A 140,237-nucleotide genomic window follows, 5' to 3' on the forward strand; every position below is an offset into this window, starting at 1 on the left:
CACGAAAACGCTATAACGGTTCGAAAACGCTAATACCTCTGACGGACCAGGCGCATTTACCAGTAAAAATAGTAGTAATCAGAGATTAGGGGAGTGCGTTCGACCTATAGGTAAAAACTATATGGTCGGCCCACTAGTAGTATGCCTTATACCAAAGTTAGTTAATATGCATAGAGCGGTTTACACTTGAGTGTCGAAAGTAAATTGCGTTTGCCTTGGTTTTGCATTACTACGCTTAGTGATTGGCTTAAAAATCTCGCGCCACTTTCTCAGCCAATCAGAACTAAAACCAAAACCAATCGTGACTCGCTCGCGCACGTTTTCCCGCGCTTCGTGCCAGCTACATGTATTTGCTTCGAGTTTTGATTGGTTCACTGGATTGTCTGTGTTCTTTATGATTGGCCAGAGCAATTACTTTGGTTTTGGCTTTACGACACTCGTTTGAAAACTGCTCTATACCTCACTAAACGCGAGGAGGATAAGTGTGAGAAAGATTGTGTGACGAGCCAAAAGAACATAGAATGAATGAAATATTATGCACACAAAAATAATTATTTATTTCACTTGACTTGTTATCGTTTGGCACTAAACGATATTTAAACTTCCACAAACTTGTGGAAATAGTTACACTTCGATTTAAAATTCCACAAAGTATTAAAAAATACAGACATAATTCACACAGTAACCCACTACACGCATGTAACATTCAATGTACAACGATTTCTCCGTCAAAACGTCTAGTGTTTCTAGGAATAACGATATATCACAAATTCAAAGAAGTGATAAAAAACATGCACTGATGCACTGTTTTGTTCATTTCTTACTTTCAATGAGACAAAAGTTTTCAGATTTACAATTTTTCAATTGTCAATCCGCGAAAATAGTTTGGTTTCAGCTTCGGGAAGTTGTACATTGGACAGATTGGAACATATAGACGGCAAACTGATCCTTACGGCTAAAGCTGTCAAAAATAAACAAAAAAATTGTTTATTTTTGAATGCTTTAGCCGTCAGGATCAGTTTGCCGTCAATATTTTAACTAAGTTACTGATCCAGGTCTTCAATAGATCCGACACCACTCATCGGTTTGTCGCTGTGATGTTGCAGATTTTTATTATATTTAGACAGATTGATCCCGGTGTCTCCAGGTCTACAATTCAATCCCCTCTAGGACCTGGTAGGCGGCGAGATGTTGTTGTTTCTCAGGGTTGTTTCCAACGTGTGAGGGGCAACCGCTGGCTTCTTCGAATTCCTTGATTTTGAGACACGTGTTCACGTAGTTGCGGAAGAGTAGAGAGGGTTCCTTTAAAATGAAGTGGGTAAACGTTCACCTACACCAAAAAGATATAGTCGATCAAAACAAAACTACCTGTTGATCTACTAACAAAAAATATATATTTATATAAATGTTAGTTACTTTAGTCTCTACGTCCATTTCCGATTTTCTGTCCTTAAATAGGCTTAGGTTTAGAAACCTTTGCCACACACACCTATCCTAAATTGACGGGAGTACATACTTCTCCTCAACCTTCGCCTTCACCTTTGACTTTAAGATTACATTCAAGGTTTATCACACTGATATCGACCCTAAAGTCGTAAAAATGTTAACTTTATCAAACAAAGAACCTGATAACCCAAAACTAGACTAAGCAAGAGCGGAAGCAGACCCTCTTTGGGACAGGATTTCTGTTAACTGATATTGTTATCGTCATCAGAACACCGTCTACTCTCCTTTCATTTCCTGCACCTGCACCAATTTATGTTACGAAACAAGAAATATGAAAAAATTGTAAGCTCGTAAGACTGTGAAATAAATGAATGTGTGTCCAGCAGTAGCAATGAAATATATATATGATAATGCAAATGCGGCCTTACACTACTGAAGACCTGAAAAAATTTTCAGGCTCTGAGCGGGAGTCGAACCCACGACCTTTGCGTTGCCAGTGCAATTCTCTACCACTGAGCTATCAAAGCCACATGAGAGCGGTCGTATATGGGTAATCCCTTTATGGTGGACATGATACTCGGCCCAAGTATATGTGAAATAAATGAATGTGTGTCCAGCGTGGGTTCGACTCCCGCTCAGAGCCTGAAAATTTTTTTCAGGTCTTCAGTAGTGTAAGGCCGCATTTGCATTATCATATATATATTTCATTGCTACTGCTGGACACACATTATTTATTTCACATATACTTGGGCCGAGTATCATGTCCACCATAAAGGGATTACCCATATACGACCGCTCTCATGTGGCTTTGATAGCTCAGTGGTAGAGCATTGCACTGGCAACGCAAAGGTCGTGAGTTCGACTCCCGCTCAGAGCCTGAAAATTTTTTTCAGGTCTTCAGTAGTGTAAGGCCGCATTTGCATTATCATATATCGTAAGACTGTGTATGAGTACAGCCTTTAGGTAAGAGGGGTTAGCTTTTTTATCCTGCTCCTTGTGGTTTCATTTCTTCTTCTAAAGTCCAGCGAATCAAATCGTGAAGCCACGCCTCATGACTTGCGTTCAACCGGCAGAATAGAACGAATTAAAATTAGGTATATTATATTTCGGCTAGCCAAACCAGCCTTTTTTAGGTACAATGAGAATTTACATTGGAAGGGATGTTTATTTAGTGATCACGGTTTGCGTGATACGGGAAACGTAGAACTAATTGATGACTAATTCGATTGGTTGATGCTAAGACCAACAGGATGCATTGTTTTGCCTTGTAAAACTTAAAAACCTTCCCTGAGTCTCAAGCGGTGGGAAAGTCTGTCATCCCCAGATTCGGTCGCGAATCTTGAAGCTGATCAAAAGGATCGCGGTCTCTGGGGACGAGAATATGCCAAACCTACAACCTCAGACAAAAGTGTTGGGAAGCTTTGCACTTTTGTTCTTTCCCTCCCCTCCCCTCCCCTATAAATTGAGCTAAAGCGACTTGAGGCAAATTGATAGAGGGAAGGGGAAACGGGGAAGGAATGGGGAGGAAGAAGAACCCTGAATGGGCATGACACCTGCCAACTGTCTGCGGTAAGTCTCAGGTACCGACGGAAGTGTCCGCGATGCAGGCCCATGTCACAGATGTCTCGACCGAGAAACAGAAAAAAATGAAATCTGTAAGTCCAGGGTAGGCTCAGGATACTGAGAACGTGCCGAAGTGGATCTTATGATAACGTCTCCGCGGGGAATCGGCTTGTAACTCTTATGTCAGTGTTATGTGGACATTTTGAAAAAAAGTGAGGATTTCTATCAGAACAATGGGGATAAGACAGTCGGTCACGGTCTGCGAAATGACGCTTATCACTCATCCGTTCCTAGTGATAACAAAAACCGCAATACTGCTATCAACTATTAAGTTTAATACTTACTTTCGAAACTTCGTTACGACTGAAGCTTACAACAAGCTAAGCGGAAAAAGGCAACAAAATTAAAGAACACAAACACAAAGATGAAACTAAACTTCATTAGAAACTTAAAACATTTATGAGCAAAAATACCTCGAACAAGCTGAATTGAATGCTTTCATTGAACTACAGTTGTAGGTCCGACCGGAAAATGCCTGTCCTGTTAAAATACACGATCGATCCTATTACTCAGCCGAAGTAAGGCACAACGCTAGCTAACAAGTAAACTATTGCATATTCTTAGACCCGGTTATTAGACATGTCAAAAGGATTTGGCGCAATTTACTGTACTTAAGTGATCCTTCCGTGAGACCCTTATATCAGTTTAGCAGTCCCTATAGTGGCTTTGAATCAGAAGATTCTACCAGTACCGGTGCAGTTTTAGAGTTGAATTTCGCATGCAAATAAGCACCTATTACGCGTTCATTGTAGATATTGCCAAGCATGTGAAGCAAAGTTTAAAATGGGTAGGGACTACAATTTTGGACTCTACAAAGGGGAAGTTAAGATCACCCCTCCTCTAAATTTCACTTATCTTGGAAAACAAAAATAGCGTTTTAGTTTTAGATCGACTTCATCATTGATTTCGGAGAAAGAGGGGTTCACTTCTGTCATATCTCTTTTTATTCCGTCGAAGATTATAGCCTTGACCCCCAGACCTGTTCCCGGGACTCTTGTAAAGTGGAGGATTAATAGCTACTTAGGTTACGTTCTTAGCGATAAATACAACTGGTACCCTTGATTTGTTCATATGATTGCATATAAGAGACATAAGAGTACGTTTTACTAACTACAGTAACACTCTCTTTTAAATCAAAACAAGCCAAGACACATGTTTACATTTTTTTGCCTTGACCTTATTAAGTAAAAGGAATGCAAAGGAGGAAACGAGAAGGTATTGTAATATTAGACTGAGTTGCGCGCAAAGTAATCTGATCAAAACACATTTTTGGCATAACAGACATAATTAACCGAATACAGTACAGCTGAGCTGCTGTTATCAGCTTATAATATTTAAAGAATCTAAGAATAGCCACATATTTCTTTCCAACTGTGAGATTTCCGTGTGCGATCAGAGCTGACTAGAATCTGTTTCTTCCAAATAAAGATGCGTCAAGCTGTTTGTTTTCGGTGTCTTGATTTCTAGGGGCTTTGACACAGTTATTTTGGGGAATTTTTTTGCTCCTTCTATTAACCCTCTCGCTTCTAAAAGTAGCCAAGGTCAAGGCAAACGAAACAAACGGGTGCCCTGGGCAACAGTATTGCTCAACAACTTTATCACTTTTTGAATGGTCACAGCTGAAAAATCAACACACCTGACTCTAGGAGATTTAACTGCAAACTCTATACTTGAACAATTCAAAGAAATCAAAATCCTAGGTACACAATGAACAAAGACTATTTCTGAGTATTATAGACGGAGGAGCCTGTCGGTCGGACAGTAAAAACTTCGATTTTTCAATCCGTCGGGCTGTCAGATGAAATTTTTATGTTATCCAGTCGGATTGATCTTCCACTGATATATCACTATAACTATATCCGAGTATTTCCTTTGTTTTTTATTCTCCTCTCGTTTGAAATATTGTGTTTAATTCGATATAAAACCATTTAAAATGACACGGAATCGCCTTTATAGCGTGACCGACATGTAGCCTCATTACGAATACATCTGGCAGGACACGCTATAGTCAGTCCTCGAAACACGCGACACTTCCATATCAAGTGAAAAGAGAGAGAAATTGTGTGTACGTAGCAGACAACTAGTTCCAGAATTCATTGGCTGACTAGGCTATAAGAAACTGACGACATTTGTCACTTTCTAAAGACTTGAGCACACAGAATTGAGAATTTGGAGAAAATTTTATAAAGGAGAACGGGAAGTCAAGAAACACTGACAAACATCAAGGTGGTGAAATTCACTTGTAGCCCGGGCCCTTAAATAAGACACTCCAGAAGCAGTTAAAAACATAAATCACATAATAAAACAATAACAATTAAAATAATTTATTTGGAATGTAAATAAAATATGATTACGGTACACAGCCTACACTTTCGAAATTCTGAATTGCGCTTTATATAAAATCATCAATTAAAAGCTAAGTATAATAACATAATAACGATAATACAGTGATTTGTTAGTCATGATTTAACTCTTTCTTCGAACCTATACATTATTAAGACCATAAACTAACATACGCTTCGTTAAGTCAGTGTACAACACAAGTTTCAAAGTTGGTAATAAATGACGCTGGATGTCTTGAACGGTTACAGGCTTTCAAAGCGATATTCAAGACAGCGTGCCATGGATGTTTGTTTTGAAACAGTTCACATTTTTATGCACTGACGGACGAAGACTGATTAAACGTCATGTTCAGTACTTGTCATTCATACGTGTATACTGGTGTAAAATTTAATTCACACTCAATTCTGTAATTTCTGAATTTTGGCATTTGACTACATTTATAGTCACTGCCGCGAAACCACATGAAGCCATTGCAAGGCTGTATACTTCAAAAATACTCCACTGATATATGTAGCTTTTCGTGAATTTAAACAGTAAGTAATGCAGTTTGTTATTGAAGTGATCTATCCCAGGAATATCTATCAACTGCAAATTACTCTGAAGTCACTGAATAAACTTTCAAACCGTTTCAAACCGCCAGTAAAACGAAGATCTGCATAAAACAAACGGAGATTTCCAAAAAAATTGCGAAGAAAACGAAGACCATAGGTATCCATAGAGAGGCTCGATAATGAAAGGTAGAACTCTACTGAAGTAGTTTGAAAGTTTTCCCGGCTGTATGCTCTTATCGGTTTAGCTTCATTTCACTCATAAGGTACCATCTCTCAGAATTCATCCCGCGGTCGTGAAGCTGATATGACACAGCTCTTGTGTACAGCTTTTAACGTATGAAGGCAATGGAAAAACTAAATAGCCGGTAAGTTAAAGTTGTTTTGTCGAGTAGAAAGCTTCAGCGGGCGACCCGGTTACAATACATGTGATGCATGATCGATATGGGACTACCCAGCAGCCTGCCAATGTCAGCAAGGTGTATACCAACTATATAATATAAACGGCATGTCCTTAAAAACATGTTTTGGACCAAAGCAAGTGAAACAACTACCGTTCCGCCCGGTGAAAATTTTGTTACGATGTCAATTACAAATCCCACGTCCGCTAATAAACTTATACTTCATGGCTATCACTGGCATCATTCTCGACAGATTTTTCAGCTTCTTTTCGTTATTAACAAAAAGCTTAGAATAGGTTGTTTTTATTTGTTTTGTTTTGTTTTGTTTTATCGTCAACATTACGCGCGCGCGCAGTTACATTCACATTACAAACCTACGAGGTAGATTTCTTGTATACTTGCCGCCAAATATCAGCTGATCAGTTTAGTCACTGGGTTTGCAAGCGCAGTCTTTTCAAAACGCATCAGTTTCAAATGGCACGATTTTCGATAAACCAAAAACAAGCAAGCAAACAAGCAATATAACACAAGTCGTCGATCAACATCCACTGCCGATAAAAGTTAATCAATATCTATAATATCTCACTTGACCTGAAAGCCATGACAATTTGCTACTAAACACCTAACTACAAGCTCGCCAGGTTATTTCAATTTTTTTTCTTTTCACGGTTTGTTTGCGAAGAAAGAGACTTGTTAGATCGGGCTATAACTTTCCACTGCAGAATTATCAAATAAGGCACATTTACTTAGCCTGGCTACAGAAGTCCGCAAGTCTCTTATTTTACAGCAATGATCGGCCATCAGCTGCTTTTTCTTGAAATTTACTTTTTGTTGGTAACCAATCAGTGGACAACAAATTGATAAAAGAGCCACTAACTGTAAAGAACGAATGCAATATCACACGTCAAAACAACAAGTTCTCACTTCCAAAATGACATCCCTGAATAATTTGGACTTCACCTGAGTTCCGGACACAGTCATTGAAGCGTTTGTCAATTGTGACTGTGTTTTACAGGTGGAACTATTTTTAAAATCGAGGACTTCACCGAGAACAAAGGCTGAGAAATACTTGAGCAGAAGCGAATTTATTTTGTTTTGTTTTTTTTTCAATATAGTATGTCGTGAGTCTGTTTTTGTAGCAGTCAGCTCTTAACTTCACAGCATATCCGGAGTCGCCTTGTCTAGCCACAAGCACCCCGGCAAGCACCTCATTTACAACAATTACCGATCAAAAACAAAACGGAAATTTTGCAGAAGGATCATAATTACGGTAAACTCTTTCGCTAGCTGTTAGATGGCAAATCCCCGCCGGCTGCAACACACCAGCCGTTTGCGACAGAAATAAGCCTTCATACGCATCGGTGTTTCAGTTGTTGTAAAAAACAAGTGTCTAAACATCGTGACTGAAAAGATCGGCCTGCTCTAGTGCGCCAGTTATTTTAAAACAGAAAAATAAAGTCGAATTTTATCATGCAAAATAAATAATTCAAACTGCACTGGTAGAAGGCGTTTGTTTAACGAAAAATTTTCTCAGAAGACTGTTCCCTTGCTTAGAATAAAGGTTTTCGATGTCGCGTGCGTCCTCGACAAATTTAATGGGGTGTGTTAGGCGAGAGCCAATCAGAAGTCACTTTTTCTCTAAAATATGCGTGGAATGACGTGGTGGATAATTATTCTGTATCGACAAAACGCAAGAAAAGGTGTACAGAGAAATTTGCATTTGATCAGAAGGTAACTTGGGCAATTGTGATCGTTATAAACCCTAAATTGATCCTCTTTTCCAAAAATCACAAAGAAAAAATGTTTTATAAGATTAAGTATGATTTGAAGACCTTTGCGTTAAAGAAAACATTCCTAGAATTCTATCCCCGTGTTTGGGCATCGAACCTCGCGAGCTTTGAATTCTTCTTGCGCAAACGGGTGACGAAAGGAAATGTCATTAACCCCCCTCTAGGGAGAAATAGCGCAAGTCTTTTGTGGGCGCGCCGAGCATAGTTGTGTCATTCCTTAAATTCTTTGTTGGCCTCCGTTTTCACTCAAGAAAGGGGCAACTTGCTAATTCCAGGTGATTTTTAGAGGGACGAGCAGACTATCATCATTTTTGTCTTTTGGAGACTTCTGCGAGGCTAGGTATGTTACAAGAGAGCGTGAGGGATCTCAATTCGTTTGATAGATTTTCCCCTTCAAATGTTCCATCGGCCTGTTGAATCGTTCGAATTTTTCTCATTTTTCCAGACTTGTGCTTCCGGAACGACTGATCAAGACAGCAGTAAGAAGTCTACACGGCTAGAATAAACAGTAGTTGGAGCTTGCCTCCTGTTAAGAGCCATATTTCTAGTGTTGTTTTCCACATAACCGCCAAGATTTCGGACCACGAGGACCTCGAAATGGCCAACTCGGCCGACGAGGGCAGCGCGACAAAAAGCCCTGTCGACATGGCCAACGATGCCGAAGGAGTTTGGTCGCCAGATATCGAGCAATCCTTTCAGGAGGCTCTCGCTATTTATCCACCTTGTGGCCGGCGAAAAATTATTCTCTCCGATGAGGGAAAAATGTACGGTAAGTGAATACAAATGCATTCTTGTCGAATTTGTGCAATTCTTCAACCGTCGATTGTCCGAATATTGCTTTACCCGGAAACCTAAACGGTTGCCACTGACTCAGTAAGCTGGTCCCTTGACTAAGCCATTAACGTAATTTGAAAGTATTTCTAAAATGAGAAACCGTTGCTTTGTTAAGAATAGAGGGAATGTTGACAGTACATACCGTATCGTCCACGTTCGAAGGCATGGAATGATCAATCGGGTTGTTTATATCAACTGAACAACGCTCGTCTCTTGTTGTAATAACTACATGACTGGCATTCAACACGAATACCCGATCCCGCGTGGCAGCTGGCTGAGCAGAGTTCATGAAAATGTTAGCATACTTCAAGGCTTCTTATCGGTTTTCGCCCGGCAACTTAAAAATCAGCCTGAACAGTGTTAGATGTCACGAATGCTCAGTTACGCTCCAAATGTATGCTACGCGTGTTCAATTGTTTGAAATATGTTCGCTATGTATCTCGCAGTTTTACATTAACGCTTTACCGCAGCGGTTGTGTGATCGATGTAGGCCACCAATTTCCCGTCATTTGCGTTGTAGAAAACCAACGGATCTCTTTTTTAGAGGTTTAGCGAGTCAAAAATCATTGTGATGTGATCTTGATCTATTCAGCAAAATTCTGTCTTCATAATGCAGTTGTTATAATCCCCTGCATGTGTTTTTGGTTGCGTTAATAACACTGTTACGTAAATTATTTTGGCAGAGAGCGTGTTTAGTTTATTGAGTTATAAATGGCATCGAAAGAGAAATTTTATGAGGTATAATTTTTCAAACTTTTGTCTTCTTCGGAACAAAGACCCATATATCTTTCCTGATTAGTATGCCACATGGAAGTATTTTGAGCTATTTTAATTGAATATCATAAATGTAATACTGGTAAAATATAAGATGTTAAAAATATCCCTCTTAAGAGCTATATTTTCTGCGTATATTGACTTTCTAACTTGACTTTTGCTTATAATTTTATTAAAGTTGCTACCACAGTGTGAAGTTTTGTTAAAAAGCTATATAAAATAAATTTGCATTTTCTTAACAGACTGCTGAAAACTTTTCAATTTGCATTTTTTTGTAGTACTGTCTTCACCTTGAAACTAGACTGACAGTTTAGAGTACATATGTGTTTTGGGGAGAGAATTTGTAAAGCCAGAAACATTTTCTCTTTTGTGGACCAATTTTTTTTTTTTTTAATTAGTTTATAATATTGAGTTGTACACAAAAAATGTATTCAATTTTTTTTAAAATCATATGCACTGTAGATAGTGCATTGGTAATAAATTGTGTTGTATGCACATCCATTCTTCAAATGGTTAGGACATCTAATTGAAGGTTAAGATATATACAGTGGTAGCTGCCCACTTCCTGAAAAAAATTGTCCCAGTCAAGCTCACTATTGCTTATTAACGACCACAGAGAATTTTTTAAAAGTAATTTTTGTAGCTTTTTGCCTGGTAGGACTACACATGTTCTGCTCAACTGTAATAAAACTACTGAATGTAGATGTGCTTTTTGGAATAATTGTTCTAGATTAGTGAAATCACAAGGTCTTGTTACATGCAGTCAAACATACCAGCACTTCTCCTTTGTTGTATTGCAAAATTTTATTGTAGGATTAGTGTTTTGATTGACAGTTTGCCCTGAGCAATTGTATGATGGTCACAAATGATCATGTTTTTTTATTTTCTTTACCAAATTGCAGTCAAGCATTATAAACACTTCTTCATTCGAATTGTTTCGTGTTTAAGATAGTATTTGCAATACATCAACAACTGCTTTGATGAGTCGTAGCTTTGGCTCCATTTCTGAGAGGAGCCAAGTATGATAAATTTACAGTTTGAGCTTGGGCAACTTGGCAGTTCCAAAAACATGATTTTAATGAAATGCTGTTAAAAGTGGAAAAAGGAGGTTCCCAGTAAACTTTAAAAAAGAAGACACTACAATCAAGCTAGAAATGCAGTTGAATCCAAATAACTCAAACCTTCAAGGGAAATGGAAAAGGTTCAAGTTATCAGGGATTCGAGATATCAAATAGAGTAAAATTTGTACGTTATTGGGGGTTTGGGCTATCTGGATTCAACTGCACATCAAAGTACCAAGGTCCATGTTGTTGTAATGTCAGGAGTCATGATTAACATGAACAAGCTACTGTGTAGCTTGCATGTTCACAAATTGGAATCATGTTAGCCCATTAATCTAATTTTTAACCCTTGTCAAAATTGACTGCAGACTTCTCACCAAAAATTGTGATCTGACCATTCAGAGTTGATATTTAATTCTGGATTTGAGTGGAACAGCGGCCTCAGTAGTTTGCTCAAATGCAGTTCTTCTTTCCATCCTTTTACTTGACATGTTTAACCTATTTCAATTTTCTCACACAAAAACCACATTTAACAAAATTGGTTATCCTGCTGTAAATAATAATGTATAGTGAGTTAACTGTAAGATAAGTATTTCCCCCTTTATCTCAAAAACATTTATTAAACCTATATATGATCGATTTTTCATTTTTTTTCTTTCCTTTGCAACCAGGTCGAAATGAGTTGATTGCCCGCTACATCAAACTGAGAACTGGAAAAACGAGAACAAGAAAACAGGTAATTATAACATGTCGTATCTCTAGTAAAATATTGGGAATACAAGAGCTTCATGTAAGAGGTACATGTAAATTCTCTGCAATGTCAGACAGTTAAGGTTTTGAAAAACAGTTGTCTTTATGCAAATTTTTGTTATTGGATCTCCTGTTAGTTGATACAGGTGTGTGTACATATCGCACTTGAAGCCATCAAATTCACCAAATTAAAGAAAAATCACCAATTAGATCTTTATACCTTGTTTCTCAAATTTATTATGGACACCCCCTCCCCCCCAAAAAAAATTAAAAAAAGACACCCAATTTTCAATTCCTGGCTAGAAGCCTAATATGAATGGCTTTCAATTTGCTCTGTGTTTAAAACTATGTAGAATATCACTGTTGTTGCTGTATTTGTACAGGAAATTGCAGTCTCTCCTTCCTTTGCTTTGCTTGAATTATTGACTGGTTATAAACAGAAAAGTAATTATTTAAGCTAGCACATTTTTTTACCATGAAAGGTGACTTTTAGTATTTAAGATTACTTCAACCTGTGGACTAATTTATCATTTGAATTTGTTGTTAAATTTGAAACGGTAATAATGAAGGCACACTTAAATAATTTGTAAACTAGTTCCATAATTCACTTGGTAATATCCTGTCCAAAATTGTTCTTTATGTGCATGCACATCCAGAGATTTCCACCAAAATTTCAACATATAGCTGAGCACCAAAAGTTGGCGTTAAATAATACCTAGAGCTTCTCATTTTCTTATTAAAACATTGTCAAACAAAAAGAAAAATCAACAACTTAGTAATATTTTCTAAATCAACCACCAAACTCTCAAGACTGGCATCTAAAGAAATCCAAACTAATCAATAAGAAGAATCGGCATTTCGATAACGGGACTCAAAGGGTTCAGCTGCTTCAAAGTAAGATGATTTGGGATTTTATTTCTTGTTTAGGTTTCCAGTCACATTCAAGTCTTAGCAAGGAAAAAAGCAAGGGAGATTCAAGGCAAACTTAAGGTTGGTTGTTAATTTGTTTATTTGCATTTATTGATAGGTTTCAAGTCACATACAGGTGTTAGCCAGGAGAAAACCCAGAGAAGTGCACGCAAAAATTAAGGTTTGTGGTTTAATGTTTTAAAAGCTGATGCAAGGTAATTACTTGTATTGCTTAGAAGAGAACTGATGCTCTGTTTTATCCTTGCCGAATTCTAGTCAAAACAATGATCGAACATCACCTGACTTACTGTGCGTGAACATCATAAGGACTTAAGACTAGACTTTTTAACCCACTGGTTTACTGAGCCAGTGACACGTCAGATCTTCTAACTAGAAGCAATCTTTCACTAGTAAGGTATATTGATTTCTATCAGATGAGCAGTTTCAGATACTATCCAAGTTCTTCACTACCCAAATGGTAGTAGGAGGGCTAGGAACTGGTAGCCAAAACTAAATTTTAGAGCCTTTGGCTATTAACAAGCGCCGCTAGCTTCTCTGAGCCCTGATCATAAGAACTAAAGAAGACCTCCCACCAGTAGAGTCAGGATCTATTTTCATGGAAGAATATTTCAGACAGATATAAGTTCTATTTCAGCAGATTGTGCAGTTTCCGATAACCGACCCTTAGCGACACCCCTCGAGGGAGGAGGGGGGGTTGCAGGGGATCTTAAAAGCTAAATTGTTTACAGGAAGGTATGGGGCTTAACTGGAATTTCCAGTTTAGCCCTAGGGGTGGGGGATTCAAATCAGAAAACCTTCCGCGTGAGGGGTATGCATATTTTCTGAAACAAAACATTGTTTTAATATTGTTGTAATAAATGGATGTCTTGTTACCTTACGTAGGATCAGGCAGCTCGTGACAAAGCCCTACAGACCATGGCATCAATGTCATCAGCTCAGATTGTATCAGCTTCAGTTCTTCATAACAAGGCTTTAGCTGCTGCAGGAATTCCTTCATTTAACAACGAAAACCAAGGTTACCAGGTATGTTAAGCAATTACTGAACGATGCTCTCGGACTGTAAAACCTGGCTGGGAATTAAGCCTTACATGTACGCATTCGTGGTCCCAGGGTTGTATTTAGAAGGCAGGACACAGGTACTAGTAACAGGATACATAAGAGTCAGTACCTGGCTACTTTGAAATTGAACATAAAGAAATTCCATTCAAATGTTCTTTTCTGTCTGCCTACTTTCCTTTTGGTGTATTCCTACTTTAAAACTTATTGCACTTTTCAATAACATGCAATCTCTGCTCAATCAACCAGTAAACCATTTAACGGTTTTCGCTGCCATCAATCATCTAAGCAGACTTCACAGGAAACACTGAAGTTCTCGTCAACCAGGTCAAAAGGTTACATCTTTCAGCTGTGATTGATAGCTTTGGATCAATTTTCTTTGTTTCTGTTTTCAAGGTTGGTTGGTTGTTGCCAGCTGCCAATGGAAGCGAAAAACGCAATTGTTAGTTTGGTTTTGAACTTCAGAGTTTGCCTGTGACTGAAAAGCGCATTAATTAAACCCCTGTTTTCCCTAAACCAATTCAGGTTGAAATCATTGAAATTTTTGCGGTTCATTATATTATATTTTGTCTTCTTTTAGCAACAGTACTGGCCAGCTGGTGCAGGTCAGCCAGTACCAGGCAGTTATAACAATGCTTCACAGTCCCCATATGGCAGTCCAGCAGTCCAGGCCACTGTTCCTGGCAGTGTTGTTTCCACAGCCTCAGTTGCAAGCCCCACTGGTGCTGCTGTCAGTAGCCCTGACGACATGGTAAGTCCACCCCACAGTGACACATACAATGTACCTGTCTAGTACACAGCTTTTATTGCGTTTTTAAAACTTGTGCTGACCATGCAATGGGGCGACATGACCTACATCCTTCCAGCTACATCTAAATTGATTTATATACAGTATAAAGACACTGTCTATCAATAGAGTACTACACTGTACACTTCAGCTACAAATTTATCCATCTTCTAAAAAGGGCAAAATGGGGTTAAAAATACCTTGCTCCAATGCAATTAGAACATCAACAATGCAAAATTTATGTGCAACACTTAAGAAAATGACCATAACTGGCTTACTAGTGATTGGACATTTGTTTGATACCAAAGCTGTAGTATTTATACGGTCTAATCGTATCTTTTTGGTACGCTTCGGCGGCATATCAGGCGAGTTTGGTCGAGCCATGGTTCGATATTTTGGTGAGACGCAGTCGAGCCAAAATACCTATGGCGAAACCAAACGAGCCTGATATGCAGCCGAAGCCTACCAAAAAGGTTCGATTAGGTATTTACCATACCCAAATTCAGCCAAAAATCCGGCTATATTTATCCCTCTACTGAAGCCATGCTTGCAAGGTCCGTACTGCAACTTGTGTTGACTTGCTCTTCAACACTTTTACCAAGTTCCTCTTCTGCCTTTTTTTCCACTCCTTTGTTTAGAGTTTCATTCTCTAAATTTTCAAAATCAAAATTAAGCGAAAAATTTGGAAATTCCGACTCCATTTTTTCAGTCTGAATGTCTCGATCAGTACTCGTCGGCAAACACCGCGCAAATGGAGAGCGCGCTCAAGTTTAGTTTTGGCGGGAGAGTTTTTCTCTTTTTACGACCGCTAAACACCGCTAAATTTAAATTACGAAGTTCTGTTCTATTTGTAAAACCTCTTTTCAATTCATCGTACATGTATCACTACTTTACTTCAAAGTGACCGTGATATGGGGGCATATCAGGTCAGTGACTTGATATCGTAGGATATCAGGACAGTAGATCGCGCTTCTGATTGGCTACTTGCGAATTTGGGTACGGTAAGAACTGATAAAGGGAGGTCAAATATGAATTGATCAAACTGTAAGTACAGGAAACCATTACCAGCCACCTCCAAACACTATATGATTAGGTGTTTGAGTTGTGACATTGTTTGTTGTTTTTCAGAGGAGTGGTTCATACAGCAGTGGTACTGTATCCTCCACGCCACCAACCTTTGCCACTCATGGCAGCTCCTCATGGCCACCAAGATCTGTCGAACAACAGCTGGTAAGGCCATTGATGAAATTGAGTGAAGAATTAATTTTGAATACTGATAAGTGTTTGTACCTAGCTGTAGTCCTTGTTATACACTTGTAAAGACTCATTTCACTTACAAAACCTCTTTCCATCCAAAAGCACTAACCCAGGGCTGCAAATATTTTTTTTTACTTGAAAAGACATGTACATACATGTATGTCCTACTAAGACACCATCTTGGTTGTTGAGTGACTTACGAAAGCCGAACACAAAGTGAGATTTACTCACAGCAGATTTTTATTCATCTTTGCCATAAAATGATTTACGATCAAAAAATTGTCCAGACATCATGTCTGGCCACACTTGGGATTTTGTCGTACTAGGCAAAGTTTGGTTGGTCAATGTCCGATGACCGACTTTTATTTGCAGCCCTGCTCAGTGATAAGTAAATGGTCTCAAGAACAGATCTTTTTTTCTGATTAATCAGTGTAAGTTTGTTCTCTGGTTATCATTATAAAGTGTCTCACATGAAACTTTGTTTTAATTCCAGCCACTGCGGCTTGTTGAGTTCTCTGCATTCCTCGAACAACAAAGCATGGACCCAGAGTCTGTAAGTGGAATTTTCATGCCAAATGTCAGATCTTATTTATTATTTACAGCATGGCAGTCAGTATAAAAATTAGACTTGTATCTGGAGCTTATATAACAGCTATCCTGTCTTTTTTCAGTACCACAAGCACTTGTTTGTGCACTTGGGCCCAAACACAGACCTTGGTGATCCTCATCTTGAGGTAACATACATGTAATTTATTTTTTTCTTCTTTACATTGGCTAAAAAAGGATACCAGTTGTTGAGAAGTGCAGATTTCATTTGGTGTAACCCAGTAAAATATAATTTATTGACTGTAAGATTTCGTACTTTTTTGTGCTAATAATGCATGGAAAAACAAGTGCCCATTCCCTGGGATGGCACATTTGTTTACAAAATAATTGTGCTTCAAAACATTCTAGACTAGATGTAGTATACTTACTGCTATTTAATTGTAGGGGTACTAATTTTTTTTTCCTTATTCCATCAAATTGCAGGCAGTTGATATTCGCCAGATTTATGACAAGTTTCCGGAAAAGAAAGGGGGTCTCAAAGAGTTGTATGACAAGGGACCTCAACCAGTGTTTTTCTTAGTAAAATTTTGGGTAAGCCTTATTTTATGAAATGTAGCATGTACTCTTAGTCTTCTTCCTTTGGTTTTTCTTAGGCCCTCAATTCAAATTGTTGGCGGTATTAATTTGTTTGTTAATGAAAAATTGTCTGATTTACGACCTCAGGCGGATCTAAACACAAACATTCATGATGAGGCTGGAGCATTTTATGGTGTTTCAAGCACGTAAGGTTTATTCTATTTTGTTTTTTTGGTTTTATACCATAAGGCACATGAGGTATTGTCAATGTTTTTTGTTTTGCTTAAGCAAAATTGGAGCGATTGTCAGTTTTGGAAATTTAGGTGCGTTTGGGGGGGGGGGGGGGGGTGCAGTGGTGTGGTTAGTGTGTTAGACTTCAAATTAGGCCACCTAGGTCTGAGCAGTTGCAGACCATTTTGTTGATGTGCCCTTGGGTAAGGCACAGTATTCTTGCAGTGCAGTGGACTAGTGTCCCATCTATGGGGAGTAGCAATAAATTATTTCCTGTTATGAAGACAGTTGCTTGGCATGTTCAGCACGCAGAGTATGAAACATTTTAATTAAATTGATCATTTTTTGTGCACAATTACACATGTGATTTGTGTACGATTCTTATGCAGAGTTTGTGCTTCCAACATTGTTGCGCTTCCTGCCTTCATTTACACTGTCCTCTACAGTTGATCTTTTGCATGATGATCTATTGTTTGTATGTGATACTAAGTAAAGCCTCTATTGTTACCCCAGGTATGAGTCAAATGAAAATATGACAATTACATGTTCCACAAAAGTGTGTTCTTTTGGAAAACAAGTTGTAGAGAAAGTGGAGGTAAGATGAAGTTTATAAAGTAAAGTGGATCCCATAACAGGCCACTTAAATCTGGCTATGTTTGATTAAGTTGTCATACTTTTAAAAAGGGTTCGTAAAATAAGAAATTTACTGACTGTTACCTATGTTTAGAATGCCAGGCAGGATTCTAATGAATTTCACACATTGGGAAATATGATTACATGTACTTACAATTATGTACTTGTATGGGGAGCAGGGATGGCGCAGTGGTGAGAGCACTCGCCTCCCACCAATGTGGCCCAGGTTTGATTCCCGGACCCAACATCATATGTGGGTTGAGTTTGTTGTTGGTTCTCGTCCTTGCTCTGAGGGTTTTTCTCCGGGTTCTCCAGTTTTCCTCCCTCCACAAAAATCAACACTTCTAAATTCCAATTCAATTGGGAATCCGAGGGCCACAGGTTTGTTAGTCGCAAGACTATTACATGCTACCCTCTTAAAATAAAGTCGATTTATTTATTTATTTTTGTATATAATTTATTTAATTTAGTAACAAAGTGGGTAAATTATGCAATGCAGTCTATATTGAAGTGGTATGGAGTTCAATCCTTAAGCAGTGCCCATGTGTTCTGTTAATCTCTGCACGCATGTTGGTGCAGCAATACATTTTGAGCAAAAGCAGGAAGGGTTACAGTGTAAGCACAGGCACTGATGAGCTGCTGGAGATTTGGAATTCAAAACACTTTTTAATTATTGATTGCTTTTAATCAAATTGATGTGGCATCTTGCTTTGTGAAGTTTTTGCTGTGTTTGGAGATTTTTTTCTGGCCAAAGACCAAGCAGCCTTCAATGTAGTAATGTTCAATTTTTTATTTTAACTTTACTCCTGCGACAATCAATAGTTTAGCAGATTTGTTCCTCCTCACACAAACAATAGTGATACTAAATAATTTTTTTGATTGTTCTTGCAGACTGAGTTTGGTCACTATGAAAACAGTCGGTTTGTATACCGAATTCACAGATCACCAATGTGTGAATACATGATCAATTTTGTTCACAAGCTCAAACAACTGCCTGAAAAGTACATGATGAACAGTGTACTGGAAAACTTCACTATACTACAGGTATGTTACTCAAAACAAAGCTCTGAATTTTTTTTAAGTTTAATGAAAGGGCTGAGAGAATTCATAAGATTCAAATTCAGTGAATAGCAGCCTATGTGAGGGACATTATTTCAGGGAAATGTAACAATTATCATTCCCAGGGTACTTTTCTTTGTGATGTTCCCTCAGTTTGTTTACATCCTGTGTTTAATCCCCGGTCTATGCCCAGGTCTTTCAATAAGACCCAGAAACCATGGGAGCCCTGGCAAGTATTTTTGTCATGAACAGCCACCGAATGTTTATATGGCTTCCCCTAACGGGGAAGTTGTTTCAGCTTATTAGCTATTCAATGGGTTCCAATCACGGGTAGCCCCCTAATTCAAATCTTATTGAAAGCCCTGTATGCCCTGTTTACTTGGGAAATAAAAAGGACACACACATTGGACCTGGTCCTACAAGGCATGTGAGTTAGCTGGTGATCAAACCATTACATGAGAAGCTCCTATAGTCCCCACTCTTCACCATTGAGATGTACAAGAGAGGCTACACAATGCCATGGCCTATTTTTCTGCTCAAAATTTGCTATTCCCAGATTTTGCAAAACTACCCAAAAACTTCCCCAGTGTACAGCAAAATATTTTTCTGTAACATGCATAATCTCACAGATGCATAATTTTTCCAGCATGGAATTTTGTTATGCTACCGGTATAATGATTTGTTTGAAAGGACACGTACTTTAATAGCAGAAAAAGAATTAAACTAAGCAAGCATTATATGTAAGCATTGTTAACAAGTATCGTAACTATTATTTTATTAAGTATCTGTATTGTATTTTTAGTCTCAGTTCTGTAAGTAACAACATTGTATGTAGCCGACTTTTTCTTTTTTTTGTTTGCAATAAACTATTAGAAAAAAATAAAAAAATAAAAATATATATGATTTGTGGATGCCCTATGCTCCTCCTAGGAGTTACGGGGCTAAGTAAGTAAGTATATATGATTGATATGCTGATTCCTTTGTTTATTCTCCTAGGTGTTGTCAAACAGGGAGACACAAGAAACCTTGCTGTGTCTTGCTTACGTTTTTGAAGTGTCAACCAGTGAACACGGAGCGCAGCATCATATTTACCGACTAGTAAAAGACTAAAGTTATTTTTAAAGTAACCGATTTCTGTTATATCTACCTGTATATCTTATATTCCTTTACAACAGTTGTTGGGAGTTACATATACATAACAAATATTATGTGACAACAGTAACCAGAGCGGCCATTTAAACAGCATGAACCATCACATCTGAGAATGAAAATAGGGCTTTCAAACATGTCGAAATGCTATCAGTAGGATCACATACGACCAGCCCTTTCAAAATGTTTTGTTATAGGAGTTAGGATAACAGGAGTAGCAGGCTGCAGGGGCCCACTCTCTTGCCCGTTACAGGGGCAAATAATCCAAATTATGTACCAGTAAGTGGCAAAATCGCTGGCTGTCAGTACATTTTGGAAGTGCTGGTTGGCTTAAATGGCCAATTAAGTTGTTGTTCTTTTCCCTCTTTGGTGATTGGTTGTTATTGTTTCAATGGCCACAGAAAGTAGTCACAGTGATTGGACATGATTTACGTGCATTTCTCAAGTCTTGTAAACTTGACAATTTTTTGTCTTTCTCCTTAACTCACTACATGTACCTTGTTTTTAGCTTCTATAAATTTACAACAAAATTAATGTGAAATATGATTTAATTCCCAAACAGAGACACAAATGCTAGTCTACATATTAAAACTTACATTACTATCCAGATCTTTTATCTTGTAAAATACAAATGAACACTTACTTGACACTGGTCATGAATGTATAAACACTTAGGATCACTAGAACTGTTTCCACAAATCTTACTTACATGTAGCATATCAACTAAATGAAGTTCAAGTTTTGTATAGGGGAAGCTCATCAGTAGAGGTTGCACCTCTCATTGCATGGGAATGGGAATTCAGTGCTCTTGACGTTTCTGTTAGCTGATAGTTGGTGCATTGAAGCCCTGTGGCAGATATCAAAGCCGATAGACATTTTTTCAATGAAATCACTCCATCGTAAAGTGACTTCAATGCAAAGGCCTGCCACTACAGCTGCCATTTCTGGTTGACATAATAGTGCAAATTGGGTACAGTATGTGATTGTGATCATGAAACCACAAGTAATTTGCAGTGTGAGGATAACCCAGTGGCAGACAGATCGCCTGCTTGTTTTATTGTTTTTGGCAATAATTCATGCTCTAAGGGCCTTCTATTGATCACTGGATGGCACCTCTGCGGCAAATCAGATTGCAAGTTTGCAAAACAGCTTGCTGGGTTTTGCTTATGTATGAGTGCAACTTCGTAGCTTAATATATTCACAGGTCAGAATCTTTCAAGCTGGTAAATACTATAATAGTTATTATAATTATAGTAGTCTGTTGCTTCATACTGTTTTTATGCATTCCGACATGTAAAGAAACTGATACTTATCTTAGAAATTACATAATGTAACACTAAATGCTTTTTTGTAGGTACTATTTTTTGAAATAAAGATTTTTACACATTTAACTCAAACAGTGTGGCCTAACTGCACTGAACAGGTAAATTGCTTCAGATTATGGAGCTTTTAAAAGTACTAAGGAGAATGTAAAATTGTTATGAGGTATTATTTCGATATTTTACATTTCTCCACTTATTAAATACCGTATACAACTGTCCGGTATGCTGTTTGTTCTGTTAGAAGACGCATTCACAGGGGACAGTTTTAAGACATGAATTTTTTCCAAACAAGCAGAACAACAGTGGTGCACGTAAATTGATTGTGCACTGCTGATTCAGTTTTTGTGTACTTTTTTGTCGCGTTTCTGTGAGATACACACCCTTTTCCAAAATTCAACGTATGTATAGCTTAGCACTTCTTTTAGTGATAATTTTAAACTTAAGGGAGAGATAAGTGTCATCTTACAAGGTTTGCAGTAATGACCCAATCCTGAAAATGACATGTGCAAAATTTTCTTATCTTTCATTCTTTTGCTTCCGAGTGAAAAAGGTTATGTTCTTTTGCATGGTCAGTACCTTCAAAAGAGAAGCACCATATTTTTGTATATTTGTGGTGAAATAGAAACAGTCTTCTTCATGAATGGAAAAAAAGATTTTCTAAATATATAGTTAGCCTTAGTAGTTTAGAGGTGATTTTTATCAATATCATTAATGTTGTTAGTCAACAAAGTAATGTAACATATGGTACTATACAGTATAAATATATATATTGGACAATAAAGATTTCCTTCAGTACATTTTGTCATTGATTTTGAGCTAAGTGTTTCTCTCAACAGTGGTGGCATGGAGTGGTCTGGGTTCAATCCCTGGTCGAGGTCACTGTGTTGTGTTCTTATAAAACACACTTGTAACTGTGATGATGCCTCCCTCCACCCAGGTGTTTAAATGGGTACTGGTGAATAAGGATAAGCTCCAGCAAAGTGGGCCACTAGGCCCAAATGAGACCACCTTTGGCAGTCCTATTTCTCTATAACTGAACGCATGGTGTAATTACAACAATTATCCATTACTTCTGCACGGAAGGGATTTTCCTGAGACCCTCACATTTCCTCAAAGTTTTTGGCCTTTGAGACCCACCCCTCCCAACCTCAAGAACTTCCAATCTCTTCTGTGGGGGAGGGCTGGGAACCACACATGCAAAAACTGACTACAAAACTGGTCCATTTCGATTTCTTTGAGTGACTTTCTCCAATTCCCCTTGTTCCTCTGCAACTAATATAAAAGCACTATTGACAATGGTAACCTAGTGATCATTTACCATGTATTATTACATTGTATTGCCTGTACTACAGTCTACATACTGGTGTAAGTTATTTCAGCTACCATGGCAGCCAGGATATTTGTTCTGACTGTGACAATCTATAGCCGATTTAATTTACTATCACTGCAATCCCCTTACAACGCCTGTGTGGCCGGCGTTCAAAGGGGAAGAAGCAGGGGAGTTTGAGCGCGAGGTGCGAGGAGAGCTCAAAGCGATCACGCTCTCTCCTCGCACCTCGCACTCCACGCTTGAACTCCCCTTCTCCTTCAACTTTGAACGCCGGCCACGCAGGCTAGCCCTAAACTGGCCTGCAATGTAGAGACAAACAACTGTAGCTTATTCAAATAGGAAACTGATGCAACTCTGTACTCAGAAAGATATATTTTTATTCATTTTATATCCCATAAGGAATAAATTTCCATTTTATATATTTGGCCACGATAATAAAAATAATAAATAGTTGGATGAAATTAACATCCAATTGCTATCATTACCTCTTCACAAGGTCTTGAGAGCTTCCACACACTAATAAAATAATCACATTTTAATAGAACCTTCACTAAAACCCATCATTCAGCTTTTGCAAGATGTTCTGTATTGTGTAAGCAAATGCACTTAACAAATTCTGGTAATTTTGTTTGCTCATTTAAAAATATTTTAAACTTTGAAATGCCAGTGTTTGGTGATACAAATCCAACTTTTCTATTGGACCCACTTGGAAACTCAGATGGTAAATCCTCAACAAAGTAGAGCAGCATCTGCCTTATAACTCCGCCATGAGAAACAACAAGAACATTGGCCAAGTGTGATTGCTTCTGTTCTTCAAGCACCTCATGTTCTGAGTTTTGTATAATTCCATCACTAGCACAATCGTCATTCTGGACATGACTAAAACAATTATTGCTGATGTGTGAACTTCCTATTTCGTGTATGATGGAATTCAAAAACTCTGTTGCTCTTTTCTTGACTTCGTCGAGGGTTTCTCCCCCTTTTGGAGTAAAAGCACTTGGCTTCATGCTGTTATTTGTCGCCATTTGAGTAAACTCCTGTTTAGAGACTCCCTCTGCCACACCATAGTGCTAAAAATGGAAAAGAATGTATTAATTAGCTTCAGTTTCTTACATGTAATAATACAAACTAAGTTTAAATAACACAAACTAAATTTGCAATTTGAACACATTATTTTTACACTGAACTCTAATTTAAGGTGGCTCGTGCCAGTTTTTCTTGCGTGGAAAGTCTGGTGACTAGCGTGCGCGTCAGGCTTCATACCCACGAGTCACGCGCGAGATTTGAAAAGGAAAACAAATATGGCGGCCCAATGCTTTTCTTTAATTTAAGAAAAAATTCCGCGTTCAACTGAAGTTGTTTCAACAAGAACATTTTAAGTAAATTTAATGTTCGTCAGTCAAAATGTTTTCGGATCTCACTGCTCGAGTTACAAAAGCAAATTCGCATGTGCTACGATCGATCTTGTCGGAGATCGTGAGTCAATTCCACTTTTTTTCGTTTCAGCTTATTTGAGTTCGCTGTCAAACACATGATTATTCAGACAAAGAAAAACTTAAAAGTAAGACCTAAGAGGCACAACTGGAGCCAACTGAAACTGGCTAAATCCCATGAAATCCTTAGCCGAAAAGTTTCACAGACAAAGCGAGGGAAAGTCCACGCGTGTTGCGCGCGTATGTGCCAGCAAAGATCAGCGGTAGTCGGAACTGAGCATGAGTAAATACCAAACTTTTAAAATCAAAATTTTAAAGTGCGCGGAAACGCGCGTGGGAATTATTGAGTTCGCGAAGGCTGTAGCAAGAAAACTAACCCGATAACCCCTATTTTTTATTGCCCTAATATTTTCCTTTTATGTAAAGGAAACGACAGAAAAAATCTATAAAAAATTCTACGAAAGGAATTTTTAATTACTTACAAATTGCCCTTTTTTGCATTTGCAAAAAATCCGCTTCATAGAAATTTTTTAAAATAATTATACAGTTTCTTTTTCAGATGCCAAAAGTTATCAGGAGAAAAAAAATGGGGGTCATCGAGTTAGTTTTCAAGATATAAGCACTGGAAGCTGAAAAAGGATTCTAAAAATCATTGGCTATCGTTGCTATGGTAACCACTGATGACGTAATTATTGGTATTTTGGAACAACAACACAATAGGCAATTTAATCATACAAAAATTTTGTTACGATCATTAATTTGTTTTTTAGCCATTTTCTTCCAAAGGTCGCACAGTCAAAAACCTGAAAACTGGTCAAGCCACCTTAAGGAGAAAAAGGGAATACACTTAATGCTGCATAAAATTCTCAAAACTGTACCGATTTTTCTTGTACTAATGAAAATATTCTAAATTACACTGTATAACCATCATCGTCAGCATTGCAATCTTTTTTTTCTACTATTAATTTTGTAAAGATGTACAGTTTAATATTGCCAGAGGAGGGGGAGGGGAACTTCCATAATAAAAGTGATGGAGATGCTTACTGAAATAAGTTTGAAAAAGGCTCCAAACATTTAATTACCAGAATCCATTTTTGTAGTGTGATGGAAGTTTCTGTTCACCCATAAGTGTAACCTTCAACATGTTTTATTGATGAGTGATGATTGTAAAATATGTCCCAGATAATGGGGGCTATAAAAAATGTTCATTTAATTTCCTGAAAAATAATTTACTGTGACTTGAAAAATGTACCTTATAATACTTTATTCATTCAAATATATGCAATAAGCATTGTACATAAGGTATGGTAACCATTAATAATATTATGTAACTATTGTAGCTTATTAAACAACCTAAGCAGTACCAGGACTTGATTTTCAGTTCCTAACAAACATTCTAGCTCATCATTGTCATATTTATCCTCCCCCCTCCAGGATGCCAAATACATATGGTCATACTCACTCGTTCCCTTAGACGAAAATCCTCCACAATTTTTATGACAGAACAGAAGTTGTTTTTCTTGACAATTTCCTCTGCAGTCTAAAATTAGTAAAACAAAAGCACCAGGTAATTAACACATGCGGGCCAAGGTGTAGTAAAAGTTGCATCCCGGAATGCAGAGATTAATCTATTGGGCAAGCAACTGTGTAATTTTACTTTTTCTTGAAATGTAATAAGAAAAAAAATTATTTAAAGAAAACAGCCCAACAGAGGTAAGGGTTAAAGCAATACTTGAGATAAAAGCTAAAGGATTACATGACTTCAAGTGCTTGTGGATTCCACACAAAATATGCCAATACTCTTGATCTAGCCGTAGTCTTCTTCAAAAACAATATATTCAATTTGGTTTTTTAGTTCCAGTGAAAAGTGAAATGGCCCTTTATTCATTGTGAGCCCCTACTGGTTCTGTCAGTGTAGTAAAGAAAGGGAATAAATCTACTGAACTCAGACACATGTAACTCACAAAAAGGCTCTTGCACTTGCTGGTCCCACGACAAAGAAACAAAATACCAATTTGCTGTCATAGTTTTTGGATAAGGAAGCTGACGACCAGTATCCTATCCCCTCAACAGATTCACTAGCAGGGGTCCAGTACAATAATCACTCACCTTTCGAGCCCTTTGTAAGTCACTAGAGAAAACATGGGAGAAATCGTCATCGCATAATTTGCTTCCAGCAAGCTGAGCTTGTTTAATACCTACATCATTCAAGAACGTGTCTGTTTGCCCTACAAAAATAATAATTTACATGACTTGTGTTATTGCTTATAAGGCAAATAATAAAATCAGTTATATATCACTAACATGTGTGATGTTATTCTTTACAACCCACCCACCAACTAATTTCCATGTGCACTTACTGGCATATACAATAATTCTGTTGCACATGGTTTGATAAATCCTGCTTTCATTTGATTTTGCTGATTTTTCTTCAAAAAAACACATACTGCTTTCCATAATGTCATTTATTTGAACTAGCTAGGGTATCTTTTAACAGTTTTTGACTGTGCAGTTCGAAATGGGTAGTTACCACTGTTAGCAATTACATATTGATTTTATTTACCTTATTGGTACTTATTTTCACCGGAATTTAATTTCGTGTAAATGGAAAGGGCATATTTCACAGGACTTAAATTTCGCGATTTGGCCAAAAATACAATAAAAACGTCAAAAATAACTTTTCGAGGGTCTTTAATTTGGCAATTTTTTGAAAATGGCGAAAATCAATAAGATTAAGTCCCATGAAAATAAGTAAATAAATACAATAAGGTACTAAATCACACGTTGTTTGCTTGGACATTTTGCCTCTACCTTGAATAATATTAGTCTTGTTTTCTGTAGTTTCACCACTGTAGGGAAAATTCAAAGTAAAAAGAAATATTATTGGCATAGACATCATGACCTTAAAATAATTTTCATCCTTTAGTTTCTAAGTGTGATCTACTATACACCTTACGTCTCTTCCCCAGTAATAATCGCTTCCCGGTAGTGCCAAGATAAAGACCCAGAGGGTCAAGTGAAAAATTGAGAAGAGATGCAGTAACCCTTCTGTAGGCATGTAAAGGGAAAGTATATGAAAGGGTAACCTCTTCAATCTGTCAAAAATGGTATTTGAAACAGTAAGGGTTTGGACCGCGGGGCATAGCTTTCCTGTTTGAGTTCTCCTCCCCTCCCCCTGGACACAGACCCTGCAGACTGCAGATCACACAGATTGTGCAGGATGGGTACTTCTCATTTGTCAAATGTTTAACAAATGGTAAATGCTTCAGCGTACACTATTGAGTAACTTACGGATGCGTGTGGGAGGTTGCTAAGCCAGAAAGAAGCCTAAGAGTCACTCAAAGCAGTAGCCGAAGGGCGACTCTAGCTTCTTCTTCAAGTTCTTCAAGTGTACACTGCGGCATTTACCATTTGTTTTATAGCATAACTTTAAGGCAGTTTATTACTGTCAGTTTCTCTGCATTACAACTGCAAGGAGATCAATGTTTTGAATAGGTATCAGATGTGGCGTACAGTTAACAATCTTTCAGTGTTGTTAGGGGGATGCATTATTGATATGTAGTTTTTTTAAATTCACTGAAAGAAAATTAAAGAAAAGTAGAAAAAGCTTGTGTAAAATAGTTACACTTTCTTTTTCCTGCATTGATCCCTTGCGCCATGTTACATCACATCAGCATGCGCGCTCAAGGTGAAGATATTCATCAACATGCAAATACCCATGAGCAAAAAGTAGACACTAAATTAACCAATCAGAACGCGAACTTTACTTTAGTTGTGCTATAATTTTATTTGGTCATCCAGGATGAATATGTTGAACATTCTGTTCAACATATCCTTGTGTTTGGAGAAGACTGAGAAATTTTTTTGCACTTTCTGTAAAACACTTGGGTGGAGCCTCAACCTTTTTGTCTTGTCTTAAATGGGCGTGTTTAAAACACGAAATGGCGAAATGACAAAATGGCGAAATGATCATGAAAGGTAAGAGCCAAATTAAGTTTAATGATATTACCGTTCCACTGAAATCTGCATCTGTTACATGAATTATTCTGTGTAAACTGTAACGACAAGGAAATAAATCCCGACAAGGGCTTAGCATAAGCTTAATAAGTAATACTCACAAATTTTAACATTTTTAATACTGGAACGAGCTACAACCAATCGTTCCAATCACTAATTCTCCGTCACGGACATTATAAATCCAGTCTCTCCTTGTTAACAAGTTGCTCTTTGCCTAGGATATTTTTAATCAAAAAGGCGGCCATTACTATTTGGCATTTGTTTGTCTCAGGTCAGGAGGAGCATGACAGAAGGATTCGTCTAAGCAGTTCTTCCTTTTCCATGTAATATCTAAACTTTTTTCGAATTGGACTTTCACGTCCTTATCCTTTTACATCGAAGTTATAACTTCGTTTTCTGTTTTACAGCCGTGGAACGAAGACGTCAACAAGGCGAGACAGCGGCGTTTACGTGCCGCCGCCTCACGTGCTTCAGTGAAATTTATCATTTTTGTTCGCATATAAACGATGACTTTGCTTTTCTCACTTTAGAACAACTGTAAATTATTTGTATGCCCCTTATTTTTTTCTTATATATATTTCCTTGTCCTTACGTTGTACACAGGCAACAGATGTGGATTTCACTGGAACGGTAATATCATTTAACTTAATTTGGCTCTTATCTTTTATATCATTTCGCCATTTCGTCATTTCGCCATTTCGCTATTTCGCCATTTCGTGTTTTAAACACGCCCGTCTTAAATAATAAAGATGGTAGATTTCAAGCTCGGTGATTAATAGTGAAGAAATTATTCAACATGACACGAGCGTGGGACAAAGAAAAAATCTGAGTCCCCGACGGGAATCGAACGCATGACCTCCCAGATACCGGTTGGGCGCTCTAACCAACTGAGCTACGAGAGACTCGTTGTTGAGCTGGGCCATTTACTAGGTTGATATGTGACACCCGTCCTGCATACTGCTAGGATGATATGTGACACGCGTCCTGCATACTGCTAGGATCAGCAATGTCAAGTTATGGCCCATAACTTTCCAATGACAGGGGCCATGGGCTCATTTGCCTGTTTTCCTTCCTAATCCCTGCAGTTTGCACAGTTTTTATAGTCTGCATGGTCTGCAGTTTGCAGGATCCACATTTTGGCTTGACTAATCCCTCCCCCCCACCCCCTGCTGACGAATGGTTGAAAGCCCACCTTCCACTCCACCACCCCCCCCCCCCCCCCTTCCCAAACATAGACAACCAAGGTTTTTGAAGGTTCTTGCACTCTTTCGGAAAAAAATCTCCTGATTTCCAACGACAGTACTAACTGTTCAGTGTTGGCAGTACACCCCATGCTGGCTTCGCCAAGGGGAAATTACCTTGTTTACATAATCAATTTTTTTTCTCAACTGGGGCAAGATTTTCTGGGCCACAATTTCATCCTCCTTATTTCTGTTGACATCAGGAATTAACGAAAGAGTTTTAAAAACATACTAAATCAGAAATATCGAAGAAATTGAGTTAAACTTTAAAGCAACAACTTCAAAAGGAGCATTTAAACCAAACATTTTACCACAACGACGACGTTAAGTTGATTCCGAGCCAATTTCGTATTTTAACACGTCACGGTAGAAATTTCAAGCCACTAATAACCTTATAGAACATGAAAAGAGAAAAACGTGTTATCGTAACAAATGTTCTCCCCATGGGACTGATTAATAGAAGTTTTAAATGTCTCACTTTTAAACGGGACGCAAAAATTAAGCTTACACAAACCGGCCGGTGACCTGCGTTTCTACGAGCGGTGCTTGTTGAATGGCCGCTCTGTTGGCCTGGGTACATTCTTATATTCACTACATTCAGTTTAAATCAACGAAAAAGAGTGAAATGAAACTACTTACTGCCTGACAAGAGTGAGAAAAAGGTATGGACAGCCATTACCGACACCACTTGTTGCCGCCATAACAATCACCCGCTGAGAAGGATGCACGTGACTTCGGCTCACACAGGGGCGGTCGGAGAGCAGTCGGCGCGCGTTTGGCGAATGTCAGTGCCCGGAACTCTTTGGGACTTAACGAAGATTTTTGGGCAAAAAGCTAATCTTAGCATCCGGGTACGATATTAGCAAAAAAGCAGAGTAAGCTGGCTGGTAATTATTTTGCATCACTTGTGCTTTTTTATACATCTTCTAAGCATAAAAGGTTACCATAGCAACAACATTACCTGTCAGAAACATCTTCTCTTTAAACATTTTTAAAAGAGCTTGTAACTCAAAAATGTGCTTGGTGACCCCTATTATTTTAGGGCTGTCAAGCCACCTTAAATTTGTAAGAAAAAGTTAAGGTGGCGCCCCTCCCAATGATGAGCACAACTTTTCATTTGACTCTGAAGATGACTTCTGCTCAGGTTGTCAAAACATCAGTCACCAGTGCAACATCAGTTTTTTTTTTTTTCAGAACTTCTCTCACCGGACAATCACACTGTATGAACTACATAATATTTTTGCAACTTCTTTGCTTTCAGGAGGTTGGCATGTAAACTTTTTCCAGACCCCCAAAGTGTAGCATTAATTTGTCCAGACAGAAGGAAACAGATGAGTGCACGTCTGATCAGCTTCCAAAGAGAAATTACCCCAAATTGTCCTTTGCATCTCCACATCAACTTTCATTAATTCCTCCAGAGAAATACTACTTGTCTTCAAAGCCTGACATACCTAGCAGAGGTTTTATTTGTGCTTCTTTGTAATATTATCATTTGTTGGGAAAAGGGGAAAAGTAAAGCAAATGACCAGATTGTTCCCTTTCTCTCTCCATGCCTAAATGCAGCACGCATCCACATGAAGCAATAAAGGGTACACAATGCATGCAGAAGGGATGAAATTTCCCAAGGGAGTTTTTTTTTTTTTTCAGGAAAATTGTCAAAAAATTTACTGTAAATAAAAGTATAGCTGACAACTTCTGTGTCGAAAAATTGTTCAACCGAAGTTGTGTTATCTTAAAAGTAGCGTGACAATATGCGATACTACTCACGAGCAAGCAAGGCCAAACACCCATTGTAATAAAAGAATGTAGAGAAGTCTGTTTAGTAATAGTAATTGGACTGAGTGGAGTACAATTCAGGGAGTAATCGGGCGAGTTATTTCAAAATCGGCCAAGCACGCAGCGCGAAGACGATTTGAAATTACGAGCATTTCACTCTTTCATTTATACTTTGTATATAAGTCCTAATTGTAACTGCCTAGGAGTATTTGATGTCATCGCTTTCAAATTGCTTATGGGGAAAAAGACAGGGCCTTTTTTTGCCATTCAAAAACCCAGCCTAAAAACACAGTAAGTTTAGTTTCCCCCCCTCTCAAGCTTCTGAAATGAACTGTCCAGGAGTATATTGCTACCTCCCCTACATCTGATTGGATGTAGCTTGTAACCCAACTTTTCTGGCCAGGTTGTGTCTTGATTTGCCCGTCTTAAGTGCTAACACTTAACACTTGCTAGACTCAAATCTGGAATCTAACACCAACCATTGTATCAAAACAATATGCAACAACTGGACTTCAACTCTTGAGGGCCCTTCCCAGGATTTGCCAAAAAAGATTACTGGTTTTACCGGCCACTTAGTTAAGCAATTTTTTTCAAGATTAAGAGCTGCTTACTTAAATGTTTTTTTTTATAGTTGCTCAAGGTAAGTGTCCATCTAAGATCCCAAACAGGCTAGAAACATACTAATCTTTTAGACTGAGTGGAGCAAATGGTATTACTGCTTATCATGGACAGCAGACTCCATTAGTGGCTGTCTTTTTGGATGTCTGCCAGCCAATGTTACACAACTGTAGCTCCACATTTCTTCAGTCAACAAATTGTCTTATTTCCCAAAAGGTTTGCGTACCAACTGATCCACCAAAGATCTCTCGCTGTGTTTGTTATTGGGCCACCCTCATCCACAACATTTTTTCTTTGCTCATCTTTATAGGCCAGTGCATCCATATTTCTCCTTGAGGCATTTGTTGGTTGACAAAGATTTCGCTGATAAATCATTAGTGACACTGATAGCCTTTGTGACATTGCACACCCACTGCAGAAGACCTCTTTCAATTAGGGCGGCAAGGATACAAAGCTTCCAGATTGGTCTGGGCATGTTGGAAAAAATAACTTTTCCCAGGTATAAAATAAAACCTGGTATCAAAAATATCACACAGTCACGTGAGGAGTCTGTGGATTTACAGCAGAAAGCTTACCATGTCTTGCATGGATAATTTGTCTTTGTTTATTAGTACATTCCTTAGAGAATTAAGGCACCGATTTGAAAGAAACACGAATGCCATTTATGGATGCAAATTTTGTTCAGGTCAACAGTTCATAGATAAGTGCCAACAACGTTTTAGAAAAGCAATCTAGAGAAAAATAAATTATGTTTACTCTAGGTCCGGAATAAAAATTATTTATTACATTGTAACCCTCCGTAAAGAAAACCACATGTAATAAAGGTTTCAAAGAGCGGCATACATATTTTACAGCCGACGTATGGCAATTTAATAGCTTCGATGCAGGCGTTCAAGATGATTTATTTATAAGTTAGCCGATCTGTGATGCATGACTCACAATGTTTAAACAAAACAACTCGATCAGGCTATTGACATATTTGCCACAAATACATACATCGTACATTTAAAATGATGCTCTAAAATACATGTTTATAACTATATATTAATCCGTATAAACTTGGCTGTTTAAACACAGCAAAAATAGGGCGAATTTTAAGCTTAAAATCAAGCTTCGCCGTTGTTGTCAGCGTTTGTGCAATCGCTAGAAAAATTGCGAATCACATCAGCTATCTTCTCTTGGACATACTAAAAGCTCTTCTAATGTGGGCAGGTTTGCTAAGCTCTCCGTTTAAAGCTTTCCCTTTGTCTTTGTCTTTTTTATGTTGAGACTTTTCTCCCTCGCCTATTTGTGTCGCTGCTGTTATACTCGTTACATGGCTAAATAAACACGGAGTTGATATCTCCACTTTCTTTAGTTTACGAAATTTCTTTAACCGTTCTCTGCTAGTACTGCTAGGAAGTTTATTCAATTCCGGGGCCGATGTAGCGGATAAATGTTCCTGTACTGCAGCTTCGACGTCTCTTAAGAACACGCTCGCAGCTTCTTCGCAATTAAAACGAAAACCTGCCATTGTCCCGTCTCCATTTGAGAGCATCAATGTATGAAAGTTCTTTTGTTGCTCTCTGTAATTTGAACTCGAAGTAAGGGTCTCTTTCCACGTCGCAAAGCCGCTATCTCGCTCCACTAAACTGAGATGAACTCCTTTAGGATTCCTTGCTCCAGAATCTCCAGTGCTGATCACCAGAACTGGGACACCTTTGCGATCTAGCGACCACTGATTCGAAGGACGTTCGAGGGTCGGCGGTTGCCAGCGATAGAGACTAGCTGTCGTTCCACACACCACAACGCGGTTCGATAAGCAAGATAAAGACAGTTTGATCTTGAAAACATCTTTGTCTGATAGTTTTTCGCTCAAGGCATCGTCACTAAGCGTTGTCCTCATGGACATGGCTGATTTAAATCAGCGAATTGGAAAGACGTGACACGGAGAAGACTTCAAATAAAAAACAACCAAGTGTTCAATGATCGGCTGTTCCACACACCTCCAACAAACGTTGAACAATTAGAAGCACTCTACTGATACCACTCGATCATGTATCATTTTTGAGCGAATGAATTCCGGTTGAAACGATTTTATGGCAGATTCTTCGTTATTTCACTGTCCGATGGAGAGAAACGCACTTTTAAGGGTCCTTTTACTATCAAAGCTCCAAACATCAGTCCGTATGACGTCACCACATTTCTTTTCAATTCGACGGATGTGACCTGGGTGCGGTGAACTTCCGGTCTGCAATCGTCTTGTTTGCTTTTCAAGGGGGAGGGTGTCATATGCTGCACGAATTTTCAAATGGAAAACGAATGAAGTACAATATTTATATTCCTGGATAAGTCCAGATCAAAGAGCCAATATTTCCGTTCAAGTCATTCAAGTATGTTTTGTTGATGTTAGCCACAGGTCACCCAATCTCTGTACCTGCTCTAGTCTCTGATGTATATTATATTTCGGTTTTAGGGGCGGTTTCGTGTTTTTTGAGACCGAAATATCGGAGACTTTCTCTTTTTTTATCACTACTGATGTGACACCTTTTCTTTGACCGATCGGATTATTTTTGGCCGTTTTGGAAATGCAAAGTCTCTCGTAAGTAAGTTTAAGATGGTCGCCTTTAGCTTTCAATACCTGCATTATCAAGCTGCGGTTCAAACATCGGTTATAAACATCCAAAATTAGCACAGTAATTATGCTGTCCATCTATAGCTATGGGGGGGCTGTAAATTGGAACGGTTAGCTCAAGAGGTGGTAAAAAAATCATCTTCCAAATTAGACCTCATGCGATCAAACATTTCCCCCCCTCTGGCGCGGAAAAAATGAAAGATCAAAACTTCGCTTTTCAGCTTTAAACGCGTGACATTTATACATCAGGTTTTAGGTGGGCGAATGAATATTTTTGTCGGGCACTTATTTTTAGCACGTTCTAATTTTATGAGCAAAACGGTCACTGTGTCACACAGCTGAATTCCCTGATAACTCACGGCACCGACGAAATACATGAGAGCATTTCAGAAATGAGGCTCTTGAAGGATTCTAGAGACATCTTGGCCTTATCAGGCTATAGCACTGAGCTATTGTACTCCAATGTCTTATCTGCACAAAAGTGCTGGATTCTAAAGAGGAGGGGTACAGGCGGCAATCGGCCTAGAATCCCCTCTAGACAGCAATAATAATAATAATAATAATAATAATAATAATAATAATAATAATAATAATAACATTTATAGTGCGCAAATTTCATATATAAAATGTTCAAATGCGCATTACAAGATTAAAAACGGAATAAAAAAGCTAAAAACTAAAATTACAATCAAGAGTAAACTAACAATGAATTTAAAAAGCTAAAGGTACAATTAAAGGTAAATTTACAATGATTTTAAAAGCTAAAATTACAATTATTAAAAGTAAAATATAATTTAAAAACAACTATGATAAAAATGCACGACGAAAAAGGTGTGTTTCTTCTTATATCAAATGGAAGCGCGTTCCAAAGTTTTGGCGCAGCACAGGTAAAAGAACGGTCACCTAGTGTGGCTTTTGATTTAAAACGTGGATAGCTAAGTAAAAGGCTACCAAAAGAAAACAGCAGAGTATAGTCTGCATACCCTGATTTTAGTTATTTATATTCGAATATTTACGAGCAAGTGCAAACAAAAGGATATTGGATTGAGCTGTACTTCAAAACAAGCCGCTTATTGTCCATTCAAGGCCATCGCATGACAACTGTTTTGTAGTCGGTCTAATATTCATTTGACTCCTACAAGGAAATTCAAATGTCTTTCCACTGAAAACTGGACATCTTTGGAGGATTTAGAGCTGTAAATTTACACGATATCTCCGATCTAAGTTTATTGATATATTGTTTTGTTTTTACTTGTTTGTTTCCTTGTTTGTTTGTTTGTTTGTTTTTGCCTCCGATAAAAGTCTTGATCTCGCTCAGTATTCGTCCATATCGCGCGGCACCAGACAAGTGGCACCACACAAGTTTAATGCCGTTCTGCCTCTTCAACATATACTGCTGCAATACTTCGAAAAAACTCTTAACAAACTCTAAACAATATAAACAATATTTTGATTTGCCAAAATGAAAAGGAATCAGCCCAAGCTAACTAAAGCGTTACGTTTTCAATGTTTCAAGTTTATCCAATCTAGTTGTCGTGAATTGTCTCAACTTTGGCAATCTTATCGTTCATCAGTATCTTCTGTCCGTTCCTAGTGGCTTCCAGTCATTTTTTGAGTGCCTTTGAAAGGACTACTCCACACAATCAAAATTATAGTTTCCTAAAATCTATTAGTCATGCAGTTTTTAATCCTTTTCAGTTAACTTCCCGAAGTTGTTCTACTTAAAAATGTGCCTCCACAAGTTCTATAAAGCGGAACTTTAAGTAATTTTGTCTTGCGTTCGATGTGACCTTGACGTTAAATTATTGCATGCCATTGCTAAGTCATCACAAACCACAATGAGGGCTTTTAAGGATGGCCACCCACCCGTCTACGACAGTTCATTGTGTTACAAGCCGCGACCGGATGTGACTCACTGATCAATGTACCCCGGCCAATGTGTTCGGGATATGTAATTATGTACAAACTCACTTGCTAAGGATAAATATATGCCACGTACTTGTGTAAGTGAAGTAACACACCCTTTTTCGAAACTTGAGTAATACCATCCGGCCTCTCGTGCACAAGTTGCTAATTTTCTGTCCCTGATGAGTTTTTCTGTTTACGGTATTCTTTGAATTGTAAATAAATGACTAATTACAAGCAATTATTCACCAATGAATTGGTCTGTTTAAAGTTTGTGATTTAACGCGGTGTTGAGTTCGCCAGACAACGGAACTGAAGCAATGCGAAGAAGCAATATCAGCACATTTATTTTTCTCAATAAATTAACTTGTAGGAAACGTATGCTCTACACAATCTGTACACGATCTAATCTTGCTGTAGATGTTATAAATCCATTCTTAATTGCCTAGCTAATCTTACTGCAGTGTGAAAATTCAACTTACCTAATATACACATTCAACGTGATAACTATTGAATTACACCCTGGCACTGTATATGCAAAAGATATCAATAAAGATCTAGAGTTTACATTCATATCATTTACACAGTTTCAGTGCAGTGTACGTTACTTTTCTCGGTCATATTTTTTTCATCTCTCCTTGGGGATTTCAAATCATTTAAAGTTCGGTTGTACATAAATCCGTTACCATCAAATCTCTTCTGAGAACTGGTTCCGTGCGGCGTCGATTTAAACTCAAACTCCGGACGGGCCGTTTCTTGGTAAAAAGCTCCGGTATGACAGGACATTCAATGCGGCTAATATCGACTGGGGGTTTCTCGGACACCTCTGATATGGAAACAAGGTGCCGGCCTTTCCCTTGCGAAGGAGTAGTCTCTGCGCTCGTTTCTCCACCGAACACCCTAGCTATTTGTGGTTGAGCAAGAGGTCTTCCTTCTGAGCTAAACACTTGTTGTATTTGAATGTTCGACAGAGCGACTGTGCATCTTTCAAAAGCAGTTTCGTGCACGCGGTGCTTTGGTCTCGGTGCGACATTGAACGAGTGTGACCTCGAAGCCGGCTTATGTCCAGAACCTCTTGACGTAGATTTTGATTGCGATGAAAACACACTCAGCGCTCGGAGAACAAGGCTAGCGACAGTTTCATTTTCGTAACGTATTCCGAGCTTCTCGTGGAAGTTTTTGGTGCTATTAAAAGTGTGGAAGGTCGGTTGAGGCGACTCGATCCTTGTCATGTCCGCAACAACGGTCTCTCTCCAGACAACTGACCGTGTTTTAATCGACGTCAAACAGATTTCAATCCGTTGACCGAGACTGTCTGTATTGTACACTAAAGCTACAACTCCTTGCCCCACGGTACTCCATTTTTCTTTGGTTGGTCGTCGGAGAATGCTTAGACGAACCTTGTTGACAAATACCTCGGCCAAACACGGTGCTATGACAATTTTGTGACGAGGAGTGAGTGTCTTCGCCAAAGATTCTCTTATTCGTTGGACGTCTTCGTCGGTCAAGACCATTGTGGGCTTCATTGGAAATCGCTTTGTTACACAAAAACAAAGGTCTCAAGTGAATCAGTCCCACTTATAACGTTATTATTGAGCCAGAGATGAAGACCGATAGATGAACGTACAAACAAACAGCAAACAACACACTCGGTTCCCAGCAGGCCACTGAAGTTCTTATTCTAAAAGGCTTGGTAACATTCGTGGCCGTTTTGCGGTGCGAGGGTTAGTGGATTTCCGCTTCGCTGAGAAATTTATCTCGGAAATCAAGGCGTGGGGGTAAACAGTGAAAAATGACTCATATTTACATGATTGCGAGCTTACTAAATCCCTGTTTGTCGACTTGTGGGCAGCGAGATCTAGTACTTTCCAATAGCAGCGTGCTTCGTTATCCCCTTGAGAAGACCTGGTTACAATTTTACAATAACAGAAAGATCACGGTAAAATATTGACATAGCGAAAAGTCGAAATCAAGGCTATTTAAGGTGAACACCATAATGCGCTTATTTGCCCTTTGGCGATACTGGTCTGCTCGTTATTCAAATTTCTATAGATTATATTGTGTACAAGTGACGAGTCTTTCAAGATTCACTCATGCACTCAGGAGAAAAGGTCAACAACGGATGTGGTTAGCGCCAAGGCCATTTACCGTGGCTGACATGTCCCGTCATGTTATATTTGTTTGATTCAAGGGATTGAAAGAACGTTCTTACGAGATTTTAATTAAAATGCGTATAAAAACTAACTTAACCAACTATTGTTCGATAAGATCTTCGAATTAGCTCTGACAGCTATACAATAGTTTTTTTTTCTGCCAGATTGAGAGCCTGTGAGTAATGTTTTTGCTAATAAGAGTCCGCTGTTAAGGGTACTCTAGGGAAATGCAGTACCATAACCGACTGGGCCCCTGTGGGACTGGGTTCCTTATTGCCTTGCCAACGAAAAGATCCCTAGAGAAAAGAGAAATGGAAAAAGAAATTTTAATAGCTGCCTTTAACTCAATACAACTAATTAAACTTACACCCACGATTAGCTGGGGAGTCTAAACTTGTAACAATACTATTATTTTTATATATTTTGTTTCGTTTTGTTTGTGATGAAAACTGGATGGGCCTGGGATAGGTTTTAAGCGATTTTTCCAAGCCGACACCGCAGAATTTGAAAAAGTCTGCCCGACTTTTAGCCTGCGTTGAGGCGACTCCCATCTTCATGATATAAACACCCGTTTTATAGCTTCAAGGCATTAATTTTCGGTTTCCATTGATGTAAATATATCTTTTGGCTTTTGACTTTTCGAGTTCATGCTCACGATAGTGCTCTTTTAACGAGGTAGACAGGGAGTAAACATTAATTCACAGAACTGGGCTGTAACTGATGATCATTACATACACTCTTTTGCATCAACAGAGCGTTCCGGTAAGTTCTTCTATTTGGAAAAAAACGGCCACTGCAGCAGAAATTTCTTTTGTGATCAACTGTTAAAGTATTCAGATGAGCTGAGATGAAAACAGTGGGAAAAAAGCCAATACTAAACTGCACGGCCCCAACCGGGAAAGGGCTGCTAAAAAAGTGTTGTACGGGGAGGGGTCGCAATGGGGTGGTGGCTTTTACGGTTAAGTTAAAAATTTGGCTTTTCATGGCTAACGGTTAGTTTATTTCCATTACGGTTAGCAGAAGTTAAAAATTAGTTTCCATTGTTTTTAAAAGTTAGAGGCTTCGCCCCGAGGTCCAACCCCTTACCCTTTTTGTATACCATTTTGACAGAAAAGGCACCCATTTCGTATACCTTTTACTAAAAAAGGTACCCCTTTCTTATACTCAAAGACATGGCATATACCTAAAACAGTAAGTCTTCCTGTCATTTTTATTTAGCGTTTAATAAATCAAAATGATACAGCCATAATGTGTGTATATGTGTAACCCTACTCTTCTACTCTTCTATACCTACTCTTATATATACCTAAAAGTGTGAAATCCCTACCCTTTTATATATCCTCAAGCATGAAAAAAGGAACCCCTTTCGGGCGGAGCCTCCCCATATAGGCCATCATAGTGAGTCAGTACCTCCCCCCCCCCCTCTCTCTACCCCCGCCTCGTGCGCCCCATAAGCTGTATAAGGATTAATTTTTTCTGTGAGTAAATAAAAGATGTCACAAGTTTCAAGTGCAAGTTGTCATCAGAGTTAATTAACTCTGTTGTCATCAAGTGTGTTTGGCAACTTTCATGCACTATTTTGGTTGGGTAAGTAGCCTTGACGAGTAGTTAGCGTTTCAGTAACAGCTCAACGGACTAACACTGGAAAAGACTACGGAAATCTTCGAGAATATTCGGAAATTCTTTTGCGGAATTTTCCTCGATATTCGAAAAGTTTCTTACTGCAGCATGATTATATTTTTTTAGAAATCCTAGAACTTCTAGCTCCTAAAATATGTTCGATATTTTTTCATACAATTTAGCAAACGCCCTCAACATGAACTTGGGATGCCTGTGTCCCTGTCCTCCCAACCTCGTTCCCAGGGCTTTTCCCTTAGTAATTTGTCCTCCCCTTTTAAAATTGCAACATCCATTGTTACTCAGTGGTTGTAATATTGATCATACCATGTCAGTTGCCCATTTGATTGACTGTCAACCAAAGTTCAGCATTTTGATTCAGCATTCAGTGGCTACACTGATGTTTTTTAGACTTGCAGTGACAAATTTCAAGAAGTGTTAGGGATGATATAGCTTGCATATACCTGTAATAACATGCATGTACTGAAGGCTTTTTATTGACTTAAGTCTACTTATATTCTTTAAATTTGTTTCATTTAGCAGCAAGCTAACAGCCTCATCAAATATAAGTTGAGATGATTATTATTCTACTTTGTAAATATCAATATTTCATATACATATACAACACATATATATTCTTTTTTATTGTATCTATTAATGCTGGTATCATTTTTAAATAAAGCGATTCATTCATTCATTCATTCATTCAGAAAGAGGCCTATCCATTTGAATTTCATTACTGGTAGAGTCCTTTTCATTCAACAAATTTGCTTTTGCTTTGAGCTCAGAAGTTGTTTTCTGTTTCATTTGACAGTAATGCACGACAGATAAATTTTCTTTGCTTCTTCCAATGGCAAGAAAACCTCAAAAGATCCAATCAACACTAGTTTGTTGGAGACTAAAATGTTCCATTAAACAGAGCAACAGGTTAAGAGGTTGAAAATGTCTGCTGAAAAGATAAAAAGCTGGTTTGTCAAGATTGGAGAGAGGCCTTCCAAGGGGTTTTGGCGACAGGTGACGTTGCTCCAAAATAGCTAAAACTGTAGCGACAATCTTGTTCCATAGCACCGACAACCGACAGAAACTATAGCACTGGAAGGGTTTTTTGTGACAGCGACAACATTTCCCTCACCAAATAGGCGGCAGGTGGGTTGGAAATGAGGGACAAAACAACATCACAAACCCTCTTGGAAGGCCTCTGGAAAGGGCTGAAATGGATCACAAATTCACAATAAATGTTTCATTTTTGTTTTAGCAGACCCTGGTTGTTTAAGGATGGACAATGCTTTCATCCCATAACCAGGCAGTTTCCTATTCATTGGACAGGGTAGTTTGTTTTGTCAACACTTAGTAATACCAACCCTTTGAACAACTGGGGCCAGAACAAAAGCCTCCCTGACTTAACAGATGTCTCTCTTTGCATGATTATCCTTCCCCTGCATGTGAAATGTCTGAAATTTGACTGCAAAAAATCCATTCCAATATGTACATGTAGCTTTACAGAGATCCATATTTAATGGGGACTAACCATTGCAAGTGGATAGCCATTGCAATTGGATGGTTTGGTTGAAGTGTCCCAATAGAACACTTTCCAAGGGTTTTCAGATGAAATGGATGATAACCATTTGGTTGTGATCTGTGTTTTTGGTTGGTTGGGTTGGTTACTTTTTTATTGGGGAAGACAGGATTGGGGAAGAGCGGATTGCTAAATGTTAATCAACCATTTTAGCCAAAAATAGTTGACGAAGTGTTCTATTGGGACGCTTCAACCAAATCAACCATTTCAACACCGTTTGAGGCTGGTTATAAAATTTGATCAACTAAACCGACCAAATTTTTTTTTTCTTCAGTAGAACAGAAACCAACCCAACGAACCTAAAACAGAAGATCCCAATAGAACATGACCTTTTAATGGCTGTTACTAAGAATTAAACATGCAAAGAGAGACCTGTTTAGTTATGCTACCTAAACAGTAATCAAAATTACCTATAAAATCTAAATTGTGTTGTTCTCTCTTGGCATACCAGTGCTTTTTTTTTTGTAAGGCCAAGCCTACTATGTCAGCAATCGCACGGTCATACTTAAGCTACTTAGCTGACCACTTCGTATCATTAGCTAGTTCTCCCTGTTTGAAAGAATTTGGAAAAATGCTGCTTTATTAAAACACACTACCAAACTTGTTCCACTAGCAGAAAGGGCAACATGCAGAGGTTCTTCATCAGTTTCAATTTTGGAAATCAGTTCTCCATCTGGTTTAAAGGCCACAATTGCATTATTACTGCAGTCACACACTAAAATTGCATTGTTAATGGCATCAACTGCTATGCCAACTGGATCTAAAAGATCCCCAGTGCCAAAATCAAAGAGGAATTTGCCACTGCTGTCAAAGACCTTAACACACTCTAAATCACCATCAGTAACAAAAAACTTTCCTTCATGGTAGACGACATCTTGAGGACAGGCCAGTTTGTCTTCACCAAAACTAAATTGAAACTTTCTATCAGAGCTGTAAACAAGAATACATGGCTGCACTTCATCCTCAGGTTCATCACAGCAGTCTCTAGGACTTGAGCTCACTAACAACCGACCACTGACATCAGTTGATATCCTGGTGAACTTCACACGGTCATTTGGCGCCTTGACATATTTTTTGATGAAAGTACCTTCTCTGTCGTAGTGAAACATACGGTTGCACTCTCGGTTCAAGACTATTATTTCATCGTTCTTGGAAAAGGTTATGTCCCATAGATCAAAGTATTTAATATGAAACGATGTCACATAGTCTGCTTGTGAAGAATAGACATAAACACGCCTCTCCTCTTCGTCAAGAACAGCAATGTCACCAGACACATTTGACACAGCAATGGCAAAAGCCAAGTATCCGGTTTCAATTGTCTGTGTTACTTCTCCACATCTTTTATAGTCAATAAGACCAGCACTAGCTTGACTATGAGTATACTTGGTAGCAGATAAGGTCAATTTCCCAAGCATTTCAACACATCTCTCTTGTAATTCGGACAACTGGCAATGACTAAAATCCATTTCTGCTTGACTAGATAGCTTTCTAACATCCAGTGTCCTTGCATCTGCGGTGGAGCTAATTTCTTTTAGCTGCTCCACAAGAACGTCTCCAGATTCCAAAATTTTTCCGACTTCACCTTGACTAAGAATTTCATTTGCTCTCTGCATACGACTTCTCGCTTTTTGAACGAAAGAGGTAATGCCCTCTCTCTCTCTTTCTAGAGAATCAGTGTCGTAGTTTTCAGTCATAAAACTATCAACTTGAGATAGAAGAATTTTCCTGTGATCATTTATGATCTGGATCAGATTATCAGCCATGTTGTTGATCTCACACGTCATCAATTTGCTCAGATCGGTGGCTTTCTCGTAGTATTCTTGCATTTCTTTCGCCGCTTTTTCTACCGCCTTTACGCGGTCTTTACAAACGTTCAATGCTTCACTGATAGCTTTTTTCTCTTTCCTTGCAGGAGTGTTCTCCACAAGTCGCAGCAAAAGATGGTTCGTGGGGAAAGCAGACACCCCCTCTGGTGGAAGATACGACTCTTCTCGACACTGGGGACATGAAATCGTTATACTATTTTTACGGACCATGTTCTCCAAACACCGTTCACAAACATTATGTGCACAGCTTGGAAGGCACTTTGGTTCTTCAAATTCTTCCAGGCAGACAGGGCACGTTGTTTCATCGCCCATAATGCTCACAATTTTCTGAAGTTCGTGATGTTCTGATCGAGACACGGCCGCCATTACTAATTTACACGGTTCGGTGATCCAACTTCGAGCCCAGTTTCCACGGACAGTTGGTCTGGTCCAACTGAATAGGTCCGCAATCGTGCTGAGAGCAAATAAACACCTACTTCGAGAAAGGTGGTTGGAAAAAAGCACAAAAGTGCACGTGACTAGACCAAAAGGTAGAATGGGTAGAAGCAAGCGCGTAGGAGGGGGGGGGGGGGGAGGGGTTCGAGGGGTTCGAACGAACCCCCTTTGGAGGTCAATAATAGAGGACTGAAAACACAAACTGTTGATTTTCAGCTTTTAGCAAATAGTGGGGGAATGGAAAACAAACTTTGAGTGTTGCAGCTTTTAAAGAAAACGCTAAAAGTATCGGGAAAGTATTAAATTGTTAGGAGAATGGGCTCTCCTCACTGACTCTCAATTTCGGGGGACCCAGGTGATACGTCCATATTTAGTGCATATTGACGCTTTGACGCTTCTTTTAGTACATTGACGGTAGAGCCGGGGGGTGGATAGCCTCCCACGCAGTCGTTCTTAGGAGCGATCGTGTTGATCGCCCCTAAGAAGGACTGCGTGGGAGGCTAGGGGGTGGGGCTTAAGCATTAACCCTAAGATGTAGTGTACTAAGCCGGTATGTATGTATGAATGTATCAAGTTAACAAAATGCCGGAAATTTTGTTGTTATGACTTAAAATACCTGTTATTTTGAACTCCATCGAGTTTGAAATATTGACGTGCACAATGCTGAAAATAGCATTTCCGGGCCTCTACATTTCAAATGATTCTGGGGGACATGCCCCCAGACCCCCATAGAGGCTCGCGCCTTCGGCGCTCGTATTTAATAACCCCCAAATAAATATTCCTGTCAATACGAACACCCTTCCAAAAACCTCAGCTACGCGCCTGGGTAGAAGTAGAGAGCTGCTGCACGTTCTGAATACTAAAAAGATGGCGACATGGCAAACCAGCGTTTTCTTTCTCTTCAGACATGTGAAAACAAGCTTTTATTAAACCATGCTGAATTTAAGAAAAACTTTCAAAACTCAGACATGCGACACAATAAAGCTTCAAAAAATAGCCTCCTGAGAGTAAAAACGAAATCTTCACGCGCAAAAAAACAAACTTGTACATTTCCTCTTGGCCCATATGCAAAATTTAAGTGAATACCCAGACCACCTTTTAAGTCTTGTGTTGTGCACTTTTGTGCTTTTTTTCGACCTTTCTCGAATTAGCCGCGGCGCTTATTAAATTTTTCGCGCCTCAAGTGCGGCGCTTATTTAAAATTTGGACGCCACAAAGAATCTAATCTTTTACAGTTATTGAAAATAGCGTCTTTTGATTGTCAGTATTCGTCTCATGCTATGCCGCTGAAGAGAGAAGTGGCGCTAGCTGCCCTGGGAAAGTTCGCGGGCTTCACAGCATTCACAGAACTACGTATCAAGAATGTTGGACAGAAAAACTGATGGGCAAGCGGTAAAAAAATTACTTTGAACTGCAAACCCGCTTTAAATGAAAACAAAAATGTCCAAGTTTGTTCTCGAGTTGCTTTGTAGTGCTTGTTTTAGTTAAACAGTATTCCTCGATTAAGCGCCTCATCTGGACTGCGGCGCTTATTGACTTTTGTCCCAAATGCGGCGCTTATTCGAGTAAATACGGTATTCATCTTCAGTCCTCACATTTTCCAGAATAACTTTTAAGCCACTAAGGGGAAATCAAACTTTTCTATCCTGCTATCTATCTCCACTGACCTCCACACAAGAGCACTTTTTATTTAACTGCAACCATAGTTGATTGAGACAGTAGAGGCGACTGGGAGTTGATATTGATATCAGGACAAGTAGACAAGGCTCCTGACTGGTTAATTCCGAATTTCAATGATAGCGGTCTATTTAAACCTCTATCGATGATTATCTATAATTTGAACATTTATCAAACCTCATTTTACTGCACCTTTCAAAACCAAAAGAGAACCCCATCAAACAACTATGTTTGTCATAATTTAATAGTGGCTGTGATGGAGACTAACAGGTAACTGAAAAACAGGTTAAACCCCCAACTGTCACCAGGAATGTATCCCCCTATAACAATCTAAGGGCATCAAGATGCAAACAACATAATATAAAAGTTTGTTTCCACTCTTTTTATTTATCACCTTAACTTTTTAAAGGTGAATATTTATTTTGCTTCTATCTATCATAATATTGCTAATTGGTGATTTAATTGACAGATCCTCCTTTAGTTTAAAACTGTTGTGTGTGGTTTAAAATAGGCAAGCGAGTGAAAATGTATGCTGTTTATAACTGTAAATTGTCTATTAAGTCCGCCTCAGAGGAGGGTTTATATATTATTTCATGCAGGGGGGTTGGGGGATTAATCTGGTGAAACACCAATTGGTTATCAGTTTACATTTTGTACCATGCTCTGATCCACATAAACTTGTTATATTGTTATACTCGCAAGTACTGTATGTATGTCCACATTGGTACGGTAAAACTGCAGACGAAACTCAAACTCTGTACATTTGTTTAATATTGTTCATTAAATGTTTTATAAATAAATTATTCTTAACATAAAAATCTGGGATTGTTTTGCTTAATTTCCAGCTTTTTCTGAAAACCATTTCAGGGTTCAGTAAGAAAACAAAGAGCTCAAACTATCTGTGACCAGAGTCACAGCTAAAACCATGTGATGAAGGTTCTCAAAGTTTTTGAACTAAAAGCTTGCTTATTTTTTTCTTTTCTGCATTGTCAAAGTTAACAATTTCATTGTTTATTTCCTTGTTCATTTCACTGTCCTGTAAAAGGTTTTTTCTTGTCTTATTCCAAAGAAACTTTTTTCCACAGGTTGACCAAAGATGGTACATACATGTAAACAGTTATCGGGTGGTGGGTGATGCACACACAACATGAGCAAATCCAAACACCGCACCCTACTTTCTACTGATGCTTTCTTGTAAGCAATCACCATCATTCCATGCTGTTATACATATCAGACCAAGGGACTTGCTTATTGCCTGATAAGTGAATAACAAACACCAATTCCTACAGCTGCAGCAGCAACACCATACTTAACCCATGAGTCCCAAGAGTTTCTCTTGTTCCTTGATCCACTGGCTCGTTTCCACTGCATAGCATCTATTCCATCTTTCTCTTCCACCTCCCTGTACTTTTCTAGCAGACTTTGTGTGTCCAGTATGTCATTTTCATCTTCTGCATCAAAAGCAGCCTGACAAAAAACCCAAGATAATTTAAGATCAGCATAACTAAAAGATAATCAGAACTGAACAAGAATTTTGGGAAACCAAGTACATTCAAGGTTGCGCCAACACAAAAACTGATACAATGAAATTACTGACTAGCATACAATATTGGCCAACATCATAGAACTGTTTGTTATGAATGCAGAGGGCTATGTAGCCGTATTCCTTTGCACACATTGCAGGCCTATAATACTAGCTGATAACTGGATAGCATGATAGGCGTGCAATGCATGCAGAAAGCTGATAGGTCGCTGCAGCTCTTATCTTGCATTGCTACTATGATGCTAGCCAATAACAGCATATTGGCATGATGATTTCATTTAACAATGTGAAATCTTTCTAACTGCTTCAAGCAAGACATATCAATTATTATAAGAAAATCTCTAGGCCAAACTACCTTATTACATGAAATTTTCGTGACACTTAAATTTCGTGAATTTTGTGATTCTAAAAAAATCGCAAAATTTAAGTGACGCGAACAATAAGTGTCGCGAACATAACATGATGCGAATATTAAGTGACTTCCATACCGTATTTTCTCAATTAAACGCCCCGGCGTTTATTTCAAACTTGGCTTGGTGGACCCGGCGTTTATTTGAAGCCGGCGTTTAATCGGGGCCCGGCGTTTATTAAGTGACTGTAATTTTCTGTCATTTTTTCAGATTGATTTACTGTTACAGATCTGCCAGACCAAGGGACAGTATGTCAAGGCGGCGCGATTTTTCTCTTCGTTTTGCCCCGAAAAACTGTCCCTGGGTATTCAAAGGTGATTATTACCCAAAGGTACATTACAACGGATTGGACATGTTTATGTTGAAACTAGATTTGTGACAAACAGAACATAAACGGTAAATAAACAATAAAAGAGCATGCAAGTAAAGGTTATTGGTACAAAGTTTTAAGCTCATTAACGGCAATGTCGACAACTTCTCACTCGTTTTTAAACGACCACGGCCAGCTTATAAGCAAGCGCTGGAGGGATATTCGAGATTTCAACGACTGTGAGTGTGAGCACTAACATAAGAAAGGAAATGTGAAAGTCATGAAGGCAGGAAAGCAAACTTTGCTAGGTTATATCTTGTTGTACAGCGTCCATCCCAGATATGTAACGCCCGGACTTTTCCTTTGAACGTTTATTGAAATTCCCATAATTGTATTTACTTAATTATTAGCTTGACCTCAAATAAACGCCAGGACCTCGAACAAACGCCCCCGGCGTTTATTTAAAAATTAGCAATGTTGACCCGGCGTTTATAAGAGGCCGGCATTTAATCAGGGTCCGGCGTTTAATCGAGAAAATATGGTATGTCAGTAATCAATGTAAATGGATGTTGTCATCAATTGACTCACTTGTAGACATTGTGAGAACTGCTCTGTTGTTGCTATTGCCGAGATTAAATCCCCCCCGTGTTTTTGTTAATCGTTGACGCTATTATTCTTTCGATGAAGTTGTTTTATATAATTTAAGGGCATATCAAAATATATTGCCAAGAAAATGTAAATTGTATCTCACCCAAAAACGCGAAATTAAAGTGATTCAAAATACAAAATTTTCGCAAAATCGCGAAATTTAAGTGTCGCAAAATATGTGCACCTCAAAATCGCAAAATTAACGTGTCGCGAAAATTACATGTAATAAGGTAGGACAAAGCTGACATTGATTACACAGTGTTTCCTACATTTGCACCAGTCACCTGTTTTTGCTTTGATTTCTGATCAAAGGCTTCAATGTTGATTTTGAACAGAAAACTGACTAATCTACTGAGAAAATAAGAAACCAACATTGCCTGCTTACATAAATGTTTCATTTTAGCAAATATAAGGCAGCAATTCTAGTACCCTTTCAGGCAGAATCTCTCCGCATAGTCAAATATCTGTACTTAAAGAGAGTACCCCCCCCCCCCCATGGATAAAGTGCAGTACACAATTACTCACCCATCCTCCTTTCTTGTCTATCCATTCAGACGTACTCTCTTGGATAAACCTCAAGCTGTGTTCAGCTAACAGCTCAAGTTGTGAATCATCTAACTCTCCAATGATAGCTATTTCACGAGCAAAATGGCACAGTAATGCCACCTTTGACCAGCCAACAATCTGATGGTCAAATGTAAGTTTTCTAGCAGCTATGCAAAATTGTTCATATGACAGAGATCCTGATTGAATAATCTTCAGGGGCTCATCTAACAAATGAGGTACCATTTCCATTATCTCTTGACTGATCTTGTCTAGTCTGGCGGCAACACGACCTTCAGGAGATAACACAGGTGAAGGAGTGTGGTCAAAACCAGGACAAAATTGTGGAATCTTGAGGTCATTTGGTCTCTTGTAGAAGTCCCTGCACAAAGACAACAAGAACTGTCTATAACTATCCAGGAATCACTAGCCAGTGGGCTAGTTACTTAAAGCTATACAGATAACTGTAAAGTTCCAAAAGTACCCTTAGATACCTGTCGCTAGAGAAAATAATGAGAAATATATTAAACACTCAGTGAAAAAAATTTCAAGTTTTCCCAGCAGGAGTCGAACCTATGACCACCTTCCTATCATCGGTCGGAAACTCTAACCACAGAGCTAAAGGAGACTTGTGGGAGCTATGCCATATAACTAAAGGTTAAAATGTGACAAACGTCCTGCATGCTGCTTGGATTACCTTGTTGTTACCTTCAAATTTGAAAAATTTGATGCTTTCAGTTTCTTGAGACTAGCAGTATTGCAGTTGAAACGTTGCGATCGACACCTTAAAGCAACTCTATTATGAGACAAAGGAATAAACATTCATTCCTATCTTACACCATGAAGACCAATAACCACATCTTTATGACTAAGAATTATTTCCTTGACATATTTTCATGTCTGCAGCAATAGAATTTTGACAGATGTAATTGCAAATAAAATAAGCTCAGTGCGCAGACTCGCCAGGTGGCATAGTCCCTTGAAACATGACGTGAAACATGAAAGTGAAGGACTGCTTTCCCCATAGATTTATGAAGATTATTATTTTATAAATCAAGCACTACTTAGTAAAAACCACCAATTCCACAAACCTTCAAACGTCACTCACAGCTTTGATATTTACATAATATAACATTGAACGCAGGGTGTACACTTCCTTGTGACAGGAATGCAAGGTTGTTTAGTCACTTACTTTACATGAGGTTTGTAATGACAGACGCAAACCATACTAAAGGAATCTGCTAAAGTAGTATTTACAACCTATGTTATCGTAAATAAGCAGAGTTTTGCTTAGGCTTATATACATGTATGCTGCAGTAAAGAATTTGCGGGGGACAATAGTAAATAGTTGTAAAATACTTCGTTTGATTTGCTGGCTCATAGAACACAGCTGTAATGTTTGGGAGTAAAAGCGGAACTACTCTAATAGTACGTAAAAAAGTACGTACGTAAAAGCACAAAACATCTGATCGACGACGCGCCAGCTGACAAAACCAAAACCCAGCCCGCACACACTGCAAAGTATAAATTGCTTCAAGATAGATTTGAACTTATATCTTAGAGACAAGAGTATGACAACTTACACTCTCTTCTCGGCTCTGTTCCTGAGTTTCGTCTGGTCGAATGTTTCAATGTCTCTCTTCAGGTTTAACGACAATTTCCGTTGTAGTCTTGCCATTCGCAGAAATTTCTGTCGTTTATGTTCGTACGTCCCTGCATCGCTAGTACTCTTTGATAGTTTGCACATCGCTTTAGTTAAACACGGTGCTCTATTCTCTGAGCGTGTAAAGTTGCGAGCAGCCAATTTTTCTGCAGGTAATGAACCTAAGTAATCTAAAACAACAATCCGGGTTTCTTCTCGAATCCGTTCGAGTGATGCCCAGCGCGCCATGTTTGATTTCGAATCGCCACTACTTCCTTCCATGTCTTCTTCAGTATCTGTGTCTGTAGTAACCTCGGGCGTTCCTTGTGTAATGTATGTGTGTTCCACAGGGTCGCACTCCATGTCCTCCATGTTTTGAGAAAATTTGTGAAAAACGGATGCGATTTATATAAAATTTTCTCCACTACGTACAAGTTGTTGCTTGAATATGTCGCTTGAAGTACGTGACAAGCGGTAGTCGGACCCAGGTCTCTTCGGCTGGTCTGTAAAGCGTGCGCGTTCGTGTGCGTTGCGTGGGCGGAGTTTCTTTGTCTTCACACCGATTCAAATGGGCAGCGTCTTTGTGGAGTGAAGTCCAGGAGACTAGTTTGCTAAACAACTGTTGTAAGCTTCTGTCCTAAACAGTCCCTGCTGAGGTCAATGTAAGCTAAGCCAGAGAAAGCCTGACGGGCAGGCTCACTCCCTGATAGCAAGATATGGAGGTTTCGCACCCAATCCGGGCACGTAATACGCAACGTCCGAGTTCGCACCCGCCTTTTTCGGGTTCGCACCTACTGTTATCTAACGTAGTCACTCTTAATGAACGCGAAATGTTCAGTGTTTTCACTCCCCAATTTCCTTTGTTATAGGCGACTGTAAATTCCTACTGAAGCATATCAAGTACAGAAAACTGTCAAGTAATTAAAAAATAATTGCAATATAATTTCGAAATTACACCGACCGCTTTCTATGCTTCTCGTGTCAACTTCTGTCGTTCAGTCCCAAATAACTGCACTCGGTTTTTTTACCGAACCTCTAGATAATCAATAAAGGTTGAAAAATAAATATTACTATTCCGTTAAAAAATTTGTCTCAAAATGCGCTAAAACAATGTGCCTGTCCTTAGTCTTTTTCTTCCACGTTAGCAAAGTAATTCACACACAGAAGATTTTTTTTACCCTTCTTTATGATGGAAAAATTACAACGCCTTCCATGGCTGTTGATGGGGGGGGTTCTCTCAATTTCTCACTCCTTGCGTTAATACAGTTAAACCTCCCGTAGTCGGAACCTGACAAAAGTGTCCCCTTCGGAGAGGTGCCCGCCATGATAATGCAATAAAAATATAGTGTCTGTATATGGGCTCCTGGTGGCCTGTGGCCGAAAACGTACAGGTGTCCTTTTGCGGAAGTTCCACTGTATACAGATAAAGGCGCTGAAGCTTAAGAAGGCCGGTAGAAAAAACGAAACTTCTTCGAATTTCGTGGGAAGGGAAAAAAAAAAAAAAAGGTGGATTTCGGTATCCAGTCATCGGAACAAACTATGACGTAAGGGGTGGATAACTTACCTAAGAATCTGGGCACCGATAAAGAAGTGAACAGAAAACAAATCATAACAAGCAAACAAAACAACTACATATACCTTTAACTTTTAGCATGCAACGAAATCATTAAAGAGGCAGTCTCCAGCCACGGGAGGGGAGGTGAAACTACATGTAAAATTATATTACAGTAAACACCCGCGTGTAAGAACCTACAATTTTCTAAGTTTGGCAAAATACGGTTCTTGTATTTGGGGGTAGTTATTGGTAATTTAGGCTAAGTAGGTTCTTAATAAGGTTCTTAATTTCTAAGGAGGAGCCATAGTTTTTGATTGTACGAGAAGAAAAAAAAATGGGTTTGGTCCTTCATTATGCAGCATTTATTCATAACTGTATTGCTTCAAGCCTCATGCAAGGTCCAAAGAAGACTTGTAATCACAGTCTATGTGAATCTGTCTTTTTTTTATTTGTAAATACAGTTTGGGATGTTTTGTTAAAAATGTTCATAAAAATTTTCTATAACCCACATATAAGAACCTGCTGAAATTTGCTTGGCTAAACAGGTTCTTATATTTTGGGGTATTAAAATGGCAAATTTCTGCCAGCAGGTTCTTAAACCACTAGGTTCTTACACGCGGGTGTTTACTGTATGAGAAATAAAGTTTTTCGCATATTTATTTTTATTGTTTATAAAAGAGAAAGTTGAGAAGATTTCTAGATCTTTTTCTTTGCTGAGTCAACTAACACGGTACGCGGATATTTGATGCAAAGTCAGATAACATATAGTTTCCTGAAGCATTGTTATGTTCAAAGTCAGGTACAAAGTGTAAAATTGCTACCATATTAGTCGTTTTATTAATAATCCACTTTAAATCAAATCAAAACTCGTCATCCTCGGTCTATACGTCACAACCTCGTGCAAATCATCAGTTTCCGACGGAAGGAAATTGACGACTTCACGTCTGTGACCCGCCCACTCAGCCGACTATTACATATGACAAACACTTGTCAGTGTGTAATTTCTCCTTAAAATTTAAATGAAAGTTCTAGCATCATGGTTACGAGTATTAAGATATTTATCAAACCTACTTGACTTGAAATAGCGCGCGATGTTTACACACTACACAGTTGGCGAGATCTCGCAAAACCGCCAAAGTGATCGATGTTGCGTTGCGCATGTAATTTTCGTCAAGTGCCAATTTACGCGGTAATACCTACCGAACGCTAGTGCGAACAAAAATTTGTTACATTGCTGAATTCGTTGCGAAACTGTGTGCATTGGAACCTTGTGCGACTGCAATGGTTTAGGATCGTGCCACTTGTGTCGCAACAAATTTGGCGGGACAAGTAGCACGATCCCCTGATAGCCAGGTGTAACGCAGTCTTTTTTAAATTTTGGAACTGTATACGAAAATGACTTGGCAGAATTATTTATCGATATTGGGGTTTACATGAACAGATAATAAATCGGCTTATAATTTAGCTGAATGCAATAATGTCGACGTTCTGTTTAAATTTACTGAACTGAAACGGACTTTGACAACGTCCGAAGTGAATGACCTTTGCCCCAATGAATTATTTTAAAAGTCTGTCACTGAATTCTTTTTGCATATATAATTTCTTTGAGTGAGTGTACGAACGAGAAGTTGGCAACAAATATACATATATAGTTTTTAGTGAGATACTGAATTAATGGCCACACTTTGCCGTGTTTTGATGGAGGGATTTTTCGAAGACGAAGAACTCTCTAAATAACGGTGAGTCTGAAAATTCACTGACTTGTTTTAAACAAGAAATAGCAGTTCAGTCAAGTAAAGTATCTAAACATGGGGGCTATTTATTCAAATTAACGACTTTTCTCTCAAATTTGACTGTTTTTAATAATCAGTTTTAAATCTTCAAACTAAAGCTAAAAAAAACAATGCAGGATAAATCTTGTTTTGTTTGTTTGTAATCTTTTACTCTTGCTAACACATTAAAGCTTGGTTTTGTTATTATTCGATAATATTGATCTTTTAAAGAAGCATTGTCACGATGTATCAGTCATTTTTATAAAAAACAAAATTGTCTTCAAACTGCAGGAAACCTCAAAATCTTAAGAGCTTAGAGAGAAAAGCAGCAAAGAAGTAATAACAAACCAATTGAGACGGATTTACAGACAATAAATTGGAAAAAAGTTGCGCTAAATTTTTCAAGACGCGCCATGTGTGACGTCTTTCATGCAACAACATGAGGTAAAGTGCAGTGGAGGGTTCAGTGGAGCTTAATTCATAAACGCCATTAAATTTACCTTGTTTGGCTCACGGGAAATGTCAGAATTGTCACAGTCTTACATGTACTGAACTAACTTGTCTGACACATAAAAACTGGCTAACAAATATTTGCAAATATTTTGCAAATGTATAAAAATTTTCGAAAAAATAAATAAACCGAAAAGTTGTCTTGTTCACGCCCAAGTTGAAAAGAGAGATTATAGATATTTGAGAGTCTTGAAGATTTAAACAAGAGAAAATAATATTTTCTCTTGATACAGACTAGTTTTCATCTTCTACAACTCCTGTAGTCTTCTCCGCAGCCGTTATTTGGATGGGACGTTAGCGGATTGCGTGATGATTCAGTAATGGCCAGCTGATGGCAAGAGACTTGACTCTTTTTGTTTTAATTTATACTGACGTGAAAGCTTGCACGTGAGTTTTCTGGTGACATGATAGATCGATATATCTCGGACACAAAAACCTCGTTTCGCGTACGATTTATACCTGGATCTTCCGTAAATCTCAGCAAATCTCACGTAGTTCCGTATTTTCCTGGTATTTAGCCTTTTCGAGTACAAATATCAAAATACGCACCAAAAAATACGGTCCATATATATCATATCCTAGGTAGTGCCTTTGAATGCACGCTTCGCGTCTTTTAAACAAAGCCTAGATTTGGAAAAAGAATAAACAACTTTTTCGATCTAAAGTTGTGTAGTACAGCTGGGAAGGTCTTCTTGCAAGGTGGGATGCCTCTTGCTTCTGGTGATATTTTATTTTTCCTGGCCTCAATGCTCCATGAAACAGGAGACAGTCGAAACAGGAAAGAAAACTGACTGCGCGCGACGTCATTTCCGGTTGCGAGTTTGGCCTAGAGGCCTGGGTCGGTTACTTATAAACGTGACGAGGCAAGTGCGATACTTTTCAAGTGACGAAATTTGCAGGGGAAGTACTATTTTCGAAGAATAATGCGTCTTTCGGGGAAATCTCGGTCACAGCGGTAGAGAGTGAACTTCCTGCCTTCCAAATACGTATAAAGATTTGCTTCGAGCTGCAGAACCACAACTTTCCTAAGTACAGGCAGCAGTAGATGTGTTCGTGACGATGGCTGAGGGAATGCCTTACTTCAAACCTCACAAGATTCCAGTTGAGAGCTCTGAAGAGAGCCTGGACGATATCGAGAAACAAGCAAGCTTACTTTTCGAGGAATTCTTAAGACTTCCACAAACGGCAAATGTGTATTCTCAGCGTGAATTGCGGGAGCATTCAGATTCTCCACTTGCCCGGAATGAAAAAAAGAAATTTAAACAAGGTGAGCACTTTCAAAGTTTTGAAATCTTTAAGCTTAATTAGTCGAAGCTTAACTATTTTAGTTAGGCTAATTAAGACCTGAGAAAGTTATTTTTATGATGTTAAGAGAGCTTACTTCCTTCATGACCTGGAAATATTTGGAAAGGACGTGAGGAGGCGAAATAGTAAGGCCACATTTTGATTAGCTAGACCTCCTGGAAGTTGTTTCAAAATGTTTGCGTTGGACAGACAGAACAGCCCCATTCGTGTAGAAAGGAAAGAGAACCCATTCTCCACATTTAAGAGCAAACTTAGCTAATGCTTATATCTTGAGTCGAGTCGACGGTAATTAGCAATTTGTAGACGTGTCTTCACAAATGCTTGTGGCATTAAAACGAAGTTTTGTTTCTGCATGTCCAAGGCAAATATCAAAACTGGTTGTATATTCTTCGAGGGGGTTAATTTAATATTGGTATTCCTGAAGTGTACCGATCACACGTAGTCCAGATTCATTAACATTACTCCTTTATAATTTACATTGAACTAGACTTGTTCAGACAGTTATATGAACCTCCTGATGCAAAGCCAAATGATAAGGGTGATGATGGTCGACATTTAATTAACAATAATGACAACAAGAATAAACCATTAAAGTTTATGTACCACTTCGAGCAGCTAAGAAAGTCTTGAATATTGTCGATCTGGCTCTAGTTGTTCAATTAGTGAATAGCTTGATTAAATCCAGTGGGTAAATCCCTATCCACTGGATAAAAATTGATCCATTTTTCAATTCGGTTGTGTAACTATTGCATTTTGTCAGGTGCATAATGAGGGATTTACCCCTTGAATGTCAAGGTTATCCACTCTTTGAACAGTTGATACCAGGCCTCATTTGCACAGATATTCTCTAGGGCTGTAAATTAATAACCGGTATTAATGTAGTCAAAAAAAAATTTATTAGCTGTCTACCGGTTCACTAGCAGTGATTAAGTTCTACGCAAATCCTTATAATTTTTTCAAGGCCTTCTGATTTTTATGTGTATGTCAAGTTGTGTCTTAAATTTTTTTGGTTTGAAATTTCACAAAGCAGTTTGAGTTTTATTTTCCTTAGTTGCATATTCATTCAAATTTGAAGCAAATTGAAAATGAAACTGGTAAAAAACCTTTACAGCCAAAAATAAACTTAAACCAAAACAAAGACGTAATCTCTATATGTACTTCTTATGTCTTAGCTCATTGGTTAGATAACAATTTCCGAAGGTTTTCTTATACCCAGTGCAAGTTTTGGTTTTGTAATTGAAAAATTGTTACAGGATTCCAAGTTTCCTTGTTTGTTTGTTTTTAACTTGTATACCAAGAAGGCAGAGGAAGTTATCAATTACCTGCTAAAAGAATCACCCTTAATATTTCCTAGAAAAAATCAGGAATTCATATTATGAGGAAGGTCACTGCTCTTATGAGCTACCCAGTCATAATTATTCAATAACAATTGCCAAATTCAAGTCAATAACTTGCAAAATGGAAACAGATTTTTTTTTCACAAAAAACTCTGAAAGTTGACATAAAAATTACTTTTTTACAAAATTAGTATTTATTTTATTTATTGTTTCAACTTGTTAAAAGTTGAGTCCAGAAGTCATGAAGGGGAATTTCCTCTTTCCCAAATTTATTTTTCTATGAAAGATTGAAGGTGACTCAGCTGGTAGGGTAGGAACTAATTCAAATCCAGTTTTATTGAATCATTGATTCAAAAATAATGCAAAATGTGAAGGAGTATGCCCTCCCCCTCCAGAACTCTGCAATGTATTAAATTAGGTCTCAGTGTACAAGCATATGATAAAGAGTCATGGATTAATTTGAACTGAATGTGAGAAATTGCTATTCGGTAATCCTTTCTAGAATTCTCCAGTTTAGCGTGTTCTTCTGTGTCAGGGCCATAGCCAGCAAGAGGCAATTATCAAGACAAGGCACCTGCCTCGTCTAGATTTTTACCCAATTTTAAAAACAAAATAGGTTTTGTTGGGAAAGTAATCCCTTGTTGAACAAGATTGATTTTTCTCAAGAAGTACCTCATGAAAAATGTCTCTAAAAGAGATTCAGTGCTTCTAGATTTTAAAATTTTCTGGAGGGCATGCCCCCACAACCTCCTAGCAAGATCTTGCCTTGTCTATGGAAAAGGTCTGGTTACGGCCCTGCCTCTGTACTGAAATGCAACTGTTAATGAGTAGTTACCAGAACCCTGAAGATAAATACTATCAAAAACAGCCCACAGGTGAGAATGATATTACCGGTAATTGTCATCCATTTTATCTTGTTTTCTCTTAGCTCCTGTTGAATATGATGAAGGAATACAAGATGATTTAGTACCCGACTGTGAACTACTCGTAAAAGGTCCAGTTCCAACACCTCCGGCTCCACAAGAAGTAGAACCAGCTGTAGATCCAAAAATAACAAAACTTGCTCAGCAGATGCAACAAGCCGGGGATGCTCTTTATGAACGATTTGACGGACGAGTAGATGTAAGTTTTTTTTGTGTGAAAATGAAAAATACTGACTTAAATAATGTCATAAATTTAAGCTGGAGACTGCAAAAGCAGGTTAAGACTGAGCAGTCCCTTAACTTATGTGAAATTTCATTTTTTTTATCCTCTTGCTTTTTTTCTCGGGCAGAGCCTCAAGTCAAAATTTTAGTTGCGTTCTTTAGTTTTTGTGCAGGGATGATCCTGATGAGGATGGGCATGATTCCAAATATTTGATATCATATGTGACCCAGTCCAGCGCCTTTATGCAATATCTGTTTACAGATTATGTCTGGCAATATTATATTCTGACAAGCAAACTAAACGTTGCCTGGGGTTTAATAATTTTAGCCAAACTTGCACAAGTACACAAAACGCTCTCTGCATTTAAGATGGGCCCAAATAAAAGCTGTTTGCAGCTTCTTGTTTTAATCAGAGCTGCTTTCCTCACAAGCTCACATCCTACATGGTATGCTGTAGGTCATATTTTGTTTACAAGTTAAATCTGTTTCATCTTGGAGATACCAGTAACACTCTTAAAACAATTATTTGAATTACATATACTGGGATTTCGCTTAAATGAATTCAAATTGTTTTATGTCATTGTTGAATGTTATCGTCAGGTTGTAACAAGTTCAGCTAGGTTGGAAACAAATTTAACCTGAAAAACAGTTTGACCTACAACATGTTCAAGTAAATACGACATCTAGTACTTAATGACCATAATTTGTTTGTTTACAGTTTGTTTGTTTCTTTGTGCCTGTGTGGCCTCTTCCATGTTGATATATAGGCTAAATACCAATCACAATATACTTTCAATCGTAAAATTTTAAAGTCATATCACTGTGTTTTTGCTTTTCCAGGGGGCCCAGTCACACTTAGTCTCATATGTTCTTGATAATGCTGCTAACCTGACGTATGAAACATTAAGTAAAGAAATTGATAACATGGTTGGACGAGACAGAAACTGGACAAACTTTGCAATGGCAATGTATGTTGGTAAAAGAGTGTGCTTGGAGACATCAAAAGCTTGTGGTGCAGTGACAGGCTACTTTCAACGTTACGTCAGTCAGTCATACAGTCAAGCCATGCAACAGGCTGGAGGAGTTGTAAGTTAGTTAGAGCTTTTTTAATTATCTTACATGTGTTTTTGCACAGCTGTTAAGTATTCAGATACAGCATTTCGAGAAAGGTTGCGGAAAACTCACAGTGCCACAAGACCGAAAGGTGGTCTGGGACACTGAGCAATGCGAGGAACTAGTGTATGCACGTGGAGATCCCAGGAGGCCACTGTCGAGGAGGACTGACCAGAGGACACCTGCACGAGAAGAAGATGTTTTTCTCTAGTACACCGGCAGTAGCCAAAGTCACCCAACACCTTAGGGATGGCTGTGCAGTTTGGCTCCGACAACGTTTCTCGAAATAGCTGTATAAGCTCTTTTCATTTTTGTGTGACTGTGTGCTTCATGTGTTTTCTGATAACCTGTGTTAGACCTGATAATTATGAGCTGTGTTGCTGTAATATATGTTGGAATACATTTATAAAAGCATTTGAACCACCTTTTCTTTTTCTCTCTTAGGCACCATTTGTGAAATCAAAAGGTCATTAGGGAGCACAAAAGAACAGTCAAGGGTCATACAAGGCTTGTGAGCTTGAATAAAGCCTACAAAAACTTGATGCGCTCAGCCAAGAGCAGAATTTTACATGCTCAAAAAGGAATTCCACACAAAAAAGACTATGTTAATCTGTTGAATAACTCTCAATGAAATCAAATACTCAAAGTTGGTTTTAACTATATTAATGTTAAAGTATTATAAAAAGTAAATTAATTTTATTAGGTAATCTTTGTGAGACTTACATGCAGTGGGGAAGCAACTACCGTATTTTCTCATTAAACGCCCCCGGCGTTATTTCAAACTTGGATCCGTGGATCCGTCGTTTATTTGAATGGTGCAGCTTATTTGAGCAAAATTTTTTTAATTAAAACAAGGGCTTTTAATCATTATTTGTGACATGAATGTATCTTGCCATCATACCTAAAGCATATTACACCCAAATAAATACCTAAAGGCTTACTTACCACTCTACCTTGAAGACCCGGCGTTTATTCGGGGCCCGGCGTTTAATCGACAAAATACGGTATCTTTTTTAGCTGGAACTTGGCGAGTTTCCAAGATGTGACTGAGCCAGTGGCTTTTAGAAAGCTGATGTCACAAAATTCCCAGCGTTTTTGCAAATTCTGACTGGCAGTCCAGCACTTGTTTGATTGTCCATGTGTGTTTTTTCTGAGGGTCTATTATAGGGAGACGTACAGTCCACAGACCGCCACATTTTGTTCTTCCAAGTAAACCACCAGATAAATAAGAATGTGCCTGCAGGCCCTCTGCTCCAAAATGGTTTTGACAGCCAGAGTATAGTTTCTCTTTTCTTGTAGCTATAGCTACTCAGCCTTTGACATGGGAGAATTAGCTCAGAAATCTTTGAATTCTCCTAAACTCTGGTGTGAACACTGCACACTTTTTTCACCTTAAAGTATTTTTAAAATATTGTTATTACATGTACATTGTTGCTAATAAAATTTTTTGGTAACTTATGAGAGTGTTGTAGAGGAATGCTGTATTTTAGTAGGTATCATCCCAGTTGTCAGTTGATATGCAGCCCATACTTATCACAGGGTTGCCACAGGTCAGGAAATGCTCAGGGAAAAATAAAATTCTTCAAGGTCAAGGAAAAGCCATGGAATACACGGACAGGCAGAGCGAGGAGCCCGTAGGCGGTGCGATGACAATGGCTGAGAGTGCCCCTGAAGGACCGGAAGTCGAAACCTGGATCCGATTTCATTTCGAGTCAGGGAAAATTGACACTTTGAAGAAAAGTCAGGGAAAATTAGAAATTATATAACACTGCTGATTTCATACAATTGATGCTGGAAGAAACATTTTAGGTCAATGTGATCTCAGCGATATGATTTTTTTTCTTGGAAGTGGGTGTTCAAGGCTGCCAGTATATCTGACATATATATCTGGGGGGGGGGGGGGGGGGTTAATGGAGCTTTTATGGCTGTTGACACTGAACCAATACCTGGCCAATACTCCACTGACACTTGATCAATACTGACCAAATATTAGTCAACATGTTAGTGTATTACAATTATCTCATGCGATAAAAATTTTCAAGCAGGCGTAAAAATCGATCAGTTTTTATATTATCGGTATTGAGAGAGAAACAGAATTATTGACTATTTGGTTGATTTACAATCATGACTTCAAGGAATTAACTTCCTGTTTATGACGGTTCATAAGCCAGCGTTATTCTTTTGCATGCATTGCGTTCCTATGATATTAATCACAAGAAAACATTCTCTGATAAACATGATAAACCCATAGAAAACGGTGCGATCAGTTAGACTCTACTTGTAAATTTGGCATTGCTTGTTCAGAATCCACAACAGCTTCTTGGTGAAAATTTACTGGTACATCTACAGATTCCTGCAGAATGTTAAATCCCTCAAGACTTGGGGAAAATTCGTAAAAGATAGATAAAGAAAGGGGCAAATACAGTTCTAAATTTCCCTTATTTGTATTTCATAAATTTTTTGCAAGAAAAAGTTATCAGCTTTCAATTTGTTGAAAAATAGTGAAGCTAGGGATTGATATCTACTTGAGATTTATTGGTATTCTCTCTTATTCGTGGCCCCGAGGATTATATCATTTGAGACATGGAATACTTTCAATGGCTTGAATATTATATTGGGTCCTGAAGGTATCTGGCGCCTGGCGTGCAAGTTTGCGGGTGACTAACAGCTTTATTTCGTTCTGGAATTCGGACTCGGTTAAGGCGAGGCTTTCTGCAATCCTTGGCTCATTTTATCGCTCTGTTGCTCTTCCACGTCGATATTCTACCAAAGAACTCGGTTCAGTTTACCCAGGCACGCGTCTGCACACGTGAATATATATCAATTAAAAAACATGAATATACCTGTTAGTCTTTTGTATCAAGCATTTTGTGCCGTAATATCCCGGTTCCGTGAACGTGGCTCCCGCATAACCAAGATAAAGATTTTTTATTTAAGCTTCATTTTCCGCTTTATATCGGGTCTGATCCATTTCAGCTACAACTTGACAGCATTCAGCTTGATTGAGATTGGGGGTGGGTGAGGGTGGGGGAGCGGGGCAAGTGGAAGAGTGACAAAAACTGTCAATACGAATGACGTTATCAATAAGATTAACCATCATTTGAGCTACTTAAAGCATTTAAAATAGCTGTTCATCGGCCCTTAATCGACTCCAAGCTGTAAAGAGAACGATAACGTCATTTATACTGATTTAATCATGATTCCTTAGGCAGGATCTATGGACAGAATTATCATAACCCAGTACCAAATAGATAAACGGTTAATTTTTTGACAGGGATTGGCAGGGTATTTTGCCGTATGCAGAAATTCGTCATGCAGTATCACAAGAAGGGAAGATCCTCTCTTACCATAATGACCTATACGTTCGTTAAAGGGATACTCGCGGGGATTTTAATGTTTTTTGGTAAAAAGTACTAAAATTGGTGAATAGGTCTTATATGAGATGCACCATGTATATCAAGATGTAGATATAAAGTAAATTGTTGTTGAAGGAAGAAGGGAGCCATAATATTTTTTAGCTGTTTTCCAGTCCACAAGGACAAAACTTGAAAAAATCAGTCTGATTTTTTCAAGTTGAGATCTTAAGTTCCTGATGGCATCACAATAATATGACTTGTTTATCGCTTCAGTACACTTGCATGGTGATATTTAACAAAATTGGACCACTCAGTATTCGTAGTCTCCATATGTCTTTAGGCTCTTGTGTTTTCGAATTAAAACTGGCGACCAGGCGACAGTGTCCCTTTAGACACGATCAAGTCTAATCTACATGGCAGCCGTGTACCAAAGAACGTTTTCGTTAATGGCGGGATTGTGGGTTGTATGCCCGTAAAATTTTACAGATAGCTTTCTTTAAATTTTACATATCAGCAAATAGTCGGAAAACATGTGCTACGATCGTATTTTTTGGTAACAGATTGAAACATAACAATAAGACTAAATTTAGTTGCGATAGCAATACCAGCTGAATTGACAAACTGAAATGAACTGGCAGGTCTGAGAACGAAAAAAAATGGCTTGTTTCTTTTGGCGCGTACGTTTAACGTTATCGCTAAGTCGACGATACAAGAGAGAAATAAATAAAGGAAGAACTTTTCGCAGCTAAACTATTTGCTCTGTACTCTGTTGTTTTGTGCAGTTAAAGATAACATAAAACTGATCAATAAAATAATTTAAGCAGCTAAAAGCGACTGAAACTGGTATGCACCGGCAGCTCTATAAATGACGCTGTCTCATGCAGCTAATCTTGAAAGTCAAAAGGCCCTTAATTCAATGAGAGGCACCTGTTTGGGTGTGGTTCTCATCTTACAATTCTCGACAGCTATATTACTATCCTGGAAAATAAAACGAATTCGTAAATGTTGAAAAGAAATGCGGCTTGAATTTTGTGCCGTGATAACAGCCTAGTTGACGTACGTGTAAACTGTTATCTGGTCCAGTGCGGCTACGGCAAAACACAGATAATATTTTGGGGTTTTTCAATAAATCATTAAAACAACGTCCTGTGAAGCTAATTAAACTTTAAACAACGCTGTTTCGACTAGCTATTTTTCACAGCCAGTATATCCAGTTTATTTTCCAAGGTCTGTCAAACAAACTGGGCAAATTTGAACACGAAGCGATTTTCATATCTCAGTTCTATCGACGTGGAGCAGTAGTTCAGGGCAATTCACTCGGTGCCACAAAGTGAAGTAAGTCAAAGATGATCTTCAAATTACTGAGGTCACGTTTATTGTCTACGTTACGGGTAAACTCGGTAAAAACATGCTCTTCGATGATGAATCTTAAGGAAAATGACTTATATACTGATAAACAATAATTTTTCCGAAATTTTTGCAAGTCGAGTCAAAATATTACGTAGGATCTAGCGTTTAATATTTTTTTCGAAAGTTTTAAGAGGTAGAATTTTGTGTTTCGTTATGTAAGGTTTTCCATACTAGCCATCTTTGCAAGACTCCGCTAACATCATATATTTATCATAGATAATTAATTGTGTCATTTTCGGTTTTGCTCGATCGAAGCATTATTATTTATGTAACTATTTTTGTAACTGCTGACAATGGTTAAACTGAAAACGTATTAATTGTCCGGTTTGCTCTGCAGTACGATGCCCTTCATATTTCATTTGATAAATTTGGTTTGCAGTCATTATAAACATCGTATTAACCAAACGTGGTCTGTCTGTACGGACCATCTTCATTATTATGGCCGTATCAAGCCTATGATGAAGCCACCGGTCAAGATACCTCTCATATAAACCTCAGCTGGACGTGGTTGGAACAAGTGCGGTTTTTAACAAATCGTGAAAACCTCGAGGAGACAAAATAATCGGCAAATTTCACCTCGGCGATCGTCGTAGAAACTATTTCACCGGTATAAGTAACCACAAAAGAGTTCTCTTTTTCGGGGGACGTGGGAGGGCTGAACGGATTGAAAAGGCTGGATCTCCCCTAACCCACGTTTCTATTGTACTATACAATTGACAAGTTGAACACGCCCTGAAATGAGTACGCATGGCTCGCAGCGTTTTCGCTGCATTACTGAAGCGTTGGATAAAGTAAAGGCGTAACAAGTAAATTCAAATTCTTCTTTTCGTAATGATTGTGGCAGCGCGCATTGGCGGTGTTCACACTACAGTCGAAACTTCTTGTAAGCGGACACCTCTCCCAGCGCAGGCGATAGGGACAACTTCTAGGGCAGATCATTTGAAATTTTCTATTGTTTTTAACCCGCGGTAAGCGACCATTTTACATGATCCGATCACACTACCTGACACCTTGCAACCTTGATATAGCGAATAAGTTTGTTACATTAGAACATTCCTAAAATCAAAGGTTCACGTCAAAAGTGCAAAAACAAAACAAGTGCAAAAAGAAAGAGAGAACCGAACCGAACCGAACGGCGAACGGATCAACCGAACCGAACCGAACCGAACCAACCCGAACCAAACCAAACCAAACCAGGACCTACTTCTTTATAATTGAATAAATGAAAAATTAGCCCTTGGTAGTAGTGGGTCTTTACCACAATCGAGGTATGAGTGTATAAAGTTTCTGGCGAATAGCGATTTTAGCGAGTTCGGCTAAAATCGCTAAATTTAGTGCTCGCTAAAATTTGTTCGCTCAATTTCAAGTGAGTTTGTTCCTTTACTGAACATTAATTTCCATCCGTATTCTCGGAAAATCGCTAAATTAAATAGTCGCTAAATCTTGCTCTGAACTGAAAATCGCTAAAATTAGTAGCCGCTAAAAATAAGAAAATCACTTCTGATCTAGAAAATTGAAGAACATTTTGGGTTAAACCTAGGATTAAACTGGGTTTATGTAAAACAGTTTCTAATTGGTCCATTTTGGCGTCACAGATTCTTTGAAGCGATTCTATTGGACAGTGTAAAAGCAGCCGTGGCGCTTGCAGTGGCGGGAACAGACAGCAGTGGCAAGACAGTGCTCTCGCTTCGATATAAAAGTTTTATTCCACAGTGAGGGAAAGTAAAGTTATTATATGGAAAAACCACACAGGTAAGCTCTATACAGTTCGTGTAATTTTAACAAAGAAACAGTGACTGATTCGAAGGGAAAACACCGTACTTACCGGGTTTAAAAAAAATGAGACCTATTGCAAAAGCGAGTGTAGAAAAATTGGTAGTTCGATAACAAACGTCGAATCAAATTCAGTTTACGCAATTTATTTCTTTTTTTAAATCCTTTCGTAATGCATACACGACATTAGGATAAACAGAGAAAGTAAAGGTTTTTTTCGCTTTCAGAGATGGTTGGACACAAAATTGTCTTGATTTAATTTTTGCAGCTGGAATTAAAAGTCATGGTCACATACAATGACTTTCAAAAACCTTCTTTACATCGAAAACAAAGCTCACAAAAACAACGCATCTAATTTGCAGTTACTTGCCCTAGTTTGATTTTTTTAGGTTCCTTGGCGAACTAGGAGCTCGCCAAGGAAACAAACTGAGGCATATTAATTATTAATCACGTCAAAAAGTATTTAGCTTCAAGAATCCAAAGAAATTCACACATGGATGTTTTGATACAGAGTCAGATCGATGTAGCCTAAAATTTTACACTTTTGTGTTCCGAGGCAAATTTATCCGTCCAAAGGGGGAAAATTGAACACTGTTTCAGTATAAGATTTTCTATCAATAGAAACAAGAAAGCCCAACTGAGAACATATCCAAAATCGCAATCACAAAAACTACATTAGCTTACAGAGTGCAATCGTAGATGTGATGAATTCAATCAGTGAACACTACAGATTATTTTTCTCTTGTCATTGAATACGAATTTAATCAAGTCACATTAGGAGGCAAGGATTTTTTTTGTAAGCTTATGACCAAAACAACAATTTACGTGTTAAGGTATAAACTATTAATCAGGTTTGCTCCAACTGAAAAATTAAGCTTGCCTAATTATAAAGTCCATTCTTCATAAGTTAATTTATTTTTGGAATCAGTCAATGGGCTTTTTATTGACAAATTTTGACTGGAAAGTTAGAAGTGTTATTGATCTCTTTGAGGTATACAGCAAATTACTTTTTTATGTCAGCATATTATATAAAATATTTAAAACACCAAAGAACTACCCACTTTTAACATTGGCTCTTATTTAACTCAAATGAGTTAAATTGCAATAATAAACAAAAACAAAAAACATGTAACTTAATTCACACATTCTGTTGGTACCTAATGTATGTAGTAGCATCAACAATGTTTTAAGTCTTATATTATGTAAAAATATAAAAAATCTTAAGTTTTTAAGTTCGGCTCCAAAAATTTTCGAGAAGTGTACCTTTTGCAAGTATTAGAATTTCATAGATAGATCGAGTTTTGGAAATGTATGCATTTATATTAAGGAAATTAATTTTCTAGCAAATATGTTTCATTTATTATTCAATAGATGCGTTCCTGCTCATATATGATCAAAAGTTAACGATATCTGTATCCGTAAAAACAGATTCCTGCGTTTGTAGGTTGCGAAGATTCGTCCGAAACTTGTAATGGCGCTCATAATTACTAGTTGTGGGTGTCCTGCACCTGTCCCGTTGACATCTTTGATAAAACAAGACTGCAGGACCTTGAGAATATCGTTGGAGCTCAATCAGCCTACGGCCACTCGGTAAGTATCAGGCGATATTCAATCACATCGAGGATATGTACTATTGTTTTCTTTCATTCACCAGCATCTTTACTATCTAAAAACTACTTTTTTTTATATTTAGAAACAACAATGAGTGCATTACTAGAGTGGTGGGTGTTACCTGCACCTTCCCGCTGATCATTGTAAAACAAGACTGCAGGACCAGAGAAATCTTGGAGCTAAAAAGCACTACAGCAACTTTTAAGTTGAGCGTTTTCACATCAAACTGTTGTTATTAATTCACGGCAGACCGTAAATTAAGGGAAATTTTACTGAACCTCAGTTTAAACGTGGGCTTTAAGAGTCCTGCGTATACGTTGTAATACGTCCGCTAAACCATGTTCATAGGGGTATTTAATTTACACCGTAGCCAGTACGGGAGGAGTGGGCAGTGTGGGAGGGGGGAAGGGGGGGGGGGGGGCAAACACCGCCAACCCCAACAAGGAGAAGCGCCAGCAAGGACGAACGGACTGAACGACGAGCGCCAGCGCCATGGTACGACGAGCGTGATATTCGGTGCAATTTATTCTATTTTTAGGGCGGACTGTTTATGGAAAGTAGCAAGAGCGGAAGGAGTGCGGGGTTTATACAAAGGTGAGAATAGAACAGACACATAACGCTTTATAATGTACTGAGTAAACTGGTTTAGAACAGACGTGGACAGTTTACAGCTAAGGTTACATTTAGGCAACTGTATACAAACTGTAAATCTACCTAAATGTTGCTAATTTATCGCTCTCTTTACAACATCAAGGACGTTACAATGATACAGTCTATAACTTGCTACCTAATGAGTACCTTCAGGGAATAGTTCCCGGATTTATCTCCTACCCGATCCTCTGGAGACCAGGATTAACTGTTACTAAAAGATGGTTCTCTATAAAACATGAAGGAAGTTTAAGTGTATAGCTTGCTACCTTCAAGAAAAGATCTCGGCTGGGTTTGTCGTTCTATTTGACGCTCAGACCAAGGACAGTTAGCGGGGCCAGGGAAGGTCTACACGGTCGCCCGTATAAGACTTTTTCTCTCTCTCTCTCTAAGATTTTTTTAGACTCACATCCCTAACGGTTGAAGCGACTACAATAGCTTGACTTTCACTTGTTCAATTTTTGCCTGTTTCTGTTGCTAGGCATGGGAGTAAACTTGTTGCTGATAAACCCAGAGAAGGCTATAAAACTGGCTGTAAACGACCAAATACGACAAATGTATGGCGGAAAAAGGTAATGCCTGAAATGTTACTGGTCTTAATTCTAAGCCTTCTTCTTTTTTTGCTTTAAGAAACGTAATTATATAGTTGCATTTCATTTTAACAAAAATACGTCGTAAATTCGTCTGACAGAAGAGCACGATTACTCTCAAAGCCATCATATATTTTTTACGCGCGTTTGGCCGTCTAAATTCAAGTCAATCACGTCAAGTGATGCAGCTAGAACGGGAGGGGGGAGGGGTACTAATATATCAATAATATCATTCAAACGCGTGCATACTTCTAGTATTTGGTATACCAAAAGCTGAACATAAATTACCTTGTTTTCGACTCTTTCTAAGCTAATCACATCAACAAACACACACTTTCCTAACTGCACAGTAGGGCAAACTCGCAGTAAAGTGATTTAATTGTATTTTTGGCAATACCTTGCAGGTGCACACTGCCTTTATCCAAAGAGATGATAGCTGGCGGAGCTGCTGGGTTTTGTCAGGTTGGTGCTATATATCAGTTAACAAAATAAATTTGTTTAAACCCCTATCCGTTTACTAGCAAGAGGCAAGACGAGGCACTGCGGCGAGTTTAGCCAAAAGTGAGTTTGGAAAATAATGCCCAGTTAAACGAGATCGATTTTCTGAACAATACTCTATAGAAATTCGAAAATAGCGTTCAAGGGGACATGCTCTCAGACCCCAGCAAATCGAACCTTCGTCGATCGCAGATCTTGCCTTAAAAGGTCCTCGTTTTCACTGTCTGAGTAAATATGTACCACTTCTGTTTCACAGGTGATAGTTACGACACCAATGGAAATGCTTAAAATACAGCTTCAAATGGCAGGAACACAAAACACAAGTAAGTGACAAGTACACTGTGGCTCACCTTTATCCGGTCACCACATTTTTCGCCGAGCATCAAATTTGGCAACCCTTTAAAACACGGGCGGAGTTTGGTGTTCTGCTATGCGCATTTAGGATAAGAATTTTTCTAAGTTACTGCTCACTGTAATTTTGTGTGTAAAGCAACGGTTTAACCATGGTTTCGCAAGCCGCGGACCAACTTCATTTCCAGGCTCTCTCTCTCTTCTCAGTCTTGCTCCCTGGAGCGGAATTTGGAGAGACCCTATAGTAGATAACGAGCAATCTCTCTTTTCCCTTAGCTCGCCTTCGACCGAGAAGTGCGGAATGCGACGGGAACTGGGGGAGGTGAGAGGCTGCTCATAGCCAACAAGGTTGGTAACGAATAGTATTTTTTTTTCTTCAGCTGGTCCCCGAATGACTAATGCAGCTACTGCAGTGGCAGCTGCCAGTTCGAATTTAAGGACGTATGGCACGAAGTCAGGAACAGCCCCCAAATCCGCCATAAAAATAGCACACGATCTGATGAGAAGCAAGGGTATTAGTGGCATTTACAGAGGACTTGGGGCCACATTAGCAAGGTATAATGAATGCTATTCTGTATTAAAAGTAACTGGGATTTAACAAAGGAATCCGCGGATTTGAGTGCAATCCGCGAATTTCCGGTTCTGGTAATAAAGGCTGATCGTTTCTTATTTCTCCGCAGGGACGTACCATTTTCCTGTATCTACTTCCCTCTGTTTGCCTATCTTAGGCTCGAGGTTAGAAAATAAAGAATTTACTAATAACTTTGTCACTTAAACTAGATGTCAATATTTTATACTCGTTTCAGAAGATTTGCTTAATTAAAGTATGAAATCATCATTTGACTTCTTTCTTCAGTTTCAGGGAGAAGGAAAACACAGTGAAAACCCAGGTCCTTTACACTGCTTGTTAGCTGGCTGTACAGCTGGTGAGTTTCTTCGGATCACTTAATTTCTCGATTGCAGACTGCTAGGATGGGCAAGAAGGATTCTAGCCTTGCGATCGGGTGTTCTACTTTGTTTTGGCGGCGGAAGACAGAGAGTCGAAGAGAGTTCCTTTCTTTCCGCCCCTCCTCCGCTACCAAAAAGAACAAACGTCGCCCGATCGCAAGTTAGAACGATTCTGAACGTTCTTTTTGCCAGACTACAAGTAGCCTCTTTCTTTTCCTGATTTTTTAATAAATAAATTTAACCTCACTGGTAGTGTCTTTAAAAAGAGAGGTCGCTTACTGCAAGTAGAGACTATCAGAACTACCTAAAATGCTCCAATATTAAAAACTTATCTTTTTGAAGTCCAGCAACCCTTTCTTCCTGCAATCTTGATTTTCCTATTATATTCTCCTGGCACACCTGAGATTCGCGCCATTAATTCAACCCGACAAGTTCTAATTTTCAAAATCTTTCACATTTGTTTAGCAATGATAGGCAGTGCTGCAGTCACACCACTGGATGTTGTGAAGACTAGGCTACAGGTGATACGGAGCGGAGGCGAAGCAGCCTACAATGGCATTCTGGACTGTGTTCGAAAAACTTACGTAAATGAAGGAATAAGGGCTTTCTACAAAGGAACAGTGCCTAGAATGATAGTAATTGCCCCGCTGTTTGGAATAGCTCAAATGGTTTACTTCCTGGGAGTTGCCGAGAGAATTCTTGGAATTGAAGTGGGCGAAATATGACGAGATGAATTCACTTAAAATGAAACTCAGCGTTTATTAAGTATCTGTTGATACAAATCCAATAACAAGCTGAGTGGGGCCAGGTGCCGCCATGAAAATAATGCTTGTGGAAAATACGGATTTGTAAATACACAATAATCACGAAATCAATTAAAATCTTTTTGTATTAATTTATTGAAACGATATGGGGAAATTTGACTTGGTAAAATATTCGATTGTACAGTATTGTTCGTTGTTGGAGGACTTTCAAACAAAGAATCAAATCATTTTCTAAAATTGTAAATAACAGCAGAGATGTGTAACTGGTTTACTAACTACTGGGAGATGTACTAAAGATGTAAAAAGGCGCTTAGCTAGAAATACGATAGAACGTCACTAGAATGAATAAAATTCATCATGTTCCTTAATAAAAAAAACAGAGGTTACCTTAATAAAAGTTATTGTCGTTCTTGGGCGTTTATGAGAGTAGCGCGATTTTGGTGGGGGTAGGGGGGTAGGGAGGGAGGGCATGAGTGCAAGTAAACAGCGTGAACAGGGAGAATGGCAATAAACTCATCATCCTCTGGTCAAAGCTGTCATTGGTTTTCACTGTTAGTTGTATTCAATTTTTCAGTCACGCACAAAACTGATACTTTATGAAAAGAATTTGTCGGTTTTTTTTTAATTGCCCCAATAAATAAAGGAAAGGCTCCAAAGCTGATCTGATATTTTCATTAAAAAAAAATCAAATATAAAGGTGATGAGACACATGGTAAATTTCTTAATTTTATTAATGTATTAATTCGGAGATTTATTTTCATATCAGAGCATTTAGATTTATTTTCATATCAAGGCCAGACCCACAAAAGGCCAAACCGAAAGCGTTACAATTCTGTCCACCATAATTACGAATGGAAAAAGAAACAAGTTTAGAAGAATGAGACATGCCGCAAACACGTTTCTAGTGATGAAAAAAAAAAGAAGGAAAGAAAAAAAAAAAAACAACTAAACACACCCATTTAATTACCGATCAAGGCTTTGACATTTTTCTAACAACACTTCAAAGCAAATTAGCTAATATACACATTTTTCTTTTTATGAACAGATCGAAAGACATTATATTTTGTCTAGTTTAAATTAACGTCCGAAGTAAAAGAAATTTTGTAGTCAAGAAGACAGTTAACTACCAAAAGAAAGACATCAGTCCAAGAATACTCTCCGTGTGTTGGCCCCAAACAATGTCTCTCTTATCTCTGGCATCATCTGCAAAGGTTTAAGAAGAAATTTTTAACAATTTCAACAGTTTTGTTTACAAAAACGCTTTTTAAAAAGAACAAAATGATGTATCAGTGCATAGAGATCTACAAACCTGTTTACTCATCATTTCCAGCCTGCTCTCTAATGTATTGACAACTTTAATTCGGCCTTGTTTGGCTAGCAATTCAACACCACCAGCACTGCAACAGAACAAGGGAAAATATAACAACTACAGGGCAGACACTGTAGTAGTTTGGAGGCAAAGTTATGCCAGCATTAAAGCCACTTTGTCATTACACCAGCCTCTCAAATGCAGTCAGCCAGACACTGGAAAGATCTTTGTTGCTGTAGTAAAGTGTCACAATATCCACAAGGCCATAAAGGGCTCCATTACATTATTTTGTTTGATGAGCTGGCAGATGCCATCCCTAGTCACATCCATTCAGTATACAATACAGTGGCCATAAAAAGTGGTGTAAGGTGGGACTCATACGGTATCAACACCGCCAAATCTCGTATTTGTTTCCGTAGCATGAAGCAACTAGGAATATTACTTCTCTTCCTGGATGGGATGCTAAGCTGTCATTTGGAAGTTTGAAACTGGGACTGGTGTCGTAGCGACTCCGGTCCTTTACCGGAGCATGTGATGCCTGCTGGATAAAATTGCTCCTGACTACATTCCGCCACCCACCCACATAAATTATCAGGCTGTCCTAACAATTAATTTTATACCCCCCATTATAAAAGAAAAACTTCAAAAATCCTTTAGTTACCAATCAGATCCTAAGAATGTCTGCTCATCAACTGAAACTTCTGTATTCTTCTTTGTTGCTTTTTTGTATTCCTCTACTGCTGCATCTTTTACATTCTGCAAATTGAAAGGATAATAATTTAACTAGGTGGGAGGTCTCTTAGTTCCTTGCCCCCACCAGGGGATAGGGCCGGAGGTGAGAGGTGCGGTGGCCTAATGGTTAGTGTGCTGGACTCCAGTTTCTGGATTGTTACTGACTATGTTGCCCTTTTCTGGTGCTAATTAGATTAGGCCAGACAGGAAAATATTTGTCTCTGGTTTACAACACAGCTGAGGGAGATATTTTGTCTGCAAACCATGACCTTGAGCCAAAAAAAGGCCTGCCCACAGTGTATCCTTCCTATGAAGTCAATAAGGGCATCATCTTTGAAAAGCACACACTTTTTACATGTGTAGTATACTTTGTTATGCAAAGTACAAGAAAGGATACCATGTTAGCAAGTTTTAACAGCAAAAAAAGTACATACAGTGGAACCCCGATAAAACGATATGCCAAGGGGGCAGTAAAATTATATCATTATATCGAGGAATCGTTATATCGGGGTTCCGTTCCATACATTTTACTTTTGCCGGGACATAACACATTCATCGTTATATCGGGAATATCGTTATATCGAAGATCGTTATATTGGGGTTCCAGTGTATCTAATTCTGTAATACATGTTTTAAGGGTGACAATCTGACACAATGGAAACCTTATTACACAACTATACCTTCACAACATCAAGGTCTTGCTGGCGACACCGTATAGACACAGTTGGTTCAAGAAGTTGAAATAATCCCTGTAAAGTAGAGAAAAAAGGTTTCTATATTAGGCATGACCAATAGTCACATAATTATGATATCTGAAGAATAATAATGGATTTGACAGCTTCGATGGTACAAAATAAAACCCTAATTTGTTCATCACTTTCTGGCAAGGTGTGACTGCCACCTGTAGTCTGTAAAAATTGGAGCCCTAAGCATACATACCGTATTTATTCGCCTATAAGCCGAGGCATTTTTTCAAAAATTTTGCAACGAATCTGCTAAAATTGTTTGGAAAAAGGGGGTTCGGCTTATAGCCAAGAGTTTAAGTATTTTTTTTCTCTCTCAGTTATTCAAAACCAAAGAAAATGTCAAGAAAATTCCGTGTTCGGCTTATAGCCAAGTCAGAATTAATAAAACACAATAAAAACACAATGAAATTGTTGGTCATAAACTTTTATATAATTGGTGGCTCCTAAAGGAGCCGTTTGTTTGTAAAGAGCTTTCAACTGTTAAAGTTTACTCGCCATCTGCGTCGCTCTCACACTCGCTGTCAGTTTCAAATTTGTTGTCTTAAGCTTTGTCGTCATCTTCGAATTCCTGGGCGTCTTCGGTGTAAACCTCGTCGTCCTCTGTCCCATCCAAAGCGTTTCAAATTCCGCAGGTCTTGAAGGACTTTATCACCTTTTTTTTTTGACAAGCTTAAGCCTATTGCCAGGTCTCTCAAGTTTGGGGTCTCGGCTTATAGCCGGGGTCGGCTTATAGGCGAATAAATACGGTAATTTTGTCCCAGCAACAGTTCTTTTAAAAAACATATTAATGCACAATTTATTGGTCAATAACCACTCCCTGTAGATCCAATGTGAATCACATCTTATACCCATGATTGTCTCTCCACAAACCATCCATTAAAAAAGTCCAAACCGATTATTTTTTATGGCCGTCTTTTTGACAAAATTCACCCCACAAGGCAAGATAGAAAGATATAATGATATCATAATGATATCAGCAAGGAAGTCTAATTACTTGAATTCAACATTGTTCCATAAAGAAATTTTAAAAGACAACTTGGATGCAATGCAATGTTGGAATGCTTTTGCTTGATTTTTACCACATATACAAGTAGCCTGCATATATTGCACTATAATTGTGGTATAATATACCAAAATTCCATGATATGGTATTTCTGTTAACTCATATAAGACCTCTAACCTGCATAATTAATCCCTTAAGAACTTGTCCATATTGAGCCTTGTCTTTTGTTACCTTACCAAGTTGATTAACTGCTTCATCAAGTATACCCTAGTGTAGAGAAAACAGTCATTGAGCAGACAAAGTAATAATAATAATAATAATAATAATAATAATAATGGTTTATTAACAGTATATCCATACTACATGGCTCTTCACCTGTTAATACTAACTAAATATAAAAACAAATTACAATTTGATATAAAAGACAAAAAGAAAAATTCCTAAAGCTAAAAACTTACAATTAATATAGAAAGACAAAAATTCCTATAGCTAACATAAAAAAAGTACAATTTGATATAAAAGACAAAGAGAAAAAAATTCCTAAAGCTAAAAAATTACAATTAATATAAAAAGACAAAAATTCCTATAGCTAAAAATATTAATATTAAAATAATATTAATATTAAAAGCTACAAAGTAAGGTAGGGCCTGGTGTTGAGGGACGTGGCTCATTAGACCAGAGCTTATCCTAGTTTTGAATCAGCTAGAAGTATTATTACTCTCTCCTGGATGGGATGCTAGTCCATTGCAGGGTTGCCATCCCCCAGCATTAAATTCACCTGTACCCATTTATGCACCTGGGTGGAGAGAGGCACTATGAGAGTAAAGTGTCTAGCCCAAGAAAATGAATGCAGTGCCCTTGCTCAATCCAGAGTCTGGCGCACTTACCATTAGGCCAGTGTGCCCTACAAAGCCATTGTAGCTAGACAAAATACAAAACCTACTAACCAATTTTTTTATTTATTTAATATTTGTTTATTGCTTGGATTTTTTGGCTCTTAGAAGCAGCTGCTTGTTTTTGAAGCGCAAGTTCGTTGGTTTCGTGTCTCTTTGCTTTTATTTCAGATTATCTAATTGTGAACTACAAATCACCATTTTAAATTATAAGGACCCATAATTTAAACCTAAAATATTGACATATTTGTCTTTGAAAGAATCTCTATTTTGCCAGAGGTAGTTGATTCATCATCAACTGAGACTGAATTTTCTCTAGTCTTTTGCTTGTTGCCTAGTGTTCAGCTTAGAAGTAACCTTGTGTGATATTGGGGCAATAATTTACAAAGATTAACAAAATGAAGGTATAATAATCAAGCCTGAGATAGTTTTCCTATTTGGTGTTTTTTTCATATCATTATTACTTAGTACAGGCCTAGGCCTTGTTAATTTTAATGTTTGTTTTACCTTAACATGGTCATCCTGTGCCTTGAGGGTTTTCAGCCTGGACTGGTTTAATTGATTTGACCTCTGACTAAATACAAAGAAATGTCATACACATGTAATTATTTTCTTGCAAAGTCTGTTTACATACCACCCAAACTAATGTTGGATTTGTTATAATCATTCTAGTGAAAGGCATGCAAAAATGTTATAAGAATTTCTGTTATATTACGTCATGAAATAGGCCATTTCCGAGTTACCTTGCCCTTTCACGAGCAGGTGCGACCCATGAATGAGTTTCACCACATGTCCTGCAAAACTCATATTGAATGGCGAGACAGGGGGACATTGTATCGGAAATGGCCTATTTGTAGGTATACTAATTGTATGTACTGTACATGTTATAAATGTAAAACTATCTAATGGTTTTGACAGATGGAACTAAACTAAAAAAAGCATGTTACACTTATCAAATACTTTAGCTGAACTGAATTATAAAAAAGCAACATTGAAAAAGACATTCACAACAATTATACACATGTTATATGGAATACTTATAACAACAACTTATTTATAATTAAATATCCAGACATACATTTTCTTTTGTAGTTCCACTTGTTTTTCTTTCTTTTCAAAAAAGTTCATTATCTTTAGACGCTCCTGCTGTACCAGGCGACCTTTCTCAATATTGAACTCTTCCTCTGCCTGTTATAAAATAAAATTCATGTTGACCACTATACATGTATGAAATGGATGACAGAATTACTAGCATTTAGTTTTGGAAAAAAAGTCCTGGGATCCAATGTATCAAAATTTTATGTGCACACAAGTGCTTGCATGCAAACTGACAAGTTAACTTTCTTTGCAAGCTATTTTCACACACAATTTGTTTTAAGATCTTAGCCTCTGACAAGAAGATTCACATATAAGAGAGAAGGATGTGTATTAAATGACTCACAAGTGACTTAAATATTGAAAGACTATAAAGACATCTATTATTATTATTAATATACTGTATTATTTTCTTTTTTGGATTAAAGGGTGAGATCATGTTATTCTGGACTTTCTTTATTGCTTTTTCTTGGAATTAATATTTTGGCTTACAATAATTCTCATCAGAAATAATTCCTGGCATCTGGAGGACACCAGAGGCTTCTCATTTGTGCACCTCAGCATTTTTTTTACACATATTCATCACAGTTTGTGTTTAAAGGCAATCCCGGTGACCACTTACAGAGTAGCAAAATCATACATTTACATCAATATTAAGTACAAGTAATTATATTGCTAGCTTGCAACCACGTGACAAAGCAGCCATGTTGGGGGTCAAAACAATAAAATAATTTTTTGCAAAATTTGCATGACAAAAAAGTAAATTCCCAGCAGAGGGAAACGCTTTGTTTTTGTCCCCCAGCATGGCCACCGTGAAGTCAGTTGCAAGCCAGCAATTAGTTGCAGTCTCTATCACTATGAACTCTTTGCACTTAAGTAATGGATTTTCTTGCTAGACAATTACAACCAAAGGAAATAGTAGTAGGGAGTTGCAATCACTATCTCACATAGCTTATAAAACAGCTCTGTTTTTTACATGTATATCTTTAAAATCTAATAGAGATCACAGCCACATCATTTCGCTCCCTTGAATGGTTGAAAGAACCCTTGCCTACAGCTCAGGTTTTCTTTACACTATCTAGCGAGCAAATTATATAGCTATGACCTTTATTACAGTACAAAGATTTAGAAATGGAGGTTTTGTTTGTTTCAATCAATACAATCAAACCAAATCAAGCCAACTCAGATGAACCGACTAGGAAATCAAAAGCAATCCAACTGACACAACTTGTTTCTTTTGTCGTCAAGCATAGAACAAAATTTAAAATTGTTGATTTTTACGCAGGAGACAGGCGAATCTTCACCATCACCTCGAATCGTTCTTTTCCGAGAGAGATGTCAATCACCTGACTGTCACGTTACGTCACTACCCGAATTTGTGAACATCGGGCAGGTTGGATTCCGTTGGATTCGTTTATGCGGACCTTTAGAAAGCACACATTCTTTCTTATTTACCTTGGCATCGATCTCCTCGACCTTTTCCTTGGCCTCCTGCTCTATAAATGCCATCATATGTTCGATCTACAACACAAGTATAGTAAAGTGTTTTATACGTCGAAGCATGTTCATATCAAAGGGAAACTTCGTTTTTTAACATTATGGAATTAAAGAAAAGATACGAAATAAAGTTAACACTAACTTGCTTTCGAACTTCTGCGTCGTTCAGAGACATCTTGTATATTTTCCGTGGTAAAACGATCAAGGAAATCTTCTGTTCTGTGGGAGGAAAGCTTGTGATCGAAGACAGGCTCTAGATGCATGCTGGGAAAACATCGCGCTCGCTCGTTCCCAGTGGCTCGTTGAGGCCTCGTTCGAGTTTGGACGCTGGGGAGATGAAAAGAAATCGCGCGAGGAACCCGCGCACCCTCGTTCTCCCCTACTTGTTAGCGTCCATGCTAGGAGGGTCTACTTGTTTCACCACGCAGCGCTTCATCAGCAAAGTATCATGACAAAGTACCAAAGCCAATAGAGCGATGCCATTATTCTGAACAGAAGTATTTTAAACTACCAGGAGGATCGTGGACCCTGGGGACGAGAATGACACACGCCATGTTACAAATCATCAAATCACCAGTGCTGCGTGCAGGCTCCCTTGATGCTGAGAGGAGACTGTTGAATGATTGTTCTGAAGATGTTCTTAAATAGGATCAGATTGCCGCGACGTGAACATGACAACGATGACTGCATTGGCCGTAGAAGCAGCTCAAACTGCGGTGGAAATCGCAATAGCAGAATTTGCCGAGTCTTTAGCAGGTGCGATTGTTTAACACAATTGTAATAAGGTTGATCCCAGGTCAGTAACTTTGGGCGTGCATGCGGGAAAAAATAACCCCGAGAAAATAACTTGGACGTGGCTCAGACTCAGCATTTCAAACAGTAGGGCTCATTGCATAGAAAAGGAAACGGTCGTAGTCGCGGAAGAATGCGAGATTTCTTTTTCTCCTTGATTTCGGCGCACCCTTAGTAGAAAGAAGAGAGAGGGTTGTTATACCATGTGAGTGGATGATTTAGCTAACGCGCCTTTCGTTTCGTGATTTGATACATGCTTGATCAGACTGAGTTCTCGTGCAATAGCGTCAGTGACGTGTGGCGACGTAAGTTTCTCTAGTAGTAATCCATTCAACAGATCAGGTCAAAAGGATAAGAGTTCAGGATTATAAAAAGTAAATTAAATGTTGATTCAAATTGGTTACGGAACAGCACCAGAACCACCTGAAATTTAGCGACTCAGAGAGCGGAAGGTTAACATCTGAACTCTACAGAACGACAAGTTATCCTTCAATTTTCCGCTGGCCACAAGCAAGCTATGAGCTCCTGACCTTTCTGTTGTTACCTTGCCATTATAGTTTGTTTGTCACTTTGTGTCTATTAACACGTAAAAACTAACCGTAAACAGCTGTTTTTACTTAGGAAACGTGCGTGAGGTTTTTCGCTGAGCAGATCAGTTGCGAAGAGTATCAGTTACGTAAACCGATTAACTTTGGGGCGGACGTCAACCTCAACGAATACGACCACGAGATCAGTTTACTCCAACAGCTATTAGCCTCCTTGTATCCAGCTTGTCCAGTACATTTACTGTATATGTATAGAGAACTATAGACACTATAAGGTCATCAATAAGTCAGAGGTACTGGCCATAACACGGAGTTTGGTAGTGTGTTTGAATGTGGAGTTGAATTCGGGACGACTAAACACAAATCCATCTAGTGGCACTGCCAGGGCAAGGAGGATTCGAACCCGGGGCCTCCGCATTACAAGTCCAGCGCTCTAACCACTGGGCCACGCTGCCTCCTCCTCTCTGTATTTCAGAAGTATTTAAAACTATAAACTGTGATACTTAATTTGTTTTTTCGTAGAGTCATCTGTAAACAATGTGGCGAAAAAAATCGGAAATTCAGCACTGGAAGGTGCAGAGAAAGTTGCTGAAGAATATGCAGTATCCGCAGTGAAAGGCAAAGACCTACCAACAGTACAAACACAAAATGAAACCACGGTGAGTTACTTTGCGGAGTCATCTTGATCACGGACTTTGCGATCAAGACCGGTTTCCCGTTTTATGTAAACACAATATTCGAATCTCAGGTTACAATATCCGGGCGATCCATGATCCACACAGGAGGATATTGCCTGTTTCGGTTGGTATCTGAAACACGTTTTGTTTGATTGGTTTCAAATTTAGTCGAACCTTTCCTTACGGGCACCTACATAATACAGACATCTCTACATGAGGAGTGATAACAAGTAATTTAACCAGATCATATCGGGTCTCAATCTACGATAAGGCAAGCTTCTTATACCTAAACAAATCTTTAATTGATTGACTGACAGATTCATTAATTGATTGATAGTTCTATTTTTTATTTTCTTTCTCTATTTTGATATGTACGGGGAACACATTTTGAAAAAATTGGCAAAGTTTTTCAAATTCGTCGTTCTATGTTAGAAAGCTATTAATATTCCTTTAATTTAAAAGGAATAATAAAAAATGACTTTATATACCGTGACATTGCTCCTTTAAACTCTAGGGTGTTTAATGTGACCACGACTTAGCTGGTTTATTTTAATTATTTTACACACGTGTTTTTCGTAGAAAACATCTTTAAGGAGTATCCCTGACGATGGAGTGAATATCGATTGCATTGTTTCAGTGACTGGTGAAATCGTTTCTATTGTCGAAAAAATTGAAACACAGACTGCAGCAATTGGCGAAAATTGTTTAGACGACGACTTAAAAAACAAGCTTGAGTCAATTCATGATGCACTCAAAGGATTATCAGGCAAGTCTTGGATTGTTTAGGTGTCACGTGGATTATTCACGTAGATCTGTAACCCCCCCCCCCCTTGGAGACTCAGGGGCAGTTAGTGGGGGCGGGGGAAAGCCTATACAGTCGGAAAAAAAATCGGCGCCCGTATAGCCTTTTTCCCGCGCCCACTAACTGCCGCTGGGTCTCCGAGGATGTAACCCACCGATTAATTTCCACACATTATCATTGGACAAAACAAATCACGTGGTACAAAATCGGACGAAGGGCAGTCTAAAAAAGGCCCCGAGACTGAGAAAGCGAAGCTTCGATGACTTCTGTGAAGTTTTGAGGACAATCTTTCAGCCAAGGGCATTATCCTTCGTCCAATATACTAGCCGGCTGAAGGATTTTTTTGCTAAATATTGTATTGGAATAGATAATCTGCTTGCGTTGTCTAATAAGACGTAGTGTTGTAAAATGGTACAGTTCGAGACCTGACGAAATCCTTTTTGAGTACAAGACGAGAAACGTATCAGATGACAAGTAAGTTGAAAGGGGATTTGCCATTTTAAGATTCCAAGACCAATACAGACAATTTTGACGAGAGTAATTGAGGAGCGCATAAGAGGCCCTGTAGACTTGAAGCAACATTTCGTATTAAACAAAATTTTTATTCCACAAATAACTTTTCAGTCATGAATTGTCCTTGACCTGCACCTTGCTTTTACAAAAATGTATATCTCTGATGTTACTGACAGAAACGAAGTATAATTAATCTTGCAGGGATTGTGAACATGTTGAATGAAAGCTTAAAGGTTCTCGCCGAGGACACGAGCCTGGGTGTTATGGAGCTAGAAGAGAAAGACAACGACAAGCCAGTTCATGTCAGCTCCCTGCTGTGGGAATTACTTAGTGACGTCCACACGGTACCAAATGATTTAATAGTATATACATATTAGACGGAAACTGCAAAATAATTGAGTTCACTGACATTACAATTAAATGTAGTACAGTTGAACCTCCCTTTTAAACCTCTCAGCCTCTGTCCCAGACTGGAGAAACCGAACGTAACCTATAAACTGCACCTCAGCTTCAAAACACCTCCATACAACGACGGACAAATCCAACAAATCAAGAAGCCAAGCTCGAAGGCAACTGTAGAGGACGGTCGCAACGAAGGGCACTAGGCTCTGTTCAGTATACCATCCGCTTGCGGGTTTTATTTTATTTTTGTTTATTTTAGAATAGGTGCAAATACGGGCCGGTGCAAAATAAAGTGTTGGCCGAGAGTCTCAAGTCAAATAATGTGTCAGAGTTTGATGGTGTGCTGCGACTCGAGGAGACTTTCTAAAAGCATTTTCCAAGTTTCCCCTATCCGTTTTTCTTTCGTCGTTGGAAAGAACGAGCTTCAGGTAGCACTTAGTTACAAGTATTTATTTTAATTTTTCTTTTCTAGTTCTCTGAAGAGGCTGCGCAAATTTCCATTCAATGCACAGAAAAGAAAGAGTGGAAAACTCACAACTTTGAAGTGTTTAGAAACAGTTTAATACATGCCACAACGGGTTTACTTGCTGTGTGTGAATTACGCCAACTGTGCCCAACTTTACAGGAGAACAACATTCCTGAAAAAGGCGACGAGGAAGAATTGCTAGCGTTGCTGGAAAAGAATTTCCCAGATTGGAAGGATTTGATGAAGGCAAAAGCCAAGAGAGATGTTGATAAACTGGTTTTACAGGAAGCAATTGCTGCCAGCAAGCAATGCTTCCATCCAAATGGTTAAACGTTTCGTCAAAGAGGTAACGAGATTCTAACCTAAACCATGCCTCTAGAAACACAATTACTTAACGCTTTAGAGATTTTCAATTGAGTGTCCAAAGTAATTAATCTAAAATTGGTTTAAAAATAAAACTTGCGTCACCTCCTAAGCCAATCAGATGGTAAACTAACAGATGGTTGCTTGAAATTCAATCGAAAAAACTGCTCTTGTTTGCAAGGCTAGCACACTGGCAAGCTAATTATAACTGAGGAGAACGGCCAAGAGAACAATTACAATCACGAACTAGGATAAATATATTGACGGAAGCGTGGCCAGATTTGTATCATTAATATTAATTAAAACAAGTATATGACAATCCGTAAGAATGGATTTGTTATAATATTTACTGTCTTGACTTCAGACTTGTTCAATAATCCATGTATTGTATTGGTGAGTTTTTTTTTTACTAACATTAGAAACAGTTTTCAAATACTGATCAAAATGAATACCTGCTCGTTTCACCCAACTAATCTACGATATCTTTCCTTTATTTTATTCTTTTAAAGAAATTCACCTCTGAAATCAAACAACAAATTACTTCCAAAATTACGAATGCAGCAAAAACAGCAGGAAATGCCACAGTTCAAAAAGTCTTCAGTGACCGCCGTAGTCGCATCATTGCTATATCCAAGATTCCTTACTATAGTTGGGGAAAGACAGTCGCTCTTATTACTGATGCTTTAAATGGTGCCAAAGCAGAAGGCTGAGAAAGCCGCAAGAGAGAGCGTGAAGAATGCGTTGACAACAGAAGTCTTGGTAAGTATCAATTTAAAGAGACTCTTTCACGGGGATTTCGCAGATTTTTGATCTAAACTGTTCTGAAATTAGTGGTAGGCAACTTAACCCTAAATAAACATTATCTTTGAACATCTAAAGAAGTATATAACCTTAACCTTGGATAGAAATCAAGCCCTGGCTATAAATATCGATATTTCGAAGACGCGTGAAAAAACTTGAAAACGTTTGTCTAACTTTTTTCAAATTGCAATCCGTTTCCATCCGAGCCATCCGCAGCCAAAGATGCTCGTTAACAGTTTCAGTACTTTGATATAGCAATTTGTAATAAATTTTGGCGGTTCAAAATAAAATAATATTTTGTTCTATGTATAATATTTGAAGCGTAATATTTTAAAGCAAGAGTCAAATAAACATGATGTAGAAATTAGACATGCCTTATATAAACGTGCACCGCAGACGTATTTTATTGAGCGAGCGCATTTTGATCGGGTGAGCGCCATTTTGGATTCGATCTCGGGAGAGGCTTGGGGAGAGAGGAAGCATCCTAGAGAGCAGTTAGCGAGCAGAAGACCAAAAACAGAAATTGGCCGCCAGCTTTACAGAATTAAGACAACATATGTCTTTGTGAGTTTGTTAAAGGGACGAATTTCGGTTGATATCTTACAGGATCACATTAAGGTGATATCACAAGAGCTGCCTGGTGTGGTGGTGTCAGAGCACATGTCTGAACTGGATGCTGCTGTTCAACAAGCCATTAACAACACAGTGGAACTCTTCAAGCCAATCAGTAAGATTTTCCTTCTCATGTTAGTTTAATGATTAGATGTTCAGAAAGTTTTGTCTCCTCTATTTCCGTGCATAGCTGGACAGCCTAGTATTAAGGGGCTCCGCACACGTGGGGACATGTCTCAGGGACATGTTGCACCAACATGTAGCAGCGACAAAATCATGTGTTGTTCACACTGAGGGGACATGTAGCAGGGACGATTTTGCGGCAGTTTTGTCCCTGCGACATGTTGCACGGATTTTAACTCGTTGGACTGCGTGCAACATGTTGCAGGGACAAACGTTGCAAGAATTCATGTTGCACGCGCCAAAAACTATCAGCACACACGAGGGGACATTTCGATGCAACATGTCCCCGCTACATTTTCTTGCGTGTGAACACATTGTGATTTTGTCGCTGCTACATGTCCCCGCTACACGTCCCTGCTACATGTCCTCTCAGTGTGAGCAACACATAATTTTGTCGCTGCCTCATGTCGCTGAGACATGTCCCTGCGTCTTGACCCCACGTGTGCGGAGACCTTTACAGTCAAGCTTCTATTAAACGGTCATTTCAATGGCCAGTTGACCGCTTTCTACAAGTTGACCGTTTAATACAGAGTCGTGGGACAGACCCACACAAGATGAATTGGGCGTAGTATAAAATGGTTTATATCACTCTGAAATTTGTAAAAGGAAATCAGTTACGGCTTTTGATTAACTAGAATGGCCATATTTGATGAACATGTATGGCTTCCTTAATACAGGGATTAAAACTTACAGGACTTTTAGAACTGATCACTGAATGAGGTTTGACCTTCTTGTGTTAGGCTGTTACAGATTAGAGCTTTTAGAAACAAAACTCCCTGCTCGTCTTCTAATAAATGATCAATGGTTTGTCAGTATCTTTTATAATAGAAGTTTTATAACATTGTAGTTTTATAACATTGTAGTTTTTAATATATTTTAATGTAAATAGCTTTTAATATTTTTTAAATCTTGTAATATATATAGTTTTTATTCATTTACACGTAATTCAGTCTAAGGACTGCCAAGTGTAAAAGTTTTTTAATAATAAACGATATTTCTTCTTCTTCTTCTACGTCCATTATCATTCTAATAATTTTCGTCTTTTTTTGCAGGTGAAACAGCGCTAAATTTTCATGACGACGAACATTCTCAGAACGAATTATAATCAAGGGGGATTGGCTTAATTGGATTAATTTCCAAGTTATCGAAGAAAATATGCGTAAAGACTGCTGAAGGCGTGTTTAACACAGAGGTTTCCCAGTAAACAACAGACGAGGAAGATAATCAGAGCTCCATCATAAGTCGAAGTATTTAAAGGAGCTGTGTAACCCGCACAAATAAATACTGAAGCACCATTTCAATTCTCTTTTACGTATGAAGAATTGACAAGCGTTACCGGAATATAGTACCCTTCAAAAATCACAAATCTACGTTGTATCGGCCTCTGCTTTTATTAAAGTTGGTATAGGGTGCTTGTGCTATACTTACAAAACTGTGTAGTGTAAAGACTGAAGAAAGGAAAGGAAAATAAATATGGGTTGCTAGTGCTGTTTTGAATAACGCTGAGTTCTTGTTTGATGTAACGATTGCTGAACATACAGATATAGTTTGGAAATGCGGGGAAAGAAATGCCTTGAGGAGAAGAGGGTAGAAATGTCCGAGGGAAATATAAATAGCACGTTTCTTGCATTTTTACTTATTTTGTCAAGTCGAAACAAGCATATGATATGAAATACTCTACCACTAAATCTCCAACATGTGCAGCAGGATTCGTTGATGTAACACCGCGAGACGACGCCCATTGTTACTTTCTGAGGTCGTTATGTTAGCTCATCCCTCGACGGTTGACTCAGTACCAAGGCATCTATCAATCTCGTTCCCAGAGCCTTGACCAGCGGTCGGGAAACTCAACAGCTCTGGGCTAATCCAAAACCTGAACCAGAAAATCCTGGTTCCGCATTGATTGTGCGCGTGCGTCGGAGATTGTGGTGAAACGAACATGTTTTCAACAGCCAATCAGGGTCGGTCTCCTTTGTGGCGGGCTTTCAGATTTGCCCAGACGTCCCCGTTCCTGGCGCAGACCAGAAGGATCGCGGCCTCTGGGGACGAGATCACGCTGGGCTCTTCACCGCAATGGACGTAGCTAAAAGCTTTGCAATTCTAGTGCGCGAGGGTACATGCTTGTAGATCAAGTAAGTCGATCAGTTTACATTCATATTTATAAAGGTCCTTTACATTGTTTATTTAATTTCATTAAAAAAGTGACATGCTCTTGTTGCTAAGCACCCCCTGCGGGTTAGGATAGAATGTTGTTCCGAAGAGAAAAACCATCAAATTGTGTAATTTGCTCGAAGAAGGCCTTGATAAAAAAATTCTAAAAATTTCTTTGTAAATGAGACTGAATTTTAAAGACTGATTTGCACAGCTGAGAAAGATGTCTTTAATTTCTGTTCATGCAGGGGACTAATAATAATGGAACTAAACATGTCAGTGCTGGGCCTCGTTGTGCAAAGATAGCCAATTAATTAAAGGTAGGTTGACTTTCTATTAGATCTTCTTGGAAATAAACCTACACCGTTTAACTAACTTTGTAGATATCAAACTTATTCATTCTTCTTTCCTTTAAAAAAATTAAAAACGATTCTTTTGATTTTGAAAACAAAGAAGCTGTTATGTTACGGGCAATGAGATGCCTTCATTGTCAAAATACCTGACGTCGGCTTGCTGAGCAAACAGCAGGGTAATATAATTTGTAATTTTGTTTCATTGAGAAGATAAACTAAAAGTACCCACAGACGCTACCCCGTCGAAGCAGGTAACAGGTAAGAAAACTTTAGAAAAAGCTTATCTGTAGCCGGACAAAGCGTTTCATTTTACAGATACTGTAGTAACCATTCACTTACCATTATTTTGTCTTTTGTTAAAACTCGTATAATAAACTAGTTACTGTAGTCATTGCAAAAATAATTAGTCAGAAAGCCACCACCAATTCATAATGTACACGACATTTTGGAAGGAAAGATTGAGTAGTGTTAACTGTACGAGTTTTAAGTTAATCGTTAAAAAGTATATGCATGTTCATCGTTCGGCCTACCGGTTTTCCTGCCGTTCACAAAAGTCACCTCCTATGCTTGGCTACACACCGGTTTGATAGGTGGATCCTGACGCGGCGTAATAATTCTTACTACAGTTTTCAAAGTTTCGTCAGACCGGTTGGATTATTATTCGACCGATAAGCTTCATTCTGGGCTGTATGTAGTTATTATTATTATTCAGTTGCATAATTCGTGCGAAGGTTTCAAACATCAAAGTGTGGTAGAGAATTTCACAAGGCCGATTGAATTTTCTTGTTGGCCTTACTAGCATCGAAAAGAGCGTAGAACGGATTTGAGTGCCTCTTTCCTTGTTTTATTTTGCTTGTTTTATTTTGTTGTAAGAGCTTATTATTTGAGCAAGTGAAAGATAAACTCGGCCAGAATATAGTAGTCATGGAAAACAAAACGTTCCTAGAATAAAAAGGTGTTGACTGGCTACAATATGTACAGTAGTACATTATTCTTCACCAAAAAGATGTCAGTTTTTATTAAACAAAATGTGCGTTCAGGGTACCTGCAGCAGTTCAACAACCTTTTTCTATTTTTTTTTCCATTATTAAGTACCTCCACTGACCGATTGTTAACACAAATTAGTGAGAAACATGCAAGTCTTCGTATACAGCTCTTAGAAGAATGTAAATAACAATATCTGTCTTAGTACTGGTTATTAGTTTACCGGCATTTGCTATTCGCAGTATTTCTTCTCTTGTCAAAGCTTTTATACACCTTATTTAGTTTGTGAGATGCATTATTTTATAAAAGCATCGTCTTTCTTGGGCTGAATGTAAACTTTCCTTAATTGTAGAGGATTACAGTCCGACTATATTGTTAAGGAGTTGTAATTTAAAAAAATGAAAACAAGTCGATGCTTATAAAGAACTCCGTTCATTGAAATGGTACACGAACAGTTGTTACTTAATCACTATGATGGAGATAAAAGTGTTGGTTGCAGAGCATGTAGCTTTCCAGTTGGAAGGGATAGCAATTATTTCTGTAAGTTAACTCAGTGGGTGTATTTTGAAACAAAACGAAAACCAAAGTTTGTCTGTAACTGAGGGACTAACCAATTAGTTGTCTGTGGTTTTTGTGGTTTCAAGATCACATTGTGTGTTTGGTCAAAACAAACTCAACATTTTAATAATAATAATAATAAAATTAACGCTTTTATTGCTTTGACCGTAAGAAAAACAAACATAAAATAAAATATTTAGGAAATTATTGTTATTGATTTCGATAAAATTATTTGATCAATTAACCAGGGCTTTACTAATGATTTCTAACAATATATCCCTCATCACAGCGTTTAATTCGTTTCTTCTTAGCATCTGTCCAAAACGGTTTTTTATACAGCTTTTAAGCCCTGCCCCTGATATCCCTTATATAAGCACTCCCTGAGTAACAGGCCCAATCAGAATCCCTCACGAAGTTGTATAAGCCCAGAGCAAATAACCAGCATTTCACGATGCAGTCAACTCTCTCTAAGACGGACACCCGGGACCGGCCGCAGCTGTCCATCTTAGAGAGGTGTCCGCCGAGAGAGTCGAGAAACATGACACCAGTATTCTAAGATAATAAAGCTTAACCTGCACAATGCAACAAACCTTGCTAACGCAACAAGACTTAGTAAAAAAGGACCGATTTGCTTGTTAAAGCAAAATGAAGCTTCACCTGTAAACTGAGTAGAAAACGACCTCTTAGTGTCCATACACTAAGAAGAAGACCGAGCGTCATTGCTTTTGGTAACTAAGCTGAACACGTATCCTTAGGGCACTGACTAAGCAGTCGACGAAGTGGAAGTATTTTACTACTAACTATAAAAAAACACTTCTCAAGTGTCCGTTAATGATTCAAAGTGTCCGTGTCCGCAGAGGTGTCCATCTATAGGGAGTTTGTACAGAAAATGACTGAAAAACGGCAGGGACCATCACCAGGTGTCCGTCTAGGAGGGCCACTATAGAGGGGCGTAGGGAGAGTCGACTGTGGCAGAAGAGGGTTGGAAAACGACATAATTAAAACTATGCTAAAGCCATTTATTTGGGTAAACAATTTTTTTTTCAAAAGATTAATGATAGTTGTAAACTCATCCCTTATCAAGAAGATTGGGCAACTGTGCTTTAAATAAAACTCAGTCACGAAAAAGTAATGTGACTGTCGTATCTATTATTTTACATTTAATACTTTTCAATAACTAAACAGAAGATACCGCCATGATTCGAATTCGAATACACACGGTAAAGAGAAAATATACCCACTGTAAACCAAACTGGTCTCTGATGAAAGATGAAGGAAATGTGTGAAAACTAGCTAGTTGAATCTGAACTTACATTTGAATCCTGATAACTCAAACCTTTAACGGAAATTGAAAAAAAAAAGGCTCGAGTTATTGGGGATTCGATTTATCGAGGGTCACTGGGTTCGAGTTAGCGGGAGGTCCGAGTTATCGGGATTCAACTGTAGTTCCAAAGATTTACCGTAACAATCAGGGAAAATTGCCTTAACTTTCTATTACTGTTTTTTTTTGTTTGCTTATTAATCTTATTATTCATCTTACTATTATTGTAATTCAATTAGTTGCAGTAAGCCAGTCCAGTCTCGTCTTCCAACTCATGGCTTTCATCATGGCTTTTCTTCTGAAGAGATGGCTCTTGGTTTTGTCGCTGGTGCTGGTTGTCGGTGAAGCGACTTTTGTATTTAAAGGTAGAAAAAGCTTTTTAAAAAATATCCCCTATCTATAATGAAATATGGAAGGATGTTAAACTGCGACATCGATGGTATGGTTCCTTAAACGTCTGTATATTTTCAACAGGAGAACGTGTATTGGCAAGAAAACCACACAGCACCTACTCTTATGGTAATGTGACCGAAGAAAAAGAAACTACATTCCTGGTCACATTCGACAGCGGAGATCAAATTGAGTATAGCTTTGAGGACAAAACAGCAGTTGCATACGACTCCATTCCAGCCTGGGTTACCTTAGGTGATCATGTTCTTGCAATGTCGCCGATGGCAAATCGGAGCGGACAATACCTTGTTGGCTTTGTGTCTGCTGATTTTTGTCGAGGACAAGACAAAGAAAATTATGAGATCACTTTGGACAACGGTCACCAAGTCAGCAACTACACTCGCAATAAGTTGCGAAAGCTTCCTTTCTTCTCCTCAATTCATCAAGGTAAGAGTTTCGGTACCGGCTACTATAAATGACGTAATTAGCATGTTAGTATTAAGATGCTTAGCTATTTTACACTTTGAAATGCGCTTTCCTTTAAAAATTTATACAAGGTCGATTGCCAAAACGCCATGTTAACTCTTTTTGATTCCAAGAGTCAATCCTAAAGTTTGTTAAATGTGTTTAATATCTTTGGGTTCGTGAATAAGAACCTAAATAAAAGTATGACCGTCCCTCAGCACGCCTTTTGACAGGTTTAGCAGTCAATGGGTTAAGTTTGAGATTTTTTTCCACCTGTGGGAAGGGTTAAAATAGTTGGTGCCAAAAAAGAATAAAATGAAACTTCAGTGAATGTCGTCTTTGTAACCTGATGCCTGATAAAGGCCTAACAATACCGAGGTCAAATGCACATTTTATCTGCAGTTTACTTTGTGCTGGAGGTTAAGACTATTGCTGAGTATCTAAAGTTCTTGATTTCTTCCCTTCTTTCAGCTGGAGCTCGTGTCTTTGCTCGAGGAGATGACAACCTCTACTACAGGGGACTCGTGAAAAATACAAGTTACCATGGCAATACTCTTTACATAAACGTGCAACTGGACCAATCAGGATCCATTTCGCATCAAGCAAGTGACGAAAGAGCCATCGTCCTCGACGTAATCCCGTCATATAGTCACGTGCACGCAACTCAGCGCGTGATTGGTTATTATCCCGGGTACTCAAGTTACCTTCCTGGAACAGTGCTAAGACGGAATGTGCGCTGCTGGAAATCTGCTTACCGCGTCCGGTTTGACATGGGAACGCAGCGAGAACAAGATTTTAATGATATTCGAATTCTACCTCCATATGTACAGTTTTTATTCTCTCCCTAAAGCGGAGCCCAAGGTTATTTTGGAAAGAAAAATGTCCTTTGGGAAGTGGTAAAGAATCCGAGAAAACTCAGCAAAAGACAAATTAGTTTTATTTTGCTAGAAAAATAGCATAGAAAATACTCGTGGTCCTAAACCCATGAATTGTAATTTCAAGTTACCATTCAGGCTGAGGAGGCTTCTTAATGTCAATGGAAGAAGTTGAAAATGAATGTATGTAGTAAGCGGTAATAAAACGAGGTTCAAATGCTCATTTAAGACTGTAGTTCGTCTTCAGTTGTTCGAAGTTGTGTTAGTCTAAAGGAAGTTGGTTCAAAACCAGTCCATTAAAAGGTGTAAACACCATTTATTCTTAGCAGAAATTTTCTTTGATCGCTAGCTCCTGGGGAGTTTTTTAGGCTTAAAGTCATCGATTAATTGATAGATTGATTGTTCGTTAACTGAACTAGATCGTCGAGCCAAAATTTCTGATTGCCTTTCTTCTCTTCATTTTATTGCTTTCCAATCTCGAAATATCCCGCAGCATAGCGTCAATTTCCCTCTGTAGTTGGCGATTTTCCCTCGTGAGTTTGCCAATCTCAAACGCAACTTCCATCAAACCAGATCTGAGGAGAACAGCTGCCTTCAATGTTATACTTTGGCGTTTTCTTGCTTGTTCCTGATCGTAATGTAATTTAGTGCGTTTATTTCCTTGGTCACTGTGATGATGCCATTGACGACAAGAATTATGATGACTGTCGGTCACGGAACATTCGTCCTTTATGAGTCCATCAGAGTCACAAGATGGCGACGAGTTGTAGCTTTGTTCTTCCATAACTTTCGCATGTAGTTGTCTCGGCTCATTCGTATTCCAGAATTCTTATTGTTGCTACGTTGTCCCTGTTAAAACCGAGAAGAGATGAACTTGTATTCAGAATTCTGTAAAAAGAAAGCGAAAAAGAGAGTCAGGAAAACATCCTTATGGGTAAACTATTGATAAACTTTCTGCCTTTCTAATAATAACTTAAATTTAACTGGGTACCAGTAATCATCCTCTTTCTTTATCATTAGGACATCAAATATTGGCAATATCATGTATGATTTAATAATGAAGACGACTAGTGAAAAATATCGAATAAGGCAAATACTGGCCGTTCCACAGTGGACTAACAAGACAACGTTTGCGATTCATTCGAGATGGGGATCATTTGGTTTTAGAACAAAGTCGATGCATCGATGATGGTCTCAGTATCTTCAATTCTGTGTAAAAACTAAAATCTTAATTTAAGATGTTTCGTCTTACCCCAGCACCAGAAAAATAGCTGGCACTATTATTATTATTGTTGCGTTGGAGTTGTCTGATGCTTATAACAATTCTGGTCGGGTGCACGTGGGTTAGGTTATAAACGTGAAAGTGGCACATGCTCATTCAGTTACATGTGACAGGTCACGTGTATCTGAATGAGCATGTGCGTGTTTAAAAACACGTTTTGCAAACTAACATCCACCAGCACACAGTCAGGTCGCCAGCTGTTTCATATAAGCTTGGTTGCAATTAAATCTTTATTATTTATGTTATGAGAGCTCGTAAGTTATTCGGTCGTTTTCCGCTTCGGCCAACACTATACTCTCAATTGCTTGATATCAATACTTCGACATTAAATAAGCATACCCGGCTGGAAGATTCAGAATTTTCGACCCGGATTTTGATTCCCCAAACGTTTTGTGGTTTACATTTTCTCACTTTTCAGCCAACTTGAGTGCAAATACTTTCTAAATTGTACAAAATTTGTGTACAGCGAGCTACATTATGCACCGCAAGCTACATGCAATGGTTCATGTTGTGGTAATTATGTGATTGGGTTATTATATGCAATTTAAACAGAATGAATTTTTATCGCCAACGAACAAATCCAACTTTCGAACAAAATGGCAGAATTTAAATATCTTCCTAAACAACAAGCATTCCATCTAAAGGCACAAACGGTTATTAGAACTGATATGCTGTAACTGCTAAAAAACGAACACAGGCCAGGCTGCAATACTTATGTTTACAGCATGTCGGCTACAAGAGTTATTCTTACCTTTTCTCGCTCGCCGGAGAAGTGAAAATTGTCCTTAAACTTTCTGTAAACGCTGTTCACTTGATTAGCTTTGATTGAGTTACCGTTCACTGAATGCTCTCCCTAAACAAACTTCTTCTCGGTTAAAACATGTCTCAAATGAGATGCAGGTGAGTAAAAACGTGAGAGCTAGGAGCTCACGTGGCAATTGTTTAAACACGTTTTCTGTTAGCTAAAGCTTTGCACAGTTATCACGACCTTTGGAATAAAATAACGATTGTTTATTTTAACTGAGTGATTGCTTGAGAATCCTGACCCATTTCAGTCATAGGGCTGTCTGGTCACGATTCGCCGCTAGGAACGTGAACATCAATGAATTGTCTTGGTCGATAATAAACACTGCCGTACTTTTTTAGGTATTTCTGGGAAAAAAGAGTTGATTTGGTTAATCCCTCGATTTTTGCTGATATTGGGAGACATTTACAATAGAAATGCCGCCATTTTGGTTCATTGTGACTGAAGGTGCATGGGGTCATGGCGGCTACTGTGACGTTAATTGAGTCGTCGACAATCTACATTCCCGTTTCTTACTTGCTTTATTAAGAAAAGTGCCGGAAGTAGGTCGAAAAAAAAAATGACAGTTGCAACCATGGGCATATTAGTAAGCTGCAGCAATACTCGAATGCTTTACACAACATTATTTTAAGCTGGAAACAAAGAAACGAACAGACACGCTTAAGGCTTTACAATTAAAACTGTTATTAACAGAGGCACTGAGGCCCATACACCAAGCATTTTAAATCAATGATTTTGTGAGATGCAGTATATAATGTATAAGAGCCCCGCGCCACTGTTCCGTTCACAACACGACTATCACGCGATTAACGTCTTTCCATCAATTCATGAATTCGCAATAACAGCAGCAGGTTAGTTCTTTATCGCTATAACGCATTAATATCGGCGGCGATACACACGAGTTTACCGCATAAAAAGGAGGTCTTTTTATATACACCCCAGGAATGGAATAAAATACATGATCATAAAAGTTTGAAAAAGGAAGAAAAATATTGTCAAGCTTAACTTGCCTTCCAACACAAAACAAACCGGCAGACCGTTTCAAAACTATAAAAATTCAGAGGTCAATATTCTCCTTAATGTGCATTATACACCAGGTATACATTATAGTAACCGTAAAAACTCCCGAGGAAGGGCGTTATAGAGAGGGGGGTTGTTATTAGATACCGAGGCTTACTATATCAGCTTATAGGGTACATATATAAAGAAAATAAAGTAGACGTTTTAGAGTTTTGGTACTGTTTGGCAACACATATTTTCAAACAATATCAACAAAGCAACGATAAATACCTTTAAAAGCGTAAAGTTACCTTGTTTCCTTGCTTATAAATTGTCGTGATTTACCAGTGAGGGGGGGGGGGAGATTATTAAAAATTTGAACTACCTGACGAGGAGGCTCATTAAATAGGGACAGGCTTAAAAGAGAGCGAAAAGGGAGAAGGTTAATACAGCTTTAACGTTTGAGCTTTATAGCTAAAATTTGGCATTATGAAATGCATCGAGACAGTTTGATGCGTTTTTATTAAATTATTTGGTAAATTTTCGTGTCTGGGTGAATTTAGCTTAAAAGTCCCAATAAGTATCCGTAACATAAAGCAAACTGGGAGTTTAATTAATATGAACTGATTAATGTTTGCCTGTGGGATTTCTCAATTATGCTTTCCATTCATAAATTAATTGCCTATTTTCAAAGTGCCGTTAGAAAAGGTATTATTAAAGGTCGGCTAACAAGCAAAGTTTGTTTACATCACATTATCAGTGGGCCATGTTTCTAGTTTACCGACTACTTAACCAAGTTTTATATCAGCTATTTAGGAGAGTGATTTCTTCGATTTTTTTGGATATTTTGGTGATCACTCGTTTATCGCTTTTATTCATCACTGAAATTCCATAGAAGGCGAAGTCACTTTAAAAGTTATGAACTGGGAAAATACTCACAATAAACTACTATATTTTTACCACAGGAAGAAAAGTCATGTATGGCTTGCTTGTTTTACTTTTATCTTCTGAAGGACTGTTTGTTATTAAATTGGACGGATAATGTTTACTATCAATTTACCAACACTCGCATTTTGTTCAAACACTAACTAGGACGACTAATTTATGTTGCCGAGGAAATCGTATTGTTATTTTTTTCAGGTGGACTGCATGATCTGATAGTTCGGCTTAATAATAAACATAACGAGAAGCAACCTTAAAGCTGATTTCCAGTCCGTACTGCGCAGACTCGGGGTTTGTTTTCGTTTTTGTTTTGAATTCGTTAAAACGTTGCACTTCGTTGACAGCATACATGAAGTGTTTTTAGTCCGCCATTACAGTTCGCTTCGTTCAAGAATTTCCGGTGAGCTGAAACGTCGGTTTGAAATAGCGTCAAGGTTCTTTACTTGTTATTATTTGTTCTGCAAGGATATCTGGCGTTATTAATGAAGAAACAGGTAAGTTTGTCACGTAATTTTTAGTTTTGCTTTGTTTGTGAGGCTCACATAAACATTGCAGCCGAGATTGCGCAGTACGGACTGTAATTCATCTTTAAGTGCGTCGTTGCAAAGTTCTTTCCTTTTACTTAATAAATTAATATAAATGGACGGAGGACAGAGTGAAAGATAAATGAAGGAGAGAAGGAAGAAAAGAAAGAAACGAGTAAAGGATGGAGGAAATTTACCATTTCTTCCTACAGGTTTTTCTGCCACAAATAAGTGAAAATTCTCAAGGCAAAACAAACAGTATAGCAATTACGGAACTAATCTATCCTGATTTGACTTTCTTCGATATATGTTCTCTTTGTGTCAAATACCTAATATCGGTCCATGATAATATTAGTTTTTTCCTTGTTTAAATAGAATATTATAATTATTGGTTATTATGTGCAAACAAAAATAATTTAATCCTGAGTGTCACGGTTTTCTTTGCCACTTTAAATTGATCAGCATTCTGTACGACGCACGACGAAAATGAATATCTTTTTTCGTGTCATATTGGTTTTGTTGCCGGCTGTTGTTCCAGCCTTTAACGGTGAGTAGTACACCTGAACTTAATTCTATTAATTTACGACGAATAATATATTGCAACGTTTCCATGAAGAAGAATTAGAGTGCTTTAATAACAGCTGAAGCAAGTCGGAAGGACAGGAAGGTGAAGATTTTGATAACTTGGGCTAGAACAGGCCCTTACTTTTAATCTTAATGTCTTAATTTTGTAGTTTTAGCTCCGGTCATCATTACATGTATGTAGAAACCTGCGATCTAATTTTAAAACTGAAAAAAAAAAAAAAAATGAATTGATGCACATTCATTGTACGCAAAATTATAAAAGGGAGAAATAATTTCTTTATGCCCCAAAAATGTATTTGTAGTTGGCGATCGAGTGCTAGGACGTTGGACAAACAATCTTTATTATCCTGGTGTGGTTGAAGAGCGCCCGTCCGGTGAATTGATTAAAATCAAGTTCGATGATGGAGACGAGATCACACACAACGTCAATGATGTGTCAGCGGTTCTTCATGATAAAGCCCTAACAAGGGCAAAGGCTTATCCTGGACGACACGTGATTGCCGCGTGGAAAGGAAGCGCCAAGCAGTACATTGGCTTTGTTACCGGGATTTCAGATTCACGGTATCGGGGAAACCGAAAGTTCAGAGTGCTGTTCGATGACAACGATGAGGATGATTACAGCGCCGGGGACCTTCGAGAGTTCCCGGATGCTGCGTCTCCGTGGGAAGGTAAATTTAATAAAAGCTGTTTGAGCTTATGCTGATTTAGCTAAAGGTGCCTCCAGTTCAGAAATATAAATTTTCTAGGGCGTATTTACGGATAATTCAAGCTTAACGTTAACTCGACTCGCAAAAGACTAGAGATAAAACGGTCGTACTCTTTTTAACAATTAGACTACGAGTCTGAGTTTTCTATAAGCAAATAGGCAACAATGTGCGGCCAAGTTAAGAGGGAAGAAACCCAACTACAAGGCTGTTGTTGAATGTGAGTGACTTTAAGAAATTTTGTGGGTTTCCTTACTTCCATAGAAAACAGGTTGCCAAAGCTTTAGAAACGACTGAAAACAAATGAAATGATCAAAAATTATCGAATATTTATCGTTCTAATTTATTATAGGTTTTTTTTATATTTCCGTGTTAGCTGTTATCGTACTTCTAAAATCACTCACAACCCTAATAAAGCGTCGCGTAAGGTCGTACAGTGCAGCCGCGAGAATGCCAAATAAAACCGACCTGCTTTCATTAGCTTTCATTGCATGAGTTGTAATTCTCAAAGTTTGCCACTTTTTCCCACAGCTACATAAATTTAGAAATCACGATAGTTATTTCATAAACACGTACAAAAGAAATGCCGACTTTTTCATTCTTTTCCTCCTAAAAACGACTACATTCCAGCCGTCAACCTTTGCGAACCATCTACTTCCAAAATCTCAACCGCAGGGAAGTTAAAAGAGGCTCTGCTCGCAGGGTGGGTTACTTGTGGCTACCAGGGTTATGTGTTGTCGAAAATACGGTATATTTTAATTAGAAAATACGATAAACAGATAACGGTTGTAGAAAAAAAATAGTTGCCCCGTGTTACAATGAAAATCCTTAAAGTTACGACGACCAAGTTAATAATGTCTTTTTGTTATATGAACAGTTGGAGCCCGTGTGTTTGCCCGTTGGAGCAATGGTCTTTACTACCGAGCCTTCGTAGTCAAGGCAACCGATTCTGGGGTATCCATCCACTATGATGACGGTGACAATATTGATCACTCCAAGTCTGACACGGCAGCAGTTATTTTGGACAGGCTCCCTTTTGGCACTGAGCTGCAGTATGTTGGCCAGAGAGTTATTGGGTTTTGGCCGGGAAGTGCTCCGTACTACCCTGGAATCATTTCTTCGATAAATGCCGGAGTGGAGCCTAGGAAGTATCACGTGAAATTTGATGACGGAGACGAACGAGAAGAACACCCTTACCAGATCAGGGTTTTACCTGCTTGAAACTCTCAGTGAAATCAGGTACGGCAATGTAGAGGGTGGTAAAATTGAGATTTTCCTTCCTTTTTGCCTTCATGGGACGTGATTTCAGTCTAAAAGCTGTCTAAATATAATGAGAAACGAGACTGTTTGAAGGCGTTGCGTGAAAGATCATGATGAGAACAAAACCTGAAATGACCGTTTTGATTGTCCATGAAAGTTGTCTGCACTTCCCCATGGTCACTTGCCTTTACAATCCTCAATAAAACTGGAATAAACAATACCCTATATAATATATTTACGTTTGTATTTCAAGGTCAGAAAGGTGGCAACATTCAAGTTAAATTTTTATGTTAAGAACTCGTCCAACGTGTGTGATTAATTCCTTCTTGCTTCCAGTTTGATTCGATGGTAAGAGAATCAACTAGACCGAAAAGTTTATCAATATTCACTTGGAATTAAAAATTGGTCCTTTTACACCAGCTGGATGGGTGAGACATGATCTAGTCACTCAGCTCAGTCAGTTCAAACAAGCACTTGTTTTCCGAGCTAATCAAATCCAGTTTTTATTGATGATCTGAAAGGTTATTTGTATAAATAATGAGAAGATTAAAAATGCAAAACGCTTAATACTGCCACTGACATTAAGCCTTATTAATAACATTGCAAATCATTTAAAATTGTTTTTAATGCGTTTATGTTTTGATAGGAAGAGGCAAAGTTACCCTAAAACAGCCTTTCCACGAATGATGGACCTGAAGAAAGCAATTTGTAGTAATTAAGCAGTAATTGTATCAGCTGTTTAACTGGTGATGGTTTTAGAAATACGAATCAAATAAAGTTAACGCTTGGGAAATATCTTGTCTCCTTCTATTATATGCTGCAAGTCAGTTTTCTACTTTGGGACAGCTTACGTGCGGAGATAGATCGGCCATTGCGATCACAGCTAAGAGCAAACGTAACGGGAAAACTCAAATTGACCGAAAGAATTTAGTTATGCTGTCAGATTATAAGTGCGCCTGTTAGACCGGCTGGAATACGCGCCTATTTGAATCGTTAAATCCAAGATTTAATGTATAATGACTCTCACGCATCATTACCCAGCTCTTCCATTCCGGTTTGATAATAAACTAAGCCAAGAAAAGTCACCTGCCTAGAAACAAAGCACGAGGATAAATTCTGGCTCGAATTTACACTCTCCCGATTACAAGTCCAACGGGCCAACCTTTAGGGTACAACTGGATTCAAATGGCACGGATCGCCAGAAATCTCGAAGGCCACGTTTAGACGTCGTCTAGCTAATGCCGCTATTCTTTTGACATTGTGCTTGTGTGCTTCTCTCACTACTCTCAAAAGAACACTATTTTCGCGCTTTTTAACAAAATGGTCATGTACATAATGAAGTAAAGAACTGTGCAGAAATATTTTCAAGACATTTCACTTGCCTTTTACGAAAGATGAATAAAGGAATCAAATATCACCTTACCGTGATTCGATAGTATTGCACTGCGCATCCTTACGGCACATAGCACACGTAAATAGCGCGCGCACATTACGAAAATGGCGGCATTTTCTATGCGGCTAAGCTCGCCAGAGAGATAAATCGTCGTTTTCCCTTAAACGAGTATGGTGACCCATTAATTTTTTTCCAATTCCCTCGTACTTTAAAAAGATGTAGACCAATTTCTATTGCAGAAGAATAATTAATCACCGGAAACGTGAACCTAGCCAGTACAAGGTCCACTGAAGGTGTTCCTCTACGAAAAGAATACTGGGAAACCCACATTTTTTTTCAAAGTTTAACAAGCAACAGGCAAAGTTTGAATAAAAATCTATTGTACGTTCTATGTCAGTGGAAGGGCATGACAGCTGAGGAATACAAGAAAATCAATAATAGATTTGACACCAATGGGAGAGAATCATTAAACGTACATAAAAATTCAAATTTGCTCTGTAAGATACGGCTTACGTTTTCAATTTTGAAGCGTGATTCCCAGTTTAGCAGATTGAACTAAGGCTGTCGTTTATTTCTCGCATTCTGTTGATAAAACAAAAACGACTAAGGAGCAATTATTATGATCTGTTTCTTTGAAACAGAGGTGGCATTTCGTCGTTTTATACGACAAAATGAAAACCGGAACTTGGCAACTCACTGAAGCAAATTTGAATTAAAAGTTGCAATTTGGTGAGATTAAACTGTCAATCATTATTGATAAATTGCGCCTCAACATTGCAGAATTCCCATCAAAAGAACATCTTATTTGACTGCAAAGCCTGTTAGTCCACTGTTAAAAATCGTAATGACCGGAATCGTATAGGTAAAACGCCTAGCCCCGGTAAGTAATCTTCCACACGTGGACGTTTACTTGGACGATACGTTTGTGAACTCGTACATTTTTTTTCGTCAATTTTGTTCCACACAAGCCCGGCGATCGTTCAATTACGTATCGTTTACACTTGTTAGCGGAGCTCCACAGCGGCCCGAAGGGCCGCAGAGCGGAGCCCCATACCCATAGAAAATTCACAGAAATAGGAAAACCATGAACGTGAGTTTTCATGGTCATCATGGCTAGCGGCATGGCTCGCGGGCGCGTACGGCGTACGTACGGTGTTGCGCACTTCAGAAATAGATAAACACTCATCTATTTGTTAATGGGCATCCAAGTTATGGTCAATTGACAGCTGTCAATACAAGGTATCCGCTGACCAGTATCACGTGATCATATCGCGGGCTCAGGTGCATAACTCATCGATGTAACGCGTTTTTATAAAGTTGACCGCTGACCGAAAAATGGTTTTTCTATTGGATTGCGGGCTCATTAACTATTTTTTTATGCCTACGGTCAATGAATTCAGATATTTTAATAAAGGGCAAAGTAAATTACCGGGGAGCTCCGCTTTTAGGCTTGGCTAAATCTATTTAATAACACAGATACGTAAACGCTTAAATAACTATCAAACGAGCACGCCTGGGCACGAGAGTGACACTGAGCATGGGTCGCTCTCACTAAAATTCTGCTAATGAGGGCGAATAGTTATAAATTTTGTTGAGCAGAATGCCAACGGAGTAGCCGTGATGTCTGAGCAGAATTTCCAGTAGCCGTGAATTTTAACTTAGCAAGATTTTTAGCAGAATAGATACATATGAATGGCTGAGAACAGAATAGATTTATCTGAGCAGAATGGAGAGCAGAATAGCTCTATCCGGGCATAATTAAGAGCAGAATACTAAGTGGAATTTTGAGCAGAATAACTCAATCTGAGCATAATGGAGAACAGTGTAACTTTATCTGAGCAGAATTGAGAACAGAACAGGCCACTTTTAGACCACCGCCAGCAGGCAGAATTGGCCACACTAGGAGAAGAATTTATTGAAGCCCAACTTGTGGAAGACTTGAACCAAAACCGGTAGGCAAGTACTCCATGCAAATTGCATATCATTCTTTATAGCTGCACGAAAAAACAGAAATGTAAAGTCAAACAATAACTAAGCGGTTAATATTGCCTCCATGTATGATGTTCTACAATTTTCACTGTTTTACGTTTTCTACGCCAGCATTTACTTTTGAAAGTTATGTATCGACTTGGATATGGAACCTAAAACTGTGGGTCTTTCCTTTGGCGAGATCACTTTCCTGACACGTCGTTTTCACTCGTTCGATTAGCACCAGTCGGAACTCAGAATCAGTGCAGGGCAACCAAATTATTGTACAACTCGTGAGGTCGTCAGTAAATATTTTTTAAATGCCCGTGCTAATTTCAAAAATAGTACTTTGTTGGGCAACCAGAGACGAAGTATGGTTTCGTGTTTTTTTCCTTGTGTCTTTCTTCTTTACTGTACAATGTGCATGTTTAATAGCTTAACGCTGGTATATCAATTCTTCGCAGGCTTAGATCGTCTTAATAGCGGATAATTTGGAACTTTAACTTCCTTTTCAGTAAAAATCAGCGCAGCATCTCGGGTGAGCATAAAACAATAATTCAGTTACAACGATTCATCTTTTCAAGACTGTCCTTTTAACCTGACGTAAATATTTCTTCTAGTAAATACTCAACCTTGAACTATTTCATTTCTAGCCACCTAATAAGATTAACGACATCAGATTATGGGCTTTAATTTGTATGCGGTGTGACCATACTTGTTCAATGGGCGCGGCATGCAACAAACTGATCTGACTTTGTTTCGTGAGCTACTTTATGACTGAGAAAATTACTGCCCAGCGGAATTAATTTCCAGGGAATTACTTCAAAATTTGACTCCAAATGCAACTAAGAACACGACTTATTTAATGTGGTATCTGTAAATTGCAACTCTAATTGTAACCACAATTTAACTCGATTTGATCTATCTCCAGAATGGTTTGCTATACATGGCTAATTTCCACTAATTTGTATACCACAGCTCATTTTTCCAACTTCCTCCCCTATCGTTGAACGTTTTTAATGATGCTGACTGAATTTTAAACCCCATAAAACAACATTGAGCACTGGGGAGAGGGGGATAAAGCATTCTCTTTATCCGCTTGTTAGTCAAGACATTCGCGAAAAAAAAAGTGATATCGTGTGTCTCAACTGGTTACGGTTCTGTAAATAGTCCCGTTTGAAGCAAATTTTCAAAGCCTGTTGAAGAAATGAGCAAAGAAGAACTAACGATTTTTCACATCGGCTAGGAAAAAACGGCGAAAAAACTTCCGTAGCGGCAAGCCTAAAAACTGAAAACATCGTCGTCACCATTCCTCCTTTCAGCGCTAAGCGACGCATAAGGCCTCAAACCGAAAATGGCATAAATGTATTTATTGAAATTTATAACACTATGCGGCTTTTGGAGCTTTCGTATTTGATCTTCGTTTAATATTCTGGTCGCTGATGCTGAATAAAATCAACAAGAAAGAAAATTCTCGTGGAGTATTTACCAAAACAATCATTGCCTTCGCGCTTGTTGGAATCTGAAGATGATCATAACTAAAGTCGGCGCCTCTTTGGCTTTTCTTATCACCTCGTATGGCAACGCGCCCTCATGAAATAATTGTTACAAATTATCTATTCGTGACTAAAATTGGTAAGTTCACGTTTCGTTATCGTGATTTTGTTTTAGCTAACCAAAAGCTAACATTACAGATAACATTTCTCTAATCTAATCGACCTAATCATATCTTTGGAAGGAGGCATCGTGGCTGAGTGGTTAGGGCGCTGATGTTGCAATTCGGAGGTCCCAGATTCAAGGCATCCGCCCTGCCACTAACTGTGTTGGTTCTCGGCCGTCCCTTGTTCAAATCCTCGGTCACCCATTGTATATAGCCAACTAGTCTGCCTGCTGCTAGTTGGGATTTTTAACTATGTTATGGTTTACTTAAACTATTTGTTTCCTCTGTTTCAGTCGCATGCCTGTGAACTAGCTATCTCGAAGAGATATAATGCTAAGTGCATGACCCAGACTATAAACCAAATTTTTTACATTATTTTAACAACTTTAAGCATGTGTATCTGGTTTACTGATGACCTCACGAGTTGGTTTTATGTGCTACAAGGCAAGATATAAAAACTGCAAATCCAGTTAAAATGCATTAAAAAACTCATTAATAATTCATAGAGAAAATACAAAAGAAATAAATGTTTAATGAGTGTCTTTATATCTGATAAAGACACAGCTAAACTTTACGTCCAATTTTCCAGGCCAAAATAACCCCAAATCTAAATATTAGTGCAGGAATGAGTTGATCTATATCAGAAGATTTTTAAGTCGTTCAATAAATTCGCAGTTCGTGTTTTATCAAGTCTAAAACACTCGGCTGCGCCTCGTGTTTTAAACTTGATAAAACACTGCTGCCCATGTATTTAACAAATAAAGAAGCCTCGACTGTGCTCTGTTCTGTTGTAAAGCACGCAGGAAGCGGCTAGAGCACGAAAGAAGTGTAGGGTGAAACGCGAGCCGAAGGCCAGTGTTTCTCCCTACTTCTTGAGTGCTCTAGTCGCTACCTAAGTGCTTTACAACAGAACAGAGCACAGTCGAGGCTTCTTTATTTGTTTTATAATTAAGAAATTCAATAATTTCCCCACGAATTCGCGCAATTATTTTAAAACAAACTTTTTTCAAGCGAATAGAAGTGGCGTCAGCGTACATCTGTACTCTGATAAAGTACGCAACAATTAGCCAATCACAAAACTTGTTAGAATGGTTAAAAGAATTTGATTGGTTGAATAAGACAACAGCTGTCAACAGCTGTCAAACCATCAAGTTTGAAACCATCAAAGTTCAGAAATCCACAAGCTGAAAACGTCAAGTGGAATCCGAATTTTAACACGAGTCCTTGAAGTTCTTAGGACTTTTCACAACACAGGATAGAAAAGTAGACTGTTCAGTGAAAACCGGCTGAATTCTGGCCCATGAAAACTTGCATTTTGTTAACTTGACAACTAGAAAAACAAACTTGTGGCTGGTACTTCACAAAATGCGACCGTGCGGCGTGTTTCGCGAATCATTAATGATGATGAAATTTACAACCATCGGATTCAAGGAAAAAATTAGAGTCGGCTGCTGTGATTGCTGTGGCCTTCCAGTCATTGCACTGTTAAGGATATAGGAACAGGATTGTCTTCCTGAATTGCATTGGAGGTTTTTAATTTCTGGACGTCTGCTCCTGGAATGACAGGTAAACTTGTGTTCGATGTCTTTCCGTACTTAAATAACGCGAAACTCATATTCAAATCTCAGATAGCCCATTTTGTACTATCTTTCGTGTTTTTCGTTTCTGCTTTCGTTATAATGTCTTCAATTTCGGCCTTGAGTTGTTTACAAATCTTTGGTTGGTTGTTTGTTGTTGTTAAGCTTACTTTCCGGCTCGGTATTTTTTTCCGTAACTTTCCGTAATTTCACTTTCTATCGCCGTGCAATTTGTGCTGTTAGGAACAGGACGTTTTGAATTAACTGACGCTAAAAGCTCGTTTTCATTCTCGTTTTTCAGGTCAAAGAAGATGTTAGGGTCAAGACAAAACCCGAAAGAGACATCGGAAATAGTGGTCGGCCATCTTGGGTCGATGGCGTGAAATTTCCTCCGTACATCTGGACTCTGATAAAGTACACTGTTTCAGCCAATCAGAGCGCGCGTTATATGAAAATTTAATTATAATAAACATTACAAAAAACTTTTCAAGTATTCGGTGCTTATGAAGTCTTGAGTCTTATTCATGTGCTGCACCTTCTACCCTTTAACGACTGTTTTTGCAAAATGCAATCGTAGTTGAAAGCGAATTCACTCACACGGTTGATTGGTTGTTTGGTTCGATTGGTCGTAAAACATTTATTTGTAATTCCGCTGACCACTGCATAAAGTTAAAAAATTCTGTGATGATGAGATGTTTATCAGCAATGTCAAAAGCGTGGATTGCAAGAGTGTTCTAATCTATGATTTCAAAAAAAGAGAGGTTAAATCAAAATGAAAAAGCATAGGGTAAAAGCTAATGCTATTTTTGAAGGAAAAAGAAACTGAAGTTTTCTCACGGTGACTAAATAAGGCTGACAGCTTTGCGGTATTACACTGTATACGTCGCATGTCATTTGCAATTGTGGCCACAAAATTAATATGTCGAAATCAAATTTCATGTTTTTGTGACTTTCACAGATCTGGGAAACATCATGTTTTTTATGTTTTTCGTGAAATATCTAAAATAAAAATGATGATTCGCGAAATTTATACGAAGCGAAAGACAGTGTTCACTCTTTGCGCAGCTTTTGCTATTTTTCTAACTTGATTTTTTTATTTTTGTCTTCATGGTACAATAATAATTGCTTTACCGCATAGTTCAAAATGACATGAACATTTCAACCCGCTTTTAGGCACATTCCCACCATTGAGGAATTACAATACAAAAATTCACTTTTTCAAGCACTTTGTTTGCAAAATCTATTGGAAGGAAATGTGACATACGGCATGCGCGAGTTTATCTTTTTCTTTCCCACAGAAATGGCCACTCAGTGGACGTATGCTCTTGTGACTTGTTTTCTTCTCTTCATTGTTATGGAAGTTCACAATCCTGTCCTGGCTAAAAAGGGACATGGGCGGTTTAAAAAGCTGGCCAACAGGGTGTCAAAATTGGAAGAAGTCATGGAACAGATGAATAAGTGTAATGGCAAGTAGACTTTACTTAGTGAACATGCGTACAAACACATTAGATGTGGCTTTTTTTCCTTTCAAGATATTCGAGAAACATACCAGTTTTGAATTTTGTTCGGGAAGGGAAGTATGCAGATAAAAATGTGATCAGGAGGTGCAAATGAGTCCCTGTTTTAGTATCCTAAAACTACTTATATTATAGATATATTTCTCATATCGCGTATATATAAAACATTATTGTGTAACCTATTAATTTAACTCTCGGAAGTACATGCAAAAGCAGGCCCACACAACTGTACAAGAGGAAAAAGGTTATAAGACACATTCAACGCATTATTAATGAATTTAGCTTCCTGTATAGCTGTCTCTACAACATAACATGCTTACGCAATACCCCTAAGGGATGAATGCACAGTTATCGATCGTTTTCTCATCCTATTAGGAGGAGGTGATATATTGGCCTAACCCTACTTTATGTAAAAGTGTAATTCAAAGTCTTTCTTGTAAAAATTTTAAAGCGCGTAAAGGTGTTAAAATTTCTTTTCAGCGTGCTCACTCGCGGCTTCACTTGAAGAGATTAAAGAAGAGATTGCAGAGTTAAAAGAGCCTCCAGCTTCATCTGTCCCACCAACTTCAACTTCTCCTCCTTCGCCTTCTCAGGCAGCTGAGGGTAACTATAACATCATTGCAATACTAAGCTAAGGTTGTTGCATCACAAGCTTTCGAATTGATTGGCTCGATATAATCAGCTTTAGTTTAAGGCACCCCTAAGGCACACTTGACCATGTACTGTAAATGTGTTTCAAATTTGATCTGTCGCAATGAGCAATTCACAAAAGACGGCTACACCAGTAAAGGTGATTTTGTTGTTCAAAACAAAAACACAATGTAATATATAATTAGGGGTCATTTAATTGCAGATTCCTGAAGATAAACATAACAGCAAAACAAAAAGAGAGAGAGAAAGAAAAAAACTAAAAGAAGGGAAAAGGGAAATGCAAAGCCTTAGTTCGGGTAGAAAGCTAATAAGACTAGCTCTGAAAGCAAAATCAATTGTTACAGATATTAAAGTTTAGCGTAGTATTCAGTACAGCTTTTTAACTGATGTTTCGAAGTCACTTTTCAATTTCAGCAGCTGGCCAACGTTTTTAAAACCCAGCATAGTGAGATCATGTTTTTCTGAAGACGCTTATTTGCGATGTAATGTTATTGCGGTTTTCAAAGACATGCGTGCCGTGAAATTCAAACCTCAGCCGACAGTTTGCACTTTTTTAATGCCGTCAATCATCTTAGCAAATCTTAGCGGCAGAAGTTCACTTCAACTGGGTTAAAAGATCACATCTGTCAGTTGTGATTGGTTGATTTCCATTTTTTTTGTTTCTGTTTTTCAAGGTTCGTGGCTGTTGCCATTATTATGTTTCACGGCAGCGAAAAGCGCAATCGTTGGTTGGGTTTCGCATGTCTTTGAAAACTGCAATAAAACGCTCATTCATTTTTCCTAAAAATTATAAAACCGAGAAATACCTTCTTATGTCTAAAAAATGTACTTGTAGTTGGCGATCGAGTGTTAGGACGTTGGACAAACAACAAGTATTATCCTGGTGTGGTTGAAGAGCGCCCGTCCGGTGAATTGATAAAAATCAAGTTCGATGATGGCGATGAGATCACCCACAACGTCGATGACGTGTCAGCGGTTCTTCATGATAAAGCCCTGACAGAGGTCCATTCTGGACAGCACGTGATGGCCACGTGGAAAGGAGGCGCTAAGTACTACATTGGCTTTGTTACTGAGACTTCAGATTCACTGAATCCGGGAAACCGAGTGCGGTTCGATGACAACGATGAGGATGATTACAGTGCTGAGGATCTTCGAGATTTCCCGGATGCCGCCTCTGCATGGCAAGGTAAATTATAATCAGAGTTGATTAAACTTATGCTGATTGGCTTAAGATTACCACGGGTACCAGAGGATTTTCTTGCGCGCGACGGAATACCTCGCTTCGGTGGCCAAAGGCAGTCGTCAGGAGAGGCGAAGCCGCAAGAAAAAACCTCTGGGCCGGAGCGCTGTGATTTACCGTCCTCGTTTAAGTTTGGTCCTTTTTATCAAATTGCATTTAAGCCAATCACAGTAAACATCTCCATTTGTGATGACATGTACTGGCACAAGAAAACACGACACCGTCGAACTTTTCCAGAACATTTCTGAGCCCTTTCGTCAGTGCTCTTTCGAAACGTTTTAGAATGGAAAGAACAAACTTCCACCTATGTCGGGACATCCTAAAATTGACGCGGTGTTCTATTCTTGGCAACCAAAGTCCAGTATCTGTTAAATTCAAAGTCCCGTAAGTGGTCATTCGAAGCCAATCAGCTCTCAGAATGGCGGCCAAGTCAAGGGAGGAGAACCTTAACTACAAGGTTGCTGGTATAAGGGATTTATCCAGACATTATTCTTTGGCATCCTTATCTTAACAGATAGTTTTCTTTTACCATATTAGTTATACTGGCGGAAAGTCTCTTAAACTTTTGATAATCATAACAATTAACGATCTATTAAGCTGTGTTACGTTTTGTAATGTAAACAGTTGGAGCCCGCGTGTTTGCCCGTTGGAGCAATGGTCTTTACTACCGAGCCTTCGTAGTCAAGGCAACCGATTCTGGCGTATCCATCCTCTACGATGACGGTGACACTATCGACCACAATAAGTCCGACGCGGCAGCAGTTATCCTGGACAAGCTCCCTCTAAGCAATGAACTGCAGGTTGGCCAGAGGGTTATTGGTTTTTGGCCGGGAAGAGTTAGGTACTATCCAGCAACTATCTCATCAATTAATGCTGGGAAGTATCACGTGAAATTCGATGACGGAGACGAACGGGACGAGCACCTGTACGAGATCAGGATATTACCTGCTTAAAACTCTTACTGAAAACAGGTATGGGAATATTTCAGCAGCCAATCAAACGCACTTAAGTTTCGTGGCACATGAATTGAGGTCTTATTTTTGACGTGAAAAAGTAAATGACAATTTTCCCTTTGTGAAAGTGAACTCAGTCTAGAAAACACCAGTCCTTGTTTTAACTAGCCTGAGATCAAGATCGTGCCCTCCCTTGCTGCGATGTACATCTCATCTCTACAAAACAATCGCCTTATCTATGAAACGAGGCTGTTTGACCTAAATTGTGTTTAGGCCTGTCGTTACGTGAAAGATCGTGACCAGAACAAAAACTTGAAATGACCGTGTGATTCACCATGAACGTTGTTTTGACTCCCACCACTCACCTTTACAACAATCAATAGAGTTGGAAAGCAACAATGATTAATTACTAGCATTACCAAATATAATATAATATACAGGGTCGGCCAGGGGGCTAAGTGGTATACCAATATACCTGAAAACACGTACCCGGTATACCCAAAATTAATCCCCCCTCCAAATCGTACAAAATACCAAAATTTGGAAAAATACAGTAAAAAAGTAATTTGTGAATCTGAGCCTGCTGGATTCATTTTCCATTCCCCCTTATGAGGTCTGATTACACTGCCTGTCGAGTGCCTGATTACACTGTTATATATTATTTTTAATCCGTTTATGTTTTGATAGGGAAAGGCAGACTCACCCCAGCTCAACCTTTGCAGGACTGGCAAAACTGGAAGAAAACCTGTGTAGTAATTTAATGGTAGTCGTTTTAGCGGTGATGGTTTATTAAAGCACATCAAATAAAGTAAACTCTTGGGTTATTTCTTGTGCATTCTCATTTGTATGATGCTCGTCCGTGTTTGACAAACAGGCCAACAGATATCGTATTTATAATCTCGTGGACGTCATGTTAAATTGTCAGCTTAGCTTAATTCAGCGTACGTCTTAAACCAAGGGCGTTCATTCAAAAGCGATAAATACAGTTGCTAGTTCGCTCAAACAAAGCTACCAATTACTTAACTGCCCTTTTCCACTTTTTGGTGATCATCTTCGATTTATATGGTAGCCGATAGACACTTTGATCCTCTGAAAAATCGATTTTTTTGTGAAATTCAGACAGAGATTTGGCTTCGAAGACATGTGATTTAACTTTCACCCTTTTTAACCAATAAAGAGTTCCAAGCGGTTTTCGAAGATTTCTCGGTTCCAGACCTTGGAACAACTGATTAAGTATATTAATGTTTCGGTTCCAGACCTCCTACTAGCAGACCGCATATTTAAAATTCAAAATGACTGCAACTAAACAAAAGGCACCCAAATCCAGGGGAGAGTAAAAATACTCCTTTACGCTTCATGCTTAGGTTACCGGGATACGCTCCGGGCTGTTGACCACTAGGCTCGAACGCAGACTTAACCTACCATCGCATTTTTACATAACATTTGAACTCTTCGGAGAAACTTTTAAAACCCCTTTCGTTACGTTTTAGTCTTTCGCCTTTAGCGTTATCAAAATATAGATTCAAGCGGATAAAATTTAGAATTCCAAGCCAAATAAACTGCTGACGAACATTTTTTTATATTCTTTATAATTTATATAATATAATATATTAATATATTCTTTTATATTCTTTATAATTTATTTATTATAATGGGCCACAAAAAAACAAAAAATAACAAAGGGAAAATCAAAAAAACAACTTTCAGCCTCACCTAATTTTTAGCGGGGAGATTTGCTTGAGGTGGTAGGAACTTGTCAAACCTCTCTCGACATATATAATAATCAAATCGTTTTTCTCCTAATAATCACAGGAGCTTTTCTTTTCACACGTTTTACGAAAGAAGGATTTCAGACTTTTCCACCCAGTGGTTTAAAAAAGAAACTTTTTTGGTGCAATTGAGGTATACATCCTGAAATGTCAAGCCGACCTTAAGTGAATTTTCAACCGTACTTCCCGCCTTACCGTGGCCACCCAACAAACTTTTTTACAAGTGTCATCTTGCAATATTTCACGTTTTCACTGTGTTTTGTTGATAAATACGATCTAACAAGTATCCACTTGATTGTATTCAACTTTGCAAGGCGGCGTGTTCGTCAAACATATAGTGATATAACGATAAAACACTTGTAAAAAAGTTTGTTGGGTGGCCACGGTAAGGCGCGTCGCGCTGTAAGTAAGATAAATACGTCGTTTCTAAACTACCGAAAAAATAATTTTTTTTTAGTAGCTTCGGTTCTCGAATAATGAATCAGATAAGACCACAATAAGAAACACGCACAAAAAACTGTATCAAATAAAGTAATCGTCTGTAGTCTCCTTTTATTTAAAGTCACCTCCCTCTATAACAAACACCTTTGGGGACCACAATTTGTTGTCCACATTGGAGAAAGTTCGCTATTGTGGGAGTTATTTTCAGTAAAACTTATTCGCCTGGACTTGACGTCCTGTCTGTATTAACGGGGTTTCCGCAAGGCGGGAATTGACCGTAGGCATATAATGACAGTCATAGAGGATATCATACAGCGGCGCGAAGATATGAATTTTATTTTCGAGTGGTAAAGCAATATTTAACAAATGAGCGCAGCGAATGAGCAAAATATTGCCTTTACCACGTGTACGAGAAAATAATAATCATATCTTCAAGCCACCGTGTAATTTTCTTTTTATTATATTGACAAAAAACATGCATGAAGTAAAAGTTTAAACATTTTTATTCATCGAAAGATTTAACATGAGCGACGGTTTATATAACAATTGAGCAAATTGGAGATCTGAAAGGCAAAATTTCGCGAACTTTACCTTTCAAAAAATGTATAACGTAAACGTAAAACTGTTTATTAGCTTTCATCACTGTCACTGATAATATAATTCGCCGTTTTGAAATCTGTTTCTGCTCAAACTCACCGCTTGTTTGATTTCTGATCGCGAAGTCTTGCAGTTCGGCAGCTGGAATTTCTTGATTTTCCCTCTCTTCGTCTCCGCAAGCTAGAATCTCTTATAATTTCAAGTCATTTGAAGTTTTCTTCTTCGTGTTAGCATATTTTCCTGCTCCTCAGTAAAACATTTTATTGTGGCTTCAGTGAGCTTCACGAATCGATAGCTCGCCATTTCCAACCGGCGTTTGGCAGCCTTGCACAAACAACCGTGCAAAGGGGAAATGACGTCATCGATATCCTCAGTAGTGAGGATATGGGAAATACGCCACTACAGTCCCGGATGCAGTTTCGTATGAATTTTGTGTTCTATCTTCCAGCAAAACACTCGCGGCTATATAATAAATGCAGGTATCTTCGTTTCGCAAGTAAGCTTTCTGAAAATCGATACAACTCTGTTGCGAACCATACTAAGAGAAAGGTAAAAAACTCACCAGAAAGAATTCCTTTTGTCGTATTAAGTGTCCTTCTTTGGATATAAGTGCCTCTTAAAGCTGTAACCAGTTTTTCCAATTTCCCGCCAATTTAATTATTTGGAACACCAATACATATGGCAGCCGTAACGACACGGGAAAAAGTTCTGTACTTTCAATTCAGAAGAAGAAACAGAAATTTTTGAACTTTTTTCTAATTTCTTTTTCATGCGTTTCACTATTATTATTGAGAACAGGGTGTTTACGGTTTACGTGGCAACAATGGATTATCATAACTGTATTCTGATGCATGATTTCATAGTAGGGGTGCTAAAACTATTGGGGGATTAACAGACCTTTTAGCATGTAATTTTCCCTAGAGAACTGTTATTTTACCTATCTTAAAATTATTCATTTATTTTACGTGGATATTCTGAATATGTTTCTGAATATGTTTTGTTACTGAAGGAAATAGTTCTAAAGGGAAACATCACGAATCTATAAAAGAAATCTCTTAATACCGAAAATATAAAAATACAAAATGGTTGATTTACAGTTTGGTATGGGAGGCAGCCGCTTCAATTTATTTACTCCCAAATTGATTCAATCTTTAGGGGCGCCCAACAGACCGTTTCGGTGAATTACTGTTCGAAAGACCTATAATCGCCTGCGCTTTTAGGATTAAAGTGTGATGAAAAACTGGAGATTTCTTTAGCTCAAACTTTCGTGACATGGGCAAAGTAAAGCCTGTTGTTTTCGGAGAGAGAAAATGTCGTTTCGGGTACGAAAAAATGCCAGTTACGATTTTCGAGAAGGCAACAGTGGCACGTAAATTCGGGTAATAATATTTCGTTCTCTAAAATTTCCTTAAATTTGAAAGTTTAAAAAGCGTATTCGAAAAGGTACGCTTTTCTTAGCGTTTAAAAATAAGGCTTATAAATCGCACAAGAAGGACACCTATAACTTATTAAAAACGGTGTTCCGACACCTACAGTAAAATTGTCTTGTTGGGTGCTCCTGAATCTTGTTTACAGCGAATATATGAAGCTAGTTAAAATCGCGGCTTCGTTTCGCCACTCGTGGCGACGGCTTCGGCTTCGGCCGCCGAAGTATCCACCGCGCGCGAAATACACCTCTGGTACCCAGGGTAGAAATCAGTTGAATGCCAATAAATCAGTTTTCTCTTTGCTGTTTTGCCTTTGTTGTAGTTTATTTTTTAACAAAGTTAACTGCACCACCTGTGACAGATGAACAAACACGATGATATTATGTTTTGAAATCCTTTCCGAATATCCTTGTTGAATACCACATACAGGCAAGGATTAATTGCGGACGTAGCATGGCTTAGGAACAGGCCAACTGAGCCGATGCTAAATCCTCCTTGTGGAATTCCACACAGGTAGGTTTTTTTCGTTTGGAAAAAATAAAGAAAAAGTGAAATATGTAAGGGAAGCCAGCATAATGCGAAGACCACCACCACGATTATCAGCATCTTAAGAACTTTTTTCCGCGCGTCTATCTCTCCAGCCCTGTTTGAACGGCAGGCTACCGGCACTGGTCGAATCCATATCTTGTAAACAACGCAAGAGTATAGCACGCAGATAATAAGCAATGGCAACGCGTACAGCAGGACAAACATAATTACCGTATAGACCTTTGCAGCTGTTTCCTGGTCAAACAATGGCGACCAGTCTTCATAGCAGTAGATAACTCCGTCTATTTCCTTGATGCTCATGGCGTACAGCAGCGGAGAAACAGAGAGAAATGACGTCATCCATATGGCAAGAATCATGAATTTCACAATCCTTATGGTTGTGATTTTCTTGAGAGGGAATGTGACAAGGCAAAAGCGCTCGAATGCAATTGCTGTCAATGTTAAAATTGAGCACGATACGGTTGAGTCCGAAATAAAACTTGCGGACTTGCACACGATAATTCCTGGTATCCCACCAAACCAGTGGTACCTTCCTGTTATCTGCCTGGTTAGTCTTCCAGGCATGTTGCAGACGGTAACCAATATATCCGCGGCGGCCATGTTTATAATCAAGCAATAAGTTATCTTAGTATTGAGTCGACTGTTCCTTTTCACAGAGCATATCAATAGAGGATTACCAACAAGAGACACCAAAATGATCACGCTGTACCCGACAATGTTAATGACTTTTTCCACGGAGTTCTCCATTTCGGTTTCACAAGAATCATTGGACATGTTTCTTGGGACGTTTGCTGTATTGTTTCCAGTGCTGTTCATTGTGTAGCTAAGTCTTAACTTAAGCAGTTACAGAAGCGACAATGTTTCTTATGCATTTCCATTTACTTTGCATCTGACGATAGGCTCTCGTCTGCAAACAAAAAGCAAAAGGAAGGAAAGATCATGAATGAAGCAGTTGATAGGAAGTTACTTATCGATTTTAAAACTGAAAATGCATTGCATACACTATCCCATTTCTTTCTCTTTTGAGTTTTTTCTTGTTTACTCGGTACACTTCAATGACAAACAAATACACCTACCTCATATCTTTATATCTCCAATTGACTTCACCTATGAAAGCGCAACTTCTGAGTTCAACGTAAGAGCGCCTTGCATACGAGATACGCTTACAAATGTTATTAAAAGAACAGGAAACCAGTAAACACGTCCAAATATTGTAAATTTTTAATAACTTTCAGTGCATTGTTTGAAAAACCTATATTGGTCTAGAATTAATTTCTGGTTCCTTAAGCGTACGCCAATTAGCGCCTGGAGAGTGAAAAAAGTGGCTATGGTAATAGACCAGAAAAAGTTGTCTAGTCTGTGGTTTCCCTTATTTACTTTTTCAGTTCAACAAAAAAAAAAAAATATAAAAATATTTATTTTAACATTATACATACATGTTTATTTAAAATTTCATATATAATAAAATAAATATAAATTTGAAAAGGGGTGTTCCGAATTTGTTATATCGTTTCCATGTTAAATCGAGGCTAATCTAGAAAACTTATCTCGCTCTTAGAGTTTTTATTTTTAATTTTAACCATCAGGTGATCAGTTCCAGATATTTTCTTTAATTATCAATGTACTGTTCAAGAGCCGCTCTGCCGTGAATCTGGTTTTTAATTTCAATTAGGCCAAAAAAATAACTTCGCTAATTTATTCACTAACAAACAAAGCACAAAACACCTCCCCTCAATGGTGAGAACACCGCCTGGCAGTCTTTTGTCTTCACTTTTTTCACAGCAATATATTTCACGGAAGTTTCGTAAAGGTCCCACGCGGATGTGTAATAATTTTGATAACACAGTGACTTAAAATGAAACTTGTAATAAAGTTGCATGGAAAAGAAAATGACTTACTATGGTAAATATTTTAGGTTAAATTACTCGCCTTACTTTACCTCCGTGTAACAAGCTGTTGCGAGGAGATCCTTATTCTCAACGTTTTCGTAGAGAAGCAAATTAGGTTACATTAAAAGAAACCAACGCCTGCGTTAATTGAAGCTTATCAGAATATATAAATTTCTATATTTTTTGAATAAATTTATAAATGCTGCTTTCTACTTCTAATCCACCGCTATGAACTTGTGTTCCAGTGAGAAGTGAAGCTAATGCCAACAGAATCTTATTGATTTTAGAGTTATCTTATTAAGTTTGTTTTCGATCTAATTTATGTTAATTCCCATTTCTTTATATATTCATTTTTATTCGGGATGCGGACATTACTGTTCGTTCATTTCATTTCATCTACCCCATTTACACATTATTAAATTTATATTTCAATTCTAAATAGCTCTACCAGCTTCGGTGCGCAATCGTTCATTAAGATCGAAGTTTCAAATATATATATAAAGAAGTTTCATTAGGAGTCCTCTCGAATTTGTTAGCCCCAAGTTGTCATCATTTTCAAAACGTCCTATAGTAAACTCCACGGTTACTACATTTAGTCTTCATCTGATGTTTAAGTGATAAATTTTCTTTTCATTTGCCAGACATTGGCTGTCTGTATATTTACTTATTTGCTGACCACAAAAATAACTGCTAATCTACCAACTAATTCCAGCTTTATTATAAGTACTTTATACCGGCGACGATTAAATTTATTTTCAACTGTTCCGAATCTAGATATAATGTCAGGCTCGATTTATTTCACAGAACTTGTATTAAATTTGAATAGAAAAAGCAGCGAGTTAAAGATATCCATTACGCAGTCTCGAAATCCGAGATATTTTTTTTTCAATACACTCAACTCTCTCTAAGATCAGACGGACACCGTCGGCCGTCGGGACCGGTTAAATACAGTGAAATGACTGAAAAACGGCAGGGACGGGAACAACAGCAGGTGTCCGTCTTACAGAGGTGTTTGTTAAGAGAGAGTTGACTGTAGTCTTGTAGAATTGTAAGCTTTTGTTGGCGGTATTCAGTAATAGATTACATTTTTTGTAAACTGGTATTGTAAGATTTTTAACTTTCAACCTGTAGATAAATTTTAGAATGGTAATTAAATTTACCCCTTATCATTTTCTTTGTCATGTACTTTTGTTTTCCTTTCCTAATATTTAGTTTCTGTTTCGCTATGTAAGAGATTTGCTGAACATGCATGACAACCGGTATCATAAAACTTAATCTTGAGTGGTTTTGACGACCTGTAACTAGTAGTTCCATGAGTCCTTTAGACATCTATGACGTCAAATTAATATACGCCTTCATTTAAATGAATTGGCTCTTCTAAGACTTTGGGTATGTCTACCTTATCATTTTACAAAATATAGTCTGGGCATTTGTCTTTTTGTTTGTAAAGGCTCCTGGCAAGAGCTATTGTAGAAAGCTGGAACTAGTTATACAATCAAGAGGAAAGGGACTGGCACTTGTCTGAGGATGATGTAATTAACCCTACAAGTCAGACGTGGGGGGGGGGGGGGGGGGGGTGAAGAAAAGGCTTTTTGAGGCCGGCTCCAAACGATGATTTAAGTTATAACTAAAACTAAAACTGGCAACATTTTCACGCTAGTTCCATGTGACCACCAACTTTGACATTTCCCTGGAAACCAGTTTTTAACAGTTTTTTTTTTACGAAATCAGCCCTTTTTAGTTTTAAGGAATGTTATTTCTATGTGTTATGGTGGCATTTGTGTTTTTACACTTATTTAAGCAACAATCAGATATTATTAAAACATTTAAAACTAATTAACATATTAATTCTAAAATGCTAAATATCCAAGATGGCGGAGTATTGCCTTATATTTTTCTATCTTGAAACATAATTTTAAAAGAGAATTAAGTTTTACAGTCCACTTACTTTGAACTAAGGGATATTTAACGAAAAAAACTATTTTAAAGAAATTCAAAATGGCGGATCCAAGATGGCGGCTATTTCAGTTTTAAAGACGTTATAATGACTTTATTGTTGTTACAATGAGAACCAAAGTTTTATCAGATAGAAGAATCTCATGAGGCACGTTGCTGTTGAGAGTTTGTGGTTATAAATACAGTATGGAAATATTGATTGAATACTATATCATTCAACAAAATCAAACAAATGATGCCATATTTTTTCACAATAACACCAAAGCATCTATAGTCATTAGAATTACTGTCTACATCATACTGTGAGAAACAGGTGGCCATAGTATTAACGTATTTAAAGTTACAGAGGGTGAGATGATGCGTATTAAAACAGTTAGATATTTGTTGTAACTTTGTCGTTTGTTGGGCGTCCAAGCTTACACTATCGTTAATGAAAAACTGTGCCATGTTTTGGTGATTACATACAAGTAAATAAAAACTTTAATAAAAATTGGCTCCAAGAATTACTCTTATTTTGAGAAAATTGTCGATGAGCCAAAATTATCTGTTAGAAATTGCATCACAGGATAAATTGAGCATCGTGATTAACGAGTTTCCATGGAGATGTATAAATTGTCATTACAGCTGTCATCAAGCTGGGCTGTACTCAAACAAAAAAATTTACCGAGGCAATATCAGAAAAAGAAACACTTCTTTCGCATTTACTTACTTACTAGTAACGCACATAGCCCCTTACAGGAGCATGAAAGAATTGAATAAATTTGAAATTTTCACTGAGGCAAGTGCTTCGGTTGGTCTGTTACTGGCTAAGACCCTTCAAGTCAATAATAACGTGCCTTCATTTATGTAAAATGAAGCAGTGTTATTTTATTCGTCCCTATACGTATTGTTATACAGGTTACGTAAAGAATATCTTGATGACGATAATTTTAAACTATTTTCTACAGTTTACTGGGAATTGATTTTTTATAAATATATTTAAAAACAAACTCTTTAAAGTTCAAGCTTTTAGACGATATCAATGAAAAGTGGTTCAGTTTAATTTGCATATTAATTTGGCCAGCTGCTGACATGATTTGTATTTTTAGGAAACGTCTTAGGAGGCCGTCTTTCTGAAAAACACCCACTCAATTTCACGTCGAAAAGTGTCGTCCTTTATCGGCTAAAATATGCAAAATCACATGTACGTTTTCAGTATTTTAAAAGCTATGACCGTTTCTATCAGCACATGTGCGAGTAATAACGACTATATAAGCGGAAATGCTGTTATTACTCGGACATGTGCTGATACCAAGCTGATACAAATGGTCATAACTTTTAAAATACTGAAAACGTACATGTGATTTTGCATATTTTTTGCCGATAAAGGACTACACTTTTCGGCTGTGTAGAGTAGAGTTATCAGCTTGGTCCCGAAATTTAAATATTCGCTTCTAAATCAAGGTCATTTTTCAACCTTCGTTCGATGCCAATCAGTAGTGGTCATCATATCCTTGTTTTTGCATTTCCAGGTAAATCGAGGGAAAAGTTGCTACTTTCTTAGAATAACAGAAGGGAGGGATGCGAATAAAATATTTGACAGCGGCTCGAAAAATGCCTATTTTTATAATTTTCCAGACGTTGCAGTGGGCCCGAAGGGGCAAAATATTTAATGGCTCCTAACGCAGCCAAAAAAATCATTTTAAATCATACCAAATCTGTTTTAGTTTTGGCCTCGGTAAAGTCTTTCAGTTGCTAGAGTTTCAAGCAAAATTATTTTTAAACGCGAATTTGAGTGGGTGTTTTTCAGAAAGACAGCCTCTTAAACTAAATATCAATGAAATCATGTCCTTGCAATTTGAGTTGAATATCTTATCTTCATCTAATCCACCTTTGTTAGTAAATTAACTTCAGCCTTACAAGGGAAACAATATGCCGTACAACATATTTTGCAAGTGCTAGGTGTTTTATTTGAGTAAGGCAGCAAAACTATTTCTTCTTTCTTAGTATTATTAATTATTTAAAATGAGTCATTAGTTAAAATGTTTCGGGTACGAAAGACAAACAAACACTGTACTGTATATAGCCAGAATCATATACCACTGATATAGCCAATACGTATGAAGAATATAAGTTTTTAAATTACCAAATTGGAAACAACCGTTTTTAAAAAGTTGTTTCGCAAATTTTATATTCGGCAAGTTGGTGTGTTTCGGCAATTGTCTGCATTTAGCTCCCACATTCAGTGAAGTATACATCCGGTTGCCTAGACTTGTAGGTTTCTTTGCAAAGTGAGCTAAATTGTCATGGTGTTTGTTTTATGAACATTAATATAGTCTAAAGCAATATTTTCATAATTATAAAATTAAAGACTGAACCTTCGGCAATTTAAATCCTCTTGCACTGAATTATATTTACCTTCTCTGGCACTTTCCTGCAGAAATTGCAGTTTAATTTACCAGTCTTGCATTTAATCAATTTCCAGTAAATACTAATTATAATTGATGACAAGAAATGGCTTTCTTTACAGCCTTTCTAAATTCCCTACTTCGTATACAATAAATGAATGGGTTAAAGGCCGAGTTGCTGAATTCTGCCAACGCTCCCCAAAACCAATATCCGTTTATTCTCGTTTTCTTACAAAGATCAGAAGTGAAAAACTGAACAAGTGATATCACTAAACTTGGGGTCCAACAAATTGTAAAAACACCAACGATTATTCCTATCGTAAATGCGGCTTTGCGGTTCTTTAGTTGCACGATAGCTTCATCTGGGTTAAAAGTCTCCTCCGCGGAAATTCGTCTGATTTGGAGTCGAGCTGCCTTAAAAATGAAATAATAACAGACTGAGATGAGTGTTAGAGGTGTAATTACAGTGATCGCTGTAGCGGCTAGCCAAAGTTTCGGCAACTGAAATGGATCTGTGATAATAAGGCGCAAACAAGCGAACAATATGGAAAAGATCCAGATGGAAACGATGATGATTCGAACGCGTTTCCAGGTCATGATTTCATTGTAACGCATTTTTGTGACTGCTATGTAACGATCCGTGCTAACTGCACATAAGCTCAAAGTAGTTGCAACGATAGTTTGCATCGTCAAGACTTCTATGACAGTCGAAAGCTGGTTATCACTTTCCCAGATATTCAAAACGCTCTTTGCAACCCACAGAGGATTCATGAACAACCCCACTGTGAAATCAGCGACGCTCATAGATCCAATAAACGCGTTTGAGACGCTCCTCTGGTTTTGAACTCTATAAATAGCTGCCAAAATGAGTCCGTTTCCAAATAAAGAGGCCAATCCCAGTATTGCGTTCATCGTAGATAGGACAACAATTTCTGTGTTTGTGAGTGCCCCTGAACAATCGTTCAATATCGCCATCGGTGAACCTGTAGTATTCATGTCTTGGGCAAAATAGAACAAGATTTCAAGGGTTCAATTGCAGCCGTGTCGCCCGCCTTTCTTTGTGAACGTTTTCTTTCTTCAAGAACGTTTTCGTAAGAGAAGTCTAAGAGAGAAAAACGATGCCAACACGACCCAAGTCAACTCGGCACTAAATAAGAGTGCTAATTAGTCGAAGTACAACAGATGCTGTTTTCTCATAAATGGTCATTATCATTTTGTATCTTGGTGAGCGACATTTAAAAGTTTGGATTGTCTTGCATTTAAACTACAAGATTACTGAATAAATATGACACAAATTGGTTAATGCTGGCAAAAAAGAACGATAAATTTTGCAAACGTATCCCGTAAAATGTAAAGATATTTCCATGCGAAACGATATTAGAAATAAAAACACATATAGGCATAATTAAAATTTGAATTTATTTCGCAGTCAGAGTTCTCGGCAGAACGAGAAAGAGAGCTATACAAGAAATTACCAAGCCTAATTTTTGGCGGCGCTCGAGGGCAGCGGTCTCTTATTTGCATTCCCGTAATGATTTTAAGCCAGAATTAAACGTCTAGGATAAATTCTTCCAGGATATACTTCCAAAAATTAGACAGGTAAGAGTACACAGCATTTATCAGGGGTTTTTGTGCTTTTAGCTAGGGAAGTGTCAATTGAGGATGTGTTTGAGTGACCGCTATCATGTTGCACTGGCAGCTGTTCCCAGACAAACTCTTTGAGTTTATTGTCGCCCTTTCAAAACCTAGAAGTATCACTGTAAAGTAAAACCTTTTGGATATTTTTTTTGTATTTGTTTTCGACAAAATTACTAGGATTTCCTCTTCAGCGTACTCAGTAAACACCTGGAAGTTGGGCTACGATAATATCAGCCAAGAAACTTCTCCAAGACTTAATTAAGGCCCTCATCCAAATTTTTAATCTAAATTGTCAAACCTAAAAACCTTTTTTCACACACCGGTATTAATTACAAAACCTTAAATAACAATGCAAATTTTGGGGTCAATCCAGGGAGATGTTTTGAAATGAAGTCATCTTTTTAACGTGCGATGTCTCGAATAAAAGAATTTACCGTGTTAAAAAAAACAACTTTATAGGTCCATACCTTTTCTTTCAGACGCGGTAATAATGACCCCTGGACCGTGCGCGGAGCAGAACCGTATAATAAGTGATGAATAGGACTGAGTGGAGTCCAATTGTGAACGAGTGATCAATAAAAACGGACGACCAAGAAGCGGTAGTCCGACTTGCACAACAAAAGTCCTATTACCAATTAATAATAACCATTACAAAATTCGAGGAAAATTTTTGAGAAAGGGAAACCTTGTAACGATTTGACCTCTAGTAATTTGCAAGGAAAAAGCCGTTTCTGACATGATTTATTAAGGAATATCAGAAAGAAGTATTTAGCATGTTTAGTATTTTTGGACATTTTAGCTGCTTGCGCTCCGCATTAAACCTTTTTCAGTCTATTTTTTTTTTTTTTGTATTTATGCAAATGTAACTCCTAGCCTCGTTCCAGGTTCTCATTCGTTTTGTTCTTTACACATGCTAACGAGGCTTGGAGGTCACTTTGCATGAACACGAAAGAATAACAAATAGGCTATAGAAGGTTTATTTGGCAAAGAATTAAAGGGCATGCTAAGAATCAGTAATAAGGGACGGACCATTTTTTTTTGGAGGGGGGATGAAAAATATTGAAAAAAATTGTTTGCAGGGCCTGGAAAGAAAAATAAATTGTTTGCAAAAACGATATGTATAACAAAAAATAGTAAGAATTTTGAAAAAAAAAATGTTTGAGAGGTGTATAAACTAAAATTTTTCATCCCCCCTCCAAGAAAATAATGGTCCGTCCCTAATCGAGATATAATTCAGTTAAATCTTTGGTTATTATTTTGCTAAGAGTAGTTGGTCCCATGGTGTAATGGTTAGCACTCTGGACTTTGAATCCAGTGATCCGAGTTCAAATCTCGGTAGGACCTGTTTACATTTTGCGAAATATTTTTTTTTTTATAATCATTTCTTCATAAATCGACTCAAATGCTCCCAATGATAGATGTTTGAAAATCAAATGAAGTTTTAACTTCCCATTAAGTTTTTAGAATTTGGCAAACAACGCATGCTTATGGATAATATCACATTAAGGATGATTCAGGATGTCTTCTTCATACACACGTATAAGAACCATTTGTATTCACGCAGTTGGTATGTTGATCACATATGTGAGAGCCGGCCTTGCATTCGTTTATGTCCTTGCACGAAAATCCGTCGTCATAGAAACCATCATGACACGTGCATTTATATGAGCCCACGGTATTTGTGCAGTTAGCGTGTTTATCACATGTGTGTATCCCAAGCTTACATTCGTCGACATCGGAACATTGGTTACCATAGTAACCGTAGAAGCATTCGCACGCGTAGGATCCGATGCTGTTTATGCAGTGGGCGTTTGTTGGGCAGGAACTATTTACAGATGCACATTCGTCAATATCTAGACAGAAAGCAAGGAATGGTTAAAATCATAATACTTTAATGATGTTTTAGAACCCAGAGCATTTTCAGTGGTGTTTCAAATTTCGAAAGCTCGACAAAGTAGCACAAATCGTTTAACCGTTATAAACCCTACTGACAAACGGACTTTCACTGATAAATGCTTTTATGCCGTTACAAATCAAGGATCTTGTAACGCAGGTTCCTCTGTGCCTGGACCATTTTAAAGGTTGTAGAACAACTCTCCTTTCTCGCGAATTGAGGAGGCAAAGTGCCAAGTTTAATAAAACAAAGTTTAGAGGTAAATGTGGAAGTTGATGAAGTTGCTTCTAAGGTCTGGTTGACATTCGATAACTGATTGGTGACTGTGGTTAAATGAAACAACGCAGAGCCGACACAACAACGCACGCGAAGGACAGAACGAAGCGAACCGACAGACGGCCGCCCGAACGAAGAACACACGCCAGCGGGAGAGGGCAGAGCGACAGCGCACAGGCCAGCGAGCACAACAGAGAAAACAAAAAAAAAAAAGACGCAAAGCAGCAAAAAAAGGACGAGCAAGGGAGGCAAACCAGAGGACAGAGCCACAGCCCGCCACCAACACGACAGCCGGCCCACAGCCGCACGGCACCCAGCGACCCGAGGGAGCCAGAAGACGAGAGTCAGAGGCACGACGAGCAGGAGAGACGCACACCCCGCACTGGCGACCGGTCGAGAACCTCCCGTGACAGAAAGGACAAGAAGAAACCCAGAACCGGCCGCACAGGACAAAACGAACACGGAGCGGCAGGGATCGATGGCGGAACGGCGAAAAGCCGCGCCGAAACGGAAAACGCAAAAAGAAAAAAGCCGCACCGAAGGAAAGAAAAGCAAAAAAGACACGCGGGCGGAGCCGCAGACAGACCAAAGAGCAAACCAGCGGACAAAACAGGAAAATGCACCACAGCAAAGAAACCCACAAGAAAAAAAGGTCCGGACCACGACGCGAACAAACGAAGAGCATGAAAAAGGAGGCCCAGGAGAAAAAATCCAGCAGCAGAGCGCGACACCCAAAACGAGAGATGGCAAAAAAAACGGCAAATGCAAAAAGGAACGCGCCCCGCACAAGCATGCCACCACAGGGCACAGCAAAGCAAACCAAGACCAAACGTCCGAGAGACACTCGCAACTGGAGGCACCACGACAAACAACTCAAAGGTGAAGGAAGCGACGCGAACAAGTGGAGAGCCGAAAACACAGAAAACCCCGACGACCGAAGCCACGAACGGACAAAAACAACACAGACAATGCCCCAGAAACAAGCAGCAAGCCGGACAAAAGAAGAAAATGCAAAACAGACAAAACAGCGGGCCGATCAGCGGACCGAAAAAGAAAGCCCGGAGGAGGGAAACGAAAAAAACAGAGGGAGGAAAAAACGAGCAAAAAGCCCGGAGGGCGGAAAAACCCCACGGCGGAAAAAAAAAAAAGAAAAAAAACAACATGCAACCCCCCCAACAGAAACCACCAGAAACACCACACCGACACCCACAACGAACGCCACAAAATAATTCCACCTTGCTCCTGATGCATGTAATTCTCTACGTAAAACACAAATAAAAACTTAACAACGACTCAAAGAGAAATGACGCGTGCACAATCCCTGTAAAATACGGAAAAAAGCTACAGGGCACACACTTAAGTTGAAGAAGCAAGAATGCCAGTCCAAGAAGGGAAAAGAGAAGGAGAGGAGAAGATGGAAGAAGCAGGGAAAGAGAGCTAAGAAAAAAGAGAGGATGGGGGGTAAGGGGAGCAGGGGACGGAGGGGGGACAAGAGAAGAGAGGAGACTCGAGGGGAGAGAAAGGGAAGGAGAAAACCGAAGTAGATTACACACAGCACGTGTGGGAAGGGGGAGAGGAAGGTGGGAGGAAAGTGGAAGCGAGAGCGCTGAATGCGATGACACCTAGGAGAGCGACAAAGAGGCACGCCCATCCAATCAATTACGCGAAAAAGAGAGACTGGGAGGGAAAAAAAAGAATGAAAAGGGAGAAAAGAAGAGAGCAGGCGAAAAGAAGACAGAGAGGGAAAGAAGAAGAGGAGGGAGAACGAAGAGAAAAGGAAAAAAGAGGAGGAGAAAAGACGAGAGCGAAAAAAAAGGGAAGAAAGAAAGAAAGAAGAGCCAAAGGAGAGAGAACGGACAAGAAAGGAGAGGGAGTGACGGAAGGAGAGAGAGGAAGAGGAGAAAAGAAGGGAAAGAAAAAAAAAAATGAAAGAAAGAAGGAGAAAAAAAAAAGAAGAAAGGAAAAGGAGAAAAACAAGAGAAGAAAAGGGAAGAAGAAAAGAAAAAAGACGATAAAAAAAAAGGGAAAAGGAGAGCGAGTGGAAGCACAGAAGGGGAGAGAAAGGAAGAAAGAAAAAGAAAAAGAAAAAGAAAAGCAGAGAAGAAAAAAAGAGAACAAAAAAGGAAAAAAAAGAGAGAAGAGAAAGAGGGAGAAGAGAGAGAGAAAAAAGAGGGAGAAAGAAGGGAGAAGAAAAAGAAAAAAAAAAAAAAAAAAGTGTATATGACACAGGTTTTTTTTATTTGCCTGGTCGAATGTACGTGGAATGCTGATGGGAACATCGAAAAAAGAAATTCGAAATCTCTTTTTTTTTCACCGCGTTTTCGCGCTCTAAAATCGTAAAATTACACTTCCGGTTGGGTCCAAAACCGCGCACATCGGGGAGCTGGGTCTATTCTGCCTTTGACGTCATGGCCGATCTAGACCCAGCTCCCCACTGTGCGCCGTGACGTCAAACAATTGCAAGAATGCGCTCAGTGATACACTCAATAACCAAACAAACCGAACATGTAATTTTAAAGCTGCGACGGCATAGATTTAAAATCGCTAAAACAACACAACACGTGCGCTACTTCTAAATTCGTTTTGAGCCTAATACGTCAAGATTAAAAACCGCCTTTTCATTTTACTTACCTGTATATTTGCTGATATGATATATGATAGCGTTTTTTTCACACGCTGTTTCCATCGGCTTTTCTAAAAAAACTATTATTACACTAGTATCCCTCTAGACTTCAGATCATTTATAAACTTCCAAGCCTTTAGCTTTTTTTCGGTTTTCCGGCAACCAAGCAGCAATCTTCCTTTGAAATTCCCTGTTCAGTTTGTTTGGTTGTTGAGTGTATCACTTGTTGACGTCACGGCGCCCAGTGGGGGAGCTGGGTCTAGACCGGCCATGACGTCAAAAGCAGAATAGACCCAGCTCCCTACTGTGCGCGGTTTTGGACCCAACCGGAAGTGAAAATATTGCGTGTTTTAGGTCGGAAACGCGGTGAAAAAAACGAGATTTCGAATTTCTTTTTTCGATGTTCGCATCAGTATACCACGTAGATTTGATCAGGCAAATAAAAAAAAATCTGTCATATACACTTTAAATGATAACATTATTCTGCAGTTTAGCTCGTGAAATTCCAAGTACTTTTAAACAAACAAAAACAAATATCCGCACTGCATGTATATGGATTAATCACAAGAACATGAAATAAAGTATTCGGTTAATTTTTTATTACCTGTACAGACATGTCCATCTCCCTTGAAACCGACATGACATACACAACTGCTATTCTTGTTGTTTTCGGAAGAGGTGCAAGATGCTTGACTAGCGCAACCAGGCTTTACTTTCTTATCAGCGTCTTCAAGCAACAAACTAGCATTAGATCTGCTAAATTAAATAATAACAACAACCACAGCAGCAATAATAATAATAATAATAATAATAATAATAATAATAATAATTAATATTGATAATAATATTATAATTACAATAATTATTATGATAATTTTAAAATTTAAAATTATAATAATAATAATAATAATAATAATTATAATTATTATAATTATTTATTATAATTATCATTATTGATCATTATAAATGGTTTACTACACCACATAAATGTCCAAAAAATAAAGTATTCACTCTACATAGCTCAACAACATTAAAAAAAACCAACAGGTTAAAAAATAAGTGAACTGTTAGCTTAAACTATAAAAATGGTGGAGCATTCACGATTTAAGAACTGCAGAGTGAACAAAGTCTCAAATCTTGGTATCTCCTAGAGAAGATTTGGGCTACCACCACTAGGGCTTTCCACAAGTTGCTCGGCAACTTTTTGGCAACTTATCATATTTCGAGCAACTTTTTCCCACTTTAAGCAACTTTTTTCTCTTTCGAGCAAATTGTTGCATTTTGAGCAATTTCTAGACCGAAGATCTCCGAAGATTGTCCGAGTGTTGTTTAAAGGCCATACGAACGTTTCCAAGGATTAACGAAGTTTACCGAACATTTTCGAGGAACATCCGAAGACGTTTCGACTTTCAACTCATTCTGCATTAAACATTGCAAAATTAGTTAGCAAAAATGACGTCATCGAAATCTTCATGATTTTTCTTGGTGAAGGAAATTTTTGCCTTTAAATGTTATTAAGATAGTTCTGTTGCAGTGAAATTGCGTGAAACTGCTAAAAAATCTTACCTCCAAAGCATATACTTGGAGAAAGTTTCTTGAACTTAATGATAAAAAGTAGCCTTTTGGTTTTTTTTGGGCAACGTTTGAGCAATTTATTCAATCAAAAGCAACTTTTTGGATTTTTGGAGCAACTTTCGAGCATGTTTTTCAGTAGTTTCGAGCAACCTGTGAAAAGCCCTACTCACCACTCTTTGATTAACATTAGTCTTCATTATCCTGATAAGGCTCGAACCTAACCTCCTATTTCCAGTTTCGGTGTAAAGACTGAGTTTGTTGTAGCAAAAAATGATAAAACCTAGATGCACAGGAATATATTTTTTTTATCCCGTGTTTGTTTTAGACAACTAGTACTCAACGATAAAAATACTGAGGTTTCTAAGAAACTTATTAAAAGCAATTGCATTAAAGAATAATATCAGACCGATTAAACGGGACTCAGACCCCCGCTATTTAAACTATCACAACTCGTCTCAAACGAGTCAAACGCCTCAAGCACTGCAGAATTAAAAAAAGAGTGAAGTTACCTCCATACATAAATCATGATACACAGCAACATTAACCATAAGATGCAAAAAAGACTATCTAACACTGGAATTTGTACGTTAAACCCGGCCCTAGCATTTACGAGTTACCAATTGGATGAATTGAAACAAGCTTTTAACTTTTTAAAAAATGTTACCAAGTCAATTGGTAGCTATCATCGTGATTTTGCAGTTTCCATCGCAGCATGCTGAAACTCAACAATTTATTTTCTTATTCTAAAATAAACGTATCTCTTTCTAAGTCTATGTAAGCTTAATCGTTTGGTATTTATTGACTCAAAAAATACCCATTTCCACAACTCTGCCAATGAGGCAAAAGTGCAAAACTCCAAAGCTGAATCTAGTCACAAATAAGTCATATTAGTCGACAATAGTACTACTTCGACGAAATTTTTTATTTTGAAACTGGTGTTATTAGTTTTCACATCATAACTAATCAAGCCCGGAAGAGGGTGCTAATGGGGGTACCCAATTGTCAGTTAACTGCAAATTTTAAGGCTAATTGTCAGTTAACTACTATTTTTTTGGCCAATTATCAGTTAACTACTAAATTCTAGTTATCCGTTAACTTTCATTTTCTTACAGCGAAAAGTATTGCATCATAACCCGAATTTTCTTTACTTCAGCACGTCAGTGATATAAAAATAACTTGACAGGCATGCGAGACTCTCGCGCAAGCGTATTAGCCATTTTCATACTTTCGATCTCACGAGTATATCTTTGAGACACCTACCTCTTTAATATAATATGTTGTTCTATTGCACGCCGGGTTCAAATTTGGACTGTGTTTGGTACTGCTGGTTGGTATTGCGTTACACAAAGCAAGATTTTTTCGTTTGTTTTAAGTTCTGGTCGAAGGGCCTGCTTCCTGTTTTCAAAAAAAACTTCTGGGAGAGTTCTTTGGACTAAGCTCTCTGGGTAACCTCTCTCGATAAGATGTGATTGGAAGTGGTAAACTTTTTCCTCAAATTTTGTTTTAGAGGAATTTGCTCTAAGCAGTCTTAAGGCCTCCCCCTTGATAAAAACCTTTATTAACTCCTGTTGGGTAATACGAGGTGTAATAAGTCTACTGATTGAAATGTTTCTATGGGCTTGTAATGGTTGCGTGTGTCAAGCACTGATTCGTATGATGCGACCTCTATTTTAGTGCCTCTATTTTAGTGCCCATCAAATGTTTACAAGCTATGTACATTGAATTGTGCTTTGCCATGTCAAACGGTATGCAACCTCTGTGTCGTTCGAATGCCTATTCTTTGTCATCATCTTGATAAAAACTCAGAATAACTTTGACCATGCCCCACTCGACGCCATCACGGAGATCAACATGTGTCTGGAACGACCCGGGAACGACCCTGGTACCTTCTGCATCGGTTAGTATGTCACCTGGTCACGCAACGGGACAGGTAAATGTCACGAAATAGCGTTGCTAGCTAATAGGAAATAACTTTGTTGCTTTTATCAACAACAACAATCGTATTCAGTATAATTAATAGAATGTCACTTAACTGTTAACTTTTCATTTATCAGTTTACTACTATTTTTTGGCCCAATTGTCAGTTAACTGTTAACCCCATTAGCACCCTCCCGGAAGGCAGCTATGCTCACCACTAGACTATTAACATTTTTCATTATCCTTATCATAAGATTCGAAACTAGCCTTTTTCAAATAACGTTCGATGATACACGAAAATAAGAAGTGACTAAAATTGATAGCATATCTTGCTGAGATATAAATGAAAGTGTTTTCAAATTTAAGTCGGTAAGAAAAAATTAACCTGCATGGTACTGCAGCAAAATTGATGAAAAAGGCTCAAGAAACTAACGATAAAAGCAATTGTCAATTGTATAAAAATTATCGCTTCTATAAAAATGTAATAACAAATTGTAAATTATTTTAAAAAAATCAGACCACTTCAAACCTTCGCTATTTCCGCTAAGATCTTCCAGATGATCAATAATATTGTTTGTCGCACGAAGGCTTGTCTAGAAATATTATTCGCCTCCTTAATACGGCCACTGTTTCCGCAATGGTTACGCTGACAATCGCTTGTTGAACGCAGGTCATACATCAAACAATATTTTATATACAAACCCTACCTCGACAATGATACGGAAACGCTTAGTTTGGACTTGAATAGAGACATTCTCAAACTAGTTACTGTATATTACTGCCCAAACAAACTTACCACAATGATCTCCACGAATTATAGGAGCCGCAATACCGAGTAGCACAATAATAGTTATAACTAGAAGTAAATCCACAGTGTTTCTTGTCGTAGCATTTCCTGCTAGAAACTTGCAGTCTGTCGTAACATCGCGATCTGTCGTTTGATGTGTCGGCAAAGTCGATTTCGTTGGAGCCATTTTTCCGCTTTGTCGAAATATCAAGCGTGGTTATAACGGGGTTAATGCTTCGACTATTTTGATTGAAAAATCATGCCTAATTATATACTTATAGATGTTTTAAAAAATGGCAGGATGCAGAACTGTGCTGTTTCAAGAAAATCAAGTCATGAATAATTAAGGACACCTTATCAGTTTACCCTTGGTGTCTTTAGCCTCTGTTTCAAAGCGAGGCCCGGCTTTAATCAAAGCTAATTTAATACAGGAATAAGAAAAGTTTTTCACCTAATTTCAGCAAATATTGCCAGGTGTTAGAATCAAAAGACAAGACTGATATTCTGATTAAGTTTAAGATACCAACTGTAATCTTTGTCGACTTCAATTCCGCCGAAATCTCTGACCTACAAAGCTTAACGGGCGAGCGATATTGAGGTTACGAAACAGGATAATTAACTATCAGCATGAATTTGCAGTTTCGGGTCCCATGCAGCAGCGCTGAAACGCAGTATTTCGTTTTGTTTTTTGTCACTGTTGGCTCGAACCAAATGACAAGTTTGGAATTCTAATTAAATGACAGTTTTATCGTGATTTCGCAGTTTCTACGCAACATGCAGTGCTAAAAGCCTACAGGCCATTTTCTTTATCAGCCAAAAATGGTTTCATTAGGAAACGATTTCATAAGATTTGCAGATTTATTTAATATTAAATCTTTTACTCGGCAAAATTAATATTGCGTCGGCCGGGAATCGAACCCGGGTCAACTGCTTGGAAGGCAACAACAACAACAAGCTTTATTTGCATGACTGTAAATTTGTTACAATATTGCAAAAGCGTAAACTTATTTAGTAATAATAATAATAAAAATAATAAAATAATAATATATAGTAAAAAACAAAAATGATTCATATAAAATTAATTACATTGATAGTATTTTGTTACGTAAATCAAAACAAGATGATATAAATTTAATCAATTGCATGGTCACAAAATGATCGGGAGAATTCATTAATTCTAAAATCAAGTCAGGCACTGGTAGTTGGCTGACATTTAAGATGATAGGCTGTATTGTCTTGTAAAAGTTATCTCTTATTGTTGCATATTTGGAACAATAAAAGAGAAAATGAATTTCATCTTCGGTTTTATTACAATCACAGACCGGGCAGAGCCTATTATGTCTGGGCGTATTGTTATATCTGCCTAGTTCGATCATTAACTTATGATTGCTAATACGTAATTTAGCTAATGTTCTCCTACCAGAAACTCTCCTAGTTAACTCTAGATAATTGGAGGAAGCATATTCGTTCTTAAAAGATCTATAAAATTCTAGTTTTTGAGAATGCTGTAGAGTATGCTGCCAATACGAAATATATTTCTGTTTCATTAACTGCAGAAACATTGTCACTTTTGCGGTATCTACTAAATCAGGATTAAAATTACCAAAATTAAAATATTCGGATATCTTCATAAGATTAGAGTACAAACTATTTTTACCAGCGGTGTGAAGTTCTAATGAAATTAAAAAAGACTGTCTAACAAAAGAATCCGGTTGCTTTTCTTGGAGATATATCAAATAGTTGAGGATTCTTTGATTAATGGTGATAAGGAGAGGAAATCGACCAAGCTCAGCTCTACATGCAACATTAGAAGCCTTATTACTGACTTCAAGATAGCGTTTACAAAACTGTAGATGTGTTCTTTCAATTTGTGAACCATCCCAGGCCTTAAAATCAGATTTTACATAACCACCCCAAACTTCACTATTATAGAGCAGAATTGGAGATATCATTGCATCAAAGATTCTACAGGCAAGAGAAGGTTTCAATCTACTAAAATTTGTGTGTCGTCTCAAACTAAAAAGTGCATGAAGTCCTTTCTCTTTTAGGTGATCAAGTGAGATTTTAAAATTTCCTGTAGAAGATATTTTGGTTCCTAAATAAGTGTAATCTTGTAACCACTATACCACCGACGCCATTTACTATCATTCAGAGCAGCCGTAAAATAAATATTTTGGCTTCTTATAGGTCTCCACACACGTAGGGAAAGGACGCAGGAACAAGGTGCATTGACATGTAGCAGCTACACGTTTCTGCTCGGAGACCTCATGAGCAACATAAAATCGCCAAGAAAGCCTTAACTCTAGCAATGCAGGGTTAAAACAAATGTCTTCTTTCAGTTTAGAATATTTGAGCTTTTAAACTTCAGCCAACATAAAACAATAAGTGCATTCTTGGAAAATTACCAGACATGTTGTAATTTTTGTAATATTTCACACACAAAATATAGCATTTAGCTGTTGTTGTTTTTCCCCGTTGTCAAAAATAATGCTTCTGTTATGTAGCAGAATGGGTTTTTTCGTTTCAGTATATCAAGAGAAGCCGTTCTTCCGGGATCAGACAGTTGATAAATGTCCCTATACTAATATCATCAGGTGTTACCGGGATAAATAACAATGCAAGTGTGTACTCAGTGTTTGGATTGACGCATATATCTTCATTTTTTTTGCCAGCATTAGAATTCCACTGATTAGGCTTTACAGAATGAGATTACAATTATTAATGACAGGAGATTTAAGCAAACTTGTCAGATAAACAATAAAAAACCCTTGTTTACAGGTCGACACAGCTTAATCTCTTCCTTACACGACAATTTTAAACGTTAGATATAACAAAAAAATGCGAACTATGAGCAGGAAAATTCCTAGACAGATTAAACGAGAAAGAAGGTCGCCGGAAGGTAAAGAATGAGAGTTGCACTTTAACTTTCTTTAACTCTTAAATCCTATTTACACGCCGACTTGTCGACACGATTTGTTCCAAGCAAATTTACACGCTGCGACTCGACGGCCCGATTTTCTTTGCCTTATTTGGATTGCGAGGATAAAAATCGGCCCGAAATCTAAAATCTGTGGTTCTGTAACAGAGTTTTAAAAATCGGGCCGATTTTTAACTGTTCGATTATTTTCCTATCATAAGATCAAATCTGGGTCAAATCTGGCCGACAAATCGTATCGTGTAAACCAGTCTCTATGGACTGTCTTGTCAGCGGCTTGTGGGTGCAAAACAAAAAAGACTTCATAAAAAAAAACTGTTCGTTATACGGCTGTAAGGGCGATTACTAAAAGGTACGCATACGGGGTTTGTTACGTTAAGTCGATAACGATTAACTAACTCAGCACTGCACTAATTAAAAGCAATTGCATAAAAAATTACACCAGACCTTCGCTATATCCGCTAAGTTCTTTAGGACGATGAAAGTGTTTTCAAATTTAAGTCGGTAAGAAAAAATTAACCTGGTACTGCAGCAAATTGATGAAAAAGGTTCAAGAAACTAACGATAAAAGCAATTGTCAATTGTATAAAAATTATCGCTTCTATAAAAATGTAATAAAAAATTGTATATTATATTAAAAAAATCAGACCACTTCAAACCTTCGCTATTTCCGCTAAGATCTTTCAGATGATCAATAATATTGTTCGTTCTCGCACGAATGCTTGTCTAGAAATATTATTCGCCTCCGGCTTAATACGGCCACTGTTTCCGCAATGGTTACACTGACAATCGTTTGTTGAACGCAGGTCATACCTCAAACAATATTTTATATACAAACCCTACCTCGACAATGATATACGGAAACGCTTAGTTTGGACTTGAATAGAGACATTCTCAAACTAGTTACTGTATATTACTGCCCTAACAAACTTACCACAATGATCTCCACGAATTATAGGAGCCGCAATACCGAGTAGCACAATAATAGTTATAACTAGAAATAAATCTACAATGTTTCTTGTCGTAGCATTTCCTGCTAGAAACTTGCAGTCTGTCGTAACATCCCGATCTGTCGTTTGATGTGTCGGCAAAGTCGATTTCGTTGGAGCCATTTTTCCGCTTTGTCGGAATATAAAAGTTTATTTTTTACTGGTCACTTAGTCACAAAGGTTACCATAGCAACGATTGTCGTTTTCTTTTGTTTTCAAACAAGCCTTATTTTCTCGAAATCGTGATTGACTCTTGGTATTCATATTTTGATATGTTAAAGTTTAGTAGATTGACTAACTGTTGACGAAATTTTAGAAAAATCTGTAAGAGCATTTTCAAGTAAATCAAGAATGAAGTTTTCAAAAAATTTCGTTTAAATGTGAAATAGGCGCTTTTAAATTGTTTTGTAGTCTTTGAGCGCAGTTATTCAAAATGAAATATAAATACTTACACCATCAAAGACCATTAACTTAAAGCGAGAGAGTGAGTTTTTGCTTTAATTTGTTAAAATATATCGACTGCCAATTGTAGGAATCTACAAGAAGTTACAAAAAACTTTATTCTTGATTTACTCGAAAATGCTCTTCCAGATTTTTCTAAAATTTTGTCTGTAGGTGTTCAATCCACTACTTATACCAAAAAATGAATACCAAGAGTCAATCTAGATTTTGAGAAAATCAAGCTTGTTTGAGAAAAAAAGAAAACGACAATCGTTGCTATGGTAACCTCTGTGACTACGTGACTAGTAAAAAATTAAACTTTGGTCATATTTGATCATTATGGTGTATTTTGGCAAAAATCGAACATTGGCTCCCTAAATCATTTTCATTTTCAAAACGACCACCGTAGGGCTAAAAAAACTACATCAAGCCTCCTTAAAAACAATTTTGTATAGAAGCTAAGTCGGAATTTTGTGGGCCTGGATGAAAAAAAACATGAAGACAGAAATCCGTCTACATTTGCAGGTTAGAATTTTGTGCCTACTACCGACTGGTCTTAGACTAATGCAAACTAACCACGAACTGAATTATAGGAACCGCAGTACCGGATAGTTCAATGATAGTTATGACTAGAAGTAAATCCACAATGTTTCTGGCCGTAGCATTACCTGCTAGAAACTTGCAGCCTGACATGTCGTAGCAATTTGTCTCTTGATGTACGACCAAGTATCCGACGTATCCATGTTTTCGTTTGATTGAAATGTCAAGCGCGCGTAGCATAGTGATCATTTTTTTTTGACTTGATTAAAACATCTTGTATGAGAATGCTTTCTTAAAAAAGACAGCGTGGAACTGTACTTTTTTCCACGAAATCCCGAAATAAACTCTACAGGAAAGATGGCCATAGCCTCTTGCCACGGTTTCAAAACCAAGTGCAGAACACTATAAATCAGTTATTATAGGTAATACAAAATAAAATGTTTTGCACCGGGACTCGCTTTGAAACAGAGGCTGCGGAATTCAGAAATAGTTTTGGGGTAGCTCTGACGCAGCAGCGCTGAACTTGAAGTCTGCATTTCTTATAAAGTAAAATATATTCACTTCAGCGTTCCCCGCTTAAAGCCAACTTTTCCTATAATGTTAAAACTAATAAAGATAGTATCAACCAGTCTGTTATTCCTAAAATTAAAAAAAAAAAAAAACTGATATACATATTGATGAGGATCCAGTTAAAATAGAAATTACCCAAGGTCCCACCGAGATTTGAACTCGGATCGCTGGATTCAGAGTCCAGAGTGCTAACCATTACACCATGGGACCAGTTACGGATAATTTGTGAAGTAAATGCTATACTTCAGTGACGTACGTATGTCAGTATCTCAAGTGACGTAAATGTGATTTTCAGTCAAAACAAGCATGTTTTTGCAAACACTGTTTGCCAATGTAGACAAACATTATACTACCAAAAGAAAACATTTCGAATAGGTTCGTGGAAACTTGTGTGCTGAAACCGAGTTTATAATTTTATTCGTGGAGGGTTACTGTTTTCTTTCTGATTATTATGATGTACCTTCCGACATATAACTTATTTCATTAAAACGTCGTTTTTTCATCATGTATTAAAGGAAGGCCAACACATGAAGGCGTACTGCATTTAGTCTAGTAACCAAACCGTACGGTCAGAATAATCTTAAGTTTAAGTTGTCGAAAAATCAGAACTGTCTCCATGGTCCTGTTTATAAATATAAGAACACGCCTGGTGTAGCTAGCCGTGCACACCATTATTGTTTTCTACCGCATAGTTAATCAAATAGACGCCGCGGTATTTTTACGTTTGAGTACTTATTGTCCAAAATAAAGAAATTACAGGGGCTAAAAGAGTCAAAAAATACTGTGGTCGAAATCAGGCATAATCAATTAAAAAGGGGGTTGACACTGATTAAAAACCGGGATTAAACTTATAACGTTTCGAATGCAAAACCTCCTCGAATGCAAAAAAGAAGTACGTGAAGTACTACAAAGATAAGGTTTTTATTTCGACAAGTCAAAGTTCGATACATTACAGGGACGGCGGAGCAGTTTTCCAGGTGGGGGGGCTGACATGACTAGTGACTTTAAGTGGGGGGGCTTAAGAGACTTTTCTTTTAGTAAGTCTTTATTTTTTCGGAAAAAGTGGGGGGGGGGGCTAAAGCCCCCCCACCAGGCCCCCGGCTCCGCCGTCCCTGCATTACCGGTATCATGACGATTAACTAAGTTTTTTTAGAGCTTAACTAAAAAAGTTCTACGTGTTTGAAAATAGCGATATGCGGACATGTAAGCGCCATTTGTCAAAGCACTTTGGTTTTGGTGCGAAACGTTTAAAAAGTAAAAACACTCGTTTACCTAAGGAAATGGGAGTGTGTTTACACTCAGCATCTATTTTATCGATTCTTGCTCGTACTAACACTTCAATATGAACGAAATAAAACTGTCTTAGACGTTCGGACTGCAGTGAAGTCAGCGGCTTGCGGGTGCAAAACAAAAAAGACTTCATAAAAAAAATGTTCGTTATACGGCTGTAAGGGCGATTACTAAAGGTACGCATACGGGGTTTGTTACTTCAAGTCGATAACGATTAACTAACTCAGCACGGCACTTATTAAAAGCACTTGCATAAAAAAATTTACACCAGACCTGAAGTCGCTATCAGTCCGCTAAGTTCTTTAGACGATGAATTATTACACCTGAATATTTATTGTTTTGAAGACATTATGGATATTATGGACAAATTAATATGTACATGCCCCCTGGGCATCCCATAATTATAGCTATTTGGCCACTTGGTCTATTGTCCTTGACAAGTATTCGCCTCCCAAAGACCGAAAACGTACGTTAATTGAACGCAGGCAACACCTCGAACAATATTCCTACAAACCTGTGAATCATTCTACAAATTGTTTAAAACCAACACTGACTTCCACTCAGTATCTGCATATTACTGCCCTAGCAAACTAACCACAATAATCACGAATTATAGGAGCCGCAATACCGAGAATAGTTATGACTAGCGGGGAGCAAATCTAACAATGTTTTCTTTGTCGTAATGTTCCTTTCTAGAAGCTTACAGTCTGGCATGACGTCTGTCTCGACTCGTGATGCATTGGCAAAATCGTTTTCGTAGGAGCCATCTTTACCCGTTTGATTGAAACGTCAAGCGTACTTACGTGCTTAAAGTTAAAAAAATTGGCACTTTGGAACTGTGTTGTTTCTAGGGAAATCAAGCATGAACAAAAGGACAACTCCTTGAGCCCCGCTGCCTTTTGCCTCTGTTTCGAAACGAGGCCCGGTGCAATGTGTTTGATTTGTATGAAAATGAACCTGTTTGTAAAATGTATTTTTATATGAAGAATTTCGACAGTTTTGCACCTAATTCGCTTTGAAACAGGAACTCAAACATGGCCTTTACCTATCTTACTAGTATGGATGAGTTCCCGAGTTAAGTAAAGCTAATTAATATTGAAATAACAATTAAAAACAAGAATTAGAAAAGGTATTCATCAGATTTCAGGAAATGATGTCAGTAGTTAGAAATCAATGACATGTTTGATATGTGTGACCAACTCGTAATCTTTGTCCACTTCGATTCTGCCGAAATCTCCCGGCAACTAACCTTCGTCCTTTCTTCACTCGCCAGCAGCGGGCTAGCGATAGCCAACATTTGATTTAGTAATAACAACACTTATGAAACTGGACGAATAACTATCAGCATGATTTTGCAGTTTCAGATCCCATGCACCGGCACTGAAACCCTAAATTTCACATTTCTTTATCTAAACGAAGACAACACTGCAGAATAATGGTATAGCATCAAAATTTATTCCTCTGTAGTGTAAACGAGAAAGAGAGTCGCCGTTGCCGTTGCCGTTGGTTGTACTTAAGCTTTCTTCAACTCTTATGGACTATCTGGTTAGCACTCTAAGGCCCGGTTCAGACGCCGTACTTTTCATGAGCCGAACTCAATTCGAATTTGGACCGACCCAAATTGACAAAAGTACGCCTCTTGATTCAGACGCCGTACTTTTTGGCCGTTTCAAAGCCGTTCCTAATGCAGTTCCAATAAAACCAGTCAAACTGCCGGCAAAATACATTATAATAATTTATGAATTAGGATCGGCACATGAAAAGTACGGCGTCTGAATCAAAGCCGTTCCAAAGGCGTTCCACAGGCGAAATTCTCGGCCAAGCCAGGCGGGAAGAACGGGTGAGCCGTTCCAAATTGAAATAGCCATTCTCATTTGATTCAGACGCCGATCTTTTCATGTACTTAATTCAAGGAATTAGGTTCGGCTCATGAAAAGATCGGCGTCTGAACCGGGCATCACTAAGCTCAACCTTACTCAAGTATGATGAAAAGACAACAAAATGAATAAAAAGAATTGTCTGAAAACCAAAATTCATGATCTC

At 38.2% G+C, this 140,237-nt stretch overlaps 16 protein-coding genes, 2 long non-coding RNA genes and 2 other non-coding genes across 24 annotated transcripts in view; 8 read left to right on the forward strand and 12 right to left on the reverse strand.

Annotated features, from left to right (window-relative positions):
- Positions 1 to 533: 533 nt before the first annotated feature.
- On the reverse strand, positions 534 to 9,768 carry LOC144644163 (uncharacterized). The gene is made up of 2 exons (XR_013569057.1): positions 9,128 to 9,768; positions 534 to 1,330 (listed from the first exon to the last, which is right to left on the reverse strand). It is a non-coding gene; the product is annotated as an uncharacterized LOC144644163 (long non-coding RNA).
- On the forward strand, positions 8,332 to 20,661 carry LOC144644149 (transcriptional enhancer factor TEF-1-like). 2 transcript variants are annotated; one of them, XM_078503571.1, is made up of 14 exons: positions 8,332 to 8,491; positions 8,597 to 8,920; positions 11,492 to 11,556; positions 12,498 to 12,560; positions 13,383 to 13,523; positions 14,137 to 14,307; positions 15,472 to 15,573; positions 16,094 to 16,153; positions 16,272 to 16,334; positions 16,630 to 16,737; positions 16,870 to 16,928; positions 17,467 to 17,548; positions 18,478 to 18,630; positions 19,642 to 20,661. In XM_078503571.1, the coding sequence occupies exons 2-14, from the start codon at positions 8,749 to 8,751 to the stop codon at positions 19,753 to 19,755; spliced, it is 1,353 nt and encodes a 450-aa protein (XP_078359697.1). In that variant the 5' UTR covers positions 8,332 to 8,491; positions 8,597 to 8,748; the 3' UTR covers positions 19,756 to 20,661. The 2 variants fall into 2 exon arrangements, with proteins under 2 accessions (XP_078359697.1, XP_078359698.1); XM_078503572.1 differs by lacking the exon at positions 12,498 to 12,560 and adding an exon at positions 12,598 to 12,660.
- A 2,142-nt stretch (positions 20,662 to 22,803) lies between these two features.
- Positions 22,804 to 30,047, reverse strand: LOC144644129 (fructose-2,6-bisphosphatase TIGAR-like). Its single transcript, XM_078503551.1, has 5 exons — positions 29,777 to 30,047; positions 26,691 to 26,728; positions 25,989 to 26,107; positions 25,342 to 25,419; positions 22,804 to 23,516 (listed from the first exon to the last, which is right to left on the reverse strand). The coding sequence occupies exons 1-5, from the start codon at positions 29,836 to 29,838 to the stop codon at positions 23,007 to 23,009; spliced, it is 807 nt and encodes a 268-aa protein (XP_078359677.1). The 5' UTR covers positions 29,839 to 30,047; the 3' UTR covers positions 22,804 to 23,006.
- Positions 30,048 to 32,373: 2,326 nt separating this feature from the next.
- Positions 32,374 to 33,699, reverse strand: LOC144644131 (uncharacterized). Its single transcript, XM_078503552.1, has one exon. It carries the CDS (start codon positions 33,420 to 33,422, stop codon positions 32,700 to 32,702), a length of 723 nt encoding a protein of 240 aa, XP_078359678.1. The 5' UTR covers positions 33,423 to 33,699; the 3' UTR covers positions 32,374 to 32,699.
- A 2,674-nt stretch (positions 33,700 to 36,373) lies between these two features.
- Positions 36,374 to 38,048, reverse strand: LOC144644132 (uncharacterized). Its single transcript, XM_078503553.1, has one exon. The coding sequence runs from the start codon at positions 37,574 to 37,576 to the stop codon at positions 36,707 to 36,709; it is 870 nt and encodes a 289-aa protein (XP_078359679.1). The 5' UTR covers positions 37,577 to 38,048; the 3' UTR covers positions 36,374 to 36,706.
- Positions 38,049 to 40,295: 2,247 nt separating this feature from the next.
- LOC144644133 (uncharacterized) lies at positions 40,296 to 43,601 on the reverse strand. Its single transcript, XM_078503554.1, has one exon. It carries the CDS (start codon positions 43,586 to 43,588, stop codon positions 41,936 to 41,938), a length of 1,653 nt encoding a protein of 550 aa, XP_078359680.1. The 5' UTR covers positions 43,589 to 43,601; the 3' UTR covers positions 40,296 to 41,935.
- Positions 43,602 to 45,712: 2,111 nt separating this feature from the next.
- Positions 45,713 to 50,879, reverse strand: LOC144644134 (uncharacterized). The gene is made up of 3 exons (XM_078503555.1): positions 50,372 to 50,879; positions 48,771 to 49,170; positions 45,713 to 46,801 (listed from the first exon to the last, which is right to left on the reverse strand). The coding sequence occupies exons 1-3, from the start codon at positions 50,800 to 50,802 to the stop codon at positions 46,583 to 46,585; spliced, it is 1,050 nt and encodes a 349-aa protein (XP_078359681.1). The 5' UTR covers positions 50,803 to 50,879; the 3' UTR covers positions 45,713 to 46,582.
- A 4,244-nt stretch (positions 50,880 to 55,123) lies between these two features.
- Positions 55,124 to 60,625, forward strand: LOC144644135 (uncharacterized). The gene is made up of 4 exons (XM_078503556.1): positions 55,124 to 55,534; positions 57,838 to 58,031; positions 58,895 to 59,140; positions 59,612 to 60,625. Exons 1-4 carry the CDS (start codon positions 55,327 to 55,329, stop codon positions 59,639 to 59,641), a joined length of 678 nt encoding a protein of 225 aa, XP_078359682.1. The 5' UTR covers positions 55,124 to 55,326; the 3' UTR covers positions 59,642 to 60,625.
- A 7,235-nt stretch (positions 60,626 to 67,860) lies between these two features.
- On the forward strand, positions 67,861 to 71,493 carry LOC144644136 (mitochondrial glutamate carrier 2-like). The gene is made up of 8 exons (XM_078503557.1): positions 67,861 to 67,911; positions 68,447 to 68,537; positions 68,960 to 69,017; positions 69,310 to 69,376; positions 69,785 to 69,959; positions 70,085 to 70,139; positions 70,261 to 70,330; positions 70,818 to 71,493. The coding sequence occupies exons 2-8, from the start codon at positions 68,449 to 68,451 to the stop codon at positions 71,075 to 71,077; spliced, it is 774 nt and encodes a 257-aa protein (XP_078359683.1). The 5' UTR covers positions 67,861 to 67,911; positions 68,447 to 68,448; the 3' UTR covers positions 71,078 to 71,493.
- Positions 71,494 to 72,032: 539 nt separating this feature from the next.
- Positions 72,033 to 78,644, reverse strand: LOC144644137 (V-type proton ATPase subunit E-like). Its single transcript, XM_078503558.1, has 9 exons — positions 78,534 to 78,644; positions 78,350 to 78,415; positions 76,878 to 76,987; positions 76,307 to 76,373; positions 75,084 to 75,173; positions 73,838 to 73,906; positions 73,087 to 73,181; positions 72,426 to 72,513; positions 72,033 to 72,319 (listed from the first exon to the last, which is right to left on the reverse strand). Exons 1-9 carry the CDS (start codon positions 78,564 to 78,566, stop codon positions 72,257 to 72,259), a joined length of 681 nt encoding a protein of 226 aa, XP_078359684.1. The 5' UTR covers positions 78,567 to 78,644; the 3' UTR covers positions 72,033 to 72,256.
- A 370-nt stretch (positions 78,645 to 79,014) lies between these two features.
- LOC144642309 (uncharacterized) lies at positions 79,015 to 81,191 on the forward strand. The gene is made up of 3 exons (XM_078501276.1): positions 79,015 to 79,147; positions 80,251 to 80,387; positions 80,985 to 81,191. Exons 1-3 carry the CDS (start codon positions 79,063 to 79,065, stop codon positions 81,189 to 81,191), a joined length of 429 nt encoding a protein of 142 aa, XP_078357402.1. The 5' UTR covers positions 79,015 to 79,062.
- Positions 81,192 to 81,680: 489 nt separating this feature from the next.
- On the forward strand, positions 81,681 to 85,661 carry LOC144641986 (uncharacterized). Of its 2 annotated transcripts, XM_078500993.1 has the most exons (5): positions 81,681 to 82,064; positions 82,595 to 82,934; positions 83,461 to 83,710; positions 84,359 to 84,479; positions 85,600 to 85,661. In XM_078500993.1, exons 3-5 carry the CDS (start codon positions 83,639 to 83,641, stop codon positions 85,650 to 85,652), a joined length of 246 nt encoding a protein of 81 aa, XP_078357119.1. In that variant the 5' UTR covers positions 81,681 to 82,064; positions 82,595 to 82,934; positions 83,461 to 83,638; the 3' UTR covers positions 85,653 to 85,661. The 2 variants fall into 2 exon arrangements, with proteins under 2 accessions (XP_078357119.1, XP_078357118.1); XM_078500992.1 differs by lacking the exons at positions 84,359 to 84,479; positions 85,600 to 85,661 and having other exon boundaries at positions 83,461 to 83,603.
- A 1,623-nt stretch (positions 85,662 to 87,284) lies between these two features.
- LOC144644138 (uncharacterized) lies at positions 87,285 to 91,850 on the forward strand. The gene is made up of 4 exons (XM_078503559.1): positions 87,285 to 87,309; positions 90,154 to 90,279; positions 90,389 to 90,751; positions 91,241 to 91,850. Exons 2-4 carry the CDS (start codon positions 90,189 to 90,191, stop codon positions 91,615 to 91,617), a joined length of 831 nt encoding a protein of 276 aa, XP_078359685.1. The 5' UTR covers positions 87,285 to 87,309; positions 90,154 to 90,188; the 3' UTR covers positions 91,618 to 91,850.
- Positions 91,851 to 91,936: 86 nt separating this feature from the next.
- On the reverse strand, positions 91,937 to 93,938 carry LOC144644139 (uncharacterized). The gene is made up of 2 exons (XR_013569050.1): positions 93,678 to 93,938; positions 91,937 to 92,532 (listed from the first exon to the last, which is right to left on the reverse strand). It is a non-coding gene; the product is annotated as an uncharacterized LOC144644139 (long non-coding RNA).
- Positions 93,939 to 96,627: 2,689 nt separating this feature from the next.
- On the forward strand, positions 96,628 to 110,524 carry LOC144644148 (uncharacterized). Its single transcript, XM_078503570.1, has 7 exons — positions 96,628 to 96,743; positions 97,084 to 97,449; positions 106,642 to 106,809; positions 107,341 to 107,463; positions 108,347 to 108,697; positions 109,376 to 109,722; positions 110,392 to 110,524. Exons 1-6 carry the CDS (start codon positions 96,683 to 96,685, stop codon positions 109,702 to 109,704), a joined length of 1,398 nt encoding a protein of 465 aa, XP_078359696.1. The 5' UTR covers positions 96,628 to 96,682; the 3' UTR covers positions 109,705 to 109,722; positions 110,392 to 110,524.
- Positions 110,525 to 114,277: 3,753 nt separating this feature from the next.
- Positions 114,278 to 115,303, reverse strand: LOC144642419 (substance-P receptor-like). The gene has a single exon (XM_078501377.1). It carries the CDS (start codon positions 115,301 to 115,303, stop codon positions 114,278 to 114,280), a length of 1,026 nt encoding a protein of 341 aa, XP_078357503.1.
- Positions 115,304 to 120,367: 5,064 nt separating this feature from the next.
- Positions 120,368 to 121,838, reverse strand: LOC144641987 (beta-1 adrenergic receptor-like). Its single transcript, XM_078500994.1, has one exon. It carries the CDS (start codon positions 121,713 to 121,715, stop codon positions 120,807 to 120,809), a length of 909 nt encoding a protein of 302 aa, XP_078357120.1. The 5' UTR covers positions 121,716 to 121,838; the 3' UTR covers positions 120,368 to 120,806.
- Positions 121,839 to 123,540: 1,702 nt separating this feature from the next.
- Positions 123,541 to 140,237, reverse strand: part of LOC144644156 (uncharacterized) — a 49,743-nt gene continuing 33,046 nt past the window's right edge. For 2 of the 3 annotated variants that reach the window (XM_078503583.1, XM_078503582.1), the window contains exons 2-3: positions 127,755 to 127,877; positions 123,541 to 124,210 (exon numbers count right to left, since the gene is read on the reverse strand). In XM_078503583.1, coding sequence (XP_078359709.1) covers positions 123,885 to 124,210; positions 127,755 to 127,877 — 449 coding nt within the window. In that variant the 3' untranslated portion in view covers positions 123,541 to 123,884. Of the gene's footprint in view, positions 124,211 to 127,754; positions 127,878 to 131,438; positions 132,338 to 140,237 lie in introns of those variants that run through there. The other variant, XM_078503581.1, reaches the window with a different exon arrangement.
- Positions 123,630 to 123,701, forward strand: Trnaq-uug (transfer RNA glutamine (anticodon UUG)). The gene has a single exon. It is a non-coding gene; the product is annotated as a tRNA-Gln (tRNA).
- Trnaq-cug (transfer RNA glutamine (anticodon CUG)) lies at positions 137,043 to 137,114 on the reverse strand. Its single transcript has one exon. It is a non-coding gene; the product is annotated as a tRNA-Gln (tRNA).

The sequence above is a fragment of the Oculina patagonica genome, chromosome 2, assembly GCF_052425735.1.
Source record: "Oculina patagonica isolate OP01 chromosome 2, crgOcupat, whole genome shotgun sequence".
NCBI classification, from domain to species: Eukaryota; Metazoa; Cnidaria; class Anthozoa; order Scleractinia; family Oculinidae; genus Oculina; species Oculina patagonica.

Excerpts from the sequence above, each read along its gene's own strand:
- LOC144644134 (XM_078503555.1), bottom strand. The coding sequence starts at position 50,802 with ATGGAGGACATGGAGTGCGACCCTGTGGAACACACATACATTACACAA. Across the intron at positions 49,171-50,371 it reads AACAGAGCCGAGAAGAGAGT|GGACTTCTACAAGAGACCAA; the intron begins GTAAGTTGTCAT and ends GTCTTTGTGCAG. Across the intron at positions 46,802-48,770 it reads TAGACAAGAAAGGAGGATGG|GCTGCTTTTGATGCAGAAGA; the intron begins GTGAGTAATTGT and ends GTTTTTTGTCAG.
- LOC144644133 (XM_078503554.1), bottom strand. The coding sequence starts at position 43,588 with ATGGCGGCCGTGTCTCGATCAGAACATCACGAACTTCAGAAAATTGTG.
- LOC144644138 (XM_078503559.1), top strand. The coding sequence starts at position 90,189 with ATGGCTTTCATCATGGCTTTTCTTCTGAAGAGATGGCTCTTGGTTTTG. Across the intron at positions 90,280-90,388 it reads AGCGACTTTTGTATTTAAAG|GAGAACGTGTATTGGCAAGA; the intron begins GTAGAAAAAGCT and ends TATTTTCAACAG. Across the intron at positions 90,752-91,240 it reads CTTCTCCTCAATTCATCAAG|CTGGAGCTCGTGTCTTTGCT; the intron begins GTAAGAGTTTCG and ends CCCTTCTTTCAG.
- LOC144642419 (XM_078501377.1), bottom strand. The coding sequence starts at position 115,303 with ATGAACAGCACTGGAAACAATACAGCAAACGTCCCAAGAAACATGTCC.
- LOC144641987 (XM_078500994.1), bottom strand. The coding sequence starts at position 121,715 with ATGAATACTACAGGTTCACCGATGGCGATATTGAACGATTGTTCAGGG.
- LOC144644136 (XM_078503557.1), top strand. The coding sequence starts at position 68,449 with ATGGGAGTAAACTTGTTGCTGATAAACCCAGAGAAGGCTATAAAACTG. Across the intron at positions 69,018-69,309 it reads GAGCTGCTGGGTTTTGTCAG|GTGATAGTTACGACACCAAT; the intron begins GTTGGTGCTATA and ends TCTGTTTCACAG. Across the intron at positions 69,960-70,084 it reads CTTGGGGCCACATTAGCAAG|GGACGTACCATTTTCCTGTA; the intron begins GTATAATGAATG and ends ATTTCTCCGCAG.
- LOC144644131 (XM_078503552.1), bottom strand. The coding sequence starts at position 33,422 with ATGTCCATGAGGACAACGCTTAGTGACGATGCCTTGAGCGAAAAACTA.
- LOC144641986 (XM_078500992.1), top strand. The coding sequence starts at position 81,933 with ATGTTGAATGAAAGCTTAAAGGTTCTCGCCGAGGACACGAGCCTGGGT. Across the intron at positions 82,065-82,594 it reads TACTTAGTGACGTCCACACG|TTCTCTGAAGAGGCTGCGCA; the intron begins GTACCAAATGAT and ends TTTCTTTTCTAG.
- LOC144644137 (XM_078503558.1), bottom strand. The coding sequence starts at position 78,566 with ATGTCTCTGAACGACGCAGAAGTTCGAAAGCAA. Across the intron at positions 78,416-78,533 it reads ACGCAGAAGTTCGAAAGCAA|ATCGAACATATGATGGCATT; the intron begins GTTAGTGTTAAC and ends CTTGTGTTGTAG. Across the intron at positions 73,182-73,837 it reads AAGACCTTGATGTTGTGAAG|AATGTAAAAGATGCAGCAGT; the intron begins GTATAGTTGTGT and ends TTCAATTTGCAG.
- LOC144644135 (XM_078503556.1), top strand. The coding sequence starts at position 55,327 with ATGGCTGAGGGAATGCCTTACTTCAAACCTCACAAGATTCCAGTTGAG. Across the intron at positions 55,535-57,837 it reads AAAAAAGAAATTTAAACAAG|CTCCTGTTGAATATGATGAA; the intron begins GTGAGCACTTTC and ends GTTTTCTCTTAG. Across the intron at positions 58,032-58,894 it reads GATTTGACGGACGAGTAGAT|GGGGCCCAGTCACACTTAGT; the intron begins GTAAGTTTTTTT and ends TTGCTTTTCCAG.
- LOC144642309 (XM_078501276.1), top strand. The coding sequence starts at position 79,063 with ATGACAACGATGACTGCATTGGCCGTAGAAGCAGCTCAAACTGCGGTG. Across the intron at positions 79,148-80,250 it reads ATTTGCCGAGTCTTTAGCAG|AGTCATCTGTAAACAATGTG; the intron begins GTGCGATTGTTT and ends GTTTTTTCGTAG. Across the intron at positions 80,388-80,984 it reads AAACACAAAATGAAACCACG|AAAACATCTTTAAGGAGTAT; the intron begins GTGAGTTACTTT and ends TGTTTTTCGTAG.
- LOC144644132 (XM_078503553.1), bottom strand. The coding sequence starts at position 37,576 with ATGAAGCCCACAATGGTCTTGACCGACGAAGACGTCCAACGAATAAGA.
- LOC144644149 (XM_078503571.1), top strand. The coding sequence starts at position 8,749 with ATGGCCAACTCGGCCGACGAGGGCAGCGCGACAAAAAGCCCTGTCGAC. Across the intron at positions 14,308-15,471 it reads TCAGTAGCCCTGACGACATG|AGGAGTGGTTCATACAGCAG; the intron begins GTAAGTCCACCC and ends GTTGTTTTTCAG. Across the intron at positions 16,154-16,271 it reads AAAGCATGGACCCAGAGTCT|TACCACAAGCACTTGTTTGT; the intron begins GTAAGTGGAATT and ends GTCTTTTTTCAG.
- LOC144644148 (XM_078503570.1), top strand. The coding sequence starts at position 96,683 with ATGAATATCTTTTTTCGTGTCATATTGGTTTTGTTGCCGGCTGTTGTT. Across the intron at positions 96,744-97,083 it reads TGTTGTTCCAGCCTTTAACG|TTGGCGATCGAGTGCTAGGA; the intron begins GTGAGTAGTACA and ends ATGTATTTGTAG. Across the intron at positions 97,450-106,641 it reads TGCTGCGTCTCCGTGGGAAG|AAATGGCCACTCAGTGGACG; the intron begins GTAAATTTAATA and ends TCTTTCCCACAG.
- LOC144644129 (XM_078503551.1), bottom strand. The coding sequence starts at position 29,838 with ATGGCGGCAACAAGTGGTGTCGGTAATGGCTGTCCATACCTTTTTCTC. Across the intron at positions 26,729-29,776 it reads TTTCTCACTCTTGTCAGGCA|TGGTGAAACTACAGAAAACA; the intron begins GTAAGTAGTTTC and ends TTTTCCCTACAG. Across the intron at positions 25,420-25,988 it reads ACTTACAAAGGGCTCGAAAG|ACTGCAGAGGAAATTGTCAA; the intron begins GTGAGTGATTAT and ends TACTAATTTTAG.